At 49.8% G+C, this 124944-nt stretch overlaps 2 protein-coding genes across 6 annotated transcripts; one reads left to right on the top strand and one right to left on the bottom strand.

Annotated features, from left to right (window-relative positions):
- The first annotated feature begins 25383 nt into the window (after positions 1 to 25383).
- METTL14 (methyltransferase 14, N6-adenosine-methyltransferase non-catalytic subunit) lies at positions 25384 to 40278 on the top strand. Of its 3 annotated transcripts, none has more exons than XM_080674727.1 (11): positions 25384 to 26060; positions 29014 to 29102; positions 30110 to 30197; positions 31315 to 31395; positions 31626 to 31713; positions 32454 to 32544; positions 33655 to 33796; positions 34666 to 34758; positions 35499 to 35615; positions 36907 to 37117; positions 39091 to 40278. In XM_080674727.1, the coding sequence occupies exons 1-11, from the start codon at positions 25995 to 25997 to the stop codon at positions 39393 to 39395; spliced, it is 1371 nt and encodes a 456-aa protein (XP_080530853.1). In that variant the 5' UTR covers positions 25384 to 25994; the 3' UTR covers positions 39396 to 40278. The 3 variants fall into 3 exon arrangements, with proteins under 3 accessions (XP_080530853.1, XP_080530852.1, XP_080530854.1); XM_080674726.1 differs by having other exon boundaries at positions 30110 to 30224; XM_080674728.1 differs by lacking the exon at positions 29014 to 29102 and having other exon boundaries at positions 25859 to 26060.
- A 4751-nt stretch (positions 40279 to 45029) lies between these two features.
- On the bottom strand, positions 45030 to 124662 carry SEC24D (SEC24 homolog D, COPII coat complex component). Of its 3 annotated transcripts, none has more exons than XM_080672302.1 (23): positions 124468 to 124662; positions 122393 to 122551; positions 113852 to 113978; positions 111036 to 111181; positions 109609 to 109860; positions 109207 to 109334; positions 105297 to 105408; positions 102528 to 102655; positions 79231 to 79369; positions 77979 to 78094; positions 70090 to 70214; positions 65715 to 65906; positions 65181 to 65274; positions 62064 to 62180; positions 61213 to 61383; positions 60002 to 60098; positions 59734 to 59879; positions 58755 to 58893; positions 57582 to 57700; positions 56041 to 56220; positions 55109 to 55306; positions 52779 to 52868; positions 45030 to 45951 (listed from the first exon to the last, which is right to left on the bottom strand). In XM_080672302.1, exons 2-23 carry the CDS (start codon positions 122508 to 122510, stop codon positions 45811 to 45813), a joined length of 3075 nt encoding a protein of 1024 aa, XP_080528428.1. In that variant the 5' UTR covers positions 122511 to 122551; positions 124468 to 124662; the 3' UTR covers positions 45030 to 45810. The 3 variants fall into 3 exon arrangements, with proteins under 3 accessions (XP_080528428.1, XP_080528429.1, XP_080528430.1); XM_080672303.1 differs by having other exon boundaries at positions 45030 to 45260; positions 124468 to 124596; XM_080672304.1 differs by lacking the exons at positions 113852 to 113978; positions 122393 to 122551; positions 124468 to 124662 and adding an exon at positions 113483 to 113524.
- Between the last annotated feature and the right edge of the window lie 282 nt (positions 124663 to 124944).

Genomic DNA, 124944 nt, shown 5'->3' with positions numbered 1-124944 from the left:
GCACAGCCACTGGCGCCCAGGACTACAGGGCGGGCAGCTTGTCCCTCTCCCAGGCCACAGCCTGGCAGGTCCCCATTCCACTCTCACAAGCTCATTTGTACCTGGCTGGTCCCCATTCCTCTCTCCCCAGTATTGAATGTCTGAGCTGTTAAGGCATGATGGCGTGAGGGCATGATGGCCATTTGCATATTATCTCTTTATTATATAGGAGGAGGATATTGTATTATATTAAACACAGACTTGATGGCATTGAGATTTTTGAGTAAAATGTCTTGATTTTTTTCTGGCCTTTGATATACAAGCTTTTCTTTGTCATTACAGAGGGCAGAGTAAACAAAAAAATTCTTCCTACTCCTTCAGTTATATAAACATTCTGCTTCCTGCAGGAAATAACAGAAGTAATTTCTTTCTTTTTTTTTTTTTTTTTTTTTTTTTTTACAAGGTAGGCCTGTAGAACAAGAAAGGGGAATTACTTTTTTATTCATATGCCCTTCTGTGGTAATGAGCAGCTATTGTCTTAAGTGCTGTAACGAATAACTGTGGCTAGGTCCTTTAGTAAAGATAACTTGCCAACCAACACCTTAAGACAAGAGCTTTATACCAACGACAGCCCTGTGGATGTGCATTAGTGTGCAGTGTGACTGTGTGGGAGAGGTGGGAAGTGGTCTGCAAAGGAGAGGCGAGAGCAGAAGAGAGACAGAGAGAAAGAGACATAATGGAAATGGCAGGCTTTGGTTATTAACTGGTTCACCTCTTAAGGATTATTCTTTCTCTGCTCTGGAGGTCCAGTTACCAACAATAAATACAGCTGTAAATTTTAATAACATTTGTTTAAAATCTATTCTAATCCAGTTCCTCATTTAGTTTGTCTGGGAACTTCTGTTAACTGTGACAAACGCATTCCTATGCCTAAGAGTTGTTGGAAAATACAGCCAGGCTGGGTTTGACCCTGGCCATCTTATTATTTCTCTGTAGCTTTGCCCTTCCAAAAATAAGACTAAACAGTTTATCTTTGCACTATTGAGACTTCTTACTTTCAGAAGATTTGAATTACATATTATTCATTGTCCAGGGGTAATTTTTCTGGTGTGGAAGTTTTAACATACTTATTAAGAACACAGTAAATGAAATGAAAAACAAATTTGTGACTTTCCATGAGGTTCAGGGCAACCACATTCTAAAATCATGAGAATGCTACTTGGTTTAGAGTTGTATCTCTTTCATATTTTTAAAGCAAAACTCATTAATTTACTTGGAAAGAAAAATACATGTTATTTTCTCTGTAGGCTTTGAGATTCATGTTTCTTTCCTATATTGATTTAGCTAAAGATTTGATACATTCAGTTTTTTAAGGAATAATAAAAATATGGCACTTGCAAGTTTTTAAACTTGGACTTACTTAAAAATTTTTTTGGTATTTTGTAATATATTATTTCTATTGTATCAAATCTGAAAAACAAAGAATCTTCACTGTTTATTAACTCACTATTCATTCATTCAAATAAAATATTTATTGAACTAGGCAGTGAATAAAAAAGAGAATGTGAGAAACCTGCTCTTATGGTGCTTACAGCCTTGTAAAGAATGGCATACAATCTTACCTAATCATAGACAAACATGTAAATTGACCGTACCTCTGCTACACCCACAGCCAATCAGGAGTGAGTATGCAAATTAACCTGACAAAAATGTCGGGTTACTTTGCATATGCAGGCACGGAGTGGCCGGGTGGGGCAGGACACCTGCCATGAAGAGGAGGGGGCGTGGACAGAGCTACAGGAGCGGTGCTCAGGCAGGGAGCGGGGACTTGGTGGTTCCTGGGCAGCCCGGGAGCGGGACTTGCAGGCTCCTGGGCAGCCAGGAGCGAAGCCAGGGGAAGGAAGGCCTATTCTTGCATGAATATCGTGCAATGGGCCTCTAGTAACTATATAAATACAAAATTTATTACAAGCCAGATGGTGGTAAATGTTATGAAAAGAAATAAAGCAGGACAGGGGACAGGACAACAGAGGTGACTATGTCTTTTACACAGCTCCACGGGACCTGAATTACTGGGTTCATCATTTCCTTTTGGAGATCAACATAATTGGGGGTCATGCCAGTAATCCAGTGGCAGGTCCCTCAGAGAATCCCACACACCCAGCACCCAGTGTATATCCACACCTCTCAGAAAAGCTCTTTGTGTTTGACCTTGCCAGGAACCAATTCCAGCATGTAATAATTACAAGAGTTTCACCAAAAGGTTGGTGAAGCTTGGGGAACTCAACAGGGTTGAGTCAAATGTAGTTTATCTGGTGGAAATGGCTAAACGGCACTTCCCCCAAACAGCTCAGGGCATATTATTGCCTCCTGTTGGCCAAACACCTGAACAGCTGTAGGCTATTTCCCAAACTGACAATGCTTCTTTGAAACCTTACCCTTTGAAACCTTACCCTTTGAAGTGTATATTTCCACCTTGCCTTGGGACAAATTGTATTAATAAAAGCAGGGTCCTGAGTCAAGGAGGTGAATCTTCAGTACTGACAGTCCTCTGACCCCCAATGCCTTTCAAAATTATCTTTCGTCTTTGGACTCCTTCTTAATCATCTATGCATCAGCCCCTTTCTCCAGAATGCTGAACCCTTCCTAAAGCTGGGATAAGAAACCCAGCAGACCTGATGATGAACCACCCTTCTGCACCCAATGTTGTTCAGTGTCTGCACATTATGCAGCATGAGGGCACCTAAACAAGGGTGACTTCCTGAGGTCCCTCGCTGCCAAGTGTGTTGTGCTGGGAGAAGTTCACGTGCACACATGTACTTGGATCTCTGGCACATTGCCCACAGAGACAATATTGAGCACAAGGATAAATACATTCAAGTTTATTCAGTAGCTGAGATGCAATTGATCAAAATAGTAGAAAACAATATTGTCTCCAATTATCTATACATATAAAGAGGTATGTAATACACTAATTGCCGTTATGGTGTCCCAGTAACGACCAATTTGCATACTGAGAGACCAGCAGGAGGATGCGTGCGCAGCAGGGGCGAGTGGCTGGAGCCAAGTTCCCGGAGGTCTGAGGAGAGTGCCTGACAGGAGCCTGGACTGCAAAGAAGGGGGACAGACGGACACCCTACCCCAGCCCCCACCCCACCGGGGGAATGGACGGACACCCTACCCCAGGCCCCGCCCCACCAGGGGAATGGACGGACACCCTACCCCAGCCCTCATACCCCCAGGGGGACAGACGAACACCCTACCCCAGCCCCCACGCCCCTGGGGGGACGGACAGACACCCTACCCCAGCCCCCACACCCCTGGGGGGACAGACGGACACCCTACCCCAGCCCCCACGCCCCTGGGGGGACCGACGGACACCCTACCCCAGCCACCGCACCCCTTGGAGGATGGGGAGGCTGACTAGATGGGGAGAAGACCCAGCCTTGGGGGTAGCTACAGCCTGCACCTCCGACTCTCTATCTCTTCCCCTGCCACCCCTGCCAGGGATGCCCACAACAATAGCATGCCAGCGACCACCTGTCAGCACCCCTGAGGCACCCAGGGCCTGCGGCCTGCCACTGCTGGGCCCCCTCCACTGGGGCCGGGCACGCCTCTCCTCCCTACAACTCCAGACCCGGGTGGAGGCAGGCCTGAGCGGCCCCCCAGGGTCAGACCCTCCCCCCCACCCCCCCCCTCCACAGCAGCAGCACCGTCTCCACAGGGGAAATGAGCTGAACCTTGCTGGGGGCACTGCTAAACCCACCCTCCTAGCCCACCTGGCTCTGCCCTGGCCTGGCCCCCACCCTGCTCCAGGAGATTGGAGCCCCACCCTGAGCAAGTACAGCTGTGAAACAGCCAGTACAATTTAAAGAATGGCACCAAGCGGGAAGGTTTGACAGTTACTCACCCTTCGGCCTCACCACCCCCCTAGCAGCCCCCTAACACCCTGCCCCCCACCAGAGCCTCCAGGGACGACCACTGCTACAGGGCTGCTGGCCAGAGCCTGCCCCTCCAAGGCCTGCGGAACCCTCTGCAAAGCTTCCATAGCTACAGTCCCGGGAAACAATCATGCCCTCCTCCCCTAATCAGCACCTGCTACCTGCGAGGGTACCCGTGGGCTTAAAAATAACAATCCCTTCCCATTTAGACATCACTTACTTATGGAACATTTCTAGGTTTATTAACTCAGAACCTCCTCACGACAACCCAGTGAGGTAGACAGAGAAGAGATTACAATTCCCATGGTGTATGTGTATGTATTCAGAAATGAAGCTCAGAGAGGAAAAGTGTCAAGCCCAGTGGTTCCCATGGTGCAGCACACACCCCACGGAGCGGGGGGGGGGGGAAATTTCATTTTAAGTGGGGGAAATTCGAGAATGAGTTAACAGTGAATTGTTTGCATTTCTTATCTTTCTAGGAGGCCTCATCTACAGCATATCCTATCTAATAAAAGAGTAATATGCAAATTAACCATCACTCCGCTACACCCACAAGTCATGCCCACAAGCCACGCCCACAAGCCAATCAGGAGCAAATATGCAAATAAACCCAACCAAGATGGCTACGGCCACAAAGAGCAGGAGGGAGGCTTGGGTTTCCCCGGCAGTGGAGGAAGCCAAGCTTTCCACCTGCCTCCACTCAAGGCTACAAAGTTTCAATGATAGAAGATACATAAACCCAAACAGAAATGGCGGCAGCCACGGAGCTGGAAAGAGCAGGAGGCTAGGGTTGCCCCCGGCGATGGAGGAAGCCAAGCTTCCCCCACACCCTGGCCCACCCAGGCCTCGCTTAAGGCTACAAAGTTTCAATTATAGAAGATACATAAATCCCAATAGAAATGGCTGCCACCGCGGAGCAAGCAGAAGGCTTGGCTCCGCTCCAGGCTACGAAGTTTCAATTGTAGAAGATAAATAAACTCCAGATACCAGGGCCTCCGCTTGGGTCGCCAGGGGGCGTGGCTGGCCTGCAAACCTCCACAAGCCCCTCACCCAGGCTGCCTCACGCCCCAAGGGAACCCCCACCCTGATCCGGGACACCCTTCAGGGCAAACCAGCTGGCCCCCACCCATGCACCAGGCCTCTATCCCATCTAATAAAAGAGTAATATGCAGATTGACCATCACTCCAACACACAAGATGGCTGCCCCCATGTGGTCAAAGATCCTGCCCTCATGTGGACACAAGATGGCCACCACAAGATGGCCGGCAGGGGAGGGCTGTTGGGAGGGACCAGGCCTGCAGGGGAGGGCAGTTGGGGGGGACCAGGCCTGCAGGGGAGGGCAGTTAGGGGTGACCGAGCTGGCAGAGGAGGGAAGTTGGGGGCAACCAGGCCTGCAGGGAAAAGCAGTTGGGAGGGACCCAGGCCTGCAGGGGAGAGCAGTTGGGGGGGACCAGGCCTGCAGGGGAGGACAGTTAGGGGTGACCAGGCCTGCAGGGGAGGGCAGTTGGAGGGTACCCAGGCCTGCAGGGGAGACAGTTGGGGGGGACAAGGCCTGCAGGGGAGGGCAGTTAGGGGTGACCAGGCCTGCAGGGGAGGGCAGTTATAGGAAAACAGGCTGGCAGGGGAGCAGTTAGGCATCAGTCAGGCTGGCAGGGGAGTGGTTAGGGGGTGATCAGGCTGGCAGGCAGAAGCAGTTAGGGGCAATCAGGAAGGCAGGCAGGCGAGCAGTTGGGAGCCAGCAGTCCTGGATTGTGAGAGCGATGTCCGACTGCCCGTCGGACAGTCGGACATCCCTCAAGGGGTCCCAGATTGGAGAGGGTGCAGGCTGGGCTGAGGGACACACACCCCCGTGCACAAATTTCGTGCACCGGGCCTCTAGTCCTACATAATAAAAGGCTAATATGCAAATGACTGAATGGTGGAATGACCGGTCACTATGATGCATACTGACCACCAGGGGGCAGACACTCAACACAGGAGCTGTCCCCTGGTGGTCAGTGCACTCCCACAGGGGGAGCGTCACTCAGCCAGAAGCCAGGCTCATGGCTGGCAAGCAATGCAGCAGTGGTGGGAGCCTCTCCCGCCTCTGTGGCAATGCTAAGGATGTCCGACTGATGGCTTAGGCCCACTAAGCCGTCAGTCAGACATCCCCCCAAGGCTCCCAGACTGTGAGAGGGCACAGGCCAGGCTGAGGGAACCCCCCAAATGAACAAATTTCGTGCACCGGGCCTCTAGTAGTATAGCATAAAGCGAGAAAGCTACACTGAGGAATCGAAGTAATTTTACTTGAAGGATGACACCAGAAAACTGAATTCACTGAGAGGAAAACAAAGAGGTGAAGAGGATGCTGGTGACTGAGGGCATGCAGAGGCTGCTGGCAGTGATTGTAAAGATGTAATTTCCCTTTATTTCTGAGAAGCCATGTCATTTAGCACTGCTCATATTTAAGTCATAATTAGAGCTGATTCTTCCCTCTCACAAATCTAATTAAGAAGAACCAAGAGGGTAAGACTTTTCTTAGATGTGGAAGTAATCAAAGTAGCAGGGGGAAACGTTTATGTATAAGAATATTACATTATAGCTTCATTTGAAATAACATACCTAGAAACAAACTCGATGTCCAGTAATAAGAAAATGGGAAAGAAATGCAGACTTGTAAGTACTGATGTCACCAAAGGAAAAGTTTCTGAAGAGCATTAATATAGTACAGTGGTTCTCAACCTTTCTAATGCCGCGACCCTTTAAAACTGTTCCTCATGTTGTGGTGACCCCAACCATAAAATTATTTTCGTTGCTACTTCATAACTATAATTTTGCTACTGTTATGAATTGTAATGTAAATATCTGTGTTTTCTGAAGGTCTTAGGCTCTACAGCAGCGGTTCTCAACCTGTGGGTTGCGACCCACAGGTTGAGAACTGCTGGCAGGGTCACAATGAGCCAATACAGGTTTGTCTATAAGCTTTTCAACCAAAATGTGAAAGCAGTATCTCTAGGTGGTAGACTAACTGGTATTTTAAAGTTTTTTCTTTATATATTTTTTACTTTTGAGATATGCAGTATTTATTTTTATAATTTAAAGCTATTTCTCAGAGTATGAGTTGCATAGTAGGTAAAGTGAATAAGTAAAAGCTTTTAGAGTAACTATGTTAAATAAATTTTAAAGAATGCATCTGTGGAGCCCTGGTGGGGGAGCTCAGTTGGTTAGGGCAGTGGTCGGCAAACTGTGGCTCGCGAGCTACATGCGGCTTGCGAGCCGGGGTTTGCCGCTCTGTTGACTAATGAGTTTGCGACCACTGGGATAGGGGCTTAATCACAAGGAACAACAACAGCCTGTAATTATTGGAATTGAGAGTCTAGGTCAGTGGTCGGCAAACTTATTAGTCAACAGAGCGGCAAACTGCGGCTCGCGAGCCGCATGTGGGTCGCAAGCCGCAGTTTGCCAACCACTGGGTTAGGGCGTTCCCCAATATGCCAAGGTGTAGGTTTGCTCTCCGGTCAAGACACATATAAGAATCAACCAATGAATACATAAATAAGTGAAACAACAAATGATGTCTCTCTCTCTCTCCCCCTTCCTTCCTCTCTTTCTCTAAAATCAATCAATAAATTAAAAAGAACGTATGTGGAAAATAATATGCCTCAGGAAGAAACAACTGAGAAAGATCCGTGTCTACTTTATTCTTCCCTCAATGAAGGACACAGCCCGATGGACAAGACACTGTGGCTGGCGTCTCCTGGAGGCCCAGATCCAGGGCCTCTGTCACAGGCTCCTGTGTGACATCCCCTCTGTCTAGCAGCCTGGGCAGGTCCTATTTTCCTATCTGGTACTTTTCTTCTAAGAAGCAGTACCGCCCGAATAACGAAAACTAGCCGTGCGCACCTCCACAACTGCATCTCAAGTCTGTTTCTGTCTCTCCTCCTGGTACCCAGACAGTGCCTGCACCTCCTCTGCACAGGCGACAAGCCCCTCTGGTATCTGCTGGCAGGCAGGGCCCTGGCCAAGGGTGAAATCTGGACTGGGATCAAAAAAGGGTTTGAATCTATCTCAGAAAGGAGAAAACGGAGGAAGAAGCCCCTTAAAAGTTGTCCAGAATTTCAAAGTAGAACAGTGTGTTCCAGAATGCTGTCTGCCCCTCCCGCTACCCAGTGTTCCCAGAATCGGGACCCCTCATCTCCGCTGTGCTCCTACCACTCAGCAAACATGTCCACCGTCAATGAGCGCCACTACTAGTAAATTGCAGGAATCATAAGATAATTGTCATTTCCTTGTATTTTGAAGTTTCCTTAAATGAGCCTTAAGGAGCAGCAAACTTTTTTTAATCATGTTGGTGGTTTCTACAAAATGTCAGACTCAATAGATTACTTTGGTCAAAACACTAAACAGAAACATCGCTTCCCCTGTAATTTTCTCTTATTATCTCTCTAAATTGGAAAGAAAGGCAATACAATAGTGAACACCAGTTGCAATGAGGACGTAAGTTCTAACGCACTGTCCTTCCTGGTGCCCTTCGTCTTGGTGCACAGAGCGCATGTGTCCCTGCGGGGCCAAGGCAGACAGGGACTCAGAGCTGCTCCTGCAGCTGCACCACTGCTGCCTCAGGCTGTTTCCTTTTCTGCTCCTGGTGGTGGCATTCTTCTATCAATTGCATGGATCTGAAACACTGTGGAACCAGAAAAGGCAATTTGCAGAACCCAAACCAGAAGAGCAACCTTGCAACTTTGTGCAACGAAGGCACAGGAGCTCGCCTTGTTTCCGAGGACGTAGCACCGGGGCGTCACCATCAGACGCTGCACAACGTGAAATGCAGACTAGAAAGAGGCAGGTGGGCGGCCTCCTCTCACCAGGGCTGCTGTGGGCTGTGTTAGAATTTTCACTCTACCTTTCCCTCAGGTTGCCCATGCTTTAATTCACTGAAGATGGGACTGTTCATGTCAGTAGCAAAATTGTATAACTGTATTATCACAAATTTGGAGTCTCAAAAACTTTAGTTTTGTGCAGGCAGTCACATCTTCAGTGCAGCCATCCAACAAGCAGTGTTTTCCTACTTCAAGCCCTGTGCGACAGAACACTGAGTCCAGCTCACACAGGAGCTCCGGGCTGAGTCAGCGATTTGCAAAGGCTCTGTGGTAGGTGGCAGGACCCACTCCTGCAAGACCAGAGGCTCAGCCTCCAGGCTTTGCTGCCTCACTTTGCACGCTTACTGTTTCTCCTCACTGCAGACCAGGGGACCTCACCTCTTACCACACAGAACAGATCCGTGTGGGGTGGAAAGCAGCCGCCGCAGCCCAACTCCCGGCATCAGTCTCCCTCTCCTGCCCTCTGCCTGGAAGTCCCCAGGTGAGCGATCCATCACCCAGCCCCCTAGCACAGGGTGGAGTTAGTAACTAGCTCAAGACTACTGAGAGGGGCATGAGTGGAGCCACTTGAGGCCCGGCCCACAGTGGTTGTTAGCACATCACCAAGTGGCCCTTGAGACAGGGTGTGTGAATGTGCACTCCTTAGAGGCAAGCGTTGTTATCATGTTAAGCCACTACAATTTTGAGTTTGAATTCACTTCTCTTCCTCATATGACCTCATGAGTACAAACCCAATTCCTGACCTGCTTCTGGTTCTCAGGTTCCCAACTGTCCCAGGGAGCCCCTGCCTTCAATGCCCTCAGAGCAAGCGCCCTACCCGCGGCTCCTTCGCAGCTATAGATGACCTGCACCAAGGGCACAGCTTGTCCGCAGGCTCCATCAGTCACCACCGCCCAGAGCTAAAAGCCACCACAGGATCTCTGCAGCGTGAGCCTTGCCACAGAGTTACCGGTTTCCCCAGAGCAGCACTGGCAGCCTCCGAATGCTGCCCATGAAGTCAGTGCACCAGGCTTCCTCAGGCATTTACTGACTCAGTTTACTGCACGTTTACTGAGCACCTGCTATGTGCAGACTGCTGGCTGCTGGGATAGGACTGAGGCAGGCAGTCCCAGGCTCCTAGGAGCTGCAATGCAGTCTTCGAACCATGTCCCCACCATTGTCTCAGTACATGAGCTAATTCTAGGGGAGGCAGCAGCCTCTGGAACACAGACAGCAAATGCACTAGGATAGGGGTTCCTCCACAAGCCTGCAATATAAACCCCGTTCCTCAGGCCACTCCATCTGGAGGCAGAATGGCAGGTTCACAATCACATCCCCCTCCTGACTCTGGGGCCTGCTGAGGCCTCTGCGAGTCCAGTGTTTCTACACGATCTGCAGGGCAGCCCTGTGTGCAGAGCGCAGACTCATCCACCAGGGCTTGCCTCTCCTGCCCCTCCTCCTGGTGTTGTGTCCCAGGAAGCCGGCCGAGCCCTGCCTGCGGAAGTCCCACTACACTCACAGCTGAGATTGTGGAGGTCACTCTTCTCTTACTTCAGTGAGAAACTGAAACCCGGGCCCCAAACACTAATGTGACTGTTTTTTCATTTGCTAGTTGGTTGGTTGGTGACAGGGTTTGGTATTTACTTGCTGCGGTCTCTCCCTGAACCACCTGTGTCCCTCCTCCCGATTCTCTCTGCTGCTGGGTCTCAGCAGGACCAACAGGTGTGCCCACATGGATTTGAGTTCTGTTGTCAGCCTGGGACCTTCACTGCATATGCTTATAAAAACAACCACACACACCAAACTATAGGAACAACTGTACCAACTTCTTAAAAAGTCTGTGTTGGAGTACTGGTATCTATACTAATAAAAGCCTAGGTGGCCCTCACGCCCTTACATCATCACAAGATGGCTGCCCCCATGTCAGCACAAGATGGCCTCCTTATCATCACAAGATGGCCACCCCATGTCATCACAAGATGGCCGCCACAAGATGGCCACCACAAGATGGCTGGCAGGGGAGGGCAGTTGGGGGTGACCAGGCCTGCAGGGGAGGGCAGTTGGGGGAGATTGGGCCGGCAGGGGAAGGCAGTTGGGGGCGACCAGGCCTGCAGGGGAGGGCAGTTGGGGGCAATCGGGCTGGCAGGGGAGGGCAATTGGGGGAGATTGGGCCGGCAGGGGAAGGCAGTTGGGGGCGACCAGGCCTGCAGGGGAGGGCAGTTGGGGGCAATCGGGCTGGCAGGGGAGGGCAATTGGGGGTGTTCAGGCCTGCAGGGGAGGGCAGTTGGGGGCAATCAGGCCTGCAGGGGAGGGCATCTGGGGGCGATCGGGCCAGCAGGAAAGCAGTTAGGCATCAATCAGGCTGGCAGGGGAGCGGTTAGGGGGTGATCAGGCTGGCAGGCAGAAGCGGTTAGGGGGCAATCAGGCAGGTAGGGAGGTAAGTGGTTATGAGGCAGCAATCCCGGATTGTGAGAGGGATGTCAGACTGTCTGCAGGGATGGGCCTAAACCAGCTGTCGGCCCCAAATCTGGTTTACTGCACACTTGCATTTGCGTTCCACACCCTGTATGACAGCAACTTTGCAGAGTGTCCTCTCGCACTCCGGGACCCCTCAGGGGATTTCAGAGAGCCAGTTTCGGCCTGATCCCCGCAGGCCAGGCTGAGGGACCCCACCTTCCAGAGAGACTCTGCTCACTCCACAGACGTCCTTTGAGCCATGGCGCTACCCCAGGTGTGGCCGGCCAGAAAGGGACCACAGGAGGTTGGCTCCAGGGCGTGTCCGGCCCATCTCACCCAGTCCCACCCTGCTGGCCACCTTCTAATGAATTTCCTTTCAATGTGCACGAATTCGTGCACCAGGTCACTAGTAGTCACATCAAGGAAAGGTCTAGATGTGGAGAGTCACACCCTCTGTGCATGGATGCAGCTGCGGACAAACCTGAATCACGCTCTGGGGCTGGTACTGGCTCAGTGGTGCTGACCCGGCCCATGGGGACAGGACGAGACTTTTTTATTTTTTTATAATATATTTTCATTGATTTCATAAAGGAAGGGAGAGAGAGAAATATCAGTGATCACAGAGATATCAATGATGAGAATCATTGATCAGCTGCCTCCTGCACGCTCCCTATTGGGGATCGAGCCAGCAACCCAGGCATGTGCCCTTGGCCAGAATCGAACCCAGGACCTTTCAGTCCACAGGCCAACTCTATCCACTGAGCAAATTCTTTCTAAATCCTAAATTTCATGGCATTAGGACAAGAACTGGGGTCAGCTTTCTCCCAGGTAAAAGTACTGGGACCTCCCATGCCACAGAGCTGACTGGCAGGCCCCATACCTGAGTCTCCATCAACCTGATCCACACTGTTCATCCACCAGAGGATTCCCTGAGATGCCACATTTTCCCCTTATTTATCCAATGTAGTTATATATGCATTCTTAAAAACGTTCCTGTGTCCATTATAGAAAAAAATTGAAAAATGGAATAAAATCACAAAAAGTCCCACCACTCCCAGATAATCATAGTTATATTTTGTACATTTTTCCAGGTTTTTAGGACCTTATATTTTATCTAATATTGTATAGCAAAAATATAATCAACTATGATTTTTACTATAAAAGTAATATATTCTTTTGTTGTTGTTATTAAAATTCACCCAAGGATAGTTTTTCCACTGATTTTTGCAGAGAGTAGAAGGAAGGGGGTGGGAAAGAGAGAGAGAGAGAGAGAGAGAAAGAGAGAGAGAGAGAGAGACACACATTGACTGGTCGTGTCCCAAACCCCTCCCCCACTCCCCCCACCTTGACCCGGGGCCAGGGAACAAGCCTGCAACCAAGGTACCTGCCCTTGACCAAGAATCGAACCTGCAATCCTTCGTTTCAAGAAAGGGCAATATACCACTCAACCACACTGGCTGGGGCTAAAAGTAATATATTCTTAATTACAAAAGAAATTAAAAACTGTAATATAAAGAAAAAAATCATCAAAAATACAAAACAACTGGAATAATGACTTTAATTAAATTGGCTAAACTAAGAGGAACCAAGATGGCAGCATAGGTAAATGCCAGTCACATCCTCCCACAACCACATCAAAATTACAACTAAAATACAGAACCACCATCATTCAGAACCGCCTGGAATCTGGCTGAAAGGAAGCCCTTCAACTAGAGAAGAAGAAAGCACATGGAGACTGGGAGGAGGGGCAGAGGCAGGTAGGCTGGTCCCACAGCCACCTGCGGTGTTTATTTAATCAGGAGGGCTATCTGGGCTGAGGAAGCCTCCTGTGGGGGCAAAGGGTCTCTACCCCACACTAGCCCGCAGCCCCCCAGCCCAGGGTTCCAGTGCTGGTAAACACCAGCATAGATTGTGGCTGAGGAACAGGGAGGCTGCTGATGCCCCAGGCAGTTCCTCTTAAAGGGCCAGCACAGGGACTTACTAGGACTTGCTTCCTCAGGGCTCCAGCAGCTGGAAAGGACCCAGGAATGTACAGAAAGAACTAAATTGCATGGCATTAGCACAAGAACTGGGGGCAGCTTTCTCCTAGATAATAGTACTGGGACCTCCCCTGCCACAGAGCTGACTTGCAGGCCCCATACCTGAGTCTCCATCAACCTGAGTCTCCATCAACCTGATCCACACTCCACCAGAGGATTCCCTGAGATCCCGCCCCACTCAATTTGCAGCCCCACCCAAGCTGTTTGCAGCTGCTTTTCTCTGTGAATGGCCTGTCCTGTGAGATCAGCTCTGAGATCTTCCAGGAGACTTGCCCACTCTTTGGGAGCATCTTTTATTTTTTTCTAAATCCTTTATAAAACAGGAGGGCTCACTAAGTTCTGGCACTAATCTTACCTAGAGGATAGAAAAGTTACTTCTTTTGAAAAACTTCAAAGCATTAATTCAGAGCTTCCCAATGGGGCTGGAGAAGCACAAATAGTTGTCAAGTGTGTAGGGATAGCTCCAGGGTGAGGGTGCAGAACTTGTGGGGCGGGACCTATCCTGCAGGCAGCTGCTTCCAGTTATGGGGTCTTCTCCAGTGCCTTACAAATATCACCATATCTTACGTTGCCAGGGCATGGAAAACGTTGGAAAGGAGAACATGAATATGCTCAGAATTCTTGTGTAATGACCCACTTTTTCATAACGTGGAAAAGCACAAGAAATACTGAATAAAGAAATCACGAAGTTCAGAAACATTAAGTCACACACACAAACATATATAACATTATTAGGAACATTTTTAAGTTATAAGACATTTTAGTAGAACTATTTAACTATAAATTGGAGGATTTAGAGGATTGTATATTGCTAAAATATTAATAAAAATCATATTATTCTTTAAATGTGAGTCATCAGAAAAGGTGGTTATATTGAACACTTGCTTTTTAAACCAAGAGAAACATCCATAAAAGCTTCTAAATGAGGTTGAGCTATTGAAAAGTAGTGCCCTCTGAATATTAGAATCATCTGGTTACACAGTTCCCCTGGCTGTGGTTTATGAAGTACAGAGTGCACAGAAACAACATAATACTTAGAAGATCCAGTAGTTAAGCACAGCAGAGCAGCACCTACCAGCCTAACCCAGTGGTCAGCAAACTGTGGCTCTCGAGCCACATGCAGCTCTCGAGCCGCGGTTTTCCACTGTTGACTAATGAGTTTGCCGACCACTGGCCTAACCTGTAGATCTGTCCACATGAGAACTAATGACAGGGGAGATCATACTGAAGTTTATTAGGTATATTTCACTGATTTTATCCTAAAATTTTGAGGAAATTATCTAAGAGTCTTATTCTAAAACACAAAAATTATTTGAGACAATTTTCAGCCTAGCCAAATTTATCTTCAGATTTAATTGTAACACGATCCCAAAAACTAATCTGACACATGCACCATAATCCCTCTACCTACTCCAAGAGTGTGGCCCCTCCATGGCATAAGGCACAAGGTCTTGATGTCATGCAGTAAACATGCTGCCCCACCAACACAGACGCTGTTTTACATGGCATCCCGATGAGGTCAGCCAGTGCTGTGCCCTGTGACACTGGGCTGTGCAGACCTGCTCAGACTTGCAGGGTAAGTCAGTTACTGGAATTTCCAGTTTGGGGTGCTTGTGACAGTACAGTAAGGGTCCCTTCCTTTGCATTCAGAATCAAGACACATTTGAGAGACCTTCTGTTCTGCAGTTTGTTCTTGCACTTCATACAGCATGAATAAAGAATATGACTTAGTAATATAAGCTGAATTTATCAGAACTCAGAACTCACTTTCCTTTGTTCCTCTAATTAACTAGTATTATTGTAACTAGTCCCTTCTGAGGACATTATGAATTCACCAGCAGGTGAACAATCAAAAGAAAATTTGCTTTTCCAAAAAGAAATGGAAAAGCTCAACATTCAGCAAATATTGATTGAGTGCTGCTTATGCGCTGGGTGTTTGGGGTACGTTGACTGTGACAGGCAGGGCCACTGCTTTGACAGATTACCTTTGAGTGGGGCAAGGTAAACACTTTAGCTGGTAAAAAATAAAAAAAACTATAAAAATTTTAGCTAGAAAAAATAAAGCAATAGAATAATGACACAAAGTGGCAAGAGAAAGGCAGTTTCTTTTAAAAAGCAGGCCATCAGGCCCTGGCCTGGTGGCTCAGTTGGTTGGAGAGTTGTCATAAGCACAGAAAGATGGCAGGTTCGATTCCCGGTGGGGGAGTGGGAGGGAGGCAGCTGATCTGTTTCTCTCTCACATGGATATTTCTCTCTCTCTCTCTCTCTCTCTCTCTCTCTCTCTCTTTCTCTCTCCCATCTCCCCTCCTCTCTCTAAAATCAATGAAAAACATATCCTCAGGTGAGGATTTTAAAAAAAAAGACAAAGCAGGCCATCAGTGAGGCACCCTGGAGCAACTGACTCTGAGCCCTGGAGAGACTGAATGAAGAGAAGACAGCCTTGCAAACACAGGGAGGGTCCTGCACATTAAAGGACAAAGTGGGGAGGAGCTTGCTGTGCTTGAGGGACAAACAGAAATTAATGTGGCTATAGCTTAGTGCAGGGTGAGAGGGAGGGAGGCCAGAGTGTACCCAGATGAGATCAGAGATAGTTAGACAGGCCAAGTGGGGTAGGTTCTCATAGGCTATGGTAGAGTATGGACTCTATTTTCAGCCCAATGGGAACTTTTGGGGGATTTTAAATCATATCATATAAATTACAGTTTTAAAAGAGGGGAGAAGGGAAACAGATTAAGTGAGCGATGATGGTGGTTTGAGCCTGGGAGAGAGCTGTAGAAATTGAGAGAATGGACATATTTGGGTTATATTTTGGAGGTGATACTTCAGGACCAGCCAATGATTTGGACATGGAAGGTGAGGGAGAGAGAGGATGTATTTATTTACACACATAATGTTAACTATTACTATACATCCAACCCATGACCCATGAAAATAAAACAGACTTTATCAAATTAAAACTTTCATTCTGCGACGCTGTTAAGAAAGCAAAAAGACAAGCTACAGATGGGGAGAAAAACATTTGAAAACTGCATCTCTAACCAAGGAGTACTATAGAACATATAAAGAACTCTCAAAACTCAACAGTAAGAAACAATCAAATTAGTCCATGGGTAAAAGACATTTCACCAAAAAAAAAAAAAAAAAGAAAATACATAGATAGTAAATAAGCACAGGAAATGATGTCCAATGTCATTTGTCAGGGAAACGCAAACTAATACCGCACTGAGATGGTGTTAGTAATATCAGAAAGCTTTCTCATCTCAAAGGGAGAAGTTGTCTGCAGCGTGCCACACCCCGAAGGTGCTAGTAAGCACACTGCATCCATCAGAGGGTACAATGCAGAGTGGCACTGCCAAATGCCAGTGAGGACAGGAAACAATGGCTCCCTCCCCACTGCTGGTGGGAAGAGAAAATGACACAGAAGCTCTGGGAAACAGTTTGACAGTTTCTTCAAAAACTAAACATGCAACTACCATACAACACAGTAAATAAATGCACTCCAGGCATTTATGCCAAAGAAATTAAGAATTACATTCATACAACAACCTGTACATGAAATTTTATAGAAGCTTTATGGGAAACAGCAAAAACAAACAAAGCATGTGTCCTTCATCAGGTGAGCGGCTAAGACACTACACGTCCACGTCACGGAGCACAGCTGAGCCGCTGAAAAGGAATGACCCACGGATGCCACACTGGAGGGACCGCCAGAGAATCACGCTGAGTATGAGAACCCCAGAGATGGCACACTGTGTAAGCCCATTCACAGAATATTTGTGAAATGACAAAACCATAGGAATGGAAACGGACTTCCAGGGGTTAAGGAGAAGGTGAAAGTACGTGAGTGTGGTTATGAAGGGCAACAGGAGGGACTGTGGTGATAGAAGCATTCGGGGCGTGACACTGAATTACAGTTCTGCAAGATGTCACTTCTGGGAGACATGCGTAAAGGTCCATGGCTCTCTCTGTATTATTTTTTACAACTGTGTGAGAATCAACAACTGTCTCAAAATAAAAAGTTTAATTTTAAAAAATTTAGTATGTGGCAGGGTTCCCCTGAGCACAGAAGGACATCTTTTACTTAACTGTATAACTGGACTTGCGGAAGCTTTGGCTAGAACTCTGAAAGAGCAAACACTAAGCGAGGATCATGTCTGCCCTGCAGGTGTATATACAAGAAGAGGCCCTACAAACAACTTTGCCCACTTTGAAGGTCTCAAATGATCGAGGATGAGAGATTGGAGAAGAAAATTTTCAGAGATCACTGCTGTACAGTGTGATACCCTAGCCCTCCCCTCAAAAAAGAGTGGTAGGGGTGACCCCCTTCACCCTAAATCAAGAGTGCGGCTTTAAGGAGACACCGGGAGAACTTAGGATCTGCGGGCCACGGGAGTATTTACCTCCCATCTGGAAATGGGGAGAGCTGGAAAATGGCTGGCTGGATGTTCAGGAAGCCAAGACGAAGGGTTAGTGTGGCTGTGTAGAGTGGCCACTGTGTCACAGCACTTGGTTCCCTGAATCCCGGCAGTAAAACACTGCTTCCAGAGTCTGGAGGGGAAACCATGTGGCTTCCCCGCATGCCAACTGTAGGCCGCTCACTTTAACAAGCCAGCATGGGGCCTTCTTAGGTTATGCCCCAAGGGCTGGCCTAGAAAGGCAAAAGGTCCGCTGCAGAAAAAGCCAAGAAAATAAATCAAGCCAAGGACCCGTCAGCTCCTGCCATGGGCACCCACAGGAAGGGCAGAGAGGTCGTGAAGGAGCCCATGGACACGTTCCTGGGAGTCCATTTCCGACGTCTGCAAGTCCAGAATCCCTGACGAAGAATGTGGATCCCATCGCCACCCTCCCAGGAGCCCCGAGGCCTGACTCAGATGGAGCTGGGCCGCAGGGAAAGGTCCCAGGAGCAGCAGGCTGCGCGCCCTGCCTCCACCTCCCCAGCTGCCAGCATCAGGCCTGTGACCAGCCTGGAGACGGGTCAGGGAAAGAGGCCGTGGCTAAAAAGCCAGGATTAAATGAGACCTATTTTGAGTGTTAAACTGAGACTGAAGCTTAAAGAACCAAATAACTGTTTCGAATATTTAAGACTACTAGAAAAAGCATGAAGACTGCCTAAATTTTCATCGAGGGACAGGGCCACCCAGAAAGGGAAGTGGGGAAAAATTTAATTTGCGTTTTACAAATGAACATAACATGTCCTGCTTGTTCAGTAGACCAAATGCAAAGGCTCTTCCTATGCATCTTAATGAAACTGTTCCAAATTTCACTGTTCGAGTGCATACAGATGAGTGTGTGTGTACATACAGAATTCTGTGCCCCCCAGTATGACAGAGTCTAGACTGGGATGTGGATGTGGGAGCTGCTTCAGTGCGAGAGGATCTCGTTTCCGGAGTCAGTGAGACTGTGGATGCTGCCAGGAGAGTCTGCTATGTGCAAAGCTCAGCCCTCAGGGGAACAGCAGAACTACTCCAGTTGGAAACAAAAGTTAGGACCCAGCTCCTATCCAGGATGAAAAAATATCCAATGTTTTCCCTTCAGTGACACTTTTTATGCTTCTGTGGCCACTGGCCAATGCTGTTTTCTCTCTAACTTTCACCAAGATCAACATGCTTTGATTGATTGCACATTGGACCCAAAAATGAATGAGAAAAAACACAGCAGAGACCATTCCAACCAGAGGGAAATCTGAGGACCAGTGCCTGGCAGAGAACACACACCACATTCCTAAGTCAGCTGACATGAGCACCCAGAGAAGGAGGCTGGGAGTGGAGAGGGAGGAACCAGTGATTTCCTTGTATGCATTCATTCATAATCTGAAACAGATTTAGTATCTTAGCCATAATTTGCTTTTAATATCTTTTTTTGAGCATTTATACAAGGACTGCCTTTGTACATTCATTTGAAAATTTTTTTAGAATTTAGAAATGTAATTATAAGTATTGTAAATATTACAGTATTTGCATTGGCTACAACATGCCATATGTTTTGAAGAATGTATACAACTAAAACCATTTTTCTGGTGGTTAGGTATACAGTAACAAAAATGATTTTTACTATTTTTCTGATCCAGATCTCTAGAATAGGGGCTTTCATTACAATGATGGTTTTTTTAAATGGCACAAAGTTCACTAGTACTTTGTCAATTCTGAGAACAAATCTTCTACCATTTACATCATTTTGTAAAATAATATAAATATTTAAAATCCCAACAGATTTTTAAAAAATAAGTAGCACTAATGATGATATTGCACCATTAGTCTCTTTGAATGTAGGCTTTACCTTTGATTCATCACAGAATGTACTTTCTTTTTCTAGTTTTTACCATTTCAAATTATTGAGAAATACTTAACTTCAAAGTGCGAATTAAGTTGTAAAAACAAAAAAACTTAAAACCAATATTAAAGCATTAAGGCTGTCAGTTTGAATTAGCTACACCCCAAAATGTCATAGGCTTTCAAAAACCGCAGAGTAAGCTCCTAAAAGTACTTGCTCCATAAACAATTCCATTTCTTATGTGAGGACTGTCATTGTCTAGAGCTCTGCTAGTGCTGTATGTACAGCATCTAACCTACCTGGTAAGACTTGGCTCATCGTTTTCTGTGCCACAGAGATAGTGACCTGTTAAACACAATGGATTATGAAAGAGGCAAGTTAGGAATAAATTAATTTCATTTCAAAGGGATAGTTCATTTCACTAACTCTTTCACCCCACAGATCTTTAAAACAGTTGCATTACTGGTGTTTTAACAGTGGGAATTTACAGAGACTCTTTCAGAAATTGTACAGTAATAATAAAGCTTTTATAGAAAGTAGTACTATGTGTGCATTTCCTCCTAATTACCTCAAAGTATTTCAAAAGCCTATTTTCTCCCTTCTTGATAATTTAAATACTTTAAAAATGTAGTGGACATTTAAAAAGATGATTGCAATGCTACTTAGAGTGAACTAAAAAGAAATGCAAGGGTTATCAGTCTGCCTGTTGGAAGAGCACTTCCCTTCACCTGGCCTCTGTTGCATTTACCTCTGAAATAGTTATTTTGGTCTCAGAGATAACGTATAATTGGTATCAGTGACATTTACATAACATTAGAGTCAAAACCCATTAGAGTCTTGTTGTCTTCTTCCCATTTCCATAAATCAATTAGGAAAAATAAATCCCATATTTTATCTCTGTGTTTGCCTTTTACTTGCCTATTTTGGTCTCTCAGTCTATTAACAGATACAATTTGTGAATACCTTTCTTCTCTTTGTATTCCTTTAGCTTATGCTATACGACTCTACGTTATTTCCCTATGCTTTCTCTGGTTGGCATGGAAACTACCTTGATGTGGCCTCCAAGGATACTGCAGGCCAAGCCATGCCAGCAGTCATAGGACAGACAGGCTCACAGGCCAAACGGAGATGCTCAAGTCAAAGTTTATTACATCACTTTAAAGAAGGAGGAAAGAGATGGAGTACGCTACCACACTTAGGATGGGTACAAGTGGGAAGGACCACACTATATGGATCCCCAGTTATGAAATGTTTGTACGCACCTGATCCCCTCTCTCTCTCCTGCAACAGCCTGTCCAGCTGGTGGTCAGGGGAGAGACTGATGTTTGAACAAGGCAGCCAACAGACAGAAGGGACCTGGGCCAGTGATACACACTTGCTCTGTTAAAGAGCAGAGGCAGCTATGTCTCGCCACAGCTGTAGCTTGCCCAGTAGCCTGCCAACAGCTTATGGGTACCAGCATCCATTCTTAGGCAGAGCACCTCTGGGTCCAGAATAGGACCATGGTGGCCAGAGTAAGGGTGATGTGGCTGTCAGCCCAGAGATGGCCTGATTGTGATTTGGTCTTTCCCTCCATAATGGTCTTGTTTGGTGCGTCATACGTTTCATTTAGTCTACTACCTTTCCATCCTTAGGCTAGTAGGTGACTTAGTCTCTATAGTTAGCATCTCTCCTGAACTCTGCCTGTCTCACTGCTTGCTCACTGCCTGTACTTAATGCATCCTATGGGGCTCGCCCACCCCATTCTGTGCTCCATAGCAGGACTGAATTCTTCATATAATGCAGCAAACTAATGTTATACTAACAAACATTTAAATAGTTTTCTTCATTTATTCAGTTAAATGTGTTGCCATTACTTATGTTTTTGTATTATTTTATTCCTTTCACCTTGCCCTTTCTCACTTTCCTCCCAATTCTGGTCATTTTGAAAAGAAGAGTATTATGCTAAGTGAAATAAATCAGTCAGAGAACGACAAATACCATTTCACTTATATGTTGAATCTAATGAACAAAATAAACAGACAAAATAGAAATAGACTCATAGATACAGAGAACAGACTAACAGCTGTCAGAGGTGGGGGGGGTGAGGAGCTAGGTGAAGAAGATGAAGGGATTAAGCAACACACACACACACACACCAAAAAAAAAAAAAAAAAAAAAAAAACACCTCATAAACACAGGCAATAGTATGGTGATTGCCAGAGGGGAAAGGGGTTGGGGGAGGTGGAAGAGGGCAAAGAGGGGATAAATGGTGGCAGAAAGAGACTTGACTTTGGGTGCTGAGTGCACACTGCAGGGAGCAGAGGATGTGGTATAGAGTCGTACACCTGAAATCCGTATGGTTCTTTGACCAGAGTCATGCACAGATTCAGTGTAAAAGACACTAGACATGTTTTGTGCAAGTTCTTCCCTAAAGTCAAACGTATTCAATTATCCGTATGTTTCTATTTGATATTAACATGTAGTCTGTGGAATATAACTCTCCTTTCTTGGTCCGAATTTCGTAGTCCATTTATTTGACACAGGAGGCTTCTTAAATATTCCCATGGGCCACAGCTGTTCTAGACCATAGCAGTTGTCTGCTGGGCACAATAAAATGCAAACTGGGAAACTAATGGCTGTGAATGCATCGCCAGGAGGATGCAGAACCTAACTGGCTGTCTCCTCCCACCCCAATGCACTCCTCGCACCAGCCTTCCCAACAAGCTCAGGAAAGTCAGAGTACTCAGCCTCAAGCAGCATCAGTAAACATCCACCAAGCGCCTGTTCTCTACCAAGCACTGGAGAAAGCAGAAGCCATGGGCAGATCCCAACACCCATTTTATCTTAAGTGCTTTCCTGAAAAGTTCTGCTTACCAAATGCTGTTGTCAAAAGTCATGTTGAGACCTTTTTCTTTATTTTAGGAGACTTTTCTCTTACCCAATTATATTTGTAAAAAGTACAGGAAAGAAGTCATGTTTGGGGAAAAAAGACAAAAACTTTAATAAGCCTGGAAGATTAGTCCATAAACAATAGAACGAGGTTGCCCAGCCGGCATGGCTCAGTGGTTGAGCGTGGACTTATGAATCAGGAGGTCAGGTTCGATTCTGGTCAGGTCACATGCCAGGGTTCCAGGCTCCATTCCCAGTAGGGGGCATGCAGGAGGTAGCGGATCCATGATTCTCTCTCATCACTGATGTTTCTGTCTCTCCCTCTCCCTTCCTCTCTGAAACTAATTAAAAAATATATTGAAAAAACAAATAAACAAAAAAAAAATAGAACGAGACTGAGCAGGATGCAAAGAATTGTTCATAATGCTAAGTGGCTAAGAAATTTACCCCCCCTGAACCTAGATGTGTGCAGTCCAATATGGTAGCCACTGCCAAGTTTAATTAATTAAAATTTTAAAAGTAAGTTCCTGGGCATAGAAGCCACATTTCTAGAGCTCAGTGGCGACATATGGCTAGTGGCTACTATATTGGTTAGTGCAGATAGCATATTTCTATCATTATAGAAAGTTCTATTGGAAATGATGAAATTATAATTTTCTACAAATTTCTAGGAACAATTTGATAGTCTGGAAAGCAGTAGGCCAACTAGAATGAGTTAGGATACATATCACCCATAGGTTGTGATACACACACACACACTCCCTCTCCTGTATCTCCAGCTGTGATACAGGAGAGGGAGAGTGTGTGTGTGTGTGTGTGTGTGTGTGTGTGTGTGTGTGTGTGTTGGCAGCAGGGAGAGGTGGTGTGCCCCCTATTCAGGAAACTGGGTGGATATTAACCCTATTCTCTGAAATAGGAAACGCTAAAGGAAAGGAATTGATTTTACTTTTTAGAGGATGGGGGTGAAAGGTGAATTTCTGTATTATCCATTTTAAGTTGGGGATTGTGAGGGACAGTCTAGCACAGGGGTGGACAAACTTTTTGACTCGAGGGCCACAATGGGTTCTTAAACTGGACCGGAGGGCCGGAACAAAAGCATGGATGGAGTGTTTGTGTGAACTAATATAAATTCAAAGTAAAGGAGCAGAGGGGAGAGCAAGAGAACCCTCCGCTCTTTCGGCTCCGCGGGCCGGATAGAACAGCCGAACGGGCTGGATCCGGCCTGCGGGCCGTAGTTTGCCCACGGCTGGAAGATGTAAGTTGGATATAGAAGTTTGGAGGAGTCATTCTCAAGTAGCTTAAAGGGAGATGCATGCATTGTGGATCTCTCATCACTCCCTTAAAATAAGTGCCTAGAAGAGAAATTGCTTTTTCAAAGAGTATGAGTAATATGTGGAGACTTTCCATGTTGTGATATGGTGATAAACAGGTATTCCCTAGTGGCCCTTGTGATGTGGTGATAAACAGATGTTACTGATGGGCGTGGTCAGTTACAGCCTGTCTTTGTGAAAACAGCCACAGCCCTCTGCTGTATTCCAGAAGCTTTGTAAACACCATTTGCCCCTTTATCAGTCCAGGTCCCAGGAAGGAAAACAGAAATTTTCTAAGGAATTTTAAACAAGTAGCATTTACCATGAGAACTGTATACAGAAGTGCTAGAAGACCAAAGGGTGGACCCTGAGATTAAATCACAAACTCCTGGCTGCAGGAAGTAGCTCAGTCCTAGAGCTGGGAGAACAGAGTAAGGGTGGTATCTCATCCTCAGAGCTCCAAAGCAAACTCACCGCCAGGGGCGCCCCTAAGGGTGGGAAAGAAAGACAGGCCACCAAGGAGAGGCTGCTGCCCCTGCCTCTGGGACTTTGTAAGGAACACAGCCATTCCCCAGGATGCCACATTCTGACTCCCTGCTTGTGCCTCCTCTGGGCAGATTAGTGGAAGCCACCTGGCCAGGAAGGCTGGGAAATGTAGTCTGCAGCTCCCAGCCCAACCATCACCACAGAGCAGAGTTTTGGTGAATATGGGCCTCAGAGACCACAGGCAAATAACCTACTCTTGGTTAGGAATACAAACTTTTCCTCCTTTAGCTGTTAATAAAGAAAATGGACTCATTTGATCTTTGATCTTTCATGAACTTGGCAGACTCCAGGCAGGGTCTATCACCATGACTACCATGTAAAATGCTCAATAAAGCTCAGCTGATGTGGCTCAGTGGTTGACTGCGACCTATGAATCAGGTCACCGTTTGATTCCCTGCTCTCGCCTGGGTTGCAGGCTCGATCCCCAGTGGAGGGCGTGCAGGAGGCAGCTCATCAATGATTCTCTCTCATCATTGATGTTTCTAGCTCTCTCTTCTTCTCTGAAATCAATAAAAATATATATAATTTTAAAAATAAAGTGCTCAATAAATATCTCTAAATATATGAGCAAACAAATGCCTATTCCCATCATTGATAAATAGTTCAAATCAGTACTCAAATTACATGATGGAGATATAAAGTGATTTTTAAAAGAACATTTTAACTCCTATGTACCATTTAGTATTTTCCATTACAGTTGACATTCTGCTTCTCGGCAATTGTCGACAGTTTGCCTCAAATAAACTCACAAAAATTCTTCACAGGTTTGAACGTTTCTTGCGTTGACTACGGGAGGCAACATAATGTCTTAGTCCACTCCTGACACTTTGAATTTGGAATAGGAGTGGACAATATGGGTAATAACCGAAGACCAGCTGCCTTCCTGTGGAGAAAGGAGCACCCCCCACCTGCCCCACCAGACCCAGGTAATGCAGGGGTTATTTCCACGAAGACACGCACAACAAGCGGTCCCCTGGCCTCTGGGCCGTGGTGCTACCACCCGCCCGCATCCCTGAAGGGAAGAACCATCGGACTTCTTGGGGCTGCTCAGGTGTAGAGCACAGGTGGATGCTGCGCCGCCCACTGCCGGGGCCAACAGTAAGAAATGATGCGACTCCAAGTCAACTAAACAGAGCCACAGCGCATGCGCCAAGCGCGATCAAGCTTCCTGTCCTCACAGCTCTGCGTGGCAGGCACCTTACATCCCCCGGAGGTGATTACCTAGCCAAGGCCACTCAGGACGACAGCGCCGGGTTCAAACCTGGCCACCCGGCTCCAGTTTGTACTTTCAGGAAAAAACTGATACCTGGCAAATTTTTAAAACGTCAGACTGGCAACTGGGAATTAACGGAAAGGGGAGTGAAGAAACCGGTGCACACCTTGGAAACAGGGGTAATACACCAAGGGTGTCCGACGTCCTGGGAGACAGGTCAGCGACAGAGCCGCCCACACCGGCTCGCGCGCCACGGCTTCGGAGGGCGGGCACCGAGACCCCGCTCACACCACGGCGGCTCTCATTGGACCACTTCCTGTGGCGTCAGATTTCGGCGTCTGGAAGGAGGCGGGACTTCCTGGCTGGATAACCAATTCCGGCCGCGCCGGAAATGCCCATTGAAGAAAGGATGAAAGGTACCTGGAGGTCCGGGCAGGTCTAGTGTTTCGCGTACTCGGAAGGAAAATTGGGCGGAGATTCCTCCACTAACTGCCAAGTTCCTGAGGTAGCGGAAAACGAGAGTCCGGACATGGACAGCCGCCTGCAAGAAATCCGGGAGCGGCAGAAGCTACGGCGGCAGCTCCTCGCCCAGCAGGTCCGCGGCTATGGAGGGGACGCCATGCGCGTGCGCGGCCGCCGCGTCCCATCCGCTCTCTGTCCGCCCCACGGTCCTGACCCGTGCCCTAGCCTACCCTCTGGTTCTCAGCCCCCGCGGTGCCCCGAGGAGTTTCCATTCCGGGTAGTGTGGCGATGCTAAACCGGACGCCACGGCTGGTTTTCAGCAACCTTACGCGATGCCCGCCTAGTGTGCCAGCCCGCACTCAGTGCTGGGCACGGGAAGCTCTGGTCTTTGAATGCGTTACCGCCCTTCACATGTCAAAGTGCCTTGTCCCCTAAAATGTCTCTTCACCGTTTGCATGCTCTTCATGTGTGTTGCCTTTCCTCCTAGTCAGCACCTAAGTCTTGAGATTGTGGCTACCTTGTGAAATGGATTTACAGAAATGGAGGGGGGGGGAGGTCATATTGCAAGTAGCCTGAGTGTACATTTTAGATTCTGCCCTTTGTGTATTGCAGTCCACTGTGCAATGTACAGTGTCCTCGTGGTCACCCACAGCTAATATGTGAATTCATACTCTGTGTCACAGCACACCCCTGATGTGAGTAGTAAGTATTATCTTCACTTAAAGGAGGCTCTAGAGGTTCAGTGATTTTGGCCTAGGGGTCAATCACTGCTGGGCCAGAAGTTGAACCCAGTTTGTTTCTCTAAATCTTGTCTTCACTGCTTCTTGTGTGTAAGTTAACACTTGCTGATGAGTAGAGTAGGCATGCAGAAAATGCTTAAATCAGAGGCTGTGCTTTACATCTTACCATTCAGATCAGTCAGAGTGATGGAGAGGCTTTAATGAGGCATCTTAATGTTATTATTTTTTTTCAGTAGCAAATCTTGGTTTTAATTAGTGGAAATCTGAAACCTCTTTTATGATCTGATGAAAAGATTTATGGTATAGTATTAAAAATGTGGGAATTTGGAATCATATCAGTCCCTGTCCCTGTGGCATTATGATCTTAACAAATCAGGTATCTTTTTCTAAGCCTTCTTTTTCCCAACTTTCTGTATCATGTTATCTTCAATAGTTCCTTGTTGCCATCAAGTAAAGTTCTTACCCTTTAATTTGAATTCAAACTCTGTTTGATTCTAAATACATTATAGAACAATTATAATTCATTTAACTATGAATTATAGCTAGCTCCTACCCTCAAAGAACGTACAGAGTGCATGAAAATTTGATGGCTGCCATTTGCCAAGTCCCTTCCGTGTGTCAGACTCAGCTGGGCTCTTTACCTACATTATCTTGAATGGTACAGATACACATCTTACAGATGAAAAAAAAAAGCTCAAAGAATTTCAATTAAGTGCTCAAACCCACAAAGCTGGTGAGCTGCAGTTTTAAGCCCTTCGGTGTTTTTTCCAATGCATCCAAGTGCTCCTGGCCTTCTAGTTGAATGGGAACCATCCCACCTAAGTCAGGAAGTCCATCCAATACTATAACCAATGACAGACTTCCACTTTACCACTCACTTCCGTCACCTTTTCTCACTACTTTTCTCTGTATGAACGAGACAGACAGAACATATTTAAATATATTTTTATTGATTTCAGAGAAGAAGGGGGGGAGAGAGAGAGAGATAGAAACATAAATGGTGAGAGAGATCATTGATCAGCTGCCTCCTGCACGCCCCCTACTGGGGATGAGCCTACAGCCTGGGCATGTGCCCTTGACCAGAATCGAACCCGGGACCCTCCAGTCTGCAGGCCGACGCTCTATCCACTGAGCCAAAGCAGCTAGGGCAGCAGAATTTTTATTTAAAGCATTTCTCTGCAGTGTACTGTTTCCTAACGTAGGCTCTAGTAGGAAATCTTACTGGTTCCCTCGTACATTTACTGAACATGTGCTATGAGTCAGACATTATACTGCTGCTGGGCATACAGATACAAACAGGACAGACAGTGTTCCTCCCTATAGGTTACCTTTCAATGGGGAAAAAGTAAACTGATAAAAATAATTGAAATATACAAATAAAGTAATTAGAAGTTGTGATAGAGATTGTGAAACAATATACCTTGGGAGCAAACAAAAGTAAAACAAAATAATTGAAAGTTATATTAAGTGCTATGGTCTGAATGAGGAAAGGAGGTAGAAAAAAACCGTGGGAGGGGCTACTTATTCTCTATGCAGGGTTCATGGGGACCCCTCCGAGGAAGTAACTCGTACTCGGCATGAAAAGAGGAGTGGGCCATGAGAAGGTTAGAAAGCTTTCCCGCTTCCTTCGTGGGAAGTGGCTCTTGTCTCCTGAGTCAGGAGAATAGAGTTTGGAAGATCTATGGAGCAGTTAAAATTCCAGGAACAGATATTTTGGAAAAGCATTATCCCTGGAAAGACATGGGTAGACTAAACAGTGGTGATTATTTAAGATAAATGCTGAGGACTGTGGCTCTGATGTGTTAGTATGCCTTCCCCACTTCCTGGCTAAAGGGACTATTTAATACACATTTCCTTATGCCCTTCTTGTGCCTAAAAACATGGTTCCTCATGGCCTGTGGGTTGCATTCTGCACTCCGTGGTCTGGCTCCTGAAGATTTCTGTGAGCTGATCCCACGCTCCTTAGCCTTTTGGTTTGTTTACATGTGTTGTATTGCAAAATTTTCCCAACTGCCGACAAGACTTTGCGTTACAATTTTTAAGGAATTAGTAAAGTTCAATATTGTGCCTATAATAATTCTTTAAAGACTTGGCTTGAATAAAACTCAATACATTGTATTAGAGCATGGGATGAATAAGGTATCTCGTGTGAGTTGATGGACTCGAAGTGTTGAACATAGTGCCGACCACACTGGATGCTGTGGCTTTCTTGGCTATTGCAGCTATTACTAAGTCATGTTTTACTTACTTTAAAAGAAAAGATTGGCAAATGAAGTGTCTTTATTTCAGATTTGACTAAAAGGATATACTGCCTAGTGATCTCATTTCTGGTTTTTGTTTTCTCAGTTGGGAGCTGAAAGTGCCGACAGCATTGGTGCTGTGTTAAATAGCAAAGAGGAGCAGAGAGAGATTGCTGAAACCAGGGAGACTTGCAGGTCTGTCAAGTAATTTTTTGTTGTTGTTTTACTGACAGCTTAATATTGTGAAAGGATTATTGTTTTAATAAAATGATCCTAGGTATGAAGTGTGTTATGAAAGCACCAAAATAAAGATTTCAGAGCCGTTGGTTTTATTGTTAGTTCACGAATGATGAACTGTTTCTTTTCTGGCTATAGTAACTTCTCATGTAGTAGGAAATGGAATGTTACACTAAGGATTAGCTTATATACCACAAATAAATATTTATTTTTTAAGTTCTTACAGAAGTAAACTGACTTTACCCTAAAAGTGGTAATCATTTGATAGTTCACAAGGCATTTCAGAATTTTTCAGTATTCTAGTTATCAATTTGAGCATTAGTTTTGCTAGAGGCAGATTAGAATGATACCTAATTTAGAAGTTCCTTTTTGCCTTATACCCCTGTAACAGCTTATTTTCTCACTAGCAGCCCTGCGCACAAATCCGTGCGCCAGTAGCTCTCTGCCACCCTCATAACTTGCTGCCCTGCCCTCCTGTAGCTCCCCCGGACCCCCCTCATAGCTTGCTGCCTTGCCCCCTCCTATAGCTCTCCACCTCCTGCTTCCTTGCTGCCCTGCCCCCTCCTGTAGCTTTCCACCACCCGCTTGTAGCCAGTAGCTCGCTGCCACCCTCCTGTAGCTACCCCCCCATAGCTTGCTGTCCTGCCCCCTTCTGTAGCTCTCCTCCGCCCACTTGTAGTTCACTGCCCTACCCTCCTGCAGATCCGTGATCCGATCGTTACCCAGTTGGTCGCTACGCCTCACGGCGTAATGGATAATCAGCATATTCTTCTCTTATTATATAGGATTTGGTTGCTTACCAATCAAGTTTTGGGACTTTTTAGGTGATTTATATTCTGGGTTAATAGATACTGTTTAATCAGGAAAAACATGCTTCATTCTGTTTTTATTATGTTATTTCGTGCTACTAGATGCATTTATACATCTGTACATACTTGTATGTGATGCCCAGTTTTAATTTTCAGGGCTTCCTATGATACCTCTGCTCCAAATGCGAAACGTAAGTCTCAGGATGAAGGAGAGACAGATGAGGACAAAATGGAAGAATATAAGGCAAGTGGAGACTTGGGCAATTTAATGGTAAAAACAAAATAAGTTCTTCCGATAATAGATTCTTATTGAGGAAAACAAACTTGACCGAAAGCTGAATATGACAGTGTCTAAAATAATTGTCATGAGTATAATATATGTATAAGCATATGTATAATCAGTTAAATTAAGACTTTTATCACTTTCCTCATTTTAACACAAGAGTGTATGGATTAAACTAGGTGATGTACAGAAAGCACTTAGCATAATGCCTGGTAAGCACTGGGCAATAATATTCTTAAATAACAGTAAGGAAGTAAGTAAGTGTATCAGAAACTTTGGGTATTTGGATTAGATTTCTAAAGGCAACAATACTTTTTTGTGTGATTTGTGTTACTCAATGTTAACAGTATATGTCAGTACAATTAAAATATTTTGAAAATCCATGAGCTAGACAACAGTGTTGTAGAACCATTAGGCCCAAAGAAAAAAATCCAACTTCTAAATTTGTAATTGCAATATTTAGTTGAAAAGAAAGTATAATGAAAAACCTATCTCCATTTCTTAAACTTAATTGTACAACTATATTTAGTAGAGAAGAGCATGCACCGTTTCAGTCAGTCTCTAGGTAGTTCAATGATACCAGTACCTAATCATATTAATTCTTTCTTATCTGTTGTGTTTTGATATATGCTAATATGTAGTTTAAATATTTGTGACTGTTTCAGGTCAAACCATATGCAATTCCCAATATTTGGACACTTTTGACCTGTAAAGGTAGATTCATGTGGTTCAGTGTAATAGAAATAAAATTGGCCCATTGGTGGTTATCTCTTTTGATTTAAGGTAAATTCTAACATTTATCATATTATATTTGAGATTAAATAGTTCTACACAACTTGGTCATCAAAACAAGTTACAGACTTTTATTGATGAAAATTTTTATTTTATTATGAAAAGAATAAACTAGTTATACCTAATGATAAGAAAGCAAAGATTTTAATGTTCCACTTTAATGATAATTTGAGAAGTTTATTATCACTAGGGAAATAAAACATGTATGTCTAGTCTTAATCAAGATATAGTAATACACGGACTATTCCTTCTCTGCATCTAATGTCTACTAACCTCCGTCTCCCAGGATGAGCCTGAGATGCAGCAGGAGGAGGAGAACCTGCCGTATGAGGAAGAGATTTACAAAGATTCCAGTACATTCCTCAAGGTCAGTCAGTAATCGAGACCTTATAACCCTTCATATTTCAGCTCTGTGCCTGCAAAGATTTTAAATACCTATTTGTTTTCACGATTTTTTTAGATATTAAGGAATCATTGTTATAAAATAAAGGTCATGTCAATCAACTTACACTTTATATGGCGTCATAATAAAAAACAAAGTGCAGAATTAGTATATCAGAGTGCATGCTATTAATTTAATTTTGATTTTTTTTTTAGGGAACACAGAGTTTAAATCCCCATAATGATTACTGCCAGCATTTTGTAGACACTGGACATAGACCTCAGAATTTCATCAGGGATGTAGGTATGTCAGATGTGTTGGACTGTTTAATTTATTTAACTTGTGGATTATTTCTAATTAGGGACTGATTCTAACTGGATTTGTTTACAAGGCATAGCCCATTAATTTAAGATCAGCAGCAGCATTTCATCTGTACTATTTTGTCTCTTCCTTTACTTAATTATAAAAAATGAAAGAATACTCATTTTTACTAGATTCTTTTTTTTTTTTTTTTTTTTTTTTAAATATATTTTATTGATTTTTTACAGAGCGGAAGGGAGAGGAGGGATAGAGAGTTAGAAACATCGATGAGAGAGAAACATCGATCAGCTGCCTCTTGCACGCCCCCTACTGGGGATGTGCCCGCAACCAAGGTACATGCCCTTGACCGGAATCGAACCTGGGACCCTTGAGTCCGCAGGCCGACGCTCTATCCACTGAGCCAAACCGGTTTTGGCTTTACTAGATTCTTTAGGTGATATTTTTTTTCTCCAAAAGAGGGGGAAAACATGAGAGAAAGGCAGTTGTTTCCCCCTTTCTCCAGAAGAGACTGATTAAACTTGATGTTACCAGCAGATTATTTAACTTAATAAGTAGGAGACATTGAATGGTTGGTGACTTGAACTTGGCTTTGGACATCTGGGTTTTTATCTGCCTGTGGAGTGAGGATCCTTAGAGATGAAATGTGTGCTGTTTTCCTGGGAGGCTCAGCACCTCTGCTCTGCATTAGCTTCGAGTGTGTGACATGTGCTTGCTGCCCTCAGGCCTGGCGGACAGGTTTGAAGAGTACCCCAAGCTGCGGGAGCTCATACGGCTGAAGGACGAGCTGATAGCGAAGTCGAACACTCCGCCCATGTAAGCAGGTTTCCAGCCCCTTCTTGTTCCCGCTCAGGCTTCAGATGTCAGGCTTTCCATCTGGTGCCTTTCTGTTCACAATTATTCAGCACCACATAAGCTTAACATCATTATTCCTTCTTTATGGTAAAATATATTCCTTTGAGACTCAGTGCTGAATACACAGTAGGTTCTCATTTAATTTGTTTTCAGTTTTTCAGATAACTTGCTTGATTTTTTTCTTAGAAAATCATTCACATTTATTGTGTTCTTGAGTTTACTTAAAATGTTTTAAAATAGCTTTTCTTCTCAAAAAGTTACTTATTAAAGAAAATTTAGATGGGAAAAAGAAGGAAATTAAAATTCATAAAAACTTAGCATTCAAGGCTACTATGGACATTTTTGGGATATGGTAATTCATTTTAACCTTTGCAAAACAGAATAATGCTTTCCTTAAAAACGTGTATAAGGCCTTTGAAATTGGAGACTGTTTATTTCACACTTAGTTTACTTTGAACATTTTGTACATTTATTAGTTTGCTGACATAAGCCTATTCATTAGAACAGCCTGAAAGAAGTTTGAGTATTGGGGAAAATGTTAGCAGACTTTAGTATTCATCCTATTTAAAAAGACTCTACATTTAAAGTATTTTATATTTAAATATTTTATATGCAAAATATACTTCCATACTCTATGGAAATAACTTTTCCGTGAAGGCTAGTGATAAATTATACTAAGTAGCCAGAGAATTTAGAAACGTTTTTAGAGGGAGGAATTTTAAATTTACAGGGAAATGGTGTTTCCAGACTAACTCAACAGTTAGAGAAAAGTAGTGTGGCCTTCCCTAGAGACTCAGGTGGTGCTGGAAAGGGCTGGGTCTTACAGCTGAACGTGGATTTTCAGGATGAAAACGAGAGATACGTGGGGAACGGACTGCTTTGTGGCGTGCTTACGTGCATGTCCTAGGAAGGGTGCTGTACACGCCGTGCGCACTGACGAGAGGCAAGGGCTGCAGTGGTTCGCTCGCGACTGCTTTGGGAATGGCGTCTAGTAACACTGGGGAAACCTCTCACCACCGCCTGCAAGGTGCTTGAAAGTCTCTCCTCACTTTCTGTGCTTTCCTCACATAGGTACTTACAAGCAGATATCGAAGCCTTTGACATCAGAGAGCTCACCCCCAAATTTGATGTGATTCTTCTGGAACCCCCTCTGGAAGAGTATTACAGAGAGACCGGCATCACTGCCAACGAGAAGTGCTGGACTTGGGACGATGTATGGTGAAACGCCGCCTTGTGAATATCATCCCTCCTTGCGTGGGTCACACATACAGATGTACCAGTATAGATGTTGTGGCCGCAGGCCTGAGGGACATTAACAAGTATGACAAGACCTTTTGAGGCGGCAGTTGCTCACGCAGGAGACCCAGCCTTAGGGTCCTTGGGTGTGAGGCTGGAGGATGCGAAATGGTCCGAACCACCTGGAGCTCGTTCTTCATTGGCATTTGGTTACATGTGGTAAACATCAGAGAATAAATACATGTGTCAAGTATAGTGTCTACTCTTTGAGGAGCTGACAATGTAATGGATAAAGAGGATGAGTAATTTCAGTATAAAGTGTGATAAAGTTATATTTCCCTAAAGAAAATTAAGCAGACTGATAATTTCTATTAGTTACAAAGGTTATGTGTTTGTTATCAGTAACAAAAACAACAGGTATTTCTTAAGTGCCACTGTGTCCGAGGCAGTGCTGTGCTGGAGAGTCAGATAATAAGACTCAGTACTGAGATGTCATTTTTCATTTTAATTTTGCCCCCAACTTGGAGGTAATTTAACCTGTTTTCGTCTCAGTTAGTTTTTCTGTAAATGTTAAAGGCTTGTTCTCAAGCTACAGCTTATGGAATTCTATAACTATGGCTTCCTATAGCCTCTCCACACGAGTCGGTGTGCCTTTGTACGTGTGCACGTGTGGTATTCTACAGGAGGAAACCGCCGTAGAACAAGAAGGCTACGGGTGAATGTTTCCCATTATGTCCCTAATTAAAATGAGCACCTCCAGTGAAAGTCCTGACATACCCAGTGATTGCTCTTGGGACAAAAGGGAAACAGAATTCTTTCAGGCCCCATTGTTTCGGTTTCTTACAGATTATGAAGTTAGAAATCGATGAGATTGCGGCACCTCGGTCGTTTATTTTCCTCTGGTGTGGCTCTGGGGAAGGGCTGGACCTTGGGAGAGTGGTAAGCCCGTGTTTCCTAAAGTGGATCTTTAAATTCACGAGAGATAATGCAATACGATGCATTGCTTAAGACTTTTGAAGACTGGTGTTTTGTCTTTTGTTTCTTGAATGGCAATAAAATATTAAAAAGAAAAAATATTCAAGAAAGAATGTATGAAAGGCAGTACCTACCCTTACTTAGTTGACTACAGCGGTCACCAACAGGTGGTCTGCGGGGTCCAAAAAGTTGGCGACTGCTCGACTAGTACCAGGGGTGAATCAAAATGGGGTTTATTACGACTGCAGGAAGAGAGCGGTTTAGAGATTTAAAACTCTAGCTTACATGTCAAAAACAAGCTGCCTGGTGTCACTTACTGCTCATGAGTAGCTGAAAAGTGTTTTTCTGAATTCCGTTAACTCCTGAATTCCAAATGGAAGTCAGATGGAATGGGGAAAGAGCACCATGCCTGGGACGTAGTTTGAATGAATGAACGAGAATGACAAGGAAGTTCTAGCACCTCAGTTTATGTTAAGTACCTTGTATTTAATTGTGTTTCAGAACTTCTGTTTGATTGGAGTATCCTGTCGAATGGCTGTATAATAAAGACTAGAATTCTTTTCCCCACTTCTGCACTAAAGCAATTACTGTGACACCTTGGAATTGGGTATTTCAAGCCTCTAGGAAGTTTTTAATGCTGGTTGGTTATTTTAAGTATTGTTTATTTCTTTTAGCTAAGGATTTTTTTAAATTTTCATTTCTAGTGTTTACGCAAGTGGGGCTACAGAAGATGTGAAGATATTTGTTGGATTAAAACCAATAAAAACAACCCCGGGAAGACTAAGACTTTAGATCCAAAGGCTGTCTTCCAGAGAACAAAGGTATTGCCTCTACGATGTAGTCATCTTTATTTTTATGTTCTCACAATCATTTTTTTAAAATTTTCATTATTTTCCAAATGACTGCATATTGTTTAACTTTGGTGGAAAGGTCCTTTTCTTAGACTTGTACAAATGGCATTGAGCATTTATAGGAAGACACCCAAGTTAGTGTTTGCAGCATAGCTGCTTGCAATATATTAATTTAGGTGTAGAAATGGTGACTCGAGATTTACTTTATTGCACAGTGATCACAAGTGAGGCTATTCGAGTATCAGTGACTGCAGTCTCCATGTTGTTCGTCACTTCCCCGTGACATACTCATTTTACAGCTGGAAGGTTGTGCTCCCAACCCCTTCCCCTATTTCGTCAGTCCCCCACCCTGTCCCTCTGGCGACCACCAGTTTGCTCTGTGTCTGTTTTGTTTTGATTATTTTGGTCTTTAGATTCCACATATAAGTGATATCATGGCATTTATCTTTCTCTGAGTCATTTCACTTAGTTTAATACTTGCCAGGCCCATCCATGTTGCTGCCAATGGCAGGCTTGCTTCTTCTCTCTGGCTGCAGTACCCAGTGCGTGTTCCGTGCAGCCGTCTTTAGTCAGCTTGCCCTCCAGTAGTGCGCTCATCGGAGCCGTTGGTGGCAGGGTGTTTCTTATTGAATAGATTTCCTTGGACTGGAACATTCTTTCGAGGGAACCTCAGCCACCCATCCACTGTTGGTTCGTGGAATCACGTGAGAGGCTAAGTCTGTTCCACCCACACTCCTGCCATCAGATGAAATAGAGAGGGTCTAACAACAGACAACAGAGAAAAGGGTTTGATTTGCACATTGCCTATGTCAAGTATTTGGAAGTCTATCCAGGCTTAAAGCCTCTTCCCCATATTAAAAGGCTTTTATCTTGTGTGTATCCTGTTGAATGGCTGTATAATAAAGTTTTGATCTTGGATCATAGTAAGCCCAGTATAACATCATTTTATAGTTCAAAGGTCAAGTTTCATGTTTCCCTACCTGTTGAAAACAGGTTATGGTTAAGTTTTAGAGGGAAAAAGACTCCATCGTCATTGACTCTGATCTAAAATGTGGTGGCCCCAAGTCCAGTACTCTTGTCTCCCTATCCTGGCAGTCTCCCCACACCCAGGAACCCTTAGGTTTTCTTGCTGTGTCACCCATAGAACCGTATCCTAAAGATTCGGAGGAAGGAGCATTTTTCAGGAAATGGGACGTGGGGGTGTAGGAGGCTGAGCAGTGTGACCGGGTGAGGAAGTGATCGGTCTTTCCTTGCTGTTTAGGAACACTGCCTCATGGGGATCAAAGGGACTGTGAAGCGCAGCACAGACGGGGACTTCATTCACGCCAACGTCGACATTGACTTGATCATCACGGAAGAGCCTGAGATTGGGAATATAGAAAAGCCCGTAGAAATTTTCCACATCATTGAACACTTTTGTCTGGGTAGAAGACGCCTTCACCTGTTTGGAAGAGATAGTACAATTCGACCAGGTAGGACCTCAGGAAAAGAAAAGAGAACTTTGCCTCCTGGGATGCAGGCGTCAGGGACTACCTGGCAGGGCTGGGGACAGTGAGGCCTGACGGGCTGGATGCCTTGTCTGGCTGCGCTGCAGGTCTGCCAGGCTCACCCGGGTCCTCCTGCTGCAGCCGGTCTAACCCAGCAGCTTCCTCCACTCCCCTCCTCAGCCACTGTGGCCCCGTCTGTTTTCTGTTTCCTCACGTCACTTACATCATTGAATTGTAGATTCAATTAATTGGCCACACGTTGGGTCAGTCTCTCACACGCAGTTTCAGGGAGGCAGAGCTGTCTGCTCGCTCCCTTCTCCCCAGCACGCAGGGCCTTCAGTGACTGCTGAATGAAGACGCATAAATAAATGGCTGGGTAGTCCTGCAGGAAACACCATACATTTGTGCGATCCAGGTCATGGCTTTATTAGAGACTGAAACACCTGGCTTGTTTCCTTACGTGTGTGGTGGTGGCATCTTTTCAAAACCTTACTAATACACTACAATGTGAATTCACTATTTAAAAAAAAGACTAGAAAACAATTCGGCTCTTAGGGAAACTCAGGCTCAGCTGCAGATGAGACCACACAGGCCTCATGCCCAGAAAGGGCACAGTTTTCCCTGCTGTTCTTTTCAAAAAATCTTTACACACTTAGATAAGAATGATTTTTTTTACACGGTGAACAAAGGATTGCACAAAAATGGCTGCTACATTGTGGAATGTGATCCCGGTAAAATACCTTGCATTCTGTAGCATTTTATGATGGATCTACTATCCTGAGAAATAAGCGTGAGGGTGATGGGGCAGGATACTGTGAACCTAGTGTCTCAGTTGTGAACCTAATTCGTGGAGATCACCTGCCCTGCACTGGAGGATCCCGGGCCCCATAGCTCTCAGAGCAGATTCCCAGTCTCTTCCCAGAAATGCGTCAGCTATGAGAACCACCCCTGAGAACCCAGCCCCAAAGCGTGATGCCCACTGGGCACGCACAGTCCTTGTAGCCTCCACTCAGGCGCTTCCCCGGTGAGGCAGCCGTGCTGGGCGCAGCCGTCCAACAGGGGGCCCGCGGGTGCCTTGGACCTGGGGGACTGTGAGTGGGGAGTCTGAGAGAAGTGGCTGTCATCCATAGGAGGGGTCCCCTTGAACTGCATGTGGAGGGGGGCTGTCAGGGGCTGACGGATGGAAAAGAAAGCGGGCGCCGAGGTGGAGACAGCCCCTGTCCGGTGTCTGTTTCTCCAGTGAAGCTGCGTGAACTGGGACTGGAGAGTTAGGTCAGGCCTCCTTAGAAAAGACCTGAGAGGCCGTACTTGGAATTGTCCAACGCAGAGAAGCCACAGGCTGAGCTTTGCTGGAGGCTCGGACTTTCAGAAGGAGGGGTTGGGAGCTTCAGTATCCATGGCTGCCTATCTGAAGAGAATGGCAGAGGGGGCAGGTTGTGGGGTGAGGGCAGAGGGGGGCAGGCTGCAGGGTGAGGGGCAGAGGGGGGCAAGTTGTGGGGTGTGGGGTTAGGGGCAGAGGGGGGCAAGTTGGGTGTGGGGTGAGGGGCAGAGGGGGGCAAGTTGTGGGGTGTGGGGTGAGGAGCAGAGGGGGGCAGGCTGTGGGGTGAGGGGCAGAGGGGGGCAGGCTGAAACTGGGGCCAGCGGGCACCTCTGGGACAGCTGAGCTGGTGCGCAAGGAAGAGTAGAGGGGGCTGGCCTAGGGCCCTCCTGGGAAGAAGGCGCCATTCCTGGCGGGGAAGGAGGTCTGGAGGTGCTTTCTTCCTGAGCGCTGTTCTGGGGACTGAAGGTGCTGCAGTGAGGAGCTGGGTTCCAGGCACCGCCTAAGGGGACGTGGGCAGGGCTGGGTCTCGGGGCTGAGCGCTCCTTGCAAAGGCGATGCGGATCTTGCTGGGCGGGAAGAAGGTGCGGGCGAGACCGCTGGGGCGAGTAAGGCTGCAGAGATGGTCCTTCCCCTCCAGGCTGGCTCACGGTGGGACCCACGCTGACCAACAGCAACTACAACGCGGAGACCTACGCGTCCTACTTCAGCGCCCCCAACTCCTACCTGACGGGCTGCACCGAAGAGATCGAGAGGCTGCGGCCCAAGTCGCCCCCACCCAAGTCCAAGTCCGACCGGGGTGGGGGGGCTCCCAGGGGTGGGGGGCGAGGAGGAACTGCTGCGGGCCGCGGACGCGAGCGGAACCGGTCCAACTTCCGCGGGGAGCGAGGCGGATTCCGGGGGGGCCGCGGAGGTGCACACCGTGGCGGTTTTCCACCCCGGTAACCAGGCCGGTCGCTCCAGGCCCTTTGTCTCCCTCGCTGTGGTCCCTCCAGCCCCGGGCTCCCTCGCTGTGGCCGGGGCCTCTGTGGGGGCTGCTCTGAGCAGCGCAACTCACTCCCTGTGGCCACCGCGCACTGTCTAGTTCTGCAGGCGCCGCCTCCCCGCCTTGGTCTAGTCATGGACCCCCAGGATGAGCAGCACAGCGCCTTCCCGTCCCAGGCGTGGGCCTGGGGGACCCGCCTCTGCGTGTGGAAATGGAAACGGGGGTGAATTAAGGCGACTTGGGCGCTGTCTGCAGCCTCCGCAGCAAGCAATGGCAGGGTGAGCTTCTTGGTGACACAATAGACATTTTTCTTATTTAAAAAAATCTTAGACTCAGATATAATTCAACTGCAGAAGAAATTGAAAGACTTCGAACAGAATCACCTCCCAAAACGAAATTTGCTCCCAGTGGAGGAGCTCCCAGAGGCGCAGAGGGAACTGCAGGCAGACAGCCTGCAGCCCTCATGGCGAGCTCGGCCGCCACCGCAGGACTGGGCTCCCAGGCGCAGACAGACCTGGCTTGGCGGGGTGGATGGCTCGATGGACTCCGCAGCTGCCCAGCACCAGAGAGAAAGAGGCAGCAAGACCCTGGCCCAGGCGCCCGCTCAGATATCCAGGGAGGAGGCTGCCCCCCTGTGAAGGACATGGCACCTTGCAAACTTCTTGTGGAGGAAGCAACTGAAACCCTTTGGAGACAGGAAGGAGCGCACTGCTCTGGCTGCGCTTGGGGTGTCCCCAGGGCCTGACTCTGCTTTAAGTGAACTTCATGAATGAAATACTGTTGTTCTTGATAAATGTCTTTTATTTTGTGTAGGATTTTTCTAATAAAAGCTGAAACCTCCGATGCTGATGTTTATTTTCAGTGGCTGCATCTCTCCCTGTGCCCGTCTTCCAGAAGGTGGGGGCTCAGGAGGCCCCAAGCACTTGACTCCTGACCTCCCCTCGCTGTGCAGCACAGGAAGGGAAGAGCTGGTGGCACCAGCTGGAACATGTGGCGGGGGGAGGATACCAGACCCGAACTCTGCTGAAACACTTAGCCCCATGGAGACAGCGGGGGTGCAGAGTGGTCCCCGGGTTGGCACTGAGGGAGAGGTGTCAGGACGGGGATCACGTGGAGGCAGTGTGGCAGTCGGTCATGTCCACAGTTGAATGGACAGCAGCGAGCTGCTCGGATGTGAGTAGAAGAGCCTCCTCCTCGCCCCGAGCCCACACACGTGGGAAGGGACACCCCTGCCTTGCAGAGGTGCGTGTTAGCGGAGAGTGGGCAGGGCTGGGTGAGCGCATGACTGCCGCCCTCGTCTCCTTTCATGCTGGTGAAGCACTTCCTCCCCATCACAGTTGCTGAACGACTGCTTTCTGATTAGTTATATCAGCTTACTTTAAGACCCTTAATGTTCTCCTCTTGGATTTAATAACATGTGGTCTTTGAAGTATATAGTTCCAGATTTTACTGATTTGTTTAATACAGTCGTATTGACTCGACAAAATGATGGCCTGGTTGGGACTCATTCTAATTAGTGCTGTTTGACCTGAGTTTCACATTTTTGGGGGCTGTTCAGCAAACCTGGGCTCACAAGCAGGCCTTCCTTAGAGCAACGCTGCGAGGCCGGGTCCATGAGGACCTAGCAGTGTCCTGGCTTTGGTGCTTGGTGCCGAGTACATGTCATCAGCTTTGAAGCTGTGCACCCAGGCCTTCCCAGAAAGCCTCCCCTGACTTCTCCAATCTGGAGACACCTGCCCTCAAGGCCTCATCGTCCCTCGGGGGAAATGCTGCCTCACTGAATGTGGACAACCCCGTAAGCCCGTCCCCAGTGCCCGGCACACTCGGGCAAATCGCGGGGTCTGACTAGAGAGGTGCTAACAACATGAAGGTTTTTCCAAAGACAAAGTAATTGAGAATGTAGGCACAGGAGCAGTGTGGGTGCCATACGGGAACCGAGAGCGTGATACGGGTCTGTGGGGAAGCGTGAGTGTGAGGGTCACAGACGGAGTATTCACCTGCACTCCCCATTCTCCCATTTGTCTCGTCTGTGCTGTCCCTGCTGCGAGGTGTGTTCTCAGCTCCTCTAAGAAAAGTGGAGCAGCCCAGCACCTCAATAAACAGCGATGGGCCTCGGGGCTGTGGAGCCCAGGCCTGAGGCAGGTGTGGACAGGAGAGCTCACACCCGGGTCAGGTGGGCATCGTGGCTGCGCTCCAGCTGAGGTCACCACGGAGGGAAGAGGTGAAGTCTGAGATGTTCATGTGAAATCCCTGCATTTGCCTTTCATGGAACTAAATTTCTGAAAATTAATTTTGCTAAATGCTGCATGCATATTGTACATTCTGCCCTATAAATACTACGTAACCAAATTTACTAGAAGAGGAAAACAGTTGGTCCATTGGGGCAGGACACCATCCCCTTTGAGCACATGTGGCCGGGACGCTCTGGGACACAGGATCGCAGCTGCGGGCGGACATTCGGATGCGACTGCGCCATTCACCTGCGCACAGGGAGGCCAGGGTTGGGCCTGGGAGAAAAGAACCACCAGCTTCTCCTGCCCCTTCGTGGGGTTTCCGTTTTGTCTTTAAAGCAGAGGATAGAGAGTCAGGACAATTGTGTTCAGAGAAGCCCACAGTAGTTCATGCTGGTGATACCAAGTTCACTGCTCCCGTCATGGCGCTGGCTCTCCTCTGACAGGTGTGTGCTTTGCACACAAACATCGGGACAGGCGTGTGCTTCGCACACCAGCATTGGGACAGGCAGTGCACACACTTCAATATGGGGGAGAGGCTTTGCCCATAATTCAGATGAGCTGCACGGGTGGGTGGAGGGTATGGCTGTCCAAAAAGCTAGGCTTATGTGCCTGGTCACAGTGGGTCAAGATCAGAGCTCACTTGCCCTGGCCGGTAGCTCTGTTGATGAGCACAACATCCCGATGCACCAAGGTTGCGGGTTCAATCCCCGGTCAGGGCACATACAAGAAGCAACCCATGAATGTATAACTAAGTGTGACAACAAATAGGTATCTCTCTCTCTCTCAAATCAGTTAAAAAAAGGTGAGAGCTTACTTTTCTACTGTTCTGTCTTATTGAAATAGGAATTTTAAAGCACATAAGCATGGCTAAGAATATTGTCTTAAAAGCAATTTTATGTATAAAAATAATTCTAAAGCAAAATTTTAAGAAATATAAGCTCAAATGTCAGCTTTTCAGCCAACTAACGCCCTGAATTTTAAATCCTGCCACCTCTGGGGGTGGTGCGGACAGGAAGGATGGGGTGGCCTTGGAGCTGGGGGTACACTCCGGGGCTGGGTGCCTCCACGTCCTGACCCAGGGGAAGGCTGCCATCACAGCCAATACCGCCTGTCTCCTCCCTGGGGCCCGTGGGTGACCTAGCCCGTGCCCTTAGCACCTGGTGCCCGGCGCCATGTTAGGAAGGCGCAAGGGTGCTTCCGACCTCTGAATGTAACACCCTCAGGACAGACAGTCCACCGGAGCCTGCCGAGCCCCGGAGGTGGCGCCCGAGGTCCTCCTCGCCCTCGCGGAGGCCACCCTGCTGCGCAGGAAGCCTGTGTCTAGTATGGATTTTTCCCTCTCACAAAAGAGAGCATTATTGAGGCTCAGGAGACGGAGAAATTTCCACGGACTTGGCTTATCGATGGACTCACTGAACCAATTGCCCCGGCCCTGCCTTTAAAGGCCTCTTTCCTCAGGATGTCAATGTTAAAACACTTCCTGCCAGATGCAGCCTGTTCCAGAAAGGACCTTGACTTGGCCACGGCTGCATGGCCTATTGGCAGGAGCTGGAGAAGGAGCTGGACTGGCTCCTCCCGGTAAGGAGTGGGGCCCACGGGCAGGTGGCTAAGGAGGGCTCAGGGGCCCAGGAGCCCGGGAGCCTGGCAGGGCAGGGGGCTTCCTGGGAGCTGGCTGAGTGTCGTCCCCACACCCCAAGCTCAGCGAGTAGCAGAGCAGCCCTGGACTCCAGGGCACCGTGGGGCTGACCTGGGCCCACGAGGAATTTTAAATCCCGCTGCCTCCTGGGGGTGGTGCTGACAGGAAGGGTGGGGTGGCCTCAGAGCTGGGGCATCACTCCCGGGCTGGGTGCCTCCACGTCCTGACTCAGGGGAAGGCCGCCATTGCAGCCATTACCGCCTGTCTCCTCCCTGGGGCCTGTGGGTGACCCGACCCATGGACAGGGTCAGGTTTCCTGAGAGTGATTTGGAAAACAGGACTTTTTTTTGCACACTAGAGTTTACTGTTGCAAAGTCAGTTTATGTGCTAAGTCTCATTTCCCCTCATTCCGTGGTCGGCAAACTGCAGCTCGCAAGCCACATGTGGCTCTTAGGCCCCTTGAGTGTGGCTCTTCCACAAAATACCACGGCCTGGGCGAGTCTTTTTTGAAGAAGTGGCGTTAGAAGAAGTTTAAAAATTTGGCTCTCAAAAGAAATTTCAATAGTTGTACTGTTGATATTTGGCTCTGTTGACTAATGAGTTTGCCGACCACTGCCCTCATTCGTAAATGTAGTCTTTTTGCCAAACAGGCATTAAACCCCAGAGTATCCTAAAGCTGATTTCTTCCAACATGGGTAATATGTTTCTGTTTTTTAAAATATATTTTTATTGATTTCAGAGAGAAAGGGAGAGGGGGAGGGAGAGAAACATCAATGATGAGAGAGTATCATTGATTGACTGCATCCTGCACGCCCCCTACTAGGGACTGAGCCCTTAACCTGGGCATGTGCCCTGACCAGGAATCAAACCGTGACCTCCTGGTTCATGGGTCAATGATCAACCACGGAGCCACACGGGCCGTGCACGGATACTGTTTTTAAAGGAACAGTTTTTCATGGCCCAAAGAATACCAAAATTTGAAAAATTACAATTAAAAAGACTGGCTTAATAGAGTAAAGCCTTAGTCTATAAAAGGTATTAAAATGGAAAATTCTTTTTGCAAAAGTGTTTTATATTGATAGCTAACTGATAACACTTCCAAAAATATTGTCAAGAGAAAACCCGTTGACCTTGCTGCGCAGCTCAGCCTGCAGCCGCCGCGCTACAAGGACAGGTAACTGGGCGCTCGCGTCTCCTCCCCACGTTTGCCATTTCATTGACTTAATACTGGGCCTCAGTGTGTTAGGTGTGGGGGCGAGAGCTCTGGGAGCCGTGCAGTGAGGACACACTTCGGGCTGGCATTCCCAGCCAGACAAGATGCAACGGGAGGTGGTGACCTCTGACCCATCTGGAACTGCCATCAGGTAGAGGTAGAACTCACCTATGGGCTCCGCAGGTAGAGAGCTGCACACACAGGAGACACAGCTGGTAGAACTTTCTAGCACAGCTGGTCTGAATGGCTGCTCAGCCTGCCTTCAGCGGGGCCTAGTGCCCTGGAGGCGGCGAAGGGGATTCCCAGCCTCTCATGTCTTGTATCAGTCTAGCTAGCATCCCGTCCTATGTTTGCAGCAACCCAAGTCCACATGTCAGCTCTCCCCAAAGCACTGCCTTTTCTCACCACCAGGTTTTGGGGGGCGGGGTTCAGACACTGCAGCCACAATGCCTCCTCCTGTGCGCAAGTTCCGTTCCAGGTTATCTTTCCACCTTCAAACACATGATCTAAATGCTTACTTTACTCTTTATTGCTTCGGTAATGGAGAAACATGTTTCCATCTGACCAGACATTAAACAAATGAACATACATTCCTAGCGATTCCCTGTCTGTCACTGGGGCATTTCCAGACGAAGGCGGTGCGTGAGTGATCCCCACACGTGGGCCTGCCTGGCTGAGACCCTGCTGCACACAGAGGCCCTCAGCACTGCACGGAGAACCACACGAGGACTGATAAGGACGTCTGTACAGACAAAAGACAGCGGGGAAGAGTGGTACCGTATACAACACGTAATCTTGAAAAAACGTAGAACACAAATGGTTCTACTAATAGATCCCAAGGTCATTAAAAGTCTGCTATGCAAACCTTAAGCTGAAAAATGTGTTCAGTGGGGTTACATGATTTAAAAAAATATAATGTAAAAATTAAGTTTTTTTTCCCCTCGCTGCAAATGGGAGAGGAACCAAGACAAGTTTTTACCCCAATCTATACACTTGGAAAAATAATTTATGTATTTTAACATAACAGAGGAGGGAGCTAGGGTGTCTGCAGCTCGGTAAACCCGTGTTGGTGGAACGGGCCGCCCGGTAAACAGCCGCACGCTGCGACTAGTCAAATGGTCCTTGCGGGCAAGCAGCCTCCACGGCTTCCCACTGAGCACCGACACTGGCTCAGAAGGCCGGCCCGCAAAGCCGTCTGCAAACCATCCAGAAACCCATGTAGCTGCTGCCTGTGCCTGAGAGTCAGGCGCCACGAGAAGGCGTCCTGGAGCAGCCAGCGCCTCGGGGAGGCATCAGTTGAGCAGTTGGCAGACGCCCTTGTGCAGGCAGCACAGGAAGTCCATGTAGGACGGGCCTCCTTCCAGCCCCTTATCCTCCACCAACAGCTGCCGGAATGCCATCTCCGGCTGCTCTCGCTGCTTCACGATCACCAGCTAGGAGATAGCACAAGGCAGCGGGTTACACTCTTTCTGGGCTCAATTTCGTATGTTCCCACGCCACCAAAACCATCGCGTCCCTGCGAGGCCTGGAGGATGAGGGAAGTGCCAGGGTCCAGACCAGGCGGGAAGCATTAGCAGAGAGTGAACAGCCAGGCTTCCCCGCGGCCCTGCCCGTAGTCCCGCATCCCCAGCAACGCGGCAAGGGCCGTCGTCCCCTTTGGCCAGGAGGGCCCAGCGCCCCTACGCTGCTTCCTCGGCTTCCCGTTGTCTAGCAGGACAATTTTGTCAGCACCGCTTGCTCTCTCTCTTTCCTGTTACCTGGCCAGGGCCTCGGCCTGTAAAAATGCTAATCCAGCAGCAGCTGCTGCTGCTGACAGCACAGGTCAGCAGGTCTGTGTGGGCAAGGACATGGGTGTGCCAGCTCCCCGTGTTGGGGCCAGGCATGGGGAGGCGACCCCACAGCAGCGGTGAAGCCCTGCATCCTGGTGAGCCTACAGTCAAGGCTCACCTCTCACTTGGTTTGTGTCTATGTTCTCCCACGAGCCCTAGGACTCGGCCATGTCCACAACAGGCAGCGGCCATGAGTCGGCCCCCGTGCCACAGGCCAGGCAGAGCCTGGCAGGATGAGACACTGAGTGGAAGGATTGGAGGCTCCAGAACTAGGACCTCATTGCTTGGAAAGCCTGGGGAGTCTGTGCTGCTCCCTGTGGGCATCGAGTCTCTCCAGGCCCGTGACCTCCTGGGAGGCTGGCAGGTGAGGGAGCTCCTTCACACCCACCATCACATCTGTACCAGGGAGCCGGGGCTAAGGGGGGCTCTGTGCATGGAGAGGGGCTGAGGGGGGCTCTGTGCATGGAGAGGGGCTGAGGGGGGCTTTGTGCCAGGGAGCCGGGGCAGAAGGGGGAAATGTGCATGGAGAGGGGCTGAGGGGGGCTTTGTGCCAGGGAGCCGGGGCAGAGGGGGGCTCTGTGCATGGAGAGGGGCTGAGGGGGGCTCTGTGCATGGAGAGGGGCTGAGGGGGGACTCTGTGCATGGAGAGGGGCTGAGGGGGGGCTCTGTGCATGCAGAGGGGCTGAGGGGGGCTCTGTGCATGGCGAGGGGCTGTAAGGGGCTCTGTGCATGGAGAGGGGCTGTTGGGGGGCTCTGTGCATGGAGAGGGGCTGAAAGGGGCTCTGTGCATGGAGAGGGGCTGAGGGGGGGGTCTGTGCCAGGCAAGGGGCTGAGGAGGGCTCTGTGCATGGAGAGGGGCTGAGGAGAGCTCTGTGCATGGAGAGGGGCTGAGGGGGGCTCTGTGCATGGAGAGGGGCTGAAAGGGGCTCTGTGCATGGAGAGGGGCTGAGGGGGGCTCTGTGCATGGAGAGGGGCTGAGGGGGGCTCTTTGCCAGGCAAGGGGCTGAGGGGGGCTCTGTGCATGGAGAGGGGCTGAGGGGGGGCTCTTTGCCAGGCAAGGGGCTGAGGAGGGCTCTGTGCATGGAGAGGGGCTGAGTGGGGCTCTGTGCATGGAGAGGGGCTGAGTGGGGCTCTGTGCATGGAGAGGGGCTGAGGGGGGCTCTGTGCATGGAGAGGGGCTGAGTGGGGCTCTGTGCATGGAGAGGGGCTGAGGGGGGCTCTGTGCATGGAGAGGGGCTGAGGGGGGCTCTGTGCATGGAGAGGGGCTGAGGGGGGCTCTGTGCATGGAGAGGGGCTGAAAGGGGCACTGTGCATGGAGAGGGGCTGAGGGGGGCTCTGTGCATGGAGAGGGGCTGAGGGGGGCTCTTTGCCAGGCAAGGGGCTGAGGGGGGCTCTGTGCATGGAGAGGGGCTGAGGGGGGGCTCTTTGCCAGGCAAGGGGCTGAGGAGGGCTCTGTGCATGGAGAGAGGCTGAGTGGGGCTCTGTGCATGGAGAGGGGCTGAGGGGGGCTCTGTGCATGGAGAGGGGCTGAGTGGGGCTCTGTGCATGGAGAGGGGCTGAGGGGGGCTCTGTGCATGGAGAGGGGCTGAAAGGGGCTCTGTGCATGGAGAGGGGCTGAGGGGGGCTCTGTGCATGGAGAGGGGCTGAGGGGGGCTCTTTGCCAGGCAAGGGGCTGAGGGGGGCTCTGTGCATGGAGAGGGGCTAAGGGGGGGCTCTTTGCCAGGCAAGGGGCTGAGGAGGGCTCTGTGCATGGAGAGGGGCTGAGGGGGGCTCTGTGCATGGAGAGGGGCTGAGGGGGGCTCTGTGCATGGAGAGGGGCTGAGGGGGGCTCTGTGCATGGAGAGGGGCTGAGGGGGGCTCTGTGCATGAAGAGGGGCTGAGGGGGGCTCTGTGCATGGAGAGGGGCTGAGGGGGGCTCTGTGCATGGAGAGGGGCTGAGGGGGGCTCTTTGCCAGGCAAGGGGCTGAGGGGGGCTCTGTGCATGGAGAGGGGCTGAGGGGGGGCTCTTTGCCAGGCAAGGGGCTGAGGAGGGCTCTGTGCATGGAGAGGGGCTGAGTGGGGCTCTGTGCATGGAGAGGGGCTGAGGGGGGCTCTGTGCATGGAGAGGGGCTGAGTGGGGCTCTGTGCATGGAGAGGGGCTGAGGGGGGCTCTGTGCATGGAGAGGGGCTGAGGGGGGCTCTGTGCATGGAGAGGGGCTGAGGGGGGCTCTGTGCATGGAGAGGGGCTGAAAGGGGCACTGTGCATGGAGAGGGGCTGAGGGGGGCTCTGTGCATGGAGAGGGGCTGAGGGGGGCTCTTTGCCAGGCAAGGGGCTGAGGGGGGCTCTGTGCATGGAGAGGGGCTGAGGGGGGGCTCTTTGCCAGGCAAGGGGCTGAGGAGGGCTCTGTGCATGGAGAGAGGCTGAGTGGGGCTCTGTGCATGGAGAGGGGCTGAGGGGGGCTCTGTGCATGGAGAGGGGCTGAGTGGGGCTCTGTGCATGGAGAGGGGCTGAGGGGGGCTCTGTGCATGGAGAGGGGCTGAAAGGGGCTCTGTGCATGGAGAGGGGCTGAGGGGGGCTCTGTGCATGGAGAGGGGCTGAGGGGGGCTCTTTGCCAGGCAAGGGGCTGAGGGGGGCTCTGTGCATGGAGAGGGGCTGAGGGGGGCTCTGTGCATGGAGAGGGGCTGAGGGGGGCTCTGTGCATGGAGAGGGGCTGAGGGGGGCTCTGTGCATGGAGAGGGGCTGAGGGGGGCTCTGTGCATGGAGAGGGGCTGAGGGGGGCTCTGTGCATGGAGAGGGGCTGAAAGGGGCTTTGTGCATGGAGAGGGGCTGAGGGGGGCTCTGTGCATGGAGAGGGGCTGAGGGGGGCTCTGTGCATGGAGAGGGGCTGAGGGGGGCTCTGTGCATGGAGAGGGGCTGAGGGGGGCTCTGTGCATGGAGAGGGGCTGAGGGGGCTCTGAGCATGGAGAGGGGCTGAGGGGGCTCTGTGCATAGAGAGGGGCTGAGGGGGGCTCGGTGCATAGAGAGGGGCTGAGGGGGGCTCTGTGCATGGAGAGGGGCTGAGGGGGGGCTCTGTGCCAGGCTAGGGGCTGAGGGGGGCTCTGTGCATGGAGAGGGGCTGAGGGGGGCTCTGTGCATGGAGAGGGGCTGAGGGGGGCTCTGTGCATGGAGAGGGGCTGAGGGGGGCTCTGTGCATGGAGAGGGGCTGAAGGGGGCTCTGTGCATGGAGAGGGGCTGAAAGGGGCTTTGTGCATGGAGAGGGGCTGAAAGGGGCATTGTGCATGGAAGGGGCTGAGGGGGGCTCTGTGCATGGAGAGGGGCTGAGGGGGGCTTTGTGCATGGAGAGGGGCTGAGGGGGGGCTCTGTGCCAGGCTAGGGGCTGAGGGGGGCTCTGTGCATGGAGAGGGGCTGAGGGGGGCTCTGTGCATGGAGAGGGGCTGAGGGGGGCTCTGTGCATGGAGAGGGGCTGAGGGGGGCTCTGTGCATGGAGAGGGGCTGAGGGGGGCTCTGTGCATGGAGAGGGGCTGAGGGGGGCTCTGTGCATGGAGAGGGGCTGAGGGGGCTCTGAGCATGGAGAGGGGCTGAGGGGGCTCTGTGCATGGAGAGGGGCTGAGGGGGGCTCTGTGCATAGAGAGGGGCTGAGCGGGGCTCTGTGCATGGAGAGGGGCTGAGGGGGGGCTCTGTGCCAGGCTAGGGGCTGAGGGGGGCTCTGTGCATGGAGAGGGGCTGAGGGGGGCTCTGTGCATGGAGAGGGGCTGAAAGGGGCTTTGTGCATGGAGAGGGCCTGAGGGGGGCTCTGTGCCAGGCTAGGGGCTGAGGGGGGCTCTGTGCATGGAGAGGGGCTGAGGGGGGCTCTGTGCATGGAGAGGGGCTGAGGGGGGGCTCTGTGCCAGGCTAGGGGCTGAGGGGGGCTCTGTGCATGTAGAGGGGCTGAGGGGGGCTCTGTGCATGGAGAGGGGCTGAGGGGGGCTCTGAGCATTGAGAGGGGCTGAGGGGGGCTCTGTGCCAGGCTAGGGGCTGAGGGGGGCTCTGTGCATGGAGAGGGGCTGAGGGGGACTCTGTGCATGGAGAGGGGCTGAAAGGGGCTTTGTGCAAGGAGAGGGGCTGAGGGGGGCTCTGTGCATGGAGAGGGGCTGAGGGGGGCTCTGTGCATGGAGAGGGGCTGAGGGCGGCTCTGTGCATGGAGAGGGGCTGAGGGGGCTCTGAGCATAGAGAGGGGCAGAGGGGGGCTCTGTGCCAGGCTAGGGGCTGAGGGGGGCTCTGTGCATGGAGAGGGGCTGAGGGGGGTCTGTGCATGGAGAGGGGCTGAGGGGGGGCTCAGTGCATGGAGAGGGGCTGAGGGGGGCTCTGTGCATGGAGAGGGGCTGAGGGGGCTCTGCGCATGGAGAGGGGCTGAGGGGGCTCTGTGCATGGAGAGGGGCTGAGGGGGGCTCTGTGCATGGAGAGGGGCTGAGGGGGCTCTGTGCATGGAGAGGGGCTGAGGGGGGCTCTGTGCATGGAGAGGGGCTGAGGGGGCTCTGTGCATGGAGAGGGGCTGTAAGGGGCTATGTGCCAGGCAAGGGGCTGAAAGGGGCTCTGTGCCAGGCAAGGGGCTGAGGGGGGGTCTGTGCATGGAGAGGGGATGAGGGGGGCTCTGTGCATAGAGAGGGGCTGAGGGGGGCTCTGTGCATGGAGAGGGGCTGAGGGGGGCTCTGCGCATGGAGAGGGGCTGAAAGGGGCTTTGTGCATGGAGAGGGGCTGAGGGGGGGCTCTGTGCATGGAGAGGGGCTGAGGGTGGCTCTGTGCATGGAGAGGGGCTGAGGGGGGCTCTGTGCATGGAGAGGGGCTGAGGGGGGCTCTGTGCATGGAGAGGGGCTGAGGGGGCTCTGTGCATAGAGAGGGGCTGAGGGGGGCTCTGTGCATAGAGAGGGGCTGAGGGGGGCTCTGTGCATGGAGAGGGGCTGAGGGGGGGCTCTGTGCCAGGCTAGGGGCTGAGGGGGGCTCTGTGCATGGAGAGGGGCTGAGGGGGGCTCTGTGCATGGAGAGGGGCTGAGGGGGGCTCTGTGCATGGAGAGGGGCTGAAAGGGGCTTTGTGCATGGAGAGGGCCTGAGGGGGGCTCTGTGCATGGAGAGGGGCTGAGGGGGGCTCCGTGCATGGAGAGGGGCTGAGGGGGGCTCTGTGCATGGAGAGGGGCTGAGGGGGGCTTTGTGCATGGAGAGGAGCTGAGGTGGGGGGGGGCTCTGTGCCAGGCAAGGGGCTGAGGTGGGCTCCACCTCACTCTGTAGCCCTTGATTTTCAAGTTCTCTATACAGACAGTGCCTGTAACGGCCTGAGGAACCTCACAAGCAGATGCCTTTGCAAGGGGCACATGGGAATCTCTGCTTCTTTAAGCACTAGGGCTGAAATTGTTTTATATGCAACTGCTTGTATTCTGCTCACATGTCCTATTCACCCAGATGTTTTACAGCCAAAGCTGACATGGCTCCATAAGGGTGGGAGCGCAGAGGAGCAGAGGCGGCTCTTCCTTCTGGGCGAAGGGCTCCTGGCAATGGAAGGCCGCCTCTCTGCGGAAGGCCGGGCGGCAGGGAAGCGGCTGTGCAGCTGGGACAGGCAGCGCCTTCCACTGTGACAGGAGACCCCCCTTTTGTCTACGGCTTTTGGGGGTCAGGGTCCTTCCTGGGAGCAGCATGCTCAGTGTGGGGCTCCCCTGCCATCACTAGGTCTTGTCCTAAAACTGAACCCAAGCAGGCGCTGTGTGGAGTGAAACTATTCTGGAAAGTTCTGTGTTCACCTGGCAGCTCTCCATGAGTTTACTGGCCCCCTAAAGCCGACATCTGCACGAGGGGCACCTGGCCCAGGGAAGAGGTTGCTTGGACTGACACCCATGTCAGGGACAGCCTGCAGTGCGGGGCCAGGGATGGGGAGCTGCCGCCAGGTGAGCGTCCTGTCCCGCGGGCTGGCCATAGTCACCGGTGGCCCCGAACCGCAGGAGGTGGCCCTGGGCTGGAGAAGGAAGCTAGGTGGGCTGGGACTCAGCAGCAGGCACAATTTCCCTGAATTGGAGGCATTTGCAGCCCTTTCACTCATTCTCAATAAAGGCTTGGAAAGGGCTTAGAAGGGCCAGACAAAACTTCGCAGACATCATAAATCTGAAGTCATAAAAGGAAACTCTCTGCCCGTGTTCTGAATGAGGCTCTGACTCAGCATCCATCTGACTCAGCACTGAAGGAAAGTCATATCAGACTCTGACCAAATGCCACGGCCATACAGGGCTTCCTGGTGAGGGGTGGGACTTGCCCTCACAGGGCTGGCCAGGCGGCGGCTGTTCACTCCGTGTATGTGTGGCTGGTGAGCAGGTGTATATACTTAGAGGTGAGTGTGAGTTTTCTATCCTATAACACCGTAGGACGTGCGTTTAAAAAGTCTGTAATGAAATTCAGAAACTGAAGAAAGGAGGAGTGGAACCCGTCTCACCTTCATTGAGTAGGGCCTCTTACGCTGGAGAGCGCCCACAATCGCCCGGAGCGTCTGAGAATGCGGGCTTCCCACCTCGGGCAGGACCGTCTGAGATTAAGAACATCAATCAGACAAGTCAGTGTAATTTGTAACATTTGTGTAGAAGCAGCAATGAGAGTATTAGAATATTAAAGTTAAAAAACACCCTTCTAACCCATATAGTTCACTACTGACTTAGTTCATTTACCCGAACATCAAAAATGTAAAACAGTGCACTGAACAGCGCCTCATCCTGCGGCACTCGGGCCAGGGGGCTCTGCTCGGGCCCGGGCCTCACTGACCACCCAGCGGGCTCTGCTCGGGCCCGGGCCTCACTGACCACCCAGCGGGCTCTGCTCGGGCCCGGGCCTCACTGACCACCCAGCGGGCTCTGCTCGGGCCCAGGCCTCACTGATCACTCAGCGAGCTGTTTATGAAGAGGACACCCGCGGTGCGATCCCTGCGCAAGGCGGTGTTTCCAGGCCGCATCGTGAGTGATCAGCGGCAGGACCTGTGGCACCCCGAGGTCTGGAAACCGCCATCCGAGTACCACTGCTCCACATTAGACCCAAATGCTGCTTTCTTGAGAGAGTGTGGCCTCCCAGAGTCCCCTACAGCTGGTTAATGGTCCACAGAACGCACAGCCGTGGGGACGTGAGTTCTATTCAGTAGAACAGTAAATGCTGCCTGCTTCTCAGCCAGAGCCCCCGAGAGTGCACGCCGTCCTGTGAGCTTGCTGCAGTCACACATCTCAGCAACCCACACGGCCCGTTTCCACAGGATTGTAAAACAGCAGAAACTTGCCAGTTAGTCACAGGCCACCTCCCACGTGTATTCACAGATGTTAAGGTGGAGCCTTTATTCAACAGGTTACACATGGCTAGGGTACCCCATGTGCATGGCTCGAGGCGTCAGCTGCCCTACAGAGAGAGCAACAGGTGGTGCTACGTGCATTTTCTGACGAGGCTGAGAGGAGGCAGGCGGACAAGAGCAGGCCTGCCAGGAGTGCTCTCCGGGGAGGCTGGCGACTCGCATGCATGCTCATCAGCAGAGGTGCACTGACAGTTACTGCATTAGCGCACTGCAGAAGGAGAGGTACTTCCACCCTGGCTGGTTGGCTCAGTGGATAGAGTGTTGGCCTGCGGACCAAAGGGTCCTGGGTTCGATTCCGGTCAAGGGCACGTACCTTGGTTGCAGGCTCCTCCTCCTCCCAGGCCCTAGTTGGTGGCATGCAGGAGGCAACCAATCAAACACATCGATGTTTCCCTCTGTCTTTCCCTCTCTCTTCCACTCTCTCTAAAAATCAATGGAAAAATATACTCGGGTGAGGATTAAAATAAATAAATAAAGACTTTAAAAAAAAAGTAGAGGCACTTCCTCTGTTTCATAGAAACATTCTTGAGATTCATAGAGTTGTCTGCCTACTGAATTTTTATTTTTTAAATTACACTTTTTAAAAAAAATTGCATTTCTAATCATTCCTTAATTTCAACCCCTCGCGGATATCTTACCATTTCTAAATCTTCACCTTCATCTTAAAACTAGCCTCTGAATGGGATACGGCCCCTTTAACTCCTTTAAAGCTATGCTGACTCCTCCTCACCAGTCTGCAATGTTAGCCCCGCCTCCTCCCAGGTGCTGTGCACCTGCCTTCAGACCAGCAAGTGGGAACAGACTCTGGTTCTTAAGCAACTACCAGCCATCACAGAGGAGAGCGCAGCCATCACAGCCAGGAGCTCACAGGCAACTGTGTAAATAAGGTTCCCAATAAATGGGCCTCAAACAAGCGGCAACCGCTGCTTCTCCACGTGCACTTTAAAGCCAAGGTGTTGCCTCTACGGGGACCCGCAGCAGGGGGTGCCATGTTTTGGGGAGCGTTTGCCTGCGGGGCATTGATCTGCGATGCCTGCAGCTGAGCGCGGGAGAAAGATTTCTGCCCCATTAGACATGCAGTTCAGCTCCAGGTGAGCCCGCAGCCCAAGAAGGACCTCAGTCACCACCTTGGCCCACCAACCTGGGAGCACCTGTGCCGGGGCCGCAGCCGAGACTTCAGTGAGGTGCTACCCGTGCAGCGATGGCCACGTGGTGAGTGCTCAGCACCGCTGGCAAGCTCTGCTAACGGCACGTGTTTTGTTCGTTTGTCTAATACTTTCCAGGAACAACTTCACAGCAGCTAATTGTTATCCATCAAAACACGAAATTCTCTCGTTCTTAAACAGAACTACTTGCCCCATTTTCTTTGTAACACGTGGTTGCACATGAACAAAAATACTTAAGAATTCGTGTAGAAACAATGAAAAGATGCCCACCATGTCCGCGTTGACATGCGCCAGGGACGGCACATTGAATATTCCCTGGATGAGCTCTGGGGGGCTGCTGACTCCCAGCCACAGGAACATGCGCAGCCCATTAGCCAGGAGGAAGACGCCTTCTTCGGAAAGACGGGCCTCTGAGCAGCGGACGGCGGCGGGCACCACGAGGCTTGGACTCTGGGTGGCCGCCGTGTGCTGGGCAGACAGAGGCAAGAGTTAGAAACACGTCCTCTCCTCCCTGCCTCTCCCTCTCCCACCTCCTCCTCTCTCTGCCTCCTTCTCTCCTCCTCCCCTTTCCCTCCTGGGGGTGCTGTTCTTATCCCTCAGAGCTCTACTTCCTCTGCATGGAGATTGTCCACAATCCAATTTTATCGGAAAAGCAACTGTCTGCAGGAATTTACTGCTAACATTCATAGTGATGGAAAGAGTCGATAGCTTATTTCCAACCTCGCTGGCCTCTGACTGCACTGATATGACAGCCTGGGCTGGTGTGAGCCCCGGATGAGAGAGAAGCCACCGCCTGCTCCCTCTTCCCCTCCCCCACTCCCCTCCCCTCTCCTCTCCCAGCTGGAACTTGACCTTCATAGGACAATGCAGGGGCAGCCCAGAGGTTAGGGCCAGCTCCAGAGAAGCAGAACGCACCGCCCGGAGGTTGAGGGCAGTCCTTGCACCACACAGGTGCCCTCACTCACTGACCTGCCGACCACGGCCTTCGGTCAGGCCGCTCAGTGCATGCTGATGGGGTGTGGTGACTGAGCCCACGGACACATGCATATGAGGCCCCACGGCACACACAGGTGTCTAATGCTCTCGGGGTCTCAGCACCGCCTTTCCAACCTCCCACCACTCAGCGACCTGAGCAGCCAGGTCCCACCCTGAGCACGGCCCACACAGAAGCCCCTCCCAGCCCTGCCCCTGCAGGTGCTCACTATGGGCAGGAGCTGCGGGTAGAAGAAGAGCTGCGAGTCAGCCACGCCCATGGTCATGACCAGCTGCCGCTGGTATGCCCGCTCGTCCGTGGGGATGTCGGGCCGGCTGAGCAGCACGCAGTTCTTCAGCAAGGAGTTCATGTACACTGGCAGCACTTTCATGGAATCCGGCAGAATGAGCTGAAAGAGAGACACTGTTTCAGATGTCCACCCTTCTCCCAGCTCCATTCCATACGCGGCAGGGAATGGAGCCGTCCAGGGCCCCCTCCAGCGCGGGCGAGGAAGCACCCGAGAGAGACAGCGTGCCGAGTGATGGCCATCTGCAAGCAAGTGTCTGGCTGTGAATTCCTGACCTTCCCTTTCCAGTTTAACAATGAAAAAGAATATACACCATCAGACTGCACGCTGGGGAGGGAATCCCTCAGGGCCTGCAGGGCTTGCCCTCCTTGTCCCCATTCACGCCCCCTTCCCTCCTGGTCCTGCCTCAGGACCCAGCGACAGGGAAGGCAGGGGACCCTCCCACCAGCTTCGGAGCAGCTGTGCTGGCAGGGGCTTCCCTCCCCTCTCCCTTCAGAGCACCAGACAGGTCAGGGCATTTCTCTGCTATTAGATGTAACAGATCAAACCTGCCTGCTGACGGAAGCTTAGAAAGCCCTTCCAGTGTTGTCTGCAGTTACATGTCTTAACCGAACCTGTACCACACGACCCCGGGGGGCGCCGCCTTCCATTTCGCACCCTATGCACCTCTCTGGCCTCGGCCTGGCCCCCCAAGTCAGTAAAAGCAGTGCTCCTGGGCCCAGTGCCACCCAGTGATGGCTGCCTGTGTTGGAAGCAAGAAATATGGATTCTAGTTAAAGCATAGGATTCAGGTGCTGGTGCTGTTACATGTGGGTGGGGCTTCAGGTCCACTCTCAGCACCCACTTTTGACAAAGGACGACCCAGAAAGCTTTCCCATTTGCTGCTCACTGTCTCCTTCTAACCCACATGCTATGCTCAGAAATGCACCTGGGACTTGAGGAATGGCGCTGGGTGTGAGTGATGGGGAGGGGTGTGGAGGGGAGAGGCGCAGGCGTGGAGGCGGGAGGCTCTGCTTTCGGGGAGTGGAGATGTGGGTTTTTAAGGAAGCGTCAGAAACGTCCACATACTGTATAACGACCAGGACATGCTTCAAAACTCCCCATGCCATTAGCTTTTAGGACATGTGGAGTTCTGATATTTATCCATCGCATCCACGTTAGAGACGCAAAGAACTCATCCCGCCGTTAGCTCGTGTCAGCTCGTTAGTACACCTCCAAGAATGGAAGCACACAGTCCACAACCAACGCCATCCTCACAGGAAAGGGAACCTGCGTGCACCGTGCGGAGCTCACAGAGGTCTCTGCTCGCACGCCACGGGTGCTGTCCACCCAATGGGCACACTCTCCGGGCCACTAGGGTTTGACGTTGGCCATAAAACACCGCATCCCCATCCTCTGTCTTGCTGGTCCCTGAGTCCTGCACAATCTCAAGCCTTCAGCACCCGGCTCGGCGCGGCGCTCACCTGGCTGGCAGCAGAGGGGCTGGCGCAGTTCTTGCGGTAGCATGCCAGCATGTGCGAGGTCTGGTTGACCAGGATCTCCCGGATAAGCTTCAGGGGCTGGTGCAGAACTGCCTTGAAAGCTGTCAGCACAAGCAGAGCAAGGGTGCGTTTCAGCTCAGAAACGGATCCTTTTACACAGAACAGAAATACCGAGCTGCTGTCCTCGAGACCACATACAGGGAAGGGCAGCCCATGAAGTGTCAGCTCCTTCACTAGCGCCCGCCTGACGCAGCAGGACGCCCCGCCAGAGAGCACAACGGCCCCATAACAAGAGACCAGGACGGTCCCGACTTTCCCAGGGCACGAGACGTGGAACTCTACACCCAGAGAGGAGACCTCACCTGCTGACATCCTGGTTCCTACGCTGGATGCTGTTTCTTCTAAACCCTCATTAGAATCTCCACTGGGATTGGAGGGCAGGGGGGCAAAGGGAGCTCCACCCTGGCCTCTGCCGTTTCGCAATCCCCGTGATTTGCAAGCAAGTCAATGTGGTCAGGGACCATCTTCACTGTCCCGAGTGCCAGAGGGACACGCACTCAAGGAGGCGGAGCGTCACTGTCCACACGTTCAGCTCAGACCCAGGAAGGAAACTAAGTCTGCACCGTGGGCTGACCCTCGTCCCCTTAGTTCTGTGTTAGAGATGCTGGCTGGTCTCCTTCCCCTTTGTGCTTGTAAATCCCGAATTTATCCACAAGACACTGCACCAGCATAGCTGTGCCTATTGCTACGAACTGGACTAGCCACTAGGCTGACTGATCACAGCTGTCCGTGAATTCATGGATTCCACATCCACGGATTCAACCAATCGTGGATGGAAAACTTAAAAAAAGTGATGCAGTTGCGGACGTGGCCGGTGTAGTCAGGCCACCGAGGCTGGTGCACAGGACATTCTCGTCCTCATTCCCTAGTGCGGCAGCAGAGCTATCCCACGGCATCTGCACTGGTCGGGGCATCTGGACAGTCACCCAGTGATTGAGGTCTACAGGAGGGTGTGCGCACGTGGTATGCAAATACTCCGCCATCTATGCATTTACACGCGGGCCTTGAGCAGCTGCGAATTTGGTAGCCGGGGAACCCTGGAACTGCCCCGGGGTCCGGAGGGCCCTGGCCCGAGCAAGGCGCAGCAAAGCTCACCTGACTTGGCGAAGAAGTTGACGAGGGCGTCCGTCTCGCAGCTCTTGTAGAGGTCGGCCAGCTGTGCGCTGCAGCTCAGGGCCAGGTTGTGGATGCGCAGCCTCCGCTGCCCGCCGATGGTGGTGTAAAGCACAGCGCACTGCGGGCAGGCGGCACAGGAAGGTCATGAACATGCCCCACCCAGCCTGGCCTCGCAGTCTCAGGCTGGGGCTGCAAGCCCTCTCCTTCCCCCCAGAGCTGCGTCTATGACCACCGAAGGAAAGGAAGGTGGCCACGCCCAGGGCTTCCTGCAGGGTTTCGGGAGAAGCGCACAGGCAGCTGCCTGCCTGCATCTCCACTCCATTCCCACAGCGCAGATTCCATCATAGGGACTGGAGAAGTCACGCCTCCTGTCCTGTGACCTCCGCACCCCCTTCCCTTAGGAACATGTGCTGTGAAGCTCAGGTTCATGTGCCCATCGAGCTACAGAGGCAAGCCAGCACCCTTTCCCCAGAGGCCTGTGGTTTAGAGTAAACATCAGGGAACTTCTCCTCACGAATGCCAGCCTCTCTCTAAGGTGACGCTCGGTATGGAAACTAGGACCCTGAGATTCAATGTTTCTTGTTTTAATTCACTGTCTCCCAGGCTTCGAGTTAGTCTTACTGATCACCATGCCCAGTCCCACTTATGCTTGCTCAGAACAGGGCGCCTGGCGTACGGCAGGCACCCGAGACCCGGGCAACGGTACTGACCCAAGAACGAGTCCTGGCCTGGCCTGCTGATGCCCTGACACTGACCACAGTCCGTGGGCTCTCAGGCAGCGACATGATTGCTACGGATACAGACAACAGAGGAGCATGGGAGTACAGAGCACAGCAGGGTGCTACCTGACGCTCTGCCTCTGGGGAAAGAGCCAGGTTCCCTGAGACCCGCCAGAGAGCACTCTGTCTCCTGCGATCACTGCGGTAACGGGGCCAAGCTGGGAATGAAAGCCCGGCACCTGGATCAAGGCCCCGCTGTCCTCGCCCAGCTTGTCGTCGTGCTTGAACTCCACGGTCACCGCCTTGTCGCAGTCGATGGCCGCCATCTCCACGTCGGTCGTGTTGTTCATGACAATCCCACCGAAGAAGTCAGTGGCTCGGAAACCTGAGGACGAGGGAAAGGGAAACGTTTGCTTCTATGTCACCGTTTTCCTCGCTGGCCTGTCATGAACTTAGAGAGGAAACAATATACAACAGAGACCCGAGAAGCAGCGTGAAGGAAAGTACCTGTGCTCGTGCGGACCCGCATGATAGCGTCGAAGCCTATCTTCTTTTCAATGTCGTTCCTGAGGTCATTCAGAAACTGCTGGCTGTCCAAGTGCATCTGAGAAGGTGAAGTATGAGCCATGCCCACCAGATGGCAGTGAAGCATAGCAACTTGTTTTTAAAATCTTAGTTCAAACCTGCTTTACCCAGAAATCTTAGAAAGGATTCTTAAAGCTTTTTCAAAAATATATTTTCATTGATTTCAGAGAGGAAGGGAGAGGGAGAGAAAGAGAGAGAAATATCAATGATGATGAGAGAGAATCATTGATTGGCTGCCTCTTGCACGCCCCTTACTGGGGATCGAGCCTGCAACCCAGGCATGTGCCCTTGACCAGAATCGAACCCAGGACCCTTTAGCCCACAGGCTCTATCCATTGAGCCAAATTGACTAGGGCTCTTAAAACTTTTTCAACTTTATTACATGTGCAGTCTTTGGTCTTATTGAGTCCTTTAACTAGTTTATGATATTGATATGGGTAGGCGATTTAAGGTAATTATCGATGACAAATAAAAGCAGACAGTGACTAACATCTGTCATTATTTTGGGGAATGCTGGTGCCTACTCCATGTTCCCAGGTGCAGGGACATAAATCAGAGGCACCCTGACCCTCTGTCAGGTGAGGGCAGGTGGCTGATCTGATTAGTAAGTTTGGGAGGAGGAACCGTGGGCATAGCTGAACCTATTCTGCACCCTCCTTCTGGGGAGGCGGCCGGTACATTCTGCCCTCAATATAGTTAAGTTTCCGAGGTCCCTGTGTCCCGAGGAGAAGCGCGTGGCTGTGCCAGCCTGTGCCTGGTGTCCTGTCTGTGGCACTAGGAGACCAGGGTCTGTTATAGTGCCGACACTCGCTCCTCTCAACTCTCTCAGTCCAGGCTCTCTCAGAAGGGATGGGATTATGAACTGACCCCCAAATCGTAACAATTTAAAACAAATATGTTGTCACTTTTAAAACAGTGTCTAAATATACAGAACATGTTTTCCCACCGTGGGTATTCAGCTCCCGGCTGCCTGAGCTCAGCGCCTCACAGACACTCGCGCGTGGGGGTGGGTGGGGTCAGGGGAGGGGAGCACCCCATGGCTCTGAACTCCCCTCTGTCAACTGTACATGGGTCGCAGCTCTGGCCAGGGCTGAAAGGCCACAGAAACGCCGGGGACCACGGGGCTGCCTTACCTGGAAGTTGTTGTATTTGTAAAGGGTCCCCCCCGTGAGCTGAGGCACGAGGCCCAAGGAGGCCACGTCCACGTACTGGCTGGGAAAGAGGAAGAGCGTCACACAGCAGCCGTGGGCCACGCAGTCGCGGGCCAGCGAGTCGTAGACACTGGTTTGGGGCTGGAAAAGGACCTGCGGAAAGAAGTGCATGAAAGGAAAGTGAGCACCATGGAATGGCTTGGGTTTAAGTTTGGAATCCCTACTGGATTCTTACTGGGCTTTCCTCGATGGAAAAGAAGTTGTTTTTGTGTGCAGCGAACTGCTGAAGGATGAACTACAACCATCAGCACAGCAGCGCAGGCCGGGCTGTCGGGAGAGACGTGTGTCTGCACACGATTTGACTCTTTGACCTTCTGACACGATCTGAGAAGCTGCTCCGCCACCCTCCCTCTCATCCTGGACGAGGCCACAGGTCCTGGCTCAGGTGATGTCCTGCCAACAGACCCGTCCCCTTCCCCAGGCTGTGCATCCGCGGGTGTGAGCACAGCAGACTGAGGGCGTGTCTGCACAGGAGCGGCCCACTGTCCCTCTGCCTTTGCCTCCATCTCACCCCCAGCTCCTCGTCCTACACTGTCTCGTCACCTGTCTCTTACATGGTTCCTCATGAAGACAGTCAGACCTCACCTCAATGTGGCTGCAGCTCACACAGCAGTGTTTCTAGGACAGGAAGCTTCCTACATCACTGATTCCCAGTCCTCCTGCACCGCACATCCTGGGTTTCGCTGGCCCCTCCCTTTCCTACACGGCGCACCCAGGCACCTCCTGCACCCCAAGAGCGGGCGTGGGGTGCTGCGGAGGCAGCTGGCACCCACCTTCTCCTTGTCTGTGTTGATCAGCTTCTTGTCGTCCCTGTTCCGCAGCTTCCCGGGGGCCTCGGCTGTGGGCAGGGAGGAGTGGAAGATGAGCAGCTTCCCGGGGCAGTCTGCGGCCTGCAACAGTCACGGGAAGGCCTCGCTTAGGGAACGAAAGTCAATTAAAACTGAAGTGCTTCCCATGAGCCGGGCACTGAGACCGTCTCAGCAAACCCTCACAGCAGCCTGCATCCCTGGGCAGGTCCAGTCCCCCTTCACAGACATGGGGAAACTAAGGCTTTGAGAAATGAGTGGTGACATGACAGAGCCCACATTTAAATGCAGGTCTGTATCCCGCAATGCTTTAACAACTGGTTGTGTCTTACAGTGTTGAACATACAGCCAGTGTTTCAGGACCAGGGACTCATGGCGCCAAAGGAAGTGATAGAATTCCGGGCCATGATGCTGCAGACACTCTTGAGAAAGTGGGTAAACACGAATTAAACCTGAAGCGGCATTTCAAGGAAGGAAGCACAAGAATGCTGCAGTGTAGCCTGGCTGGCGTGGCTCAGTAGTTGAGCATCACCTGTAAACCAGGAGGTCACGGTTCAATTCCTGGTCGGGGCATATGCCAAGTTGCAGGCTCCATCCCCAGTGTGGGGCATGCAGGAGGCAGCCGATCAATGATTCTCTGTCATCATTGATGTTTCTCTCGCTCCCTCTCTCTTCCTTTCTGAAATCAAAAAAATACATATTAAGAAAAAAGAAATAGAATGCTGAGGTGTTGTGGCAACAGCACACACAGGACCCACCACCAGGAAGATGACGAGGGGAGAAACGTGTGCTTAGACTCTGTCTCTAGAACCTGGAAGCAATGACAGGATGACTCCGGCTCCATGGAAGTGAGTCCAGCCGTAAGAGTGTCTAGATCTAGAACCTGCTCCACGGAGCCAGGAAGCCACTGACCAAGTGAAACTGACTGCGTGAGAGGGTTCCTCCAGTGCCTCCCGTGTGCCTCTCTCCACCGCCTGGCACAGTCCCAGACCGTGTCTCTCAATAACAGCTCTGGCCACGTCTGGGCTTCTCTCCTGAGAATCCTGGAGACTCCCCGACACAGGACAGAGCCCAGGTCCTTTAGGAGGGCGGGGGTGGAGGCGCGGGAAGGAGGGAGCCGGGGAGATGAGCTGCCTCCTGCACTGGCTGCACACACTGTGGTTCCCTATCTGACCCTCTCTCTGCCTGTGGAGAAGGTCCTGCGCTCTGAGGACAGAGAGCTGAGCCACGGCGTCTGCAGGGCCCCACGGCCAGTGCCAGACGCTGCCGGCCTCTGCAGTTCCGTTGGACACCGCCTGTTCAGCCTGATCTCCAGTGCTCCACCCTGCATCCCGCACTGGGGGTCTCCTGTCTCCTGGAACAGACGGGGCGCCTCGCATGTTTGTCCCTCAGCCTGGGACCCGTTTCCCCCTGGCCTGGCCTGGAGCTGGGTTGGGGGCACACCAAGGGCCTGGCTCGGCTGGCAGGTTTCCAGCAAGTCATCTGCTACTTGGGTTTGAGAATAACTTCCTTAAAAAACAAGCAAAGAGAAGTCCAGGTAAGCCTGCCCTCACATGGGCACTGAGGGATGGTCTGCTGTGCTTTGTAGAGTGGGTCGCAGCGAGGGTTCCAGCTGACACACAGCGACGGTCCACCTTGCGCGTGCTGCAGCCAGTGGTGAATAGTGAGCAGGGACTCCATGGCTGCTGGCATAGCGAGGAGGAGAAGGAGGAGGAAGAGGACGAGGAGGGGGAGGAGGGGAGGAAAAGAAGAGGGAGGAGGGGAGGGAGTGGAGAGGGGGAAAAGGAGGAAGGGGAGGAGGAGGGGGATAAGGAGGGGAGGGAGAGGAGGAGGAGCAGCGAGGCAGCGCAGGCTGGACCATGCTGTCCATGCGCAGGAGGGACACCCCGCACTATCTGGTGAGGCACATTGGTCCAATGCCCAAATCCAAGCACAATGCCCAGTAATATATGTCAAAAATGTGAAATTCTAAGACTATTTTTTCATTTCTATCACTTCTACTATTACAAAAGTATTTTTTGTTTGTTGTAATTCAAATAGCAGAAAAAGTAAAAACTTTAAAAACTCCATCTCCCCCCCTTTCCTGGCGGCCCACCAACTCTCCAAGGCCTTCGCTGGGCAAGCTCTGTCCACTCAGCACCCTCCGCTCACGGTGTCCTGCATCCCATGCCTTGCGCTAAGGGAGGGTTAGAGTCCCCGCCCCTTCAGCTGAGTGACAGGAGGCAAACTTTAACGTCTCTAAGCCTCAGGTACATAGTACGTGACAGAGGTAACATAGTAACGACATAAATCCTGTTGAGAGAATTCAGTCACACATGCCTGTGCTCATCATGAGTAAACACACATCACTGCCCTGTTAACACCTCCAGGTGCAAAACTCTAAAGGGAAAACTCAGGGCCCATTAAAGAAATAAAGTTCAATATATATAATTTTAAAGTTCAATATTTTTTAAAAAGCCATGTTTATTTCTTTTGTCCTTATGGTTATGAGCTTTAGATTTATAGTTTCACTATTCACATACTTATGAAAAGTAGAATAAGAGAAAAAGCTCCTGTGCCTACAGCTCTGTATCTGATTGGGCCACACGACTGTGCTTGAGAATGAGATGAGTGACACCTGTCACTCTTACTGTGATGGACAGCGGCGAGCATGGTCCCAGGGAAGGACGCCGGGTTCCCAGGCCAGCCTTACAAAGCAGGGCCCTGCCTGCACCTGCCGGGCACTGGGCAAGGCTCTGGGACCCCCATCTGTCACCGACAGTCACAGGCCCCAGGAGAGAGGGGAGGGAGTTTTTCCTGCAGGTCTGGAAGTTCAGATCCTGTTGAATATTTTAAGGGGACTGAATAAAGTTCATAAAAGCCAAAGGGAGGAGCTAAGCTGGAAGCCCTGACAGACCAAAGGCGGGGATGCTGGGAGAATGTGACTGTGGCTGGGACACTTCCCGAGGCCTGTGGGCAAGTCTGGAACAGCCGCTAGCAGCCCCGTGGGCTAACACAGGCGGCCTTTTCTTTCGCAGCGGGGACTCCTTGGTGTGTGTCTGATTTTAAACTGCATTTACTAGCAATTGAAAGACGCTCCCTCACCTTCAGGGCCTCCATGCCAGCCTGGATGACAGGCGCGAAGACAGTCTCGTTCTCGTTGGAGTCCGCGAACATCTCCGGAATCTGGTCCAGTAAACTGCAGGCAGCACAGGAGCAAAGGCAGGTTGGTGTGTGCTTCACCCCCAACACCTAGGGTGGGTCTCAGGGGTCGTTCCTCAGGGAATCACAGCCGGTGCGGCTTGGCACCAAAATGTATGATTTGTTTGGACATTTACAGAATCATACCCTTTGTAGATGTTTTTTCTATCCTACATTTCCGATGGTTTAGGCTGCAATTCCTGAGTAATTCTCCTGTTATTGCCGTTATCACAGACACACTCACCCACAGAGGAAGCGCCTGCCTCCTGTGACCGCCCCAGCAGAGCAGGGGTGCTGGGCTGAGTGAGCGCTAACAGCGATAACGGTGGTTCATAACCCCGTCCGCACCCGTGGCTCATGGCAAAAGCAAACAACGTGTGATTGAGTCAAAGCAGAAACAGACCTGCTGGCAGCTAGGTCATGAAGCAGAGCACTTACTTGTGAATCACAGACTGGGACTCGTGATAGTTGACAAGAAAACCATCCAACAAGGGCACGAAGACCTCGCCCACGTCGGTCACCACCATCATCTGTGGCTGCGCCAGGTTGCTCTTGACGTTGAAGAAATGGAGCACTTTGTTGTAGGTGACGAAGCCCACGCGGACGGCTGAAGGTGCCTCTGGCTCTTCCCTGGGAGGGAGACAGAGTCCGAGCCCTTTCTTAGCCACGGAGAGCGCCTCCTGGGGTCAGCAGTATGCTCCCATGGGGCAGAAGCGTGTTCGAGTCTCGCCTGAGCCATGGTTTACCAGATGCACACGAGAGGGAGTCATGGCAGGTGGGGTGGGGATAGCACAGACACCGGGCAGCTGACAAACACTCAGAATTCTAAGTAAAATATCAAATAGATGTTACTAAAAATGCTCGGATTTCTTCAATCTCATACTTCTTCTTATCCCTATTCTCAATCCACAGCTAAGTTTTTATAAACAAGCGAGGCCCCTCTTTTCCTTATAAGCAGATCCCCTTGGAGCCGCCGTCTGGTCTGAGACATGGAGCATTGGAAGCCAGAAAAGGATGCGCTGCAGCCAGGACAGCTCTTCCCGGGTGGAGGGGCCCTGCCCTCGTGTGGCCCCTGCCCCTCGTGTGGCCCCTGCCCCTCGTGTGACCCCTGCCCCTCGTGTGACCCCTGCCCTCGTGTGGCCCCTGCCCCTCGTGTGGCCCCTGCCCTCGTGTGGCCCCTGCCCTCGTGTGGCCCCTGCCCTCGTGTGGCCCCTGCCCCTCGTGTGGCCCCTGCCCTCATGTGACCCCTGCCCCTTGAGAACCTCACAGCCAGTGGGCGGGTCTGAGAGCCACATACCATACATAGTCTAAGTATGTGAACTAGGTCACACATACGGGCTGACGACCTATTAGCTAATTCTCACTAGCTAACAGGTGACCACTGTGGCGGTCACAGCAAGATGATAAAGCTCCAATACTTAGCAAACAGTAACTTTTTTGAGAAATTCCAAGATAAAGCCTTAGTCTTGTCAGGAGGAGTATGAAGGTATGAATGTTCTCATTCAATCCATGCCAAGTATGTTCAGAATTGCATGGTCTAGACTGCAGTTCCGTGTTCACTGAAGGTGTGTCTGTCTGTGAGTCTCCCCCACAAGGCGCCCTTCAGCTTTCAGAGTGGCTCTGGCAGTGCCCAGGGGTCCCTGCAACCTCAGGCACAGGCGGCTCTGTGGCCCTCAGGCCTTGGTGCAGCTGGCTTTGCTGTGGGGCCTGATGCAGACGCGCCAGCTGGCTCAGCGCCGGAACCTGCGCATGGCACAGAGTGACACACAGGAGGAAGGAGAGGGAGCACGGATGGAAGGGTCAGCTCATCTGGCCTCTCGCTCCTCTGACATTTCAGCGGGTGACACACTACTGACCTGAACCTGTTTTGCTTCTCCCTCGCCTTCGCTAACTGAGAGATTTGTCCTTCATCATGGCCTCGACCATGGTGGGCAGTTAAGCAGAGCCTCATAATCCCTTCCAAAAGTACTGGGTGTTTACATTCTGGGGTCTGCATGCACACACACGCACTCACACACACACGCACACACATGCACACATACGCGCACGCACATACACGCACACATGCACACACCCCTGGTGCCCCACACTGTGCTCCATGTGCAAACCACTGTGTCCACGTTTCCCTTCCCGCCCTACTGGTAGACGTTCCTCTTCAAGGCCAAGCACAGATCCTTCCTCCTCTGTGGGCATCCCTGTGGCACCAACTGGAACGCGGTTCCCGTGTAAACTCCTAGGAATCATTCCCACTGGGCTCTGCCAGTTAACATTCATAAATCCTGGACAGTAAACCAATGAAGGGCGGGCTTCCCCACAGGTCCAGTGGGAGTTAGGGTTCTGTGGGGGTGCTCACCTGACGGCGAGGCACTGGACTTGGCTGTACGCATCTCCCAGCTCAGTGCCATGATGGCACCTCGGCTTTCAATCAGCCCGGCGGGAGGTGTTTACACCACAGGCATGAGCACACAACCATCAGGGCTTCATCCGGGGGCTGGGTTACCAGCATACCACGGGGTAACGCCTGTTTCCCAGCAAGCCTTCCATTACATCAGGCAGAAAACGTCCGCAGATCACGAAGGGCATTTATTTTCTTTTAATGGCTAATTTGGAGTCAACGAAGACATAAAGCAGAAAAGAAAACTGACACACAAGAATCTGGGTGGGTTTTCCCATTGGATTTGGACATTTGCAAGTGATGGGAAAGGAGCATCCTGGGTTCATGGCCTTCCTTAAAATCAAGTTAACGTTTTAAAAAAACATCTAATCAGAGCATCTCACATTATTGCAAAGTGTTAGTACATATTTCCATGGGGACATATTTTTTAAATTTGAGAACAGGGAACCATCTTAAAATTTTTCTTGTAACAGTATAACTGCCTGGTTAAATCATATCGAGACAACACGAAACCCCGGCCTGTCCTTCACATTAATGCCACCCCGCGTAATAAGACATAAGGGACACATATGAACAACACGTTCTGCTTGGCATGTCCACTCCCAGCTCCCTCAGCGCTCGCCCTGACTGTTTCAGTGGGAGGACTGACAGAACAAATGCTAGGAACCACGCAAACCAGAATGTTCCCAGACCAAGCATTTAGAGCATTTTAGCTACAGCAGCATTACACACAGTCAGAGAAAAACAAGAGTTTGATGGGCACAACAGGTAGAACACTTCAAATCTTGTCTTTCCTATTCCTGAGAAGTCAGACAGAAAAGCCAGGTGACCTGGCAATTTCAAAGATGCAAATTCAGAGTTAAATAGTAAAAAAATGGGTGCCCAGCTGGAGTTGCTCAGTGGTTGAGCATCGACCTATGAACCAGGAGGTCACGGTTCAATTCCCCATCAGCGTACATGCCTGGATTGGGACTCGATCCCCAGTAGGGGGTGTGAAGGAGGCAGCCGATCCATGATTCTCTCATCATTGATGCTTCTATCTCTTTCCCTCTGCCTTCCTCTCTGAAATAAATACAAATATATTTTTTAAGAAACAGGGCCTTCCCTTTTCTAAAGATCAGCTAAGCGACTAACATACCTTAGACAGTGATCAAGACGTACCGCGCTGTCAAAAGGCTATCTGCATATCGCCTGCTCGGCTCAAAGAAGTCAGCCACACCGATGGCAATGTTACCACAGACAAAATAAAGCTACACACACACACACACACACACACACAACGGCACAGAGTAAATCCGGGGGAGAAGGAACACAGATCTGTTTGGAAAGGTCAAGGGAGAGAAGGTATTTGGTTTGAATGAAAACTCTTAAGAGGAGTCTGTCCAAAGCACAGGGACCCCTGCGGCCCTATGACTGTTTCTCGGCCTTCTGCCAGGGTCACCCATCGGCGCCAACGGGCTGTGCGACGCCTGTGGAGGGAGTGGGGTTCACACATATGGAGACGTGTAAGCTCACACCCCGTGTGGAAGGGGAAGGCTGGCGCAGTGATGAGGAAAATGCCCAGCTCGAGGGGACAGAGGGAGAGGGAAGGAGCGAGGCCACTTCCAGGAGTTAGCGCCCTTCCTTTCACGGGCCCAGCTGGAAGCTCAGACCAGACCTGGCAGCCTGGGGAGGGCGTGGGACCACGCGTCCTGCTCAGCGAGCCCTCCGAGGCTGCACACCGGCCATGCCTCTTACACCCTCCTCCACGCGCTCTCAGCACCCTTCCCTTTAGGGTTGCACTGAAAGCACCTCACTGTTTTTAAACAGCCCTTCCCCACCTGCTTCTCCAAACCATCCTCAGGAATATTATGGCTTCACTGTCACAGATACAAACAAACCTGCTCCTGCTGGTCCACCCACTCGTCTGCCTGCCCACGGACCTGGGGCCCTGAGGCGGCAGGCACCCACCCCACGCATCGCTTTCCAGACGGGGTGCTTGTGCCCCAGGGTGGAGGGCGGGGCTGAGGCGGTGCAGGCAGACTCCCAGCCTGTGTCCTGAAGTGCGTCTCCCACACGTGACGGGAGGCTGCCCTGCTCCGAGCCTCCCACCAGGCTGGTCCCACCCGAGCTGAGTCTGCACGCTCTAACAGCCACTGCTCCTCTGCACACAGCTGTGGTGGCAGGAGAGCCACGTGCCCATCGGAGGGCGAGGGAACCTAGTGGCCCCAGCCCTTCACCGGCTCCCCGAGCTCCCGCCATGCCCAGCAACCACCAGTTTCCTCTGGAAACCAACGCCTGGAGAATGAGCAGCAGACTCCCACGTTCCCCAGTGCACGGGACCCTCCTGTGCTGATAAAGGTGGGGATGGTTACTCGCACCACAGCTCACCAGCCTGTGGGCCCTGACTCCACGCGCGGCCTGCTCCGGCATGCTCACCTGGGCAGCCTTTCCAGCATGGTCTTCAGCTCCTCGCAGATGAGCCGCACCAGCCCGCTCTTGATGTTACTGTAGGACACGTCAATCATGAAGATGAAGGCGGGAGGGTTGGGAGGCTTATTCTTCTACAGGAAGCAGACAAATGACAGAAGCTGATTATACCATGAGAGCGCACACAGTCACATCACACAGCACTCTCGCAGGCCACCAGGCGTTTGCTTACGATTCATGGGGAATAAGCCACCGAGCACATTCTTGAGCAGGCGTCCTCAAACTACGGCCCGCGGGCCACATGCGGCCCGCCGGGTGCCGCTGCCTGTCCTGCTTAGCAGCCGACTCGTCCCGGGCCCACAGTGCGCACAGGAATTTGTTCATAGTTTTTTTTTTAAACTATAGTCCGGCCCTCCAACGGTCTGAGGGACAGTGAACTGACCCCCTGTTTAAAAAGTTTGAGGACCCCTGCTCTTGAGGCTATAAACGGCAAAGGCTGCTGTCTCCAGGCCACGACCCAGTCAGCCCCACATGCTGGGGAGGCTCCCTGCTGGGAGCCCTGAGACCTGATGGCTCCCAGTGCCCAGGGGAGCAGGCTAGGGAGCTCACTTACAACCTGCCTCAGGGAAGATGAACCCGCAAATGGTGCCAGAAAAGAGGACACATAATTAGTTCTTGTCTTTGAAACTGCAGTAAAACTGCATTGCTTCAGATCGCTATTCTCAACTCTCTTCCTTGATAAGCCACTTCAATGTTAAACACAGGAAATTACATACTAAAATATAATTGTACTGAAAAAATTAAACTACATTGTTAAATACTTCCCACTTCTAACGTACTTAGGATAAAGCATGACAACGTGGCCTTTTCTTTCTCTGTTTAAAATAATCACTTTAACACAAAGCAGCTGCCACATGGAGATCTGTGGCCCCTCTGCTGGCCGGGGTCAAACACTAAGGAAGGGATTCGCCATCCGACCTTACACAAATATTTAGAAAAGACAGCCACAGGCAAATGACTTCAGTGTCTCACACTAACAGAAAATAAAGAGGTAAGCCAATTTCATTTTAACTTTATAATAATAGAAATGTCTAAAAAATGTACTTTGCTATAATTATAAAATTAATGATAATATCTCCAAACTAGAGGCCTGATGCACGCAATCCTTGCAAGAGTAGGCCTTCCTTCCCCAGCTGCTGGCACCAGCTTCCCTCTGGCACCTGGGACCCGGGCTTCCCTCGCAGCCCCAGCTTCATCCAGAAGGACGTCCAGAAGGTCATCCAGTCTAATTAGCATATTATGCTTTTATTATTATAGATTATCTTACTGATTCATTCTATAAGCACTACGAGGCTAGATATAACATTCTTCTAGTAAAAGTTCTTCATTTGAAGTAAGAGAAAAAGGCCCTGGTGGGGTAGCTCTGCTGGTTAGAGCATTGTCCGGATTTGCCAGGGTTGCGGGTTCCCCCAGGTCATGGCACATATAAGAATCAACCAACGAATGCAGAAATATGCGGAACAACAAATCAACGTTTCTCTCTCTCCTTTCCTCTCTAAAATCAATCAAATAAATAAGAAAAAAGTTACAGGACTTAAACATCATCAACCTGAAAGCCTCAGTCCTTTGGCATATCTAAAATCAGACCAACAAGCTAGTGAATGGAATCTGTTGCTCTTCACATGAGCAATTTATTGCACTCACTCCTGGTTCTACCTACTCTAACTCGGACATAGACTTATGCTGATGGATATGGAATGAAAACAACCATTCCCATCAAACTAAAATGCCTTCGTGGCCAACCCACATGTGCCTTCCCATTCTGTGTGCTCTCACCCTCACCCCCTGCCCCGGCCTGGCCCAGCATCTCCATGGCGCCACCATGCGCGTTCCTACAGAAAGCTTCCTATAGCTCATTTCCTGTGTGTGCAGAGCTAATTCATCGTCTCTCTAAATGACATGCTCTTCCCACACCTCTTTCTCTATCAATGACATCAGCACACGCCAACCCAAAGGCTTGAGACGTGGGGTCAGATCTGACTGTTCCCTTTCTTCCCATCACTGAGTCCCACGGACTAATTCTTTCAAAATGCTCCTTTCACATTTCACCCCATCCCTACTCTTCCCCGTCCAGCTCTGTCATCTTGTGCCCAGAAGCTTAAGGACTTCATTGTTGGCTTTCTTAACCCATTGCTCTACCCACTCGATCCAGCTGCTTTGCCCAGCCAAGCTCATGTCTGACCTCGGTACAAACATGGCTGTAAATGACACCATACTCCATGACACTGCATTCCACACTGCTGCCCTCTACGACACCGCACTCCATGACACCTCACTCAACGACACCACACTCAGTGACAGCGCCCTCCATGACACCGCACTCCATGACACCTCACTCCATGATGCCGCACTCAGTGACAGTGCCCTTCATGACACCGCCATCCATGACACGGCACTCCATGACACGGCACTCCATGATACCTCACTCCATGACAACACACTCAGTGATACCTCACTCCACGACACCTCACTCCATGACACGGCACTCCATGACACTGCACTCCATGGCAACACACTCAGTGACACCGCACTCCATGACACTGCCCTCCATGACACCTCACTCTGTGACAACACACTCAGTGATACCTCACTCCATGACACTGCACTCCATGACACCGCACTCCATGACGCCGCACTCCATGACACCGCACTCCATGACACCTCACTCTGTGACAACACACTCAGTGACACCTCACTCCATGACACCGCACTCCATGACACCGCACTCCATGACACCTCACTCTGTGACAACACACTCAGTGATACCTCACTCCATGACACCGCACTCCATGACACCGCACTCCATGACACCTCACTCTGTGACAACACACTCAGTGATACCTCACTCCATGACACCGCACTCCATGACACCGCACTCCATGACACCGCACTCCATGACACCGCACTCCATGACACCTCACTCTGTGACAACACACTCAGTGATACCTCACTCCATGACACCGCACTCCATGACACCGCACTCCGTGACACCGCACTCCATGACACCTCACTCTGTGACAACACACTCAGTGATACCTCACTCCATGACACCGCACTCCATGACACCGCACTCCGTGACGCTGCACTCCGTGACACAGCACTCTGTGACATGGCACTCCGCACTCCATGACACCTCACTCTGTGACGCCGCACTCCATGACATACCACTCTGTGACATTGCACGCCATGACACCGTACTAAACCACTCTCAGAGGTCACTGCTTCCCGACAGTGACTTGGAACAGATCTAGCCTCCTCCTGAGCATCTGCACTCATAGGCTCGGCAGGCCGCACTCACGTTGTAGCGACCAAAGCACCATGTTGTCCTCTCCTCTCCTGCTCTCCTGACTGTGGCTTCTGTTTCTCCCTTCTCTTTCTCTAAGAAGCCCCTCTTCTCTCCCTTGCAAGAGTATGCCTTCCTTCCCCAGCTACTGGCACCGGCCCAACCACAGACACCACTTTCACTCAATCCGTTGGAACTGGCACCTCCATATAGGCAACTCCCCATATTCTCTCGTCAGGGGCTCCTCTGAGCTCCAGACCAGCATCCGATCGACCAAAGCACAGCGCCACATGTCGGTCCCAGCACCTGACACTCGGATTCTAGCCGTCTACACCATGTCTCTCCCACTCTCCTGGTCTTTTCTGTAAGACCTCACAGAAGACTGATCGTCTGAAACCATCTTGCAATCTCTCTCCATGGAACTGTCACCTCCCTGGCCACCACACCCATCCACTGGAAGCCCTCTCTGCTCCCAGTCCAGTCCCCAAACACAGACCCTCACTGTCTCTCTTTTATATGACCCTTGGTTGTGGTAAAATGCACCTGACATGAGATGCACCATCACAGGTCAGTGGTGTGAACTGCATGCATACTGCTGTGCGGCCATCACCCCTCCCCAAGTCTAGATGGCCTTACCCTGCAGAACAGCCTGCGCCATCAACAGTCACTCCCATCACCCCTCCCTTCAGCCCCTGGCAGACTGCAGCCTACCTCCCATGGCCTGCCTCTATGAATCTAACTACTCTCGGTGCTGTGCATCAGTAGAATCACACAGTATTTGTCTTTGATGTGACTGGCTTACTTCACTTCGTACAAAGCCCTTAACATTCATCTGTGCTGTAGCACGTGTCAGAGTTTCCTCTTTTTAAGGAGAATGATATTCCATCGTATGGGCGTCACACGTGCTGTGCATCCATTCGCCACTGATGGACACTGGGCACTCCACCGCCTGTGAACGTGGGTGCACAGTGCCTCCTGGAGACTCTGCTCTCATTACTGTGGGATTCCACCTAGAGCGGAACTGCTGGGCCACACAGGTGTTCTCTTTTTCACTTTTTGAGGAATTGCTCTACAGCCCTCCTTCCTCTTGCTTGGACTACCTCATTGACTTCTAACACCTCCGCCTCCAACCCCTCGTCTCGCTGTGGAGACTGCTGCCAGCATCACCTGCAGTGGCTCAGTGCAGGTGGCAGTGCCACTGCCTGAGGTGGGCGCTGACCATGCCCCAGGCTGAGAGCCCGGCACAAAACCGAGGGTCAGTACTGTGACCAGTGAACGAGTGTGCGGGCGGCTGGAAGGTGGGACGCTCCCTCCTTGCCTGCACTTGTGCTCATGGCCTAGCGAAGTAACAATCCTTCAGTTGCTGGCATTGTAGATGCCACTTGTCACATGCATAAAAAAACGAAGAGGCCAGAGATGGGAGGCCAAACCCAGGCGGCAACAAGAGGAGAGCCTGTGTGTCCATCCCAGCTCCCCGCCATTGTCTCCCAATCACGTTCCTCCAGCAATCTCAGTGCTTGCCATTCATTCATAGCACCTCTTACCCAGAAGCCACAGCCTCGGGGGCCTAGGCCAAGAACCTGGCCAGAAAAGTGTTTTGTTTGGCCAAGTGTTTTAAAAATATTTTACTTTGTGCTGTGGAGCGCCCAAGTTTGGGGATATACTGTCCAATTCTGCCAGGCCCCACCCTAGGCCCCTGGGCACACCCACAGTGCCTCCCAGCCCCAGGAAAGCGGAGAAAGAGGAGAATACACACGTGGCCACACCCAGTCAGGGTGCAACCCGCTCCACGCCACTCCTTCAAGTTCCTCCCTGGCCCCCCGACTCTGAGTTCCTGCGTGCATGTTTCTAAGGTACCTGGCTATGCTACCTGCTGCACTTACGTCTGGGTTGACCAGGTCTACGCATGGTGAGTACCTTGAGATCAGGTTCATTATCTTGCTAGTTTTGGTCTCTCACAGCATAGAGCCAAGTGCCTTGGGCATGTTAGGCATCCAAAAGAATGCAAAGTGAAGTAAAACTAAGAGGAAAAATGATATTTTCATTTAGAAATAAAGGCTCGTTTGGAATGAGAGTTTTAATTTGAGGCATACTTTATATGCAAATATCGTCTGTGAATTTCTAAAAGCTGTCAATCACGTGACAGTGTGGGGTCTTTTCCTGCAGGTGCTTCGTGGTGGGTCTGTGAAGACCCGTCTGCATCTCTGCAGAGCCTGAGAGGGGACAGGGCTCTGTGGCCCAGCCACGTCACTCTCTGTACGTGGGACCCACGTTGGTACTTAAGCTCTCCAAGCCTCAGTTTCCCCTGCAATGCGGTGCTCACCGCAGGGTGCACCGTGAGATGGAGGTCACACAGAACAGAGAGCCCTGAGCACAGCGTCACACATAATAAATGTTAAATAACTGTACACATTGGTATTAACTAAACTAAAATGAATAGGAAAATGTGAGTTTGCAATTCACCTTTAAGTTCTACATGTTAAAAAATACACATATAAATAAGCTTTCTCATCATCCAAATCTGTAAAGCAACTCATTGTGATACTTAATGTACATTGAAGTTATAATTAAACTTGAAGACACTTACACATCTTTTATTACGAGCTTCACTTGGAATAATAAGGGGAAGATTAAGCTTACAAAACCTCTTCGAAACGCACAGCTTTTATTTGGTTCCTTGCCTGTGGTGGAGATTTCCCACTGGTCAGACATCTGGGACATTTCCCAGTGCCTCTCCAGATAACAGAGGTTAAAGTACTGAGACTTTTGTTCCCAGAAATAGATCTGACTCTCTGCTTCAGTTTCTACTAAAAAAGCATAAAATCAAGATACTGTGGCCTTGTTGGCAGAGAACTGGAGACTCAGAGTTAGATTTATGCTACGGTTCCAAAGATCAGCAAGTAAATTCTGCACCCCGGTTTTGACGGCTTTATCACATTTAATTAGGACGTTTATGTTCGCCCAACATTCTTCCGTCAACAGCGTCCGAACAAGCAAACTGCCCCAAAGCAGTTGATACTTTAGGACACATTTTCTCCCTGAAATAAAGCATTTGTACCAAGAATGTTCTTATACTCCCCAAACTATGATCAAATGTTACATTTTAAACTAACAAAGCATTAACCTTCTATAACTAGTGCTATGTGCTGTAGAAAAACAACCCCATACAAAACACTAAAACAAATGCAAAAGTTAAATTAAAAACATGCTGCAGTCCGAGCACCTGAAAAGCTTCTATAGTTGGAAAAATGTTCTTTGTGTTTGCACTGAGTGCGGGACAGGACTGCAAGCCCTGCGCTCCGGTCAGGGGCTCTTTCTCGGCCTGGCCTGAGCGCTGCCCTCTCTGCAAGGGCAGAGGGCGTTGGTCGGGGCCCTGCTTCTTCAGGTGCACATGTGGCACTTCAGCCATACGCTGAAATCTGACTTCAAGTCACCGAGAACTTTCAAGCCCTGCAAGGTACCCATGCTGATGCCACCATCACTGTGCCCTGGAGAAGGGACACAGCCAGTCCTGGGAGTAGGCACACACCTGCAGATTCCCGCATTCGCTCGCTCGCTCGCTCGCTCACTCACTCACTCACTCATCCCATACCCCCTGGTCCACTGCATGCCTATGCCAGATGCCGTGGCCGACCACAGAGTTAGCTGGGACAAGATTCCTGTCCCCAGGGAGATCAGAACCTATGAAGAGGGAAGACACAAATTTAAAATCCACAGGAATAACTGCTAAAACATATGAACCAAGTTCTATGAAAAAAAAAAAAAAAAAAAACAGCAACAACGGAAGATTTAGTGAACGGCCACCATGACAACGTCAGAGAAAGTTGTTGTGCACACACCCACACACACCCACACAAACAAAAGCCCAGCCAGGTGCTCGGGAGTAAGTAGGAGTCTGGGGCGGGGGGGGGGGAGGGCGGGCAGCCCTAACAGAAGGATGACCTTGTACAAAGTACAGAGCCTCAAAGTGGGGGCGGATCAGACAAGGGGCTGAGTTCTGTACAAGTGAGGACAGCGCTGGGTGGTAGTCAGGGCCCAGCAGTTAGTGGTCTTATAAGGAAGCTTACATCCCTCAACTTAATGCTTTTAGATTAAGGAAGTGGGGGAGCTGCATGGCCACATTTCAAGGCCAAGATCCCCAGCTGCTGAGAGTCAGGGGATTCTGAGGGCGTCGCTCTTGTGGTGACAACAGAGATGGGAGCACAGAAACATGCCCCTGGTCTGCAGCCCGTCCTGCTGAGCTTTTGCCTGGAAAGTGAGGCACATGGCGTGAGATGACAAAGCCAGTAAGGAGGAGGCGGCATTGAGGACCTGCACGTTCTGCCTGGAGGGGACATAGCATTAGGTCACTGCTTTCCGTGTCTGGCACGTTTTATAAAATGACCACTGCAGTGTGTGTTGCTATCTCCTTGTGTTCCCAGCCCCGGAGGCTTGCTCTGCGCCGAGGCCACCTGCACCCCGTGGCACCGACATGCTTTGTCAGTTCTTTGCACATGTGGGTCATTCACGTGGACTTGACATTGCGTGAGAACACTGGCGTGCTGGGAACACTTACTCTGCAGTAATCCAGAGTGGCCACGTACTCGTAGGACCCTAGAGACAGCTCCGGCCTCTCGCAGTGGTCCAGCCGCCGGCCGACGTGGTCCAGATGCTGGAAGTAGAATGGCGGGACTAACAAAACAAAATGGGAAAGGAAATCTTTTGTTTTTATAACACAGACAATGCAATAAGTTCTCAAAATTTATGGTGGGCGGAACGAAGTTAGGAGGAGGGGAAACAAGTATTTTGAGCTGGAATGTAATATATTCTGAAGACCCACTGTCTAAAAGCGTGTCTTGGAAAGAATGAGGGTTTTCTAAAAAAAACCCTCCTGACCTCCTATAAGTTGCCAATGACAAGTAACACTTGGGACTGGGACACTGGAGAGAAACAGGATGCAGCCACTGTGCCCTCAGTGGTCACGGCCGAGGCCTAGCTGTCCCTGCGTCACTGCCTTCTGAAAAGCAAGGCTGGCTTTTCTCAGCATTTCCATTTTCAGTACACCTAACAGAAGCACGGTGGTCATTTGGACTAGACTGTGAACTACGGTATTTGTTACCCTGCAACTAGGGTGCCTCCGCGCGGACGGGGAGTGTGCATGGCCATCTTCCTGCTTGGGCCGCAGAGAGGCGAGGATGACTGTATTAGGGAAAGACTGCACGCTCCCATCTCAGCCGGGACTCTGACTTTGATTTGAATGGCTAAGGGGCTCGCTCTGGCGAGGGCCTGGAGGCCGTCCAGCAGCCAGAGCAGCCAGGAGTCACCCTGAGCGCCTGCACAAATATGGCCTGGCATCTGGGAAGCGAGCCCTGCTGCCAAGACGGCGGGCTGGCTGAGAGCGCTGGCTAGAAGCGCCCAGGATCCCCACAATGCCTGGCTGACTCATCTGTGAACCCACAGAGGTGGCAGTGCCTTTTGTTTCAAAACCAGCAGCTCAGTACTGCTTGCACGTGTGAACTACCATGTGGACTGCAATGGGACTGCACAGATTGGACTTAAAAATAACCACTGAAGCTTGATTGTTCTCCTTCCCTGCTATATGGTGACCGTTTCTCATTAAGCGAGTTTGCAGGGTTCCTATCACACGTGGATCTCGGAATTTGGAAGGTCAATGTCTGAAAAGATTCAGGACAAGGGAAACCATCTCAGCTGAGCCAAGTGAGCAGGAGACACTTAGCTGGGGGAGGACTCCGAGCGGTGTTGGGGTGGATGGTACAGGAATTTCTACCATGTCTAGAATTCACTTTCGTTCACACACTGGCACTCACCTTCGTTCACGCAGCTGCAGAAGCCGCACTGGAAGCGCCGGCCGCCCTCGATGAACTGCATGAAGGGGCACATGTAGGCTTTGCAGCGGTTGCAGCGCACAGGCCCCGCCTCTCCGTGGTTCACCAGGTAGAGGGGCGTCTACAGGGAGCAAGTCAAAGAGCACACGTGGGTGAGGCCTTTCTAGGCGCCACAGAAGAGCAGGGGGCAGTCAGGTGCCTCTCCTGATACCTCGTGAATTCAAGGCAACACCTAACAGAAATTAGATTAATGCCTTTTATGAGCATGCATGCACATGCATGTATCTATGTACATATGTGGGTGTATGATTACCTGTGTGGAGACAGAAATGAAAGAGGGTACTAATACTACTAACTATGTCACAAACATCCTCAAACCCGTGCATTAATCTCCTGCTCTTTGCACTGATACACACACACAGGAGGGACGCACACAGGAGGGTCGGGTCGCCCCTGGAGGCCCCTGCTGTGCTGTGCACTGTTTAGATGCCCCGCCCTGCACACAGTGCCTGGGCCACACGCACTCTCTGCAGAGCTCTGCGTGCGCTCATCAGCCCAGCAAGGGGCCGTTGCCTGCCACTCAGGCCACATGCCTCACACAGTCCTCTCTCTGGCTGGGCACGCTCTGCCAGAACTGAAAAATAAACATTCCAGTGGCTTCTTCCTCGTAAACATGTGTGAAACCACTGCACGTCTTTTATTTACAGCTCAAGTGGAAAGGCTCAGCATTCGGAGTCTGCACTGCTTCTCAGCTTTTCCGGCTTCAGACTGAAACCACAGACTGCTCTTGTTGTTATAAATCCCCTAAAGATGACATTTCTGGAAAAGCTTGAGAATTGCAGGGTTTGGCACATCATATATGTTGTGTGTGTGTGTGCGTGTGTGTGTGTGTGTGTGTGTGTGTGTGTGTGTTTTAAAGAAAAAGAAGTATAAGAAGCAGACTGCTTTTAGTGGAGACCTAAAGAGCAGGAGGCAGGTGGGGATGGGGGCAGGGTGGGGGTCAGAAGGCCATTTCTGCTCACTGCAGAAAACCGAGAGGTACTATTTACCCCTGCCTAGATGTTCAATGTGAAACTAACCCATTGCTGAGCATTCGTTCAAAAATAGGCTGTGAGGTCTCAGAGCAAGAAAATAAAAATAAAAACAGATTTAGTAGAATACATGAAAGAATCAAGGGAAAATGTTAAGTTCAGTTCATTTCCTCTGCCTCTCATGCCCCTCCCCCATAGCTTGCCTGAGGAACCGAGAAATGGATTGGACTTTCTCCTTTATCTCTTCTGATCCCTGCATGGGCAGAACCCTGGTGCCCACTGTAGGGCTGTGATGAGGTGAAAGGAAAATGCATGTTCAGTATAGAGCACTATGCCTGGCATGAACTGTTAGATAAGTGGTATGTTATCCATCATACAGAAGACCTTTCCTCCCTCAGAACCACTCAGCCAGGAGAGTGTATTTAATGACAGATGACAGGCTGGAGTTTCTAGAGGCATTTATTCATACAAATTTTGAAATTAGCTAACTTGTTACTGTAAAATGTTATTGTAAAAATGATCTGGAAGGAAGGAATCTATCAGATTTTTGATAGAATCTAATGGTTAAAAGCTGAGAAGTACAGTAGATTTTTAAAACACTCTAGGAATCAGATTTAAGTACACTTATACATTCAAGTAGTGACTTATACAATACTTTCCTATATACACTTTTTTGTGTGACAGCCTAAAGCGGTAAATGTCTGTCCTCTGAGGCAGGCAGTGAGAAGTCATTGGGGGACGAAGGGGAGCAGACAAAAGCTTAGGTACAAGAGAGCCTCAGGCAGCAGAGGGAGAGGGAGAGAAGGAGGTCAGAGCCAGCCCATCAGCTGCCCTCGGGCTACTGCCTGCCCTGCAACACACCTCCAGGACCAGACATGCCTTCAGGGTTCAGTTGGGAAGAAAGTCTGCAATCTGCATGCATTCCAGTCAAGTCTACTCTTCTCATCCTTTTTTTTTCCAAAGCACTCAGAAGGCCATCATCAATGCCCTGAGAGACTTCAGGGACAACATAGGATGCAATTATTTGCTAGACAAAGCAGAGGCAATGCAAGCAAAATTAACCTTATTTTTGCTGCTAAGATTTACTCAAAGGCAACTGTCTGCAACTGACACCTAAACACCCCAGTGCTGGCAGATGCGGGCTGCAGACCTGGAAATGAAAGTCTAGGAAGGAACGAGTCCAATGACGACTGCACCGGCTGCTAAGCACACTCACATTCTGGATCTCCTCTCTGGGAAACAAGATGATGGGTAAGGAAGGAAGGTCTTCAGACACTGAGGTGACAGCCAGGAATGTTAAAAGCTCTTCAAGTGCCTGTTTTCTGGGGGCCCAGGATGGGCGCCACACCTGCTTGTGCAGAGTTTTCTTCGCCTCCAGATGCCGCTGACCCCAGCAGTGAGCACGAGCTCACACGTCTCTTCTGAGTTCCACTTCAGTGTATACCGCTTTTTGTAAAAAATCACACTTCCCCAAAAATTCTCCCCAAAAGTTGGTCTTTTCCTTACCAAGGACGTTATGTCAGATTTGCTTCCGGAATATTTTCAGATTTTATAATTTTTTTTAAATAAATGTGCTTAAAACCTTTGGCCTCTAGTGCCTTCCTGCCTGCTCCTTCTTTTCTGCTCTTCATTTCAGTGGAAAGAGCGGACACTGGACCAAACCCCCATGGCACTCACCCCCCAGCGTGGACAGGCAGGGAGCTGGGCAGGGAGGGGGCCACGCTGTCTGGGCCTGTGCTTGTTTTTAGATTACCAAGGCTGCCAACTGTGTGTCGGCACTAATTTTAATTAAGATGCTCTAACTGGGTAAAGTGTCTTTCTTTTTGTGCATGTATAATAAAATCATAGTGGATTTGAGGCCATAAGAGAGAATATAATTCACTGAGAAATGGGCTCAGTGTGAAGATGAAATAAGTGATTTCAAAACAAAACAGAAAAGAACACTTTTGGCTACTTTTCCATGTGAAAGAGCAAACAATACGTATCAATCAGTAACTTCTTGGAATACTAATGCAATTTTGAAAATTTTCTTATTTTAATATTAGAGGTCTGATGCACAAAATTTGTGCAAGGGGCTCAGCCTTCGCAGCCCCAGCTGTGTCCAGAAGGTCGTTCGGCTGTCCAGTCTAATTAATTAGCATATTGCGCTTCTATTGTTATTGATAGTATCAGTTTTCTAAGTCTTCCTGCCATTCTCCTAGGAAACCTTACATTTGTACAGTCGTTACTGGGCCTACTGCCCAGGACATTAAACAAACCAGCAGGCAACGATTCAATCAGAAGCACAGTTCAGAGTAGAGAGGGCACTGGGGAAATCGTCATGAGTAAAGTTCTCTCTAGCATAGAAGGCAATACTCACAGACGGATTGCAGAGCGAGCACCGTGCTCCGAGCGGATGAGCAAACCCTGCAGGGACCCCTCAGGGAGGGTGTGTAACCTCTGTGTTTTTGTCTGGGCAGCTGCTTAACTAAGAAAAGTCTTGCCACATAGTCTGTGTTTTAGAGAAGTGATGAGCAGCAAAGGCAGCTAAATATTAAAAGCCCATGATACCAGACCTGGACAGCTGGTGAACACAGATCCACTAGGTGGCGCTGTACAACTAAAAATTAAAGCCTTACAATTTCCTCAGTAATAAAACATTCAAGGTAACTATGCTATATTCGTTTTATGTAAGTCTAATAGCATTTAACTGAACGTATGTCAGCTATTACCATCACAAAATTAAGGAGCTATACTTGTCTTGGAGAAAACATTGACAATAGTTTATGTAGGGAAACAGTGGCCTGTCGGGAGGGGCAGCCCCAAATCACAGCAGGTGATCTCACACTTGTTTACTGATCTGAAAAAACCCACGTCCTACATTTTTAATGTACACTTCTCTTCCCTTTCCCTCTTCTCTCCCCTCCCCCCGCAGTCTCCAGCAGAGCAACTGCCCGTGGGGAGTTGTCCCCACACGGAGCCCACTTGTAGAGCGGCTCAGCCAGACCCTGCAGGCGACGGGAGGGGGCTTTTGGCCACTGTGGCTCCTAAATCCGATCAGACTGGCAGTAAGAAGACCTGCCAACGTGACAGGGTCCCCAGCTGGATGAGGGTGGCAGCACGGGCTGGCATCAGCTGCGGCTCTGCATGCAGTGCTCTGGGCTGGAGGGCGGCTGCTTCTCCGGACCTGCCCTGAGTGCCTAGGCTCATGGGGGCTGGAGGCGAGTGGAAGCATGGAGCGGAGTAGGACCAGAGCCCAGGGCCTGTGCTGAGCTTCCACCTGTGAAACCTCAGACGCTCAGGCCTGAGGCGGAGCAGGGAGATCCCGGGGTTACGCCCAGAAGCGAAAGGGAAAGAGTCGGCGTGGACCTCATGGACCTCACTGACCACGGACACTTCCAGGGGGAGGGCAGGGGCAGCGCGCGAGCGCCCACGTTCAGCTTCACCGTGTGTGACACCTGCCAGCCCACAGACAGCCACGGGGAGGCCGCGGCTGCTCCCTGCACAGCGGTCACAGGCCTGCTGTTTTGTTCGACTTTTTGAAATGACAAGTACGGCATGGAAGAATATTTTCCAAATGCTTTTAAAATCCTGTTCTACACCTTCTAAAAAGAAACAGGGCCTGACAATGAAACACTCAATGTGTTAGGTCAGTGGTCGGCAAACTCATTAGTCAACAGAGCCAAGTATCAACAGTACAACGATTGAAATTTCTTTTGAGAGCCCAATTTTTTAAACTTAAACTTCTTCTAACGCCACTTCTTCAAAATAGACTCGCCCAGGCCGTGGTATTTTGTGGAAGAGCCACACTCAAGGGGCCAAAGAGCCGCATGTGGCTCATGAGCCGCAGTTTGCCAACCACTGTGTTAGGTTAATTCTAAGGCTCCATTTATACTTTTCTAGGATGCTTTCAGTTGGCCCTTGTCACTCTAAAGCTTTGTGTTTTCTTATGTCCAGAAAATTAGCCTCTGCTGCTGTGAGGGCTCGTGGCACTTGAGAGAATGTTTCCATCCACTGCTGCTGGAGCCCAGGGCTTCTTGCTTTAGCCAGACCGCGTCAACAGAGGCTTCTTTCAAGGAAGAGACGGCGGTTTCTAGAAGTCATATTTCCAAGAACAGAGAGACAGACAGTTTCAATCAGTGAGAGCCAGATGATACAGGAAGAAGCGGCGGCAGGGCAGGAGGAGGTGATGGTGGCTAGGAGGCTGGTCCATGAGATGAAGGAGAGAGCAGGGAGGCTGCGCGCTCTGTAGAGAGCCTAAGCCAGGCAGGGCAGTGAGCGGTGGCCGGTGGCCCTGACCTGCCAGGTCTCTGTCTCTGTCTCTCTCTCCTCAAGTGAGTTGTTTACTGAATGGTAACAATTTTGACACAAGATAAATGATTTCACATTTCACTAAAGTAATGCCTTTGGGAAAAATGGTACAATTACAGGCCACTTATGGATGTTCTGAAACCTCTTACTAATTAGTAAACTCTACCATATATTTCACCATCACCGTGAGGGGTTTTTAGAATTTGTTTGCTGCATCACCTCCTATATTTCATTCAATTCATAAAACTCTTTAAAAACAAACTGAAGCCCTAGCTGGTTTGGCTCAGTGGTAGAGCATTGGCCTGCGAACTAAAGGGTCCTGGGTTCGATTCTGGTCAAGGGCACATGCCTTGATTGTGGGCTCAATCGTCAGTAGGGGGCATGCAGGAGGCAGCTGATCAACGATTCTCATCATTGATGTTTCTATCTCTCTCCCCCTCTCCCTTCCTCTCTGAAAAACAAAACAAACAAAAAACAAAAAACAAAAACCCTCAAAAGATGTTTAAATATTAGTTATAATTTTTAAATGAAGCACAGTAAGCTTCAGGCTCACCACTGAGCCCAGAGTAAACTCTGAATAAGCATTTGTTGAATGCACAACAAGAGGAGGAGGGAGGGATGGAGGCACAAACATTCTAAAAGAGGAGGCTCCCCGGGGATTCCGCCTGGGTAAAGGATGACAGCCACGGACGAAAAATCAGTGAAGAAAGAAAATACAGAAGTCACGTTGGGTTGAGGGTCCCTGCCAGTTCCTTCATCACAGCAGATGCGGTCTGGGTGGATGAACCCCAATACGCTGAGTTCACCCCTAAACACAGACAAAGGGCGATGTGGAGCCTCCTCTTATGAAGGAAGAGCAAGTGTGTGGAGGGAGACAAGGCCGGGGCCTCCTCAGTGGGAGGGGGTGGACTCAGCCAGAGGGAGCTGAGCCTGAGGAAGGGGCGTCCGGTGGGAGCCCCGCTCACGCCCACAGGATCAGGGAGCCTTCAGCCAGGAGTGGCCTGTTTGGATGGGGCGTGCTGACCAGCTCTCCCAGGTGAGGGAGCCTACAGGGGCAGCCAGCCCCCTCTTCCTGCCAAGCGGCCAGGAACCAGAGTCCACACGCCCCCAGGGATTCTGTGACGGAGACACTGTCCCACATTTCTTTCCAGCCTTGACTAGGAGAGTTTACCTTCATCCCTAAGAGAGAATTCTCTTCTGCTGTGTAATCCCAGGCCACTTGCAGAAGACATACTAATTGCTGTAAGAATGTCAAGCGTTCCACAGAAGATGAAAATACATTTTACACTTAAACACCCTGTGAATCCAGCTTGTTTCTCCCACAACAAGGTAACTGGTGGTTTTCTGTTTATTGGGGGAAAGCTGGAAAATGCTTTAAGATGAAAGGGTTAAAAAGAACAAGCTGGAGGCAAATCCTTTTCACTCTCTAGCCACATCTCCTTCCAGGATCTCCCTTCTGCAAGTGGCTGTGAAAACACCTGTGAAACTGTCCCATGCTGGCGTCGCCTGCACTTAAATGCACCTTCTCTGCTGATGGCGCGGGCTGTTCCCGATCTTACTATTGTAAATGGTGCTGCTATGAACACAGGGGTGCACGTGTTCTGTCTGATTGGCCCTTCGGATTTCTTAGGACCTATTCCTAGAAGTGGGATCACTGGTCAAATGGCAGTTCCATATTTAGTTTTTTGAGGAAACTCCATACTGTTTTCCATAGTGGCTGCACCAGTCTGCATTCCCACAAACAGTGCACTAGGGCTCCCTTTTCTCCACATCCTCGCCAGCACTTGTCATTTGTTGATTTGTTGATGGTTGCCATTCTGACCGGCGTGAGGTGATACTTCATTGTGGTTTTAATTTGCATCTCTCTGATGATCAGTGACTTTGAGCATTCTTTCATATGTCTCTTGGCCATCTGTATGTCCACTTTGGAGACGTGTCTATTTAGGTCCTTTGCCCATTTTTTAATTGGAACGTCTGTCTTCCTTTTGTTAAGTTGTATGAGTTCCTTATATATTTTGGCTATTAACCCTTTATCAGATGTGTCATTGCCAAATATCTTCTCCCCTAAGTGGACTCCCTTTTCATTGTGTTGGTGGTTTCCTTTGCTGTGCAGCAGCTTTTTATTTTGATGTGGTCCCATTTGTTTATTGTCTCTTTTGTTTCCCTTGCCCTAAGAGATGTATCCATAAACATATTGCTACGAGAGATGTCTGAAATTTTGCTGCCTATGGTTTCTTCTAAGATTTTAATGAGTGGATAAAAAGCTGTGGTACATTTACACCATGGAATACTATGCAGCAGTAAAAAAGAAGGATCTCTTACCCTTTGAGACAGCATGGAGGAACCTGGAGAGTATTATGTTAAGTGAAATAAGCCAATTAGAGAAAGACAAATATCATATGATCTCACTCACGTGGAATCCAATGAACAAAATAAACTGAAGAACAAAACAGATCCAGAGACATACTAGTAGAAGCATGGAACACTGTCGAATCTCAGAGGAAATACAGGGTGGGGGGAAGAGATCAACCAAAGACCTTGTATGCATCTATGCATCACCCATGGACACAGACAATAGGGTGGTGAGGGCCTGGGGCAGAGGGCAGGGGTGGGCTAGAATTGGGGTGGGGGGACATATGTAAAACTTTCAACAATAAAGATTAAAAAAATAAATATTAAAAAAGGGAAAAAATAAAATGGTTACCTTGTTAAATAAATAAATAAATAAATAAATAAATAAATAAATAAATAAATAAATAAAGGACACCTTTGCAATCAGGCTACCCCCACCCTGTTTAACCTGGGACCTGCGCACCCTCCCCTGTAGCTCACAGCCCGCTGCACCGCTCTTTCCTGCCTCCTCTCATAGATCATCCTCTCCTTGCCAGGCTCACTGTCCTGCCTCTTCCTGTTAGAATGCGAGCTCCGGAGGAAGGAGGGAGGAAGGAGGCAGGGAGCTCGTCTTTGTTCACTGACACGTCTTGGTACCCAGAACAGCCATGGCGCCTAGCGAGGGAGCTGTAAGTACTTGCTGAAGTAAGTCCTTTTTGGAGACAATAGAATACATAATTGGCAGTCCCTTATAACATTGGGCATTGCCCAAGTTATGGTGTGTGAGACGATTTCAAACATTCCTAAATCCAGGTGTGAGTACACAATTATAACACTGATTCTATAAATAAGTATAACAGAAACATCCCACTACCATTTCCTTTCAGAGCTGACGCCTAGGGAAGCTCCACATTTATGCAAAACATCTGCAGCTTTTCCTGAGCTGGTCTGGGGTGGGAGCCAGCCTCTGACCTGCAGGCCCCTGCTGTCCCTGAGCCACTGGCTGGCCACTGTCTCTGGGGTGGCCTCTCCAAGTGACAGCAAATCACCTTCTGTGACTTAATTTGCTTTGAGCAAATAACCAAAAGCCATTTGGAGGAAAGACTCAAAAATAGGGTCAAAAAAAGTTGAAGAAAGAAATTTAATAAAATAAAGAAGTGTGCCCAATGCAACAGCATCTGGGGAAATGAAAACATTTATATGTTACTATATATCAGTAGTGAGCTAGAAGGGAAGATGACTTCTTAATCTATCAAAAAATAATAAAAGTTGATATGTATGAGCAAATACACATTTTCTATCCTTTTTCTTTAAGAAAGGAGAAATGTTGACAGGATTATATGTTTGAAGTAAATAGAGTTTTTCGAAACTTTTTAAAGCATATAAGACAACAGAGGGTGGAAACTTAAATCTCGTTCCCATGTTCCAGTCTATGATATACACCAACCCACCAACGACATGGCTCCACTCAGGCTAAGGGACGTGATCTTTGTGTGGACGAGTTCCATGAGCTGTACATACTAAATTTCATAACAATGACTCTTCTGTTTTACCTGCATTTTGCAGAAATACTGTTCAAGAAAGCCAATGATGACCTTATTTTTCAAAATAATAACATTTCAAAGATTTTAATCTTGTTTTATATGTATGTTTACATATCCTCTCTCCCTTTCTCTCTTATAACATGCATATTATCTTTACATTTATAGTGTGATGATATTGAAAGAAACAAACATATGCAGAATCTTACTGTCCAGGAAATTCTTTAAGTAACTGTTGCCCTACCAGGGGTCCTCAAACTATGGCCCGCGGGCCACATGCGGCCCTCCGAGGACATTTATCCGGCCCGCCGGGTGCTGCTGCCTGTCCTGCTTAGCAGCCGACTCGTCCCGGGCCCGCAGTGTGCATAGGAATTTGTTCATAGTTGTTTTTTTAAAACTATAGTCCGGCCCTCCAACAGTCTGAGGGACAGTGAACTGGCCCCGTTTGAAAAGTTTGAAGACCCCTGCCAGCTGTCTGTCTGGCAGTGAGGCCCCCAAAGGCTATTTTCCATAAAAGCCTATGTGTAGGAAATAAAATATTTTCTTTGATCTACAACCTGGAAATTGAAATAAATGACAGATGCCTGAATGGAGATGGCTCAGAAATGCAGGTCCTGGCTCAGCTTGGCTCTGGGTGGCCAGTTCCCTTGCTGACTGTGTAACTCATTCAGATCAAATAGCATTAGAGAAAGACAAATATCATATGATCAAAATAAACTGAAAGTAGATGCTCAATAAATGTTTGCGCATAGATCCCTATGGTGAGATCTCATCACATTACTTGTTCTCAAAATCCTTGTTTGCTTCCACACATAAATGGTATTGTGCCATGAAAGTATCAAAAGTTTATCTGGCGCAGAAATGCCCAAGAGCTGATGAAGGTCTTGGGAAGCAATAGGTGTTTTACCCTCATAGGATGTAGTGGGAGAAACACACAATCAAATGCACAAACACAAAACTGCCAACTGTGATGGGGTGTCCGGGAGCTGAGGGGTGCGCTGTGAGGTGCGTGGCAAAGCTCTCCTAGGACGTGACCTTGGACTAAAATCTAAAGGTTGAATAGGAATCAACTAGGCCAGTGGTCAGCAAACTCATTAGTCAACGGAGCAGCAAACAACGGCTCGCGAGCCGCAGTTTGCCGACCACTGAACTAGGCTAATAGGACAGGACAGTGTGTGGGTGATTCTTCCACCAAGGCCCATGAAGACTGAATGAAACCACAACAGCTGTACAATCTCTATATATAAAAGGCTAAGTGACCGTCCATCCGGCCAACCAACCAACCAGTACATATGACGCACGCTGGCTATTTAAAAATAAATGCTGACTCACGCATGCGTGATACATGTAAAGCTCTTGCAGATGCCAATCATGCGTGTGTTTTCGATCTGTCATTGTCCATCATGAATTTGGTTGCTTTGGTGACATTCAATATGAACCACATTGCAATTTATTCATCAACCATCAGACTGACCAGCTGATACATATGGCGTGCACTGGCAATTTAAAAATAAACGTTGACTCACACACGCGTGATACATGTAAAGCGCTCGCTGGCGCCAATCGCACACGTGTTTTAATTTTATACTACTACTAGGGGCCCGATGCACAAAATTCACGCAAGGGGCTTGGCCCTTGCAGCCCTGGCTTTGTTCGAAAGGTCATCCAGAAGGATGTCCGGAAAGTCATTCAGCTATCCGGTCTAATTAGCATATTACACTTTTATTATTATACATATTATATATACTATTTTGACATGTAATTTTTTGCAGTCACATAATTACCACACGAATCTTTCTTCTAATTAATTTCCTTTCAATGTGCACAAATCCGTGCACCAGGCCACTAGTGTTTATATAAAAATGGGTGCTTATCATTTGAATAACAAAAACAGAAACTAGTGATACAGTATGGAAACACAGATATCATGCCAGTTTTGTTTTTTTTTATTAAGGTATTATATGTGTACATATCTTACCATTGCCCCCCCACCCCACTCCCATACATGCCCTCACCCCCCAATGTTTTGCATCCGTTGGTTACTCTTATATGCATGCATATAAGTCCTTCAGTTGATCTCTTAATTCCACCACCTCTCCCTAACCTTACCGCTGTAATTTGACAGTCTGTTTGATGCTTTACTGCCTCTGTATCTATCTTTTTGTTCATCAGTTTATAATGTTTTTCATTATCCCCAAATGAGTGAGATCATGTGGTATTTTTCTTTCATTGACTGGATTATTTCACTTACCATAATGTTCTCTAATTCCATCCAGGTGCCTACAAATGGTAGCAATTCCTTCTTTTTTATGGCAGCATAGTATTCCATTGTGTAGATGTACCATAGTTTTCTGATCCAGTCATCAGCTGACGGGCACCTAGGCTGTTTCCAAATCTTAGCTATTGTAAATTGTGCTGCTATGAACATAGGGGTGCATATATCCTTTCTGATTGGTGTTTCTAGTTTCTTAGGATATATTCCTAGGAGTGGGATTACTGGGTCAAATGGGAGTTCCATTTTCAGTTTTTTGAGGAAACTCCATACTGTTCTCCACAGTGGCTGCACCAGTCTGCATTCCCACCAGCAGTGCACAGGGTTCCTTTTTCTCCGCATCCTCGCCAACACTTGTCATTTGTTGATTTGTTGATGATAGCCATTCTGACAGGTGTGAGACGGTATCGCATCGTCGTTTTGATTTGCATCTCTCGGATAATTAGTGACTTTGAGCATGTTTTCATGTGTCTCTTGGCCTTCCTTCTGTCTTCTTTCGAAAAGATTCTTTTTAGGTCCGTTGCCCATTTTTTTATTGGATCATTTATATTCCTTTTATTAAGTTGTATAAGCTGCCTGTAGATGTTGGACATTAAACCTTTATCAGTAATAACATTTGCAAATATATTCTCCCATACAGTGGGGTTTCTTGTTGTTTTGTTGATGGTTTCTTTTGCTGTGCAAAAGCTTTTTATTTTGATGTAGTCCCATTTCTTTATTTTCTCTTTGGCTTCCATTGCCCTAGGGGCAGTATCAGTGAAAAAGTTCTTTTGGCATATGTCTGAGATTTTGCTGCCTGTGGATTCCTCTAGTATTTTTATGGTTTCCCGTCTTATATTTAAGTCCTGTAACCATTTTGAGTTTATTTTCGTGTATGGTGTAAGTTGGTGATCTAGTTTCATTTTTTTGCATGTATCTGTCCAATTTTCCCAACACCATTTATTGAAGAGACTGTCTTGACTCCATTGTATGCTCATGCCTCCTTTGTCAAATATTAATTGCGCATATTGGTTTGGGTAGATATCTGGATTCTCTATTCTATTCCATTGATCTATATGTCCGTTCTTGTGCCAGTACCAGGCTGTTTTGAGGACAGTGGCTTTGTAATACAGCTTGAAATCTGGTATTGAGATCCCTCCTACTTTATTCTTCTTTCTCAGGATTGCTGTGGCTATTCGGGGTCTTTTTTTATTCCAGAGGAATTTTTGGAGAGTTCTTTCTAGGTCTGTGAAATACGCCATTGGTATTTTAATGGGGAGTGCATTGAATCTATAGATTGCTTTGGGTAGTATGGACATTTTAATGATGTTGATTCTACCAATCAATGAACATGGTATGTTCTTCCATCTGTTTACATCTTCCTCTATCTCTTTTTTCAGTGTCCTGTAGTTTTCCGCGTATAGGTCTTTTACCTCCTTGGTTAGGTTTATTCCTAAGTATCTTAATTTTTTTGGTGCAAAGGAAATTGGGATTGCTTTTTTAGTCTCTCTTTCTGTAAGTTCACTGTTGGTGTATAGAAATGCCATAGATTTATTGGCGTTAATTTTGTATCCTGCTACATTGCCGAATTCATTTATTAAGTCTGTTACTTTTTTGATGGAGTCTTTCGGGTTTTTTATGTACAATATCATGTCATTTGCAAATAAGGACAGCTTTACTTCTTCTTTTCCAATTTGGATGCCTTTGATTTCTTCTTCTTGTCTAATTGCAGTAGCTAATACTTCCAGTACTATGTCAAACAGGAGTGGTGAGAGTGGGCATCCCCGTCTTGTTCCTGTTCTTAGGGGAAATGGTTTTAGTTTTTGCCCATTGAGTATGATGTTAGCTGTGGGTTTATCATATATAGCTTTTATTATGTTGAGGTATGATCCTTCTATTCCCACCTTGTTGAGAGTTTTTATCAAGAAAGGGTATTGGATTTTGTCAAATGCTTTTTCTGCATCAATTGATATGACTATATGATTTTTATCTCTCAGTTTGTTTATGTGATGTATCACATTTATTGATTTGCGGATATTGTAACATCCTTGCATTCCTGGGATAAACCCTCCTTGGTTATGGTGTATGATCTTTCTGATGTACTGCTGGATCCAATTTGCTAGAATTTTGTTCAGGATTTTGGCATCTACATTCATGAGGGATATTGGCCTGTAATTCTCCTTCATTGTGTTGTCTTTATCTGGTTTTGGTATTAGGGTGATGCTGGCTTCATAGAAGGAGCTTGGAAGTGTTCCTTCCTCTTGAATTTTTTGGAATAGTCTGAGGAGGATAGGTTTTAGTTCTTCCTTGAATGTTTGGTAAAACTCTCCTGTGAAGCCGTCTGGCCCCGGGCTTTTGTTTGCTGGGAGCTCTTTGATGACTGCTTCAATTTCTTCCATAGTTACTGGCATGTTGAGCTGTTTAGATTCTTCCTGATTAAGTTTTGGAAGGTTATATTTTTCTAGGAATATGTCCATTTCCTCTAGGTTGTCCAGTTTGTTGGAATAGAGTTGTTCGTAGTATTTTTTAACAATCCTTTGTATTTCGGCGGGATCTGTTGTTATTTCACCTCTTTCATTTCTGATTTTGTTTATTTGGGTCCTCTCTCTTTGCTTCTTGGTGAGCCTCGCTAGAGGTTCATCAATCTTGTTTATCCTTTCAAAGAACCAGCTCTTGGTTTTGTTGATCTTTTGTATTGTTTTTTTGGTCTCAATGTCATTTATCTCCGCTCTGATCTTTATTATTTCCTTCCTTCTGCTTACACTGGGCTTTTCTTGTTGCTCTTTTTCTAACTCTTTTGAGTTGTTGGGTTAGGTAATTTATTACCATTGTTTCTTGTTTTTTGCAGTAGGCTTGTAGAGCTATGAACTTCCCTCTCAAGACTGCTTTCACTGTGTCCCATAGATTTTGGATTGTAGTGTTTTCATTGTCATTTGTTGCCATGATGTTTTTTATTTCTTCTTTGATCTCTCTGGTAACCCAGTCATGGTTTAATAGCATGCTGTTTAGCCTCCATGTGTTTGATTTCTTTGGGTTGTTTTTATTGTAGTTGATTTCCAGTTTTATGCCACTGTGGTCTGAGAAGATGCTTGATATGATTTCTATCTTCTTGAATTAGAAGAGACTTTGCCTATGTCCCAAAATATGGTCTATCTTTGAAAATGACCCATGTGCACTTGAGAAGAATGTATATTCTGTGGCTTTGGGGTGAAATGTTCTGAAGATGTCAATTAATTCCATCTGGTCTAGTGAGTCATTTAGGATTGATGTTTCTTTGCTGATTTTTTGTTTAGAGGATTTGTCCAATGGTGATAGTGGGGTATTAAAGTCTCCTACTATGATTGTATTGCTGTCAAATCTCTCCCTTGATATCTTCTAGGAGTTTTTTTATGTATTTGGGTGCTCCTGTATTGGGTGCATATATGTTTACCAGAGTTATTTCTTCTTGTTGGATTGCTCCCTTTAGTATTATGAAGTGGCCTTCCTTATCTCTTGTTATGTCCTTCACTTTGAGATCTAATTTGTCAGATATAAGTATTGCTACCCCAGCTTTTTTTTCAGTTCCATTAGCCTGGAAAACCTTTTTCCATCCCTTCACACTCAGTCTGTGTGCGTCTTTTTTTCTGAGGTGGGTTTCTTGTAGACAGCAGATATATGGGTCGTGTTTTCTTATCCAATCTGTTACCCTATGTCTTTGGATTGGGGCATTTAATCCATTTACATTTAAAGTTATTATTGATAGGTGCTTATTTGTCGCCATTCCTATTCTTTACCACTGTGTTCCTTCTTCGCTTCCTATTTCTTTTTTTTTTTTTTTTTTTACAGCAGACCCTTTAGCATTTCTTACATTGCTGGTTTGGTGGTAATAAATTCCCTTAGTTTTTTTTTGTCTGTGAAGCTCCTGATTTCACCTTCAATTTTGATTGACAGCCTTGCTGGGTACAGTATTCTTGGATTCAGACCCTTCCTTTGCATGACTTTGTATATTTCATTCCATTCCCTTCTGGCCTGATGAGTTTCTGTTGAGAAATCAGTTGCTAGTCTGATGGGGGTTCCTTTGTATGTAACTTTCTGTCTCTTTCTTGCTGCTTTTAAGATTCTTATTTTGTCGTTGGTGTTTGCCAATTTAATTATAATGTGCCTTGGCGTCGGTCTTTTGGGGTTCATTTTGCTTGGGACTCTGTGAGCTTCTTGGATTTGTGTGGGTTTTTTCTTCCCTATATCAGGGAAATTTTCTGTCATTATTTCTTCAAAGAGGTTTTCTATTCCTTGCTCAGCTTCCTTTCCTTCTGGAACCCCTATTATGCGGATGTTGTTTTGTTTCGTGTTGTCCCAAAGTTCCCTTAGGCTCTCCTCCTGCCTTTTAATTTTTTTTTTCTAGAAGCTGCTCTACTTGGGTATCTTTTCCCATCTTGTCTTCTAGCTCACTGATGCGGTCCGCTGCTTCTTCTAGCCTACTCTTGATGCTTTCTATTGAGTTCTTTACAGCAGCGATGTCATTTTTCATTTCTTCTTGGTTCTTCTTCATTTCCTTTTGGTTCTTGCTCATATTGTCGAATTTGTCTTCCATTCTTTTCAGCCACCTTATGACCATTTCTCTGAATTCTTTCTCTGGAAGGTTGCTTGCCTCCATTTCGTTTACTTCCTTTCCTGGTGATGCTTGCTTTTCTTTCATATGCGGGCTGTTTCGTTGTCTCCCCATGGTCTCTCTTCTCTGGGTGTCTGGTTATGTAGTTCTCTCTCTCCTTTCCGTGGTGGAGTGTAGAGCTCCTCTGAACCCGTGTGTTTGCGCCAATTGGGGAGCGTTGTTCTGGGGCTCGCAGCTGTACTGTGGGTGCCGCAGTTGTCCATGCCAGTTTTTTTTAAATGTGAATGAGTGGCTAACTCTTTCTGCTAACATAGGATGTCAAGTGTGGCATGCACATCAGTTTCCACCGCCTCCTTACGTAAGTTAGGCAGCTGCTGGCATCACCGAGAGAGTAGTTTAGCGTCCCATTAAATGTATACACTTCAGGTAAATGTGAATAACTGTGGTTTTCATACTCCTCCTTCTTGTACATAGTAGACACCCAAAATCAATGATTGCTGGGTTAAATAAAGTTTTATGGAGGATTTTAATATTGTATAGCTAATAAATGTAATAATGATTAAGATGATGGGAAGAGTATCATTTCTATACCAGCTTATTTTATTTTTAAACAGTTTTTTAATTTAGTGATGTTATAATTTTATCTATGAGAGAAATGAGGCTCAGAACATGAGGTGATGTTGCCGAGGGGGCACTGCTGGGAGGCAGTACCCTCTGCACAGTCCCCACCTCATCAGATCCTGCCCCGCTGCCTGCCCTCCCCACCCAGCTGAACCCGGACAAACCACCCTTCTCTCTGCCGCATCAGGCACACCTGCCACACCCACACTGCGAACACCACTGCGAGCTAAGGCTGCACAGGCCTTCTCTCTCTCCCTCTCTCTCTCTCTCTCTCTCTCCCTCCCTCCCTCTCCCTCCCTTCCCCTACCCCCCCCCCTTCCTTCTTGCAAGTAAGGCTGATGAACCTCTTTAGCTTTTACTCAGTGAGAACCTGATACCTAGGAAACCTTTAATCTCTACAGCATTTGACTACCTCACACTTGATCACTAGGGGACACATCAATTACACACACTTGAAGCCCTTGTATTACCTAAATATCCACCAAATTTGACTAAAGTTGGCAATCATGAAGCAGGGTATAAAAAGTGTATTCCCCGGGTTCTAAATTTCCATTAATTATAAGAAACACCACCGTAGCTTCCAGTAGGACATGACATAATGCTAGGAAGTTGCTGCTAATAAGACATCTTCCTGTCTTAGACTGAAAGCGAGACTGTGCATGTGTACATGTAGTTTTCTCTTAATGAGAAAACACGGGCCTTACAGCTGATGGCATGACAGCAAGAGGCTGTGAAGTGTCGCCTCCCTGCGGCCCCTCACTGATGTGGCCCCTCACTGCTGTGGCGCCTGCCCAGGGAGGCTGGTCCACACTGCGCCAGGGATGCCGCACACCCACCAGGCCCTGCAGCGCCACACACCCACCCTGCAGTTGCTTAAATTGAGGCAGAGGTTTCCTTTTTTATTCTTGTTTCTCCTGAAGTTATTCTCCATTTAACAAAAAAATAAAGATTTACAAGAATAACTTCATGTAAGCTTGGTGCATTTAGCTTCCAATGTGTAACTTAAGCCCTAGCACAGTGGTCGGCAAACTGCGGCTCGCGAGCCACATGCGGCTCTTTGGCCCCTTGAGTGTGGCTCTTCCACAAAATACCACGGCCTGGGCAAGTCTATGTTGAAGAAGTGGCATTAGAAGAAGTTTAAGTTTAAAAAATTGGGCTCTCAAAAGAAATTTCAATCGTTGTACTGTTGATATTTGGCTCTGTTGACTAATGAGTTTGCCGACCACTGCTAGCGGGTTTGGCTCAGTGGACAGAGCGTCAGCCTGTGGACTGAAGGGTCCAGGGCTTGATTCCTGGTCAGGGCACATGCCTGGGTTGCAGGCTCAATCCCCAGTAGGGGGCGTGCAGAGGCAGTCGATCAATGATTCTCTCTCATCTTTGATGCTTCTATCTCTCTCCCTCTCCCTTCCTCTCTGAAATCAATAAAAATATATATAAAAATAAACTCACTTAAAATTGGATTCTAATGACCTTTGCCCTGACAGATGAGACTGTCCCTGCACACCTACAGTTAACCCCATTGGAAAGAGGACACCATTCAGCTCTGGGCGCTAGCCTGCCCCCAGGGCTTTCCACAGCGGCACAAACAGCGACCAGGCCCTTAAGGTGTACAGCAGTCTCAGGAACTAAGTATGATATTCAAACTCTACTTCTATTCGAGTGCAAGCGTTTTCTCTCCCAGCTATATGGCAATGCCTTCACAGCAGTGCGTCAAGCAGACATTGTGTATCAAAGGCAGACTCAACTCGGGCTTTTGAAGCTATGACTTAAAAATAATTTGAGTTACGTCTCCTTTAAGTTCTTTACAGGACAGAGCGTCATGCAGCAATTGGCTCATTTCAGAGCACACGTGTCACGAAGGCGAAACATGAGCTACATGTACACATGCACAGTCTCACACCTGCATGTGCTCTGTGCATGGATAACACACTCAGGGGTTCTTTTTTAAAATATTTTTATTGACTTCAGAGAGGAAGGAGAGGGAGAGAGAGAGAAACATCAATGATGAGAGAGAAACATCAATGATGAGAGAGAATCATGGATCGGCTGCCTCCTGCACTCCCCACATTGGGAATCGAGTCCTGACTGGGAATCAAACTGTGACCTCCTGGTTCATAGGTCAGTGCTCAACCACTGAGCCACACCGGTGGGCCACTCAGGATTTCTTACACTAAAAGTATAGCATAGATGGAACAACTTTGCTTGGGTTGTGCAATAATAACTTTGCTTGGGTTGTGATGTGTGTGTATCCTCCCTGCTATTTGCCAATAAAGAGTGAAGACAGAGCGTAGGCAGCAGGCCTGTATGACTCCTAGGTTATAGGACATCAGAGCCAGAGTCCTCCCTGGGCAATGGCGGCCGAGGCCACGGCGCAGGCACAGTGAGGACCTGACTGGAGTCGCCTCCTGGCTCCGGTCCCATGTCCCCTTGCTACTCCTGTGCTTTGGAGGAAGTGGTCAGTTCTATGGGTTTCTGAAATATCTCTATATGCTCAAACCTTCTTCCTTTCTGCTGTGCTGTTCTGCTCTTTATGATGAATGTAACCTCTCGTTCATATGTGGTAGAATACACCTGGGATCTCTCCGGTGATTTTTTCTTTGCCCACGAAGAGGTGAACAGTTGTGTCTGTGGTCACGTAAAGTATGAAACAAGATAGCCCAAACAGTAAAGATGTTTACTTCATAAGCGGCCTGCTTACCAACAGACCATGGCTGCCGAGGAGGTTAGCAATGAAGACTTCCTGTGCTGGAAACACTAGATAAGAGGCCTGAACCCCATGGGATCAGCCAGCGTTCTGCAGTTTGGCTTGTCTTTGCCACTTAAATATCTATGTGGCCCTGATGAGTGCATTTACTCCAATCGGACCTCTACCTACTGCGTGCCCAGCCCCCTGCGTGACCAGCCCCCTGCGTGCCCAGCCACTGGCAGGTTCTGATGCTCTTTGCCCTCCAGGACTGCGCAGCAGCCTGGAGTCTAAGGACTTCCAGGAGGTGTAGCAATAGTACAAATCTCCAAAGCAATGCTCGCAGGGCACATTCTCGGATCATAACCATTGGGTGAGGTGTATTTGTATAGGCTGTTGCTAGCACACTGGGAGACAGCTCGCAAGCCTGCCAGAGCACGAGGCCCACTGCTGGAACCACTGCCAACAGAAGGACCACCATCCCACGTGTTTATCCAGATAAAAGCCCAACCAGCTCATTTAAGCCGACGTGTCAGGGGCTTGGACTGGACTTCGAGTGCCAGCAGCAGCACGTACTCGCCAGCCGTACAGTTGCTACCTCTATAAGACAGTTAGCACGACTTCACAAACTGCCATCTCCCTAAGAGGAGGATGAAGGATCCAGACAAACCCTATAGTGCGGCAGCGTTTCATTCCTGCGGAGCGTGACCCACGGCGTGAGCTCTGCAGAACCAGGCTAGCCTGTCCAGCAGGCCTGGCCAGGAGTGAGGCACAAGCAAGCCCCGCTCCAGGTGACGGAGGGCAGGAAGCCCACCCTGGCGTGATGAGTAGGGATGGGTTTATTCTCGGACAGCCCTGGCCTTTTTGTCAACCCCATCCTCCAGTTCTTTGACATCATTTCTTTTTCCTCCCAATGGCATCGTCCTCATAGCTATTGATTCTATCAGAACAGGAACAATCACTGAGGATATAGAATTTAAACAGCCCTCCTAACAGGACAATGTCTGTTCGTTAAGTCGTGACTGAGGGACTTGCGTGCACCTGAACCACAGCCGAGGGCCCCTCAGCAGAGCTTTCTCACACGGGAAAGCGCCTGTCCACTTCCCAGGTCCCGGGCTAGAGGAGCTCTCCAACGTCAAGGCTGGTGCCTTGCAGAGCACGAGCAAGGGACTAGACGCCAAGGGAAACTGCAAGTCTCGGGTGAAGTGCATTGGCACTAACCTAATTCCACGTGAACGGAAACTACTTTGACAGTGATGTCCATTTGTAATCTAAAAATACATACACAGACATCCCAAATCCAGTCACAGATGAAGTGAAGCTCTGCCATCTGGTTTATAGGTGATATTACTCAATTCCATGTATAGTTAGATGTATGCAATTGTCCAAAATGCGACGATTTCCCATCTTAAAGAAGACGCAAAACTAAATGAAGTATAATCTTCACTCCTCTGCACTGGCAATCTATACCATTTCTACCTCAGTTCTTAAAATAAGCCTCGGAAATAAAAGTCACGGTTACAAAACACAGGAGCTTCTCAGCAAGCCGGTTAGTGACGCAGAGTAAGTATTTCATAGTTAATTATATTGAACGTGGGCATGGGTTTCACTTAACACACACACCAAAAAATTAACATTTCCGGAAAATGAAATATTAAGCCACAAAGACACAGGGATGCGCTTAGCAATAGCACAAATCTCCAAAGCAATGCTCGCAGGGCACATTCTCGAATCATAACCATTGGGTGAGGTGTATTTCTATAGGCTGTTGCTAGCACAGTGGCATGCTTTAAAAGGTTCCGTTAAATAAGAACCAAAACTTTAAAAAGAAAAGTGTAATGTATTAAGTAAATCCTTTAGGTCAATGCCAAGTCAGGAAGTCTTGAAGGATGTCTTTCTAAATTGCCGTAATGATGGCAATATTAGTCCATTAAGGAATGAAGTCCTAACATTTCACTAGACATAAAAATAAGCAAGTCATTTACTGCAGAGAACAACAAATTAAAATGCTATTTGAACTGTAAGTGGTACAGCCACTTTGGAAAATGCTAGAAGTGAATAATCATGTACCATGAGCCAGCAACTACTCGCAGGCACCAACCGGAGAGAAACGGTGTGTGTCCACAGGAGGACTTGCATGAGAACAGAGACAGAGGCTTCATTCACAACAGCCCAGGTGTCCACCGTGAGCGTGGATAAGCCGGGACAGCCACACAGTGAAACACTCATCAGCAATGAAGAAGGGACCGCCACCACTGCACGCCACCACGCTCCCTCCTCAGCTGTTGAGTGAGGAGACTTACGCGGAGTGCATGCTCTGGGTGGGGCCTGAACTAGGAAAAGCGACCTGGGGGACAAATCAGAACAATGGCTCCGAGGAGGGGGCTGTGGGAGGGTGACAGTGGCATTGCACATCTTAACAGGGGCTTGGCTTGCACAAGTGCATGCATCTGCCAAAGACCAGGGACACATTTACTTAAGATACATGCCTTTCACTGTAAATGAACTGTGCCTCAGAAGGAAGAGTAATCTGTAAGCAAATGTTAACCTCTGGTTGTGGTGTGCCTGCTAGAGTACTTAGAGGGAAGGGCACTGAGATCTGCAGTCTACTTTGAAACACATCGCAAAAAGATGGACTGTGGGCAAATGGGTCAGTATGTGGCCAAACCAGTCCAGCTGAATGTGTACGGGGGAACCTTGGGAGCAGCTCTTGGCTGGCACAGCTCGGGCCACTTTCCCCACCCAGCGCAGTGATTCTAAAGAGTTGAGGAGCATTGCATTACGTTTCTGGGTCCATCAGTCCTGAGTGTCCTTCTGCACGGAAGACTGGCTTCTAGGAACAGCCCAATGCCTCCTCTCTGCCCTACGCACGCCCATTCCACTCGACTCCCCAAAAGGAGAGAGGGCAGCACTCCCACACTCACAGGAGAGCAAGTGGACATCCTAAAGGAGAACAAAGCCATGTCCATATGGGCCCCGTCTCACTTCTCTTTCTTCACTGAAGTGACATAAGCAGGCCCCACCTCCCTTCCCCATGCCACACACTCCCACACCAGCTGGCATGGCCCCCAAGACAGGTACGAATCTTCTCTCTCACAGATGCCCCGCCCCTTGTTCAGGTGCTGCTGAATGCACATTCGATCAACCGGCCTCCAAGGACCATTACAGCCAAGCGGAGGTTTAAATTAGGAAGAGAATCCGAGGCTCCTGCCTTTAGCACAGCAAAAGGAGCCTGGTTTCAGCCTGGCTTAGGGGACCACTGCTCAAGCCGGAAGTATGGCTGTTCTCACCACCCCACCCCCACCCCGCTCCAACACCAGCTCTGCTCCAGGGCCTGTGCCTCTGTGTGCAGATGGGCATCCACCGGGGGCACAGCAGGAGGAATGGCAGCCGTGGAGAAGGATGTGCGGACCACAAGGCCCACTAACAGCGCCCTAGAATAGGAACTTTAAATAGCCCCCCTTTTGTCCTTCCCCCACTTGCCCATGTACTGAGGACACCCTTCCAAGGTGAAGCATGCAGATGTATGTGCTCATGCTTCCCAATCACGCGGACTGAGTAGCACTGCTGGGCATTTGGCCCAGGGACTGGTAAAGCAGGTGCAGTAAGACAGGACCTTGGGCTCTGTTATCTCCTCCCCAGAACACCCAGAGACCGGCCCTGAACTGGGGACTAAGGGCCTCACAGGCGGCTGTGGTATTCACGTGCATCGTTCCAACAGGCCAGAAAGTGGCCCGGGCCACCAATGCTTGGTATACGTCCCAAAACGCAGCTTGTCAGATTTTTGTTTTCCTAACGAATAACAGATTGAATGACAACGTGTTTTTGCACTATACATGTTTCAGTTTTCTGTTTCCAATACAAAATACTGTCCAAGAAAACAATGCTGCAGGCAGAACGCTGGAACTGGCAGGTAACTGCGCTGCTGCTTCATCACTCTTACCTCGTTGGAAGGCACTGTGGCGAAGGGCGTGATGACGGCGGCCAAGGGGATCTGAGCCTGCTTGGCCATGTCTGCCGTACACGGGAAGCAGTAGGTCGTGCAGCGGATGTAGCGAGGACTGGCATTGCCTGAAACAATCAGAGACACACTGAAGATCAGCTATGAAACCGGGACATGTAAGCACTGTGAAGGGGTTTCTGGGTAATGCATGGCCTGTGTGTAAAACGTGCCTGCCCCAGGGTTTCTAAAAAAAGGAGGACTGTGCAATTCCACCATCTAGCCTCTAGGGGCACTGCGACTGCTCGCACAACACAACCCTCTCAGCAGACAGAGGTGCTCTCACTGTTTCCACAGCAGGTGTTAATACACCCACTGACAGACCCCAGGGTGCTTAGAGCCAACGGGAAATGGAGCAAAGGCACAGAGCACAGAGCACAACGCCCTCCCGCGTCCCAGCGACTCCCCGGCTGCAGAGAGCTGAGCATCTGGGCCACATGTGTCAGCAAGGGACACTTCCTCAATACGATTCCATTTGATTATGTCAGTTTTAAACTGAAAATCAAATATAGAAAGTCCTACTTGTAATAGAAATGTGTTTTAAAGCACTTCAATCTATTTTTAATATACATTGTTTCCTAACCAATTGTATTTATTTCATGGCATGACAAATACTTTGAATCTCTGGAATAACTTTCCTAAAATAAAATTTGAAATTAAATTATAATTAAAACCTGTAATATATTATGGTGAAGAGAACGCAACCCTCAACCATTTGCTGCGTGGTGGCTAAGGGTTAGACACTGTCCCCGAGAGGACACAGACAATATTAACCCCACAGAGGAGGCAGTATGTGGCCTCGGAAGACGGAAGTGCGATGGGAATGCACACTTGGCTAAGGAAGGCGCCTGCAGTTTTAAATAGTCGCAGAGGGGGCCTTAGTGAAAAATATCAGTGAGCAAAGCCTCCGAAGAGAAACGGGGTTTCCCAGGCAGGCACCTGGGGCAGCTATTAGTTCTCACTTGTTACTGAGGGTGGGCGATGCTGAGGTGCAGAGGCGAGAGGAGCAAAGCTCAGTGGGCAGTAGGAAGGAACCTGGATTCGTGTGCAAGTGTGCAGGTGTGCGAGACGTGCAAGTGTCCAGGTGTGTGAGGCGTGCAGGTGTGCGAGGTATGCAGGTGTGGTGTGTGAGACGTGTAGGTGTGCGAGGTGTGCAGGTGTATGAGGTGTGCCGCTGTGCGAGGCGTGCAGGTGTGTGAGGCATGGTGTGTGAGGCGTGCAGGTGTGTGAGACGTGCAGATGTGCGAGGTGTGCAGGTGTGTGAGACGTGCAAGTGTGTGAGGTGTGCAGGTGTGTGAGGCGTGCTGCTGTGCAAGGTGTGCAAGGCATGGGAGGCTCCCCACAAAGCCCCTCTGTCCCAGCTGCTGCCTGGACAGCGCTGAGGACAGCTCAGAGGATAGACCTGGGAGGAGGGGAGACCCCCAGCTAGAACCTGGCTGGCTCCACAACTCTGAGATGACACAAAATGCTTGTTCACACACGGACATTACACTTCCAGGGCCGAGTACATGACCCATTCAAACAGCATCTCGTAGTCTAGGTGTCCGACCTTATCAGGGTGAACTTTAACTGCCATAAACAACAGGACACTATGTTCCGGGAAGATCAACCCTGCTCGAGGCTGACAGGTGGACTAAGTGACAGCAGATAGGGAGCAGTCAGTGACAGAGCTCAGCACTCCTCGTCCTGACTGAAAAGAGGGAACACAGACCCAGAATCTTAAAGAAGCTGCTGTCAAGACGCAGCTGGCGGGGATGCAGCCTACCGACACCTCCAGCCTTCAATGCCCCACGCTCTGCCCATGCCGTCCTCCAGGTCCTGTGCAGCGAGTAAGGTGACAGAGGAGGGCCTGAGCTAATACACCTGTCGGTGAGCGTAAAGAACCCTTTGAGATTGTGATGGTGCACTGCCCTCACCCGAAACGAGACCTCGGCTGACAGCCCTGCCTCTGTACTTGGGTGTCTGATGTTGTGCTCAGTGCTCTCTCTGTTCTGTGTGACCTCTGTCTCACAGTGCACCCTGCGGTGAGCACCGTATTGCAGGGGAAACTGAGGCTTGGAGAGCTTAAGTACCAACGTGGGTCACACGTACAGAGAGTGACGTGGCTGGACCACAGAGCCCTGTCCCCTCTCAGGCTCTGCAGAGATGCAGACGGGTCTTCACAGAATCACCTGTAAAAACGTTCCCATCAGTGAAGGCGCTATTGAAGGGATCAGTGCACGAGCTTAAAAATAATGCTGCGAGCCGGCCAGCGTGGCTCAGTGGTTGAGCGTCAACCTATGAACCAGGACAGTGATCGGCAAACTGCGGCTCTTTGGCCCCTTGAGTGTGGCTATTCCACAAAATACCATGGCCTGCGCGAGTCTATTTTGAAGAAGTGGCGTTAGGAGAAGTTTAAAAAATTTGGTTCTCAAAAGAAATTTCAATCGTTCTACTGTTGATATTTGGCTCTGTTGACTAATGAGTTTGCCGACCACTGAACCAGGAGATCTCGGTTCGATTCCCAGTTAGGGCACATGCCCAGGTTGCAGGATAAATCCCCAGTTTGGGGCGTGAGGAGGCAGCCGATCAATGATTCTCTCATCACTGATGTTTCCATCTCTCTCCTTCTCCCTTCTCTTCTGAAATCAATAAAAATATGTTAAAAAATAATAATAATGCTGCTGTGAAAATTGTAAAACCTCAATCAAAACTATTGTTGTGAGTAAATACCTTGATCTTGCACCACACAGTCTGTGGTGACCAGGGGAGGGACCTGACCTCTGGTGCTGGTGGCATACACCTGTCCCCCTCTGGTGGCTCGGTCATTCTCAATCACCTGGATCTGGTCAAGAAGATAGCAAGAGCAAGTTAGTCATGTTGTCTCCACATGCTCACCCCTCTCACTACTCACACAAACACAGGCTCATTGCAGAGCAAATTCTCCTTAGAAACTACCACGTCGTATGTCCCGCCAATGTTGACTATGACAGCGTTAGATCAGTAGCTTCCAAATTCTATTCTTAATACTCTGAGCTCTGACCCAACCCTTCAGAGAACTTTATTTTTTTTTTAAATATATTTTATTGATTTTTTTACAGAGAGGAAGGAAGAAGGATAGATAGTCAGAAACATCGATGAGAGAGAAACATCGATCAGCTGCCTCTTGCACACCTCCTACTGGGGATGTGCCCGCAACCAAGTTACATGCCCTTGACCGGAATCGAACCCGGGACCTTTCAGTCCGCAGGCCGACGCTCTATCCACTGAGCCAAACCGGTTTTGGCCAGAGAACTTTATTTTTATTCAATTTGTTTATTGGGACATAGATAAACATTTTTTAAAAATCTGGGAGGAAAATAAATTGAAAATAACTTTTTAAAGAAAATAATTTTTGCAATTAAAGAAAAGTCTAGAAGGCTAAAAATGAGTGTAGATGAAAGGATTTACAACATACGACCCAAACAAGCCTTAAGTTCCTCCTCAAATCCCGTTTGGCCTTCAGCACCTTCTGGCCCCCCCAACCCCTGCTCCCTGAGACGAACAGTGTCCCGGGTGGGGTTCCACAGGGTACAAGTCAGAAGAGAACACAAGTCCCTAAATTGTGTCACTTCATTTGGAAACCTCAGAAATTTCTCTAAGAAAACATTTCGTGATGAAAAATTGAGGGACAAACATTGTCTTTCTGTTGTATTTGCTTTGGGGTGACAACAATGAGCAGGAGCTGTTGTGTGGAACCAGAAGAAACAAGAGGGAACCCTAAGAATTCTTTTCCTCTCTCTTCTCCCTGCCGCCTCCTTTCTTCATGGGGATAAAGGAGACCAGGATCAGACGGAGAGAGGAAAGAGGGAAAACTGGAGAAATGAGGCAAGTGTCAAACTGAAGTACGTGGCTTTGGAAGATATATAGTTTTTTATGTTCCAAAAGAAATTACTCACAATAATAAACTGTCTTCTCCCAAACTCTGAAATGGTGCCCTGCCCACCACCCAATTCACCCCTCCAGGCTGGCTGGCACTGACACCAGAGGTCTGAAGGCATGCCAGACACCGGTTCCGCCTGCCTGTAAGTCTACACATCCTGTCTCCCTCATTCAAATCATAGGACTGGGATTCTAATTGAATTAAAGATATAGAATATGCTCCAAACATAATTACTGTGGAACACAGATGAGACTCAAGCTAGCATGGGCAGACACAGGAGGCAAACAGGATAATCAAAACACTAATTACATTTCGTATTTCAACCACAGTTTCTATAGCTCAACAATAACCTGGTTCATTCAAAACTGGAATAGATTTTATATTATCAACATTTACTGTAATGGTTTCACCAATGAAGTGTCAAATATGACAGTGAAATAAAAATCATGTAATCTATATATTGAACATAGATGGTTCTTAGTTTTCAAATAGATTATTTCCAAAAAGTTTGTTTTTAAATTAGCCATTTGCAATTTACAAGCACTGGCTCCAAAGAAAGGATGTCATACATGGTAATTACATTTCTAAATTAATCTACATATTGGCTGGAATACTACGAAGAGAGTAAGAAATACTGTAACAGTTCTAGTAATTTTAAAAAATATATTATCACTTTTTAAATTGACCTCAAAATGTATGTGCTCAGAAAACAGGCCTAGAGATGAGACTTATTACCAGAAATTCCAACAGAGGTTCTGAGTGTAACTTGTGCTTCATGGACTTTGATTCGGTGACAGTGACTCCTGACAAAGACAAGCCACCCCAGCACGTGGAGATGCTGCTGCCCTCCCGATGAGGAGCCCCGGGAACCGCTCTCACACTATCTGCCATGACTCGTGCTCAGGGTCATGAAACAGAACCAGGGAAGAGAGGCGTTCTCTGGGATAAATGAACAGGATCAGGGGAGGGGCCCGGGGCGGGGGGGGGCACGAAGGTATGTCTCGGGGCTGCCAAGGGCAGGGATGTGACCTGGGGAGCAGGGGCAGGAGAACTCGGGTCTGACAGGCTCCTGCAGACACAGAGGGAGAGAGGGAGTCCTGAGGAGGAGACCAGGGCCTCACTTCTGGTGGCTGGGCACGGGTACCATCGGGGCTGTGGGCAGGGAGCACTAGCTCAGACTACTGTGCAGCAGGCGTTCAGTGAAGAGGATGCTATCCTTTCTTTCCAGAAGCGAGGATGTCGTTAGTAGCAAAAACATGCTACTGTGGTGATAGGAACATAACCACTTAGCATTGCTATTTTATTGCTTTTAGGGTACAAATACCACTGGACTGATTTTCCTGTATGTATTTTAATGTCAGGATGAGTCACAGCACATACTGCTCTTGCTTTTGTTGTTAACGTTCACTCATTCAGTCCACAAGCATGGGAATGTCTACCTACCAGCCCTGGCCCACAGGAGGCTCTGCCCGGAACCCAGGTGGGAGGGAGAGGCGGGGACATCAGGGGCACCAGGACAGGACCAGGACCAGGACCAAGAGAGTCAGCCAAAGGGCTTACTGGAAGGCGTGTGAGAAAGAGAATCGAGTGTTTTGGCCAAGGAACTAGAAGAGGGAGTTAGAATCTGGGTTCAGGGAAAGATCTTGACCAGCACTATCGGCACTCTCATTTACAGCCATGAGAAAGGAATCACTGAGGGAGCTGCTTCCCAAATGCCAGAGAATCACTGGAGAGCTCACGAGAACAGATCCAGCCCCCAGAGATCTGGCTTCAGTGGGCCTGGGTGCAGCTGAGCGTGGACTGCTAACAGCTCCCAGCTGACGCTGTGAGGCCGTCCTGGGGCACACATGGGACTGGAAGCTCTACGAGCTGCTGTCCCCTTCACAGCCCTCTTCCTTTTCTCCCTTTGCCATAAAATAACACACCCCCAATGGGATGTCCCCTCACCCTGGAACCTGGAACAAGGGCAGGGGCCAAACTGCAGCTGCTGCAGCCTGCAGGCCATTTAGGTGACAGCAAATCTCTGCAGTTGTGAGCAGAGCTGGGGGGGGTATTTGTTACACAGAGTAACTTAGTGAAAACTGACTGATACAGTTCCTAGAGCAATCCTCCTCTTGGATGGAGAAGAATTAAGTTATAGCTCTAAGTCTATATTAAATAATTTTTTAAACTTATCTTTATTGTTGCAAGTATTACATATGTCCCTATTGACCCCCTCCATCCCACACCCACACCACCACCCCCAGGCCTTCACTACACTATTGTCTGTGTCCATGGGTTATGCATATATGTATATAAGTTCTTTGGTTCAAAAATAATTTTGTTTTTTAATATGCAAACTGCAATATGCTTTCACTCTCCACAGAGATCTTACTCTTATTAAAAAGTGTCCCTTAGTTATTTAAATAGTACGTGTATACAGAATACACTCTTACTACTACTGACTCACTGAACATAATAAATACTGCCAATATAATAAACACATCAGTAGATACTGCAAGTTCATACAAAAGAAGAATCTACATGGGCTGCTTCTCTCATGGAGAGCCCAGTGTGCCATGACCCCTCTGCCTCACACACACAGGAAGGAAGCCTTCCCTGCGTGGTGAGTGTCCGCCACCGAAGGGACGGGGAGATGCCCACACACTGCAGAGTGTCTGGGAACGATGAGCACAGAGTGGCCCTTTGTGAGGGAGACTGAGGGGCAGGAGGGGAGCTTACGGGGCTGGGCACAGCGTCAGGATCCAGCTTCCTCTGGGGTGGGGGCGGGCCCGCCATCTGCGCAGGCCCTCCGGGGAAGCCTCCGGGGTACGCCAGCTGCGCGCCTGGCATCTGGGGGCCATAGTTGCCTGTTTGGAACAATTTTACAAAGAAATTACTAGAATTCAAATCCAGAGGTGGGGCCCATGGGCAAAGCCCTGCTGGCCAGCCAGGCACACTGTGCCATTCGCCTGTGCACAGGCAGGGAGCCACGTGGGACCGTCCCAGAGCCCTTTCTTCTCAGTGGCCACACTGTTCAAAGAGTCCCCTCCCTTAAAACTGGTGACAGGGGCCCAGGAACAGGAACAAAGCTGATTTCCCAGGAAGGGTAGCCCCCGATAACCCAGGCCCTGCCCGTCTTACCTTGCTGTGGGGGGTACCCACTGCCCAGGGTCTGTCCTGGAAGAGGCGGGGGCTGCAGCTGGGCATTCGGAGGCACTGGGCCGGGCGGAGGCATGGGTGGTGCACCCAGGCCGTTTAGTGTAGTGGGCGGTGGGGGGAGAACCTGAGACCCAGGCTGCAAAATGGATGGCTGCAGAGGTGGCGGAGGACCCTGGCCTGAGGGTGCAGACAGGGAGCCCGGGGGCGCCTGGCCAGGGGGAGCCATGCCTGAACCTGTGAGGGAGAGACTACCAGTCACCCGACACCGCATTTCTATCTGACCCGCCAAGGACAGGGTGGGCACTTTCCTGACATGAAGCAAGAAGCACCCCACAAATCCCACTTCCTTCTCGGCCACAAGAGGACAACTTCACTCAGCAAGCGACGCAGATGTCATCTGGGGCATCGCACATGGGGACATTGTTAAAGGGGAACGATAGCATCAATAATTTTAGTGAGAAGATGAGTAGATTAAGTTTTAACTCAGCTGCATTGACTTTGTATGATATATGTCTTAATTAAGGAATGGCATCCGGTACAAAATCGAGACAGTCACACAGGAGACGGTCACACATAACAGTAGTTACGCAACAGGCATTTTTAAGGTCACCACACAGCCAGTCCGTTATTTGCACCCTGTGCTGTTCCCGATCCAGCGGATTCAGAACCAGGTAGGCAAGGCCAGGGAGGCGGCAGGGCCGCTGACACGCCTTCCAATCATACTGGAATAGCTGTAAAGCCCGATTATTTCCCTGACCTGAGTGTGTGAACTTGCGTTGCTTCACTGGAGACTTACCCATTTTGGAATCAGTAAGAGATAAGAAATATTCTGAGGGTTTTTCCACTGATAATTCTGACACTAACTCTAAGTAATGGAAACATTCTTCACGAAGATAAAGGGCTGGCTATGCTGTTATCACAGCAGACAGCCCCTGGGCCCAAGCACCCAGCACCCAGCACCCCCGGGGCGACTCAGCACTGGCCCTGCTTTCTCGCCCTTTACTGCTCTGCCGCCCACGGCACCTGGGCCCCTTTCCCGGGACCCAGTGCTCGTGTAACACTTCTCATGTGAGGGCCCATACACAACCCGAGGCTAAACTGCCCTCATGTTTCCTAAAGGAATTTCACTGTCCTAAGACTTATTTGTGACATCAGTATTTCTTGTTTTCTGTTGTGTATTGAATGTAAGGTATTCTGAGGGTTCTTCAATTACCTTAAAATAAATGGCAGCATGGTCAGGGGCAATTAATTATAACCATTCCCAATACAGATGAGTAATATCAAAATGTCTGAAATGCAACTTGGGTGTGCTGCGCCAGGGCTACGTGCATTTTGAAAAAAGAGAACCCTTTCTCATTCATGTGCTCCTGACGCAGGCGGACCAGGAGCGCTGCTAGTGGCACGGTTACCGTAGCTGATGTGCATGGTGTCGAGCTGGCTGCCCAGCTGGGAGACGGATGCAGGGGGCATGGGACTCGGATACGATGACTGTGTCGCGGGTGGATAAGGGGCATAGGAGGGTGCCGCACTGTTGGCAGGTGGAGGGCCTGGAAATCTAAGAGAGAAAGAGGATGTTAAATTAGACCACAGAGTGTCATAGGCATGTGACATAACACAAACACCAATAACTTGTAAATTAAACGCACCACTCGTGGGCACTAGGAAAATGACATGTCTACACTGTCTTCCATGTTCTGGAGCTGAGCTCAGGGTGAGTCATGCAGCAGCATCCTGGTAACCCCAGGGCTGAGCCTGCACACGGGACTTCCCTGACCTCTGCATGTTTCACCCCATCCCTGACCTTCATTCACAGTTCACGTGGAAGCAGGTGAATGTAGAGGAGAGGGCCAAGGTCTGCGGGTGCTTGGCTGGGGACCACAGGCGGGTTCCTAGATGCAGCTGTCACGAGTGGGGCCATAGGACCGATGCCACAGAGGCAGCGGTCTCCACCCTTGGATGTGGCACTGACCGGTTCCCATGCATGGAGCCCGGCAGTGCACAGCGCCCCTCCCATGGTTCAGCCACCCCTCACGCCACCTGACGTACAGGGGGATGAGGAACCAAGGCTCACGGTAGTTCCTGGTCCGGCCAGTCATGCCTGAGCCGGGAGAGCGAGCTCAACCGACCCTGGAGCCAGACCCCGCTAAGCTCCACCCACACCAGGTCCGCCTGCTGACGGCCATGGCTCACTGACCCCAAGGAGCCTAATCAGGAAAAACGGACAGAACCAAAAGCTGACACCAGGGAACCACACCTTCTCTTCGCTTCAAAGCAGCTGTTCAACTTTTACATTTCTTCCGTAAAAAACATCTGCGATGCTGGGCAGTTCACAGCAGCGGACTGCCCCAGGTCTTCTCCCTCCCTCCCCTCCAGACGGACGGACGGAGACTTCCATTTCCGCAGTTACAAGTAGGAGACAGGCGGCGGGAGCAGCACCAGCACCACAGCCAGTTAGGCTTCACCCAGAAGAGCTGCCGGGTCTGCCCTGACTTCTGACCCTTTCCCAAACCAGTTACATGCAAACTGCTCAGCCTCACCCTGTTTCCTGTATTTACCCGCTCCTGCCTCTCACAGCCTCCCCTTCCATGCAAAGGCTGTCAGGACAAACAAGAGCCAGGAACTGTCAGCCTCACAAACGCCAGGCAGAAGATTAACCCGACTGAAAAACTCCAGGGGGCACTCCCACCTGCAGGACCAGGGGTCCTTTGACCTGGTGACGAAATGGCTTCACTATCTACGGGGCCCAGATTCACACTGGGGGTCCCCGACCTTGCAGCCTGACCACCTGGGGAAGAAAGCTGAGAAACAGCAGCCTCTGGTGATCCTTGGAGAAATTCCCACGCAAACAGTGTCTACTGGGCACAGCTTCTCACACAACATCTCGATAGACACACAAGCACGGGTCTCCAGCGGGGCAGGGTGACAGGCTCCCTCCCAGGGACAGTCCGGAGTGGCTGCAGGCTGGGAGCACCCCACCTCCCGGCGGGCCCTTCCTTCGTTACGATAAACATGGCCCGGACTTCCCTCCTGTGCTGCTTTCACTCCCGCCTGTCCGTCAGGGGCCCCTCACTGGATGGCAAATCCACTCTCTCCCCTGGGCCGCCTCTGATTTAATTTTTAAACATTTATCAAGCACCTGCAGGCACTGCGCTCAGTTCCGTGAAGGAATTGAGAGACGAGGGGGTTTAAAATTGTATTGGGGATACTGGCCATTGACATCTGAGAAACGAGAGATTAATACAAAACTCTAAAATAAGATGCCTATAACCAAACAATAAAATGTCTGGTACTGACACAGTACCTTTTATATATCTCTAATATGTACTGATGCTGTAGGCAGTGAGAGATGAGCCGAGCAAGGTCCATGGGCAGGAACAGGTCACCAGGGTAGAAAGCCCCGGGAGCCTAGCAAGGGAGAAGCAATTGTGGGTGGGACCCCACCCCAGGGTGAACTTTCCTCCTCTAGCATATTGCTGCTCATTCGGTTTGGCCCCCCTGACCTTTCCTCCTTAGAGACAACATCGAGGCCTCAGTTGTATTTCAGCTCCAGGCCCAGAGAAGCAATAAAACCAGCCACGCTGACCTCAGGACCAGCTGCATTGGATTATGACCCCTGCCCTGGTAGCTGGCCAGTCAATCAGTGGAGACCACAACCCTAAAAGCTGCTGAATATTCTACTGACACTTTCTCCTGGGACATCCCCTAAAATCTCCGCCCTTAAACCCTCAGGACAGAGGGCCCAGTCTGCGCATTCCCTCCCGGAGCAGACCCCTGCCTTTCCCTTTCCCCCAACTCCCAACACCCAGGCAAATGCCATTAGCTTATCACTCCCATGCTCCAAGGGCCCTTCCTTTACCTCCACAACTTGATTCCTCAGCCCGTTTCTTCTAGGAACTGCTTCTCCTCCCTCTGCGATTTACCCAGGAAATGTCTCTTACAGTCTGGGTCTCGCTCTGAGTTCTCTCCCAGCAGAACCAGGGCACCGAGGCTGCAGCTCCAGATTTGGTCAGCACCTGGTGGGGTTCCCGCCGCCTATCACAGTGCTGAGTTGTCCCTCCTGACTTTCTAAGAGCTCTGTATCCTGGGGCACTTGGCCAGTAGATGCTTTCGAGAATGAGGCCAGATCAGGGGGTCAAACTTTCAGTGGATCAACACGTGGGTTTGGAGGGACCTGAGACAGTGTTCGTGGACTAGACAAACAAGGGCTAGAATCCGTCCCACTCACCTCTGGGGAGGACGACCCTGGGCATGAGCTCCATTCTGGCCAAACTGATGTGGTCCAGGAGGTGGGGGGCCCGGAGGCAGCACCCCCCCAGGCGCAGCCCCCATGGGCCCTGCTGGCTTCATCGCACCTGCAAGGGAAGGGCATGGATTCAGAGGAGGCCGGATGTGCAGAGACTGGACACAAAGACCTCAGTGGGAGGGAAGGAACACGTTAGGACCAGTTGTCTGTGAACCATCACAGGCCTATCATTGTCACTTGACCGTGGCCATGACAGAGAGCAGAAAAGAAAGGAAGCGTGTTCACACTGAACAGGAACTAACGCAGGAGCAGCCTCCGCGTCTGGTAGCAGCGCCCTCACAGAACACGCTGCCTTTCACACAAAGCTCTGGCACATGGAAGGTGCCAACTGTACATCAGAAAATCAGTCTGGAAAAAAAGGTACAAGACATGAAGCATCCTGACTACCACTGTGAAAAGAGCCCCAAGAAGGCCAGCGTGTGAGCTACAGCAGGAGAAAGGCGGGGAGGAGCACAGCCTACGGCTCAGGCATCGCTCAGGACCCCAGACCTGGTGGCAACCGCTGAGGGCCCGACTGCTCAGGGACCCAGTCACTCACATATGATGCTAGGTGCTCGGGGCCTCAGTACTCACATATGATGCTAGGTGCTCAGGCCTCAGTACTCACATATGACGCTAGGTGCTCGGGGCCTCAGTACTCACATATGACGCTAGGTGCTCAGGGCCTCAGTACTCATGTATGATGCTAGGTGCTCGGGGCCTCAGTACTCACATATGACGCTAGGTGCTCGGGGCCTCAGTACTCACATATGATGCTAGGTGCTCGGGGCCTCAGTACTCACATATGACGCTAGGTGCTCGGGGCCGGGACTGCTTTTTCATTTATAAGCCGCTCTTCTCCACGCGGTCTTTAAAGGTTTCTCTTTAGACCTGTCCTCAGACACTTTCCTCTTTTCTTCTATGGAAGTGGTGGCACAGGAGAGAAGCCAGGGGCTGGCTAGCAGATGGTAGGCTGGGCAAGAATTTGTCTTTGAAGACTCAGTTTGCCCTCTTACTCTAGAGTACATGGGACACCTCCTCCCGCACCCCCCCCCCCCGCCCCCGCGTTTTGAAAGGACCGAAAGGGAAAGTACATGTCTGTGCTTCCCACTCCGCCTGCTTGTTTTGGCCGCAGCCCGCTCAGCTACTGTGGGCCCGCCCCGCCCTCCGGCACTGCCATCAGCGGCCTCCATGTGGCCCCCGCCTACAAATGCCCTCATGATGGTGTTGCACACTCAGCATCACCTTCCTCTGTGTCCCTCTAGGAAGTTTAGTCCCCAGACCCTGCAGTTGCCCAGGAAGAGTTTCTGATAATGAATCATAGCACATTCGTGCACATGCGGTCCGATGCTGGGGTAATCTAGAATGAAACACTGCAGGGCAGGGGCAGTGTTCCTGAACAATACCCACATGTTTACAAGTTTCTCTGCTAAAACAGGATTCCTCAAACTGAAGAAAAATTTCTTACTAACTTTACAGTCAGTTTTATTTAGCAATTTTTCATATACCGAGAATAAAACCAAGTACATGATTCTTGTAACAACATACATTGTTATATGAAGTTCTAAACCCCAAACCCAGCTCATGAGAACGACATGAGGCTTACAGGCATGGGGGTCTGAGTTCCCCAGCACTGACCAACGGTGGCCCTGAGCAGACACTGTACCCTTCAAAGCCTGGCCCCACCACCGCCAGGGTGACACTGCCCCGTCTGAGGGCAGTTCTGAGGGCATCTGGAACAAGGCCTGGGTACAAGGTAACCCCCAGCAAATCCCAGGCCCTCTCCCCTGGCCACGCCCTGCCCTCCTTTTTATAAGAATTTATATTCTAACAACACGTATGCACACTTGCATTTTCATTTTAAAACACTATTTTGGACAAAAGGAGAAAATTCACAACACTAAAATAGTAACTGATTACATGCACTACAAAAACCAAAGATAGTCTCATGTCTTAAATAAGGAAGGAAGTAGCAACTTCATCAACACCTCTCAAACACGTGTCCAGAGAATCAAAACCAGTTCTCAGAGTTACTCATGTTGGGGTGCTCCTGTCTGTATGTGCTATGCACGTTAATAAACTTTTGTTTCTAAAAACGAAACCATAACAAAAAACAAAACAAGGCACTCAGCCTCACCACCTACCGGACTCAGCAGGCCTGAGCCCACAGGCACCCCACCCTGGAATCCGGGCACCCCGCCCCAAATCCGCTAGCCCCAAGGACAAAATATATATGTATATGTAAAAAAGAATATTTCCTAGACAAGATTTTAAGAGCAACTTGTTCTAGTAGAACTCCACAGTAAAATTTGCATATATGTAAATGATGCTAGGCAGAAAAAATGATATTCAAGAGTAAATTCAAACTGAAAAAGGAGTAACTTAAAATTTTCTTCCACTTATATGTTCTGAAAATGAGACTGCTGTTTACAGAATAAGCTAGAAATTTTTATTCAAACGCTGAAACTAGCCGTCAGCGTAATAGGAGTTGCTTTTACCCGAGGCAGGCGTTACAAGGTTGGTGGGCATCTCTCTCTCTCTCCCAATTTTTTTTTTTGGGAGGCAACCAAAATTTTTGGTGGCCTTGTTTCCACAAGGCTTACTTATAACACTGGTTAAAAGGAAGAAAAAGCCATGTAACAGAGCTTAAAAAGGGCTTTAACTAGGAAGCTTCTTATACATCCACAAGTTATTTTCTAGCTCCAGCTCAGCACAGTGAATAGTGGGGGGACTGTGGGCTCAACTGTTAGGTGATCAATGACTCACTCTCTCACCAGTGATGTTTCTTATTTCTCCTCCTTTATCTCTGGATTATAGTATATATATTTTTCTATTTTTTTTAACACGAGTATTCCTTATAATATACTTATATGCATAGTGTAGGGAGCGGTTATAGGGTTAAGCCTTGGACTCACCTGCTGGCAAAGTCACAAGTCCCAGCTTGGACAGCACAGTCCTCTAAGCATAATTAAGCTTGATCTTGTGACTGCTTCCTATATCTTTCCTGGGTAGCTAATGGGCTGTGGGAGGTGCAGCAAGTGCTGCCAAAACAAGTGAAACTTACAAGAACATTGTAAATTACCTTGTTTACCTCTGACTATAAAATAAAACATCAGCTTGCAGTCTGGATCTGTTCTGTGGTCTCAGTCATGCACAGAAGATCCACCTAGACCCAGCTTATTCTCTTTGTCTGTCTTTTCTTCATCCTTCGCCAGCCCTCCCTCAGGCTCGCCGAACCCTTGCCTATGCTGGCACAGCACAGCATAGTTCATGGACAGGGGCCAGTAGGTTAGTGAAGACCGAAAGGGAGGCATGGGGAGGGGCTGGGAAGAGGGGAGTGGAAGGGTGTAAAAGGAGGGGGGGAGAGTAAGTGGGAGATATATGTAATGCTATCAACAATAAAAAACAAAAAACAAAAAACAAAAAAAAAACAGTTCACTCTCCGAAAGCAGACCTGTGCTGTACCCCAATCTTACTAAGATGTTCTTTCCCCTTTATTTTGGAAATCACCTCCACAGCAAGGGCTCACATTTGCCCCTGGTCAGTGCACACTCTGTGTGCCTCAGGACTGAGCTAGCAGAGACGCCCACACAGCACACAGCAGTGTGCGGGGAGTTCACGGGAAGTTCAGAGGAAGGACCCAGAGAACTCAAGGTTGAGAGGGGTTTTCTTAGTGTAGAGACAGAGAGGGGATCCCAGGCAGAACAGATCTAGGGCAGAGGCGGGAGAGCATGGACATGGGACTGCTGGGGCTCCCGGTGCAGATGGGAAGAGCTGAGCAGAGGTTGTCTTGTTGGCCGGGGTCAGACTGCAAAGTCCTGCCTGCCATCTGGACTTTATCCTCGGGCAAAGGGAGGGAGGATCAGCATTATCTACAAAGACCCAGTCTCCCTGGCCAGTTGCTAGCATTGAAAAGCAATCAAGATGAAGAGAAATCAGGTTCTTTATAGAGCAGTGTGAGAATTTTAAAAGGAAAGGAAAACCAGACCATGGGAAAGAACTACAGATGCTTGTGCCAAAAGGAAATATCAAAACCACCAACCGCCTTCCATATAGAGGCAGGTCTGGCAGCCTGGCGCACTCACTGCCGATTCCACTTCTTCTCTGGCTAGCCTCTCGGGATGGTCCTGAGCAGGAGAGTCTCCATTTCCTAGACTCCTGACAAACTGCGCTGCCATGGGTTCCAAACTCAGCAAAGCCACACAGCTAGGGGGCCCTGGTCAGGCAGGGGTGTGCTTCTGGGGAGAAAGGCAGTAGGGGCCCTGGCCCAGGCAGGGGTGTGGTTCTGGGGGAGAGAGCCAGTGGGGCCCTGGCCAGGCAGGGGTGGGCTTCTGCGGGGGAGGCAATGGCTGCTGATGTTCTAGCCGGTGGGGGTGCCTGGCCTGGCTCCTTGGCTCCCTCTAATAGTCTCTAAGTGTCCTAATGCCAGTTAACAAATCCCTTTTGTGAGAGGGGTTCGTTATCAGCAAAGAAACCCGACCAAAATATCACAGAAACACGTGCCTTGGATTTGGCCCTGGATCTGACAAACTAAAGTCAAAGTTAAAAACTGCTGTGGGAAAATGTGTCTCTAGAATAAACAAAGATAAGCCCCCGATGCAGGCAGATTCAGACTCGGAATGACCGCTGCTCCCAGGCCCGGTGCAGTGGTGTCCCCACCAGAGCCCACTCTTCCTCAGGCCTCCCCACCCCAGCCCCAGCCTAACGCCAGGACGTCCACATTCTGCCTCTCAGCTGCCAGACCAGTGGTCCCCAGCAAGGGTAGGATGGTTGGCAAGTCCAGGGTTTTTGGTTGCCACAGCTGGGGGGTGAGTAGTGGGCAAGCACCAGTGTCAGATGGGCAGGCATCAGGGATGCTGCTGATGCCTACACAGCACAGCGCACACAGCACAGCCTCACATGGCAAAGAACTGGGGGGCCCCAAAAACCCTGAGGGTGCGAAAGCCGGCTCCTGAAAGTGGTGCCCTAGCCGCTCCCTCCTCCTCTTCCTCCCGTGGAGAGTAACTCTTTTTGAAATGCACATGGGACCTGACTCTTGCAGCTTAGAATATTTCCAGTCACCCACTGCCCTTAAAATAAACCGACACGAAGTCTTCAGATGGCCCCACTTCCACTGCAGGAACCTCTCACTGCTCCACTCAACACCCCGCCACACCCTCCGCTGCTCCTCTAACGTGCCACCCAGCCAACTCTCATCCCAGCCAACTCTCATCTTCTAGAACATTCCCTCCAGGTTCCCTTCAGCCCTAAGTCTTGGTTGGATGCCCTGCCTTGTGCTTCCACCCCTCCACTCCCAGGTGACAGTGCTCCCTGCAGGGTCGCTGTCTGCCCCAAATGCCTATCCACCCCTAAGTGTACAGGATAAGAGCAGGTGTGCTGTCTTCATCGCGACATCGCCCAGCACACTGTGCACTCAGCAAGACTGTTGCACTGGGTGCCAGAGCACTGGCATTCCCCGAGGCACAGGCGGAAGCACGTGTGAGAGGAAGCACACCAAGGTTGCAGTCCAGATCTACGGGAGAAAGATGCTCCAAGAAGCCACACCGCCTGCCTGTGTCTGCCAGAAAGCCAACAACAGCATCACCAGGAGACCAGAAGAGAAGGCACGTGAGGCCCAGAGACAGAGATCTACGGTTATTGAGCACAAAGAAAGAAAGGCGAGGCCAATTCAGTACAGCCCTAAACCATCCACTGAGTTCTCCAATAGGGGTACGTGCAGAGTCTGCAGCTTGCTGTCCCCCTGAGAACTGAGTCAGGAAAGCGGTGAAACAGGAAGGATTTCACCCACAGAGACATTTTTACATATTGGAAACAGAGTGCTTGGCTGATGAGCGCAGCCGTTGCCCACTCACCACTCACTGAACAGCCACTCACCGAGTGCTCTCCCTGCGCCAGGCTGTCTGTCACCACCAGCACAGAACGGCAGGCCGGCACAGGTGTCAGGAAACACGGGAGTGGCAGCGGATTCATAAGTAAGCCAGAGGAAGGGCCGTGGGCAGAAACGCCTGCAAGCACCCACCTGACTGATAGAAGGAGGACGTGGGGGAGACCCTGCTGGGGATAAGGTGGGGCCTGGACTGGCTTCCTGGGAGAGTGGAGTGCAAGTCAGGGCACAAGTGCAAACCAGCCTCCAAGTGACTAGAGCCCAATGCCACTGCAGTGACAGTGTGGGTGGGCCAGGTGAGCTGAAAAGAGAAAAGGGGTGAATGAAGGCCCGGGGAGCTCACACTCTAATCAGGGGCAACGGGAAGCCAAAAGGTTTGAAGCCCAAGGAGTCAGAACTGGATTTGGTATGAACCCCTGCGGCCCAGGACGGCGGGGCTGGAGAGGGCAGTGCTGGGAGAGATGGTGGTTGTGAGACCGTTTTAGAAACCAGGTGAGGGACGATGGCTGCGCAGGAAGATGGCAGGAGGACAGAGAGGAGGAAGCAGGTGGGAAAAATGCTGACAATTATCCAGAAGACTTCGGGGGACCAATGGGGCTGGAGAAGATAAAGGGGAAAGTTTCTAATTTGAAAGAATGAAAGATGCTGCCAATGAGTGAGATCCAGAATGCCAGGAAGAATGTCTTTTGTAAAAAAGAATCGTGAATTGTTTTGGACATGATGAGTGTGATGTGCCTACGTCAACAATGAGCCCCTGAAAGACGGTGCAGAGCACAGGAGAGACCTGGGAGCTGAAGACAGATCTGAAGACAGCTCTTCACATGGACAAGGCAGTGCAGGGGACCCCACTGCAGGAGGAAAGGGGGGAGCTGGAACGAGGAAGGAGAAACAGCAACCTGTAACAGTCATGTAGAAGAAGGGGCTCCTTAGAAAGACGTGGCCAGAAAGCCACCAAGAAGAGTCACAAAGGACAGTGTCACGGAAACCACACAAGGGCTGTGAAGAAACAAACGTGATAAATAGTCAGATTCACCAGTGGACAGGACGGTGCCTACTGTACCCCGGAATCGGAGGCCATCGATGACCTGGTGGGAGAAGGGACCGTGGATGAGGCCCAGGCTACGGAGTGGGGAGGACGCGGAGCCATGAGGGGCTGAGAGGCAAGGGTGAGAGTCCCTGAGTGAAGTGAGCACTTGGAAAATGGCTGCAGAGAGAGGAAAGAAGGGTGGTAATGCTGTGTCACACTTAGGTGTGCACCGGGGTATGAATCCTGGCCACACCACCAGCTGTGTGACCTTGGACTAGTCACAGTATACTGGACACTCAGTTTTCTTAACCGCGAAACAGGGCTAATCATCTACTGCACAGCTCTGAGTGGATATTAAATAAGATAATACACATGAAGTTTTTAGGACCAGCTTTTGATACTTAGTGAGCACTCAAAAAAGAGTAACTTATATAATTATCCTGATACATAAACCTGAGGGAAATGACCACCAGACAGAGAGAAACTTAAGATGGGCTAATGGTTCCTAAAGGATCCTGAGAGACAGGCTATAGATGTTTGGGAGGATTGGTCTGGATAAGACAACGATGCCTCATCGCAGGCTTTTCAACATTAGAGGTGGACTAAATCAAAAGGGGGCTTTCCACAGGAAAGTCAGTCTCGGAGCACCTTCCACAGCAAACTCCATGTGGTTGCTCCCAGGGCCTCCATGCTGAGCTCCTAGCCCTCGCCGCCACCTCACTCCATACCTGCTATCCGCACTCCGTACCTGCTATCCCTGTGGCCTGCACGTCTGAGCCAGGCCTCCTGAGCCCCAGAGACTCACTGTTTAACACAAACACAGCCCATTCCTACCAAGCGTTCGAAATGAATTGCTCAGCATTCTCTCCGAAGCCCAGAGAACTGTCTTACACAAATATTTCCAAGGAATGTGGGCCCATCAGCCCTGAAACAAGCTAGTATTCGCCTCGCTCCTGACTCTGGAACCTGGTCTCACAGCAGCCCCTTGATAAAGGGAGGGGCCTCATGGTGTTAACTGGCACCAGGGATATGGGAGTCCCACTCTATTACTCCTTTTCCCCCGACTTTTGCCCCTAAAGTCAAGATTCCCTGCTGGGTATCATATTCCGAAACAACCAATATTGTTCAATAATAATTTCAAGGCCATGTTTACCCTGTTGTTATCATTGAGTAATCTTTAGTGTGCAGATCTAATGATACTTTCCCAAAATCAAAATTGATTCTGTAATATTATTGCCAAACCCACTTTAGCCTATGGATACAGATATTGTTTCTTATTGATTGTTTCCAATAACATCACACCGCTGATTAAAAGCAAGAGCAAGTCTAAAATAAACACTCAGGTAGCTTCTTTGTTTCCATCTGAATTTAAAAACCAAACTTGCTATATTCCATGCAGTAGCCAAGCTGAGGATGTAGGCTCCTTCAGAGAGCCTTTCCCAGGTGACCCTACAATCTCAAGCACTGCCTTACACAATGGCCATCCCACACTCCCCTGACCCCTCTTTGAGGAGATCGCACGCCTCTGAGCGTGAGGCCAACCGTGGCATACAGGCCAGGCCTATGACTTTACCTGGCGGAGCCCCTGCATGAGAAGGGTCCCCGTAGTGGCCATAGAGCGGTGGAGAAAGGCCCATCCCAGACTGCGACTGAGAGTAGGGGGGTGTCGCCACGTAGCCTTGTTGACTCATTGTGAAAATACCATTCCAGGAGACAGCTCTACAAGCGAACCCTGCAACAGAAGGGAAAACGCTGTCACCGCGGAGCGTTGTCTATCAATGCTATTAAAAGGGAAGCAGTTAACTTTCTCTGGTTCGAGGGAAGGTGCAGTCATCAGGTACAGGAGACATGTTGGACACCATCTCACACCATTCTCCCCTAAAAAGCTCTAACCACAGCTCCACAGAGCTTGGGAGCTCACTTCTGAAGTCCTGGCAAATGCCCAGGCATGAAATCCAAACAGCTGCCCACCGCCTTTTCACCGGAAGGCCAAAATGTTTCACAGACAATCTGTCGTAAGTGTACCTGCTATTTCTGTGCCTTTGGTTTCTGCGGCCCAGGTCAGCACAGAGCACACCACAGGCCAGAATCGGTGCCAGTCTACTGACCGACCAGCACAACTGCCCGTAGTCTGAAACCAGATGTCCTATCACTTGTGCTTTTAGTGCTATCCTAATTAGTAATTTTAACCAGGCAGTCAGGACAGGGAGAAATCAATAGTCCAACGAACACAGCATAAGATAAAGAAGTCGATCATGGACTTATGAGTCATATGTGGACCAAGCCAGGTGGCAGCCGACAACCATTTGAGAGTTGTCAGTAGTTTCTCGGGCAAAGATGACAGACTCTCTGATTTAAATGTCACACCTCTAGGAACATATGCACATGTATTTCAGGAACTAAGGAAAAAGTGCAATTTCATATGTGTTTAGGCAAGCACCACACACACACACAGTCGCAAACGCAAAATATCCCTTGATTCTACTCAGAAACCAACATCAAGTTGTTGAATTTTTCCACTCTTCCAGGTTTCACAAAATAAGAGGCATTTTATAGAATTGATGTTCTTAACAATTTTTACAAGACAGAGAAAGCTCTGGATGATGGCAACAGGTGGGCTTTTTCTGGAAACCGGCCAGTGCTTGGCTGTGTGTCTTGGAGTAAGTGAAGGAAACTCTCTGGGCTGGTTCCCTCTCCTTCCAGCGGTAAGAGGCTGACTCCTCACCCAGTACAGGATACTCTTCATTCTGCTATTCTGCCTTTTAAAGGAAAGGATGAAGGGTGACACCTCCTAAGACTCGCACTGGATCTTTATTCAGGAGATGGCATCTTCCTTTGGTTTCGTTTTCAGTTAAACTATAAGTTTCCAGAATTAAAGCAACCGCATGGAAATATCCTAAAATCCCCGTTCCTGTCCGAGGCCGGGAGGGGAGAGGAGAGGAGGGGAGGCGCGGAGCAAAGGCCTGCCCATCACTGCCCCCCCCACTCTCCTCCCCACCCCCGCGCCCCACCGCAGAGGGAGACGTGGCAGGGGCCGTGGCTCCGACCCGGCTGGGGGAGCCCGCGGGCCTCCCTCGCGCCCCATCGCTGTGACGGGGGAGGGGGTGTCCCTGTCCCCGAGCTGCCCCGGAGGCGTCGCTTCCTCGAGCACCAGCCGCCACGTCAAACTTCCTCAGCCCGAGTTACAGGAGCTGAGTCAGCTCCCAGGACAGGCAGGGCGCCACCTGGCAGGGCGGCAGGGCATCCGACCCCCGACGGCTCGGCCCAGGTGCCCCTGATGCGGACTCCGCGCCGTCTGCACAACCCGTTCCCGTGGGCCTGTCCCGAGCCTGCAGACGTCTCCACGGTGCATCTTCCCAACACCCCGCCCCAAGAGGGGGCTCCAGTGCATCCGGAGCCCAAACCGCTGGCAGTGCCCACGGGGTGGGGTGGGGGGTCTGCTGCAGACCCGGCACCAGTTCGGCGCCCGGGCTCGGTGGGCGGGAGGCGCCCTCGCTCACCGCAGCCGGTCCCGAACTGCACGGCCGCGCCGGGAGCCAGAGGGAGGGGTCCCGCGCCCGCCAGGCCGCCCCGCGCCCACGCTCGCTGCGCTCACTCCCGCTGCGCCCACCCGGCTGTGTGGGGGGCGCCCGCCCGGCCCCGCGCTACCTGCCGCCGACGGCTCCGCGCCTGCTGCCCGCGCCCGCTGTCCCGGCTCCGGCTCCGCTCCCGTGCCGCGCCTTCCCGGGCGGGTTCCTCGCAGGCTCGCGGCGCACGGACTTCAGCCCGGCTGGCAACTGCCACGTCAAAACTCCCGGCCGCGCTCCCGTCGCCCGCAGCCCGGCCGCGCCCCCGCCAGCGCGCGCGCGCAGCCGCCGAGGGGGCGGAGCATGCCGGACAGGGGCGGGGCGTGGGCGGGACAGAGGGGCGCGGCCGGGTCTGGAATGGGCGGGGCCGGATCTGGAGGGGCGGGGCCTGGGCGGGGCGGGGCGGGGCGGGGCTGGCCACCCAGCAGGTCGGGGCTTTGGCCACAGGTCCTCCCTTTTTTCTCCTTTCGCCTTTACTGTCTCGTTTCTTTGCTTCCGTCCGACAGGTCAAAGCTTTTCAACCCTGTTGCTAAATCAGCGCGGCATTTTCTTCGTGGAG

Source organism: Plecotus auritus (genome assembly GCF_963455305.1).
Source record: "Plecotus auritus genome assembly, chromosome: 6".
NCBI lineage: Eukaryota > Metazoa > Chordata > Mammalia > Chiroptera > Vespertilionidae > Plecotus > Plecotus auritus.
Note: the sequence above shows the minus strand (reverse complement) of the source record. Positions and strands in the feature narration are given on the sequence as shown.

Bases quoted from the DNA above. Each gene is read 5' to 3' on its own strand.
- SEC24D (XM_080672302.1), bottom strand. From the start codon at position 122,510: ATGAGTCAACAAGGCTACGTGGCGACACCCCCCTACTCTCAGTCGCAG. The intron at 113,979-122,392 runs GTAAAGTCATAG...CTTCCCTTGCAG, and splicing joins TCATGCAGGGGCTCCGCCAG to GTGCGATGAAGCCAGCAGGG. The intron at 70,215-77,978 runs GTAAGTGTTCCC...TGCTTCCTGTAG, and splicing joins CCACTCTGGATTACTGCAGA to AAGAATAAGCCTCCCAACCC.
- METTL14 (XM_080674726.1), top strand. From the start codon at position 25,995: ATGGACAGCCGCCTGCAAGAAATCCGGGAGCGGCAGAAGCTACGGCGG. The intron at 34,759-35,498 runs GTAAGCCCGTGT...TTTCATTTCTAG, and splicing joins GGCTGGACCTTGGGAGAGTG to TGTTTACGCAAGTGGGGCTA. The intron at 35,616-36,906 runs GTATTGCCTCTA...CTTGCTGTTTAG, and splicing joins CTGTCTTCCAGAGAACAAAG to GAACACTGCCTCATGGGGAT.